General features: G+C 35.6%; 5 protein-coding genes across 7 annotated transcripts; 2 read left to right on the top strand and 3 right to left on the bottom strand.

Moving 5' to 3' along the window:
- Nucleotides 1-2,809: 2,809 nt before the first annotated feature.
- On the bottom strand, nucleotides 2,810-20,280 carry LOC100891868. Its single transcript, XM_030999789.1, has 3 exons — nucleotides 19,562-20,280; nucleotides 15,853-16,041; nucleotides 2,810-4,936 (listed from the first exon to the last, which is right to left on the bottom strand). Exons 1-3 carry the CDS (start codon nucleotides 20,232-20,234, stop codon nucleotides 4,848-4,850), a joined length of 951 nt encoding a protein of 316 aa, XP_030855649.1. The 5' UTR covers nucleotides 20,235-20,280; the 3' UTR covers nucleotides 2,810-4,847.
- Nucleotides 20,281-26,001: 5,721 nt separating this feature from the next.
- On the top strand, nucleotides 26,002-32,003 carry LOC578840 (tRNA (guanine(37)-N1)-methyltransferase). 3 transcript variants are annotated; one of them, XM_030999579.1, is made up of 4 exons: nucleotides 26,002-26,177; nucleotides 27,647-28,291; nucleotides 29,158-29,940; nucleotides 30,681-32,003. In XM_030999579.1, exons 2-4 carry the CDS (start codon nucleotides 27,688-27,690, stop codon nucleotides 30,779-30,781), a joined length of 1,488 nt encoding a protein of 495 aa, XP_030855439.1. In that variant the 5' UTR covers nucleotides 26,002-26,177; nucleotides 27,647-27,687; the 3' UTR covers nucleotides 30,782-32,003. The 3 variants fall into 3 exon arrangements, with proteins under 3 accessions (XP_030855439.1, XP_011675417.1, XP_784079.3); XM_011677115.2 differs by having other exon boundaries at nucleotides 26,003-26,159; nucleotides 30,678-32,003; XM_778986.5 differs by having other exon boundaries at nucleotides 26,003-26,177; nucleotides 30,678-32,003.
- Nucleotides 32,004-33,026: 1,023 nt separating this feature from the next.
- On the bottom strand, nucleotides 33,027-42,488 carry LOC578782 (CDK-activating kinase assembly factor MAT1). Its single transcript, XM_778932.5, has 8 exons — nucleotides 42,312-42,488; nucleotides 40,250-40,402; nucleotides 39,589-39,662; nucleotides 38,517-38,620; nucleotides 37,212-37,352; nucleotides 36,153-36,287; nucleotides 35,222-35,352; nucleotides 33,027-34,444 (listed from the first exon to the last, which is right to left on the bottom strand). The coding sequence occupies exons 1-8, from the start codon at nucleotides 42,398-42,400 to the stop codon at nucleotides 34,285-34,287; spliced, it is 987 nt and encodes a 328-aa protein (XP_784025.2). The 5' UTR covers nucleotides 42,401-42,488; the 3' UTR covers nucleotides 33,027-34,284.
- A 3,296-nt stretch (nucleotides 42,489-45,784) lies between these two features.
- Nucleotides 45,785-75,047, top strand: LOC578715 (egl nine homolog 1). The gene is made up of 6 exons (XM_778870.5): nucleotides 45,785-47,209; nucleotides 54,604-54,723; nucleotides 57,770-57,906; nucleotides 61,783-61,872; nucleotides 68,269-72,793; nucleotides 74,245-75,047. Exons 1-4 carry the CDS (start codon nucleotides 46,106-46,108, stop codon nucleotides 61,853-61,855), a joined length of 1,434 nt encoding a protein of 477 aa, XP_783963.3. The 5' UTR covers nucleotides 45,785-46,105; the 3' UTR covers nucleotides 61,856-61,872; nucleotides 68,269-72,793; nucleotides 74,245-75,047.
- Nucleotides 75,048-80,497: 5,450 nt separating this feature from the next.
- On the bottom strand, nucleotides 80,498-109,754 carry LOC578593 (neuronal PAS domain-containing protein 3). The gene is made up of 10 exons (XM_030999632.1): nucleotides 109,482-109,754; nucleotides 108,218-108,300; nucleotides 105,949-106,038; nucleotides 100,293-100,488; nucleotides 89,998-90,113; nucleotides 88,442-88,635; nucleotides 87,854-87,960; nucleotides 85,703-85,847; nucleotides 84,348-84,472; nucleotides 80,498-83,609 (listed from the first exon to the last, which is right to left on the bottom strand). The coding sequence occupies exons 1-10, from the start codon at nucleotides 109,579-109,581 to the stop codon at nucleotides 82,261-82,263; spliced, it is 2,505 nt and encodes an 834-aa protein (XP_030855492.1). The 5' UTR covers nucleotides 109,582-109,754; the 3' UTR covers nucleotides 80,498-82,260.
- Nucleotides 109,755-119,431: the final 9,677 nt, after the last annotated feature.

Below are 119,431 nucleotides of genomic sequence, written 5' to 3'. Positions count from 1 at the left end.
GTTTGGAAATTATATATCACAACTACATATTCTGAGATTTTCATAGTCGCAGCTATCATTGTACGGCGGTAGGCGCTATTTGAAATTTAACAAAATTTACCGGGAGCACCGGTAAATTTTTATATTCAATTTTTCTCGAAAGGAGAAGTGTTTTAGGGGCTAATTTTTCTTGTGCTTATAATACATCTACAGGGGCATCCAAATATATCAAAATTGTAAAGAATCACTTTCCACCCAATTTTCAAATTTCCCAAAACTTTGTATTACCTTTAATCAACAAAAATATTTCAATATATTCATATATCTTTTTTTATATTTTGAACTTATATCTGACATGAAAGTTCGATTTCAATGATTGGGGGCATTAGTAAAATTGTAGAGAAACATTAAAAATTGTGTATCGCTCCCCTTTCCAGATCGTGGGGGAGATGCCTCCCCCCCCCCCTCAGATTTCCTCCCATGCCTAAACAAAAGGATAATTATTTACTAAGTGATTTGCGGTATGTTGTTTCTGATACTCTAAGCTATGTATATATATTTCAAAAAAGACTTCAGACAGACATATCACAAATTCACAATTAAGTGAATCAGAAAAGGAAAAATCGCTCATCAAAGAGTAATGAATTATTAGATCAAGATGAGGCATGTTTACACCCTATATACATGTAGTTCAAAGGCCGAGGGAAACATAACACTTATATAACTTTGTATTATTATTATTACTGATGTTTCATCAGAGGCGGCGGAGCCGGGGGGCAGGGGGCATAGTGCCCCACTTTTTAAAGTACCCATAAAGAGCCCATTTATACATAGGAAATGTTTTTCTTTTACTTCAGATAAGTGCCTCTATTCAGATCTCTTTTTTATTTTGACATGTGTCCCCTTGTCTTTCTAATACGTGTCCTTTCCTTCTGATAAATGCCCCTTTTCTTCTTCAATAAGAGCCACTTCCCTTTCTCATAAATGTCCCTTATCAGACGTCTGATAAATGTCACTATTAAAATCTCGTAGGTGCCCCTTTCCAATCTTACAAGAGCCCATATTCATCTCAGGTGAGTGCCCCTTTTCAGGTAAAAGAAATGCCCCTTACCACCTCTGATAAGTGCCCCTTCAAATCAGTCTTATAATTGTCTCGTTTTAAATCAGAGAGGTGTCCTTTTATTTTGACAGTTTTTAGTGCCTCTTTTGATCTCCGGTGAGTTCCCTTATTAAAATTTGAGATGTGCCCCCTTTAACTTTGTAATGAGTGCCCCTTTTCATGTCTGATAAGTGCCTCTTTTATTTTGACACGTGCCACTACCTTTCTAATTAGTGACATTTTCCTTCAGATAATTGCCCCTTTCCCGTTCTATAATACGTTTCCTTTTAACTTTGGATGTGTGCCCCCTTTTCCTTTCACCATAAAATGTTCTAATTTAAAGTCACTACAAAATCACCCAAAGCTCGCTCACTACGCTCGTTCGCATTTTATGTTATTTTTTAATTTTGAGGGATCTACACAGCACCGCCCCTGCATGCTAAAGTTTCGGGTTTTGGCCGTTTATATGCGTGATTAATGATATTGTATTTATAAAATGCATCATCAGATGAAAATGTATATTAACATAGAAAATTATATTTTATTACCCATCACTCAATCACGCCACAATAACAATATAGATATTTCATCTGTACCAAAATAATCATAGCACATGTCTGTCACTGTCTTTCTTAATAAGAGCAGCAGCAGCCAGAACACACCATCACCATCAAGATTGTCACCTATACCATGTCTCTCCTCGACCACACCATATCCATACACTCTACAAACGAAAGTGATCAATCAAACTAAGATTCAAAATGAGATTCAAACTTGATTTATATTTCATTTTATCACATACATTAACGAATACATAAATAACTTCATCACGATTCAAGATACTATTCACCATATAACGATCTCTAAATATCTCTCTTCTTATAACAGCCCAAGTTTCGAAAAAGAAATAGCATACTCTATATACAAGAGTTGTGTATTTATAACCCACAGAAGGAAATATGATAATGTTTAAAGAGGCAGATTTACACGAATACATTTATAGTTTACTATGTACATTGTATTTTGTTTGACACAAAGCAAAAAGAGAAAGACATGTTCTCTTAAAAGTGTTTCAGAACATAAGATTGAAATGCATAACAAGATTTTAAAATGTAATAAAATATCATGAATTATAGCTATCTGAATTGTAGGAACACATGATGAAATAAATTCATTTGTAAGCCTCGATCTCAAATCTAATAATGAGTTCTGTTCAAATGGAATTTCGAGAGATACTTGATCAAAGTCATCCTGATTTGTTTATTTTTATGGAAAATATGAGTTATTTAGAAAAAAAAAAACTTTAAATGAAAACTTTCTGAAAATACCATATCAAAAACGCATAACACAATATTTATCTGCACCTATAACACAAATTCAGGACGACTAGCTTGATTCTGCTTTTTCCCTCATTGTTCGGATATTATACCTCATCCTCAACTACATCCATGGGATAGATATCACTATTTTATAGTCTTAAACATTCTTCCCGAGTTTAGTTTTCCATAAAAATTAACGATACTTCCCGTCATCTATAGAACTCACAAATGTCCACTTATATGACATGCATTTATTATACAAAAAATAATTGATACAGGGATTAAATAACTATTATTGACGATGACGATGATTGTGGCTGTAGTGAAGTCAAAGATAAAGTCTGACAAAGGTTTTTACGGGAATTTGTAGCTTTAATGATTGGAGTAAATGTTGCTTCATTGTACTCCATACCATTCCATTCCATTCCGTGAAAACTGTGGAATAATGACACAGATAAAGGATCAAAAATACAAGTACATCAAAGCATCATCACATTCATAGCAATGATAGCCCTAAAGGAATCCCTACTAAGTGCTTCAGCACTCTCATAATTAACCTTCAAAGTATTCAGCAATATATCATCACTGTTATTCATGTTTTCAATAACAAGGTCAAATGTACATAGATCATAACAGCATAGGCTTTTTTTCCTTACATAATGATGATGTATACATGATAACATCAACATCTCTCGGTATGAAGTCAAGAACAGACACACTAATTTCCACTTTATGTTATGATAATTCCTAAAAATACACTAAATATACAACAAAACTAACCTCTATGCGGCTTTGCCTGCCTTTATGACAATAATATGGCTCAAATCCCCATGATGCGCTGGCAAAAAGGGGATCCTTGATCTTCACAACACAACCAAATGCATGTTGACTTCTGAATGTGTAACAAGTGCACAGTAATAGATGGTGCTATGCTAGACACATTGCTTGAGGAAGTGCTATTACATAATATGCACGTAGTCATGTCATGCATCAATAGTATAATAAACAAATACCTTGAGTGATAAAGCAATTTCAAGGGCATTGTCACAACAATGATATTAGGGACTTTTAGATTTGCGTGGACGTGCGACGCCCTTTTCAGGCACAAGCAGTCACGTAGTGCCTTAAAAGGATGTCACACGTTGCAGTCCACGTTCTCGTCGTGCAAATCGAAAAGTCCCTAATAATGATGATGATTGTAAGGTTCACGCTTTTTTCCTTTAGCAGAGCATGACTTATTTTCTGTCTTCTAGAGACAGCTATCGACGTCATGCACAGTGCTATAGGAGTGGGTGAAATATACTTAATAGTCAGACCTACACTATACGGACAATCAATTACTAATTAAATCGTTACAAAAATGTACTCATTAAAAAATGATTAGGCCTATAGTAAACTGTCTGTCGACACGTACACTATGAAATTGTTGTCATATCTCACCGACTGAGAGGATTACATAAACCTATCATCATCAGACATGCAATATGATCATAATGATATTTGATGAAGATATTTTAAAAATGACATTCAGCGAATAAAAACTTGTACAATAATATTGCCATAACCACACACGTAAAATGAAAGACACGATAAATCATGGTAATGTAAGTTTTATCCTGTTGGAAACGAACCCACTTTGGGACCAAAATCAAGAATAGAGTCAATTATATTTATAAAGGTTTGAATAGGCCCGTATGAACTGTATAAAGCTTTTTGGAGAGAAAGAATATTTGCGCATGGAAATCTCTCTTCAAACGTGATAGGAGAGGGGAGGGGGAGAGGGGGTGGCAAGCAAAACAAAATGGTAATTAGCTTTGTTTTTGTATGCATGTTGTTTTTTACACAAAGGTCCTATTCTGACGGGCTGGTTAAAAAATCAATTTACTTATACAATTGCGTATTATACATGTATATTGTATATTATGTGGCGTGGTAATTAAAAAGTTACTGCAACCCCACCGCAGTGAAAATACCGATTCGCGCAATTGTCAACTCTTGATAATATTTGTCAAGCTACGAGACAAAATAAAGCGCCCTTTTATTTCTACAACTCAAAATGAGTTCACAGGACACATCGTTACACAAATAATAAGATACCGCAAAATATCCAACTACATTTTTCATCATGCCAGTGACTTTGTTAAACAAGCTCATGAGAAGAATACAAAGAACACAGTACAATACACAATGTTCAGATAATTACAATCTTTACACATAACTGTATTATACTTAATAGAGTAAGTCAAGGTGGTAATGGAACAGGCACATAAATAAAAGTAAAATACATCTCCTTAAAAGAAAAAATTAAACACAAACTACCACTTTTCTTCAATTTGTGCATTGCGCTCATAATTATCCATGTATTATGGAATTTATCATAAAGGTTGTTCGTTGAATTCCATGTAACATCTCCATCAGATCATCTTCTAATGGTTTGGTCGGTAGACTCCTTAGATAACACGTCCAGCCTTGAATGCCTTAGCAGCAGTCGTAACTCGTTTCAATCTCATCTCTTGATCAATCGATTTCTTATGCTCAACTGCAGGTTTGAAAAAGACAAATAGATAACGATCATAGAAAGCGTGTTTATTAGCGTATTATAGGGGAAACTAAAACAAAATAAATTTTTTTAACTTTTTTGTTCCTAGCCCTTATAGGCAATGGTTTACGCTACTTAGGGAAGTTACTTTTCATCGAGAAGCTTTAATAAACGAATCATGGACGTCTTCATAATAAGCTATTATTTTGACGACTTACTACGACCAATTTTGGAAGAAAGGTCAAAATTATCAAAATGGTCGTGAATGTAACATCACAATTGCGAGGTATGTATAGTAAGATTATTAATCGACTTTGAGTCAAGTTTGGTGTTAGGATTATGATTAGGTATTATATTTTGGAAGTGATTTAGTATTAAAAATTTGGTTAATGTAGGAAAATGAACGCGGGACGATATATTTTTTTTGTGGCAGGAGCACGTTGTATATATTGCAATCTGATGAAAATATTATCTGCCTGCGCAAAGTGAAAGGAGACAAAATATTTGTTACTCGCAGCGTACGAAGAGAATCTGAATTGTGACGTCATGGGTACTGCTCCGGGTGCGCAACTACATGTAAATAAAAATAATAAATTGTTTCTAAGCGCTTTACACATACAAAGACGGTTTAATACCCTTAACCTTGGCTTTCAACACTACACAGTTTTATCAAATATTTAAGACGATTTATGATTTTACAGTTAAGTAACACATGGAAGTTTGGGAACATTATTTAAGAATTGATTCTGTCAATCCCCATCATTAGGTAATATTTCTGATTTTGTATTTTGTAATGACCTAGACTAATTGCAGAAAAAAATTTAAAGAAAAAAGAACAATTGTGTTTACTTATACAAAATAATTCTTTTAAAATGTAACAAATATCAAAATTTATCTTGAGGTACAAACAATCTGTTGAAATATTAGGCAGTTTTCATGAACTTAAAAATACGGATCGGATGACTTATAGTTTTAAAAATATGCTTTTAATGTTTACAATTGAATTCTATGATTTCATCGGACATAATTATGATACAACATAAGTTGTCACCATTGTTGAGCACTACATTACTGTAAACATCATTTCTCGGTATAACAACTTTTTAACAGGATAAAGTACGTAAGGTCTAACAAATAATGAATAAACATGTCATGATTTCGCTAATTAAGTAGCTTTTCATTATTAACAAGTTTTAATTCAATTGTTTAGTCATGTTTGAGCATCAGCAAAAATGATCAGTGGCAAGACAAATCTGAGTCCATCAGAGATGGATGATAGAGGGTCATGTCCTGTGATCTTAAAGCCACTGACACCGGTTACCATGGTAACTAGAGACATCATCATCAGACACCGAGTACCGAGATTCAAGGAAGATGTGAGTCCACTTTTCAGTCTTTATCATGATGTCATCTCTTCTTTCATTCGAATCATTATCATCATCGTCATCAGCATCATCATCATCATCATCATCCCCACCTGCATTGTTAATATCATCATCATCGAAACTTGTATTTTCAAATACCTATCCGTTCTGCTTAATAAATGTGTTAATCTATTTCATGAGTTTTGTCTGGGGGTGTCGTATTATCAAGCAATCTGCTCACAATGACAGTCCTTCTTCCGCAAATAATTTCATAATGTTTGAGGAAATTTATTATTTATGACAGTTTATCATTTCGTTTTTGAAAATAACAATTATTATATTTGCTTATTTATGATTCATTGTTAGAAAAATATTTATACTTTATACCATTATTGTTATCGAAAAACTGTGTACTTACATGAATGCAGAATTAAAAAAATGAAAATAAAGAATGAAAAATGAAAAATAAACATTTACAGTATAGTCGTTATCATACTAATATACCGGATGAGACATAGCTTGCGAGCTATATGGCCAATAATAGTTTTCGTACTTGTATGTCTGTTTTTGTCTCCGTCTTTCTACCACCCCCTCCCCCCCCCCCCGCCTCTCTCTCTCTCTCTCTCTCTCTCTATCACATCTCATCCTAATCTCTATATTTCCAAATTTTGTCTCATGTACCTCCTTATAAGTTCGATGTTAAATTATGTCAACAATATACTCCTCAAGAGTCCTCATTCATTTTACATGTACTCGTCACAATAACCTATTGCTTAATATTCATTACAGGACGTGAATGTTTTAATGGAACTCCTGTGCAACACTTTTGGTCTCTCAAGCAACACAACGCCTGCTGGCATTGTTTGTAACCTACAGATGAAGATGGCCGAGAGCAAACCGGAATTCAAAGATATCAAGGTACCCTAATGATTCAAATTAAGGTGTTCTATAAAAGTTTATAGAACGCGGATATACGACCAGAATTAGTATTTTATCACAAAGTGGAAATTCTTGACTGTAAAACGAGAATTGTAGAGGTCTGGTTATGACTGTTTTTTCTATATATTTTGTTATATTAATCTACAACAGTCGTTCCCTATTTGAATATCTGTGTGTCCGTCATTTTCATCGTTATTTTCATTGTCTCATAGTCTGCTTCCTACAACCTTTAGAATTCAAGCAAAGCTTCGTGACATTTGAAAAGTTATTATCATGATTGCCATGATTTGTGTTTTATTGTTACTGCGGTTTTACATTATTCAAGAACCGCGTCCTTAATCGTATATGAGATCAACAAATTATTGCTGCAAAAAGAATTTCCGTTTCGGTTTAATAAAAATTTGGAGTGGACTATTAGGCTATTGTTATTATTATTATTATTACCTGTTTTTCTGACACTAATCATTATAGAATCTAGCCATGGATTTCGGTATTGAAAGTACTGGAGATATGAATGATGGTGATTCAATAACAAGTCAACTGAGACAAAAGTTTGTTGCTATGGAAACCAATAGCCTCTCGACAAAGAAGCACCTCAAGAACTTCCGGAGCAAGGTCAAACGAAGAGACCTCAGAATAAAGGTTAGAGGCTAATTCACTATTAGACCTATTTATAATAACTAATGTATTCATGTTTTGTTTTAAACATATTAATATTTGTTAGTATGAAAGTAACTAAAATTGAATGATTTACCCTTTACCCGTCAAATTATTATCTGTCTCTTAATGTTACATGAAATAAATATGTTTCATATCGATGGATTCATCATTCTGTCCGAGTGAAAGATTCTCAAGCAAGAAAAGCGTGATTGTTTGTTTATTATTTTTCTCTTATTCATAGTATATTCGGCTTGGTAAAAGCTTATTTATAGGACAACGATCGTTATGGTTGTCCAATGAAGCAAAAGCAGACTTTTTATTGTATCATACTTTCGAAGGATAATGCGCGAAAATTGTCAATAATCTTTTCAATTTTATATCATAGAATAATTATTCTCTCTCTCTCTCTCTCTCCCGCTCCCCCTCTCATGCGCTCTCTCTCTCTTTCTCTCTCTCTCTCTCTCTCTCTCTGTATATATATATATATAGTCACTACACCTGAAAGTCGAGGAGGCAGAAATATCTATTTCAAAAAAAGAGGAGGAGCTAATGCTAGCCAGAAAACAGGAGACTATATTGATTTCAGATCTTAAAGTACAGTAGTTTATTTGTCAAATTCTTGTTCCTGCACACGTTCCCAATTTTGTTATCGTGTTTCTTATGTATAGATTGTAAGCCTTCAAAAGAGTAAATCTATTTCTGGGAGAAAAAAAAAAAACGTTTTCCGGTACTTTGCTATAGACTATGAATATTATTGCAATGTTTAAATTGGAAGTTTGACAAAAATATTGAAAACAATTCCTGACCTGGAACCTTTCTTGTAATATCCGCAGCAAGTTTGTGCAATCAAACTCGGTATATTATAGTTCGGAAGACGAAGACAGAATTTTTGTTTTCTCATTCTAGAGAGCCAAAGTATTGAACTTCATGAAAATGAACTCTTACATTCTTACTTAACCACAGGGAATGAAAGAACAGCAGTCGGAGAACAGCGAGCGCAGCGATAAGATGGAGATACGATATCAAGAGGCAACAAAACTGGCGGATGACTCGAAAGCACAACTTGAAGTGAGTTAAAGAGTTATCAAAGTATTTTTATACCAATGAATCCACAGTTTGTATTAATTAGTATTACCATTTCTACATGAATACTTTGATTATTATGGTGGATCCAGGATTGTCAGAAAGGGTATAAAATGCTTAAACCACCCTCACTGTCCAAGTCCATGATCCCTGAAGAGTTTGGCGTAAAAATAACATTCAGTAACTTTTCATTTCAAGGGGGGGGGGGATTATTTTCCTGCCTGCTTGGATCCACTGATTTAGGCTAATCAATCCCAGTAAATATTACGATGATATAATATTTCGAATGAAAATTTGAAGGGGAAAATATACGATTGATTAATTGTTCCTTTTGTAATGTCATGAAGAAGATTGGAAGTTATATCATTTAGCGCCATTTTTTTCACAGGCTACCAAGGACCAGAATGTAAATTACACTATTCGCATTGCCGAACTCCAAGAAGAAATCACATGCTCTAAGTTGGAGAAGAAACAATTTGAGTCTCAATTAAAGGTATGTTGAAGCTCTCTTATCATCAATCTCGGTTAAGATAATCTGTAATGATAACGTAGCCGTTACTGTGAGTCCCAGTTATACTGAAATGAATTGCTTTGCCAATTCGCATTCTCTCCTTTAAAAGTATGCCATGTCATGGGGACCGTGGAAAATAAAAAAAACTTATAAAACAACAAATAATAGTGTTGTGAGGGGAGCGTAGTACAAACTCACAGCACCCTGTCTCATCATATTTAAGATATGACGATTAATAATTTTGTTCTCATGTACTTTGCAGGAAATGGAATTAAAACTATCGCACATAAAAAATGATTCTGTTGAGGCTATGAAAGACGAGAAGAATCGATCAGATGGGATCAAGAAGAAGATGACGTCGCAAATAGAGGTATGAAAAGGTCTTGATTAAAGTTGAACCTAAAATCATTCCTCAAAGACAATGTTTTTCTTTCTCGCAGCTGCTCACTGTTCACTACTTACTACTCAGCTATTAATAAGTTAAATTAACGCGCTTTACAGTTTTATTTTAGACCCCCCCCCCCCTCCCTGTCACTTATCTTCAAGTCTGGACCTTTTCATGTGCACCCTCTCCATTCCCGCGAAATTATTCCAACCATATAGTTTGCACTGTTCACGCAGGGCAATGGTCAAGGCAAACCCGAAGGATTTCTGAATGAACCTTACACTGTACAAAGTACCCATGTTCTCCTGGATGTAGAGTGTCATAATGTAGATCGGTGTATTTCAAACGGATGGTAAAGAAGCCTATTGGATTCTAACCTTGTATACCATTTCGAGCCATGCATTATGGGCCGGTGACAATAAACTGCACCTCTACAAATTGTCTAATGCCTAAAATAAGAAAATACTGATATTCGAGAATTCATCTCTCGCTTCAAAGAACGTGTGTGCGTATAATTCTTTTTTCCTCTTGGAATAATGGGACACGTGCTTATCTTGTAGCATTGGAGTCGAAAGTCGGATGGAATGGAGCAACTGGTCAATCAACTGGAGAAAACTCTTTCTAAACTGGAGGCTGAAAAGGACCAATACCAACACCAATTTAAGGTTAAAGAACTATGTAAATGTATAAATTTGTTCTTCTTATTCCAGCTTCATATTTCATCACTGCTTTCATTCTTGTGTGCTCCTTTTGTTCTATATACAGTACATGCGATTTTCTCTACATAATTGTGTTCTACTTGCTCACCAACTTTTATTTATTTAAGACTATTATTTCGAATCATGACTATTCTTTTAAAAAAGGGACAAGCAGTTGGGAGTTCTGGAAATAAAACACGAGTCGGGGTAAACATTAAGTTTTAGCAATAATTTCTTTTAATTTGTTTAGCGTGTGTGAGAGGATGATCCTAAAATCACATTGAATCATATTATGATAGTATAAAGGCTCAAACATAATAACATATCCCATTAAAGTTGTATCGCACATCGGCACATCTATCTCTTCCCCGTGACTCACCGACAACCTGCATGGAAATGATTGCAATCGTTTCTTCATTCGTTCTTGTTAACCATTAGCTCTCTCATTAGAACAATTTTTATTTCAGAATCGGTATATGTTCTGAGGACTTTGGTATAATACACTAAGCGTGTTTCGTTCTATTTGATTCCGAAGATTACGTCTGATAAACTGACTGAAACAATAAAGATTCTACAAGAGTATGAAAGGAAGTATTTTGCAATGGAACAGGAAAACACTGGTCTCTGCTTTAAACTAAAGGTAGGCCATAACAAACCAAAAAAATATTTATAGTAATATTCAAAATGAATTGTTGAGCACACTTCGTTATGTATAAGATTATAAAACTTAATAAACTGTTATTGTGCAGTCACGGTCGGTTGTTCAAAGCTTTTCCGAGATGCATGGCAACAATTTTATTCTCATCAAACTTAAACGTTATTTGATTAAAATTAATTACATAAACACCTCTATAATTATCATTTATTGTATTACATTCATTCAGGGTCGTAATGTCACAGTATTCTTGATTATAACCAGAACTGCCTAATAATTTAAACTACGGCCAAACTCAATTACAGGATGTATATTCATACATTATGCATAATTTTCAGAAATTTGAGACCGACCAACGGCTATTGAACGATGAATTAGAAGATATAAAGAGAAATGCGGGAATAGCTCTAAAGAAAAACGAAGAATTGATAATCCAGACAGATTCAGCACAGCAGGAGTGCCTGGTAGGTAGAATTATTTTATTTCAACGTGATATCTATATTAAAATTTTGCTATGCTATTATGTTATTTTGTAGAAGTATAAGATTTATCAAAGTTGCATCAAGGCATAAAGTCGATCATGTCAATAAACAAACCACAAAGTATTGTATTGCTTATTCAAGATGCTAAACAGCGTATATTATGCTACTGTCAGACTGAAAAATATAAAGAAAAGCACTTAATTGAATCTCGCATTACAGAGAATGGAAGGAGAACTCAACGAAAGGAACGAAGAATTGAACTCATTTCAGGAACACTGCAAAGACACTCATCACGAAAATGAAAGACTATCGAATGAACTAAAGGTAAATCTTACATAAGTATTTGTTAAGTTTTTTTCTGTTTGTTTATTTGTTTCTTCCCTCTTTTTTATTTTCTCCCTATTGTGATTCAACAGAAACGGAACATAGAAAATACAAACATGTACTGCAATTCAAGGTAGTCAACACAGTTTTTCAATTAAAGCAAGCCGAAAAAAGAGATTTTAAGCAAGCAATACTACTATCGATTATTAAAATGTAATCACATCTGATCAATGTGTTCTGTTAAGTTGCTTCAAATCGAAATTTAATGGTAAAAAGGTACGAAATCCATTTCTCAAAATATGATTATTAAAAATAATCGAGTGTATGTATCAGTCGGATCAGAAAATGCCTATTAGACCATAATATTATTGAGTACTTTTACTAATATACATTTTGTGGACACTTTATATTCGAAAACTATTCTAAATGTTCCTTTTCTTGTAGAATTTCCGTCAGATTTTAACGGCAGCTGGGCTTTCCACTGGACTAATCACTTCAGTCGATCACGAGATGGACATCGGAATGATAGTGAGATCATACGAGGAAATGAAAGAGCGATGTTGCAAACTAGAACAGGTCAAGGATGTGATGAACTCGAAATTGTCAGTGGTAAGTTTTACAGACCCAAGTTTTTTCCCCATTACGCTCGCGCACCTCATCCGCATCTTTTGATATAGTTAAGTTATAGTTAGAAAATTGTTTAGAGATAGATTAACCATATACAACATTGCAAAAAGACAGCTGAACGGATATATGAGAACATCAGATGAATGATGTTGTTTTCAAAAGCAACGCTAGTTATAATGTTTACGTAACGTATCACGTTTTCTTTCACAGACTTCCGATAGAGCGACAGCATCCTTGTCCACGGAGTTAAGGTAAGTCCATAAACGTTTACATCATTATAGTGACGAATGATGTATGCAGCTTCACTACCTACAAAAATCAATAATAGATTCTTGTTGCACGATCTACCTATAGAATAATAGTAAAACAGTGATATCACTGGTATACATTTTTTGTTCGAAGTTATCATCCTCATAATTATCAAGCCAAAGTTTCTGTGCAGATACGTGTTTATCGTTTAAAGTACTTTAATAACAATGAATACCTAAATCAGTAAACCCCCTTATCTCATTTATTTTGATAATAAATTGATAGAATTCTAAATGAATTATTTTATCGGTCTTTAACAACAGGAAGCAGGATATGAACACCTTTTCGCCCATACAGAATAGAATTTCCAACGTTAATGATCGTGTACGATGTGATATATTACTCAATGATGTTGAAAGATGATTTGAAATATCATAAACTATACAGATTAATGTAGTAATTTTCAAGACCTTACCCCGCCCCGCCCCGCCCCGCCCCGCCCCGCCCCCCCCCCCCGATGTTTAAAAAACAATCTTCTAACCTATGTTCATTATTGTGTCATTATTTTCTTTAAGTTGGGCGTATTTCATTATTGTTTTTAGTTCTTACGCCATTTTTTCTCTTTCTCTTCCCCATGCAGAGCACCAAAGAAAGAAGGGTCCGACTGTACAACTGAAGCACTCAGATTTAAGATAAAAACACAAGATCTTATGATCACCAAGCTACGGTATAACATATCAATGTGAGCATACACAAGTCATCTTCGTCTTAAATTAAGGCATGTATGTCTCTTTAACTCTACCGAAATACGTTTTTTTTGTCAGGGGACAAGATGATATTACAAAATGTGAAAAGAGAATTTTAAGGATAGTTTTCATCAGTATGCATGGTGAAGGTTGTCTGGAAATGTTGCAATGGATGCATTTTAGAATAATTTTATAAATTGTACTGTATATGGGTTTTTTTATTTCAGTGGTCAATACTTTCAGGAAACTTTCGTCAAGCAGTGCCCCAAATGGCGACGAACGAGTTTACCCTGGTTACTGAAATACCAATGAATAAATCCAAAGCAAAATCAATCAAAAGATATAATAATTTCATGTGGGGATTCTATTTCTTCTTATTGATTAATTTCCTCATATCACTTTCTCAGGTTTCAACAGAGTGCATTGTCAAACAACGGATCCTTAGAAGCGAGCGATATGCCAGAGGTTGACAGAGCCATCATGACATTGATACCTTCAGAAGATATCCCGACCATAGCGGAATCGCAACTTGAACCTTGGGACACCGTGGACACCAATCCGATCGGTAAGGGTACATTCGGAGTGGTCTTTATGAAGCGTCTTGGAGCCGAGGCAGTGGCTGTGAAGGTCCAAGGCATACACGAAGACCAGAAAGCCAACGAAGAAGACGTGAAGAGAGTAATATCCTTGAATCATTCCAGGACTGTGAAGGAGGTGGCAGTCCACCGACTCTTGGGGGAACACCCAGCATTTCCAAAGTGCCATGGTTACACCAAGCATGCCAGCTGTCCCGGACTCGTTGTCGAGTTCCTTGGTGACAAAGGCACGAGAACCGTTTACCCACTAAGCAAGGCTATCAAGACCAAGAACCCTGCATTGTCAGATCAAGAGTGGTTGAACATCGTTGTGGACATCACCGAAGGAATCCATGCCATGCATGAGAGAGATCTCCTTCACAATGACATAAAACCAAACAATGTCCTACTCCGCAGAGACGACCGATGGAAGGCTTACATCATTGATATGGGTAACGTCACCACTGTCACAATGCCACATAAAAACCGTAATCTGACCGATCATGAGATGGAAGGCTACAGACTGGGTGTAGTCTACCAACATCTAGCACCTGAATACATCTTAGATGGGGAGTATAGCAGCATCCAGTCAGATATATTCTCTCTTGGTAGAATCATTCACTATGTCTCTCGAGTTATTCACAATTCAGATCTATTTAACCTTGCTACATTAATGATTGACAGTCATCCACATCTTAGACCATCGTGGAAAGAAATCAATCGTGTCAAACAGGCTGCCAAGAATCGACGTACAAGTCAATAGCCGAATATAAGGGATAATCTTATGAACAACATTACACACAAAGATTCTGATTCTTTAAAATGACTCTATTTTCGGTATAAACCGATTGCCGTAAAGATTCCACCCAGGAAAGCGTTTGAAACTAGACTTATATTGTCTGATTATATAAAGGATCCTCTCTACGTTTAAGGTATTAAATAGGGAATTACAGATATGACCTTATTTGCATAAATAAAATACCAATAACATTTGTGTATGCGACTGTTTTATTCCAACTTATGTATTTCATTGTGTGTACTATAATTATATATATATATATATATATATATATATATATATATATATATATATATCATGGTTTATTATGATTTGCTTTTGTGGTTTATTATGATTTGCTTTTGTGGTTTAAAGTTGAATTTGAAACTGAAACCGAAATTATATTCCAACACGTACACTTATCTCTAGATTAAAGCAGGTACGATATTATGCAAAGATATTTTTGTATTACTACATACAAATATAAACAAAATTTCGTTATATTTTAGCTATATACGCATACATGAAATATCGGCCATTCCTCGCGGTAGGTTGTAAAATGAGTATTTTGTTTATACAATACAATCCCAACTACGTTCTAAAATTAAGCTGAAGGGCAATGTTAATACTTTATTGTGTGACCCAAAGAAATCATGTTCAGATTACGTAATACGTACGTCCGTGTAATAATGTTGGCACGTTTCTAAGATGATGGACAAGACTACTTTTGAAAGTACTTGCTATCGTGTTGTACATAAATCATTATGTGCATGGGAATTCATGTGCACCTGTATGCACTTTAATCAAGATGGAAACAATAAGCAAAGAGATAAGGCTTACGTGCGAAGACGACCATGTAGACACCCCACGTGATACTCCATATCCAGCCAACCAGAAGGAAGGTTACAGTGAAGAGTTGTGACACGCCTACGAAGATGTTTGTACAGCACAATCCCATCTCGTCGTCTTGTTTGTTAGTCGTTTGCCTAGTCCCACAGCATAACATACTAATACCTGCCAGAACTGTACCTGTATGTACACAATCAAGATCAAGAAAGCAAATTATAATTATAATTATGTCATTCCGTTAGGTAAATAAAAACAGTCTTGTTTAGGTATGCAGCTTGTAGACTGGAAACTCATGCGCTGTAATTAGCATTCTTTGTGGGTTTTTTTCAATCTAAAGTGCTCAATAAAAATTACGTTGAACGGCTGAAGGCTGAATTGTACAGTCTTGTAAAGCATTTTGTTACGTCATTATGATGATACAGCATAATAAATGGACATCACAACACAATGTTACATTATTAACCCTTACTGTACTGGGCTATTTCGAGCACTCTCTGACTGGGGGGGGGGGGGGGGGGGGCCTCCCCCCTATGATCTTGGCCGTCGAATGTCCGATGAGCGCGAAAATTTGCACGTTTGTAGATATTTACGTAAGGAACAAGATGGTATAATTAGTTTTTTCCTAATATGCAAATTTTTGTCGTTATAGCCTAATTAATTATGCAAAATGCTAATTGTATGCATTTTACAGAAAACTCCACATATTTGTCCGTAGACTTGTGAAGAATCTTGCAAATGTATTGAATAAATGTTTCCTTCATCTCAAATTCATGAGGTTTCATTATTTTTATGATATTTGAAAATGCATAGGTTAATTTGCATAAATTACGAATACGCATTCTTGAATATCAAATCTGGTAATATATATAGGGAACTAGAATCATTACAAAAATTGTCAGACTCCACTTTTTTAATGTTGAAACTCATTATTCATATTAAACTTCTTTTTTAACACAAAATAGTTAGTTGATGTAATTAATAATGATAATTTATGCAAATTTGATGCGATTTTCAACTATTTATTTTCTTATGTATTTTATTGTTTTTATTTCTTATTATATCTATTGTTTTATTTCTTATTATATCTATTGTTTTATTTCTAATGTATTCTTTTGTTCTGAAATACATCAAGTTACTTTGAGAAACATATAAAAGCAATTTGATATCAATTCATATCTTCACATTTCTGCTTGTACATGAATATATGCAATTATAGCACTTTTTTTATGACATGCGCATACTAATTGTTATGTAACACCTTACAGGTATATCCGATTTCGACGAAAATGGTATCAAAATGTGCGTAAGACTTGAGGGAAAAAAGTCATGAAACGACAATTCAAAATTCTGAGCGGTTGCGGCGCGATCTCCGAAAATGTCGAGGGGGGGGGGGCCTCCCAGCCCCCCCCCTAGTACAGTAAGGGTTAAGTTATTACATTTATTACCCAAAAAAATGTAATCAGAAGTAGACTTCAGATTCGACTAATTAGTTTTAAAATCAAAGTATACTGATTTTTTATGTTTGAGTTTTATCGCCCATATACCTAGAGATCATAAACATTATAGTGAAGCGTTGGTTTTAGCTGATCATTGGTACCACCATTGGTACAATCACATGGCAAGGGCTGATGTGTGATGCGTGCATGTTCGTAAGCCATTGCATACAAACACATCTCAGCACCAATCTAATCAATGTTGACCAAATAGAATATATCAGTATCCCCGCAAGCTGTTTGATATCGCCATGCCAACCAGACTATTCACGTGGTCGAAACGACTTCTAGTCCAAACCCATATTACAGTTGAATTATACATGATGCTGGCCTGTTTATAAATTACTTATATGAAATATTATGTTAAAGATAGTGTACATAATATTATTGATCAGAATAAATGTTGTTTTTTATCGATGATCATCATACAGAAGTAAATCAAAAATATTAGTATTACGACAAAATCATGGAGAACTCCAGAATACAAGCATTACAAATTAATCATTAATATTCTCATGTAAATTTAACAGTAAGAATGTTCATTAGACGAAAATATTTTCAGAGGGGAATAGAGGGGTGAACTTCAAAATCTTAGCGACGAATTCTACCCTTTGTTCTTTTCGACGATACTAACATTTGTTCTTGGTCTTGAATCCATCATTTTGCTATCTGGAAGTCAAATAATTACTTTTTGTTTGTATGGTCAAGTTTCAACAATTCATCGGATATATGCACGCACAATGTGCACCATCTCCATTCCATGGGGAGTATTCCTACCATAATGGTCACCGTGAGGGCATATGGCAATTACTAACACAAATGCTTTCGTCATCCTACCAGGTCCCCATTTCACCCCTGGGTATGGAGTGGCAAATGTAAATTAATGTTGCCAAATGACATTACTGCTGATCGGGGATCGAACCCACGACCTTTGCATTTCAAGTCAAGTGCTTAAAACACTCGATTACGACACCTCTCTCATCCACCTGTCCGTCTGACCTGTCCTTTTGGCTATGCCAATGGACGGTAAGCAGTGACCCCCCCCCCCCTCCTCCCAATCATATTGCTTGGCAGTAGCGCATAATATTATCATTCAGATATGAATCCTTGATCTCTGATATTTCATTAATACCTCGCATGGGCAGCACAAATTGTTACGACTCCGTGCGTAATAAATTTTTAATAAAGTTATGTCTGGCTCATAAATCTTTCATATCGTTATTAATCGATGAATTCTAGTCATGCAATTATATTAAGTGCTCACTGCATGCTCCCGATGGCATGAGTATAGTCTATGAGTGTATAGGCACATGCCCACCATCCAAACATGTACAAAATGCATGCATAATGAAGCTAAAAATGGTACGTCATACAAACTATGATGTAGACAAATGCTCATGTATACCCTTTACAACTCTTTCCATGTATGTTATTACCAAAGAAGAAAAAAAAGCCAGTCAGTCACTCAATAGTGTCTGACAGTGAAGTCTAGCAAGTAAACGGGTTTCCTTGCATAATTTGAATATGAGGACACTGCTAACGTTTAAATTTCACAGATAGGACATACATGATATATTCATAATTCCTGCAATGTAACAGCATTTGAGGTTGGCTGCAAAAGGGACATAGTACCTTTAAAACACATTTCTGACAGGATTTTCAAAACTAATATGTTTGAAGTCGAATATTGATGAAAGAATACACAATTTAGGTTTTCTGCGTACAACAGAAAACCAAAATTATATATTTTTTGTATCAATATTCTGTCTTCAAACACTTTTTTTTTGGGGGGGATCATTGCAGAAGTGTGTCTTAAATACTGACATCCTCTTTCACATTATGACACAATTTAAGTAAAATTTTGCCATTGGTTTTTGTGGCGAATTTGGAGCTCCTAACACTTTAGACCCTGGGCTTTAAATGACTTCTTTTTTTTCTTTTTTTCACAAGGGAATTTATTGGCTAGGATCTCTGTAATATTTTGTGTTAAATCTTACCCCAACTCATACCCTCCATACTGAGCGAATCTGGAAGGACACACCAGATTTCTGAAATCACATTTTGGGGACCTTCCCCCTCTGACAATCCTGTTTCCACCCCTGTAGCCTATCAAATATCATAAACTTGTGAATGTATGCCGATTAATTATGGGGACAGGGAATCAAAAAATATTTAAAAAATGAGAAATTAATTGTGAGTTGGCTCACCCAAACCCGGCACAAGAATGTTGAATAAGAGAAAGATCCATGCTAGTTTGACTGGTAGATACGGGATAGCAGCAAGGAGAGGATTGTCCACAGAGTTGACTCTTGACACCTGTGTTTGACCATCAGTACCCATCCCTCCTTTAGGTAACTCCGTGAATGATGCCCCCGTTCCCATGGCAAAGAGTGCGGATGCCACCCGACCTGAGGCCAGCGAATTCCTGGAGCTAGGTCTCGACCCATGTCTGGAGTCTGGTCTAGAACCCTGAATGGATCCTTGCCTGGTCCAGACCGAATTCTGACTGAGGTTGTCTGCATCGGGAGGTTTGGTATCTTTCATCATCAGCCCACCGTCATCAGCATGGACATTGGACTGAGAGCCGACCGCGGTGATGACTACCTCCGGATTCTTCTCTCTTGGATCCTGATGATTCGATGCTCCTGCTCGTTTGGTAGGAGATGACGCTGCATCCAGGAGGAGGTTGCTGTCTGGAGCCTGATTTGTTGATAATCGAGACTTCCATTTCACTGTCGCGTTGCATATCGCAGAGGACTTGGTAATCTCTGAAGTAACAGGTATCTGGTTTGGTAGCTCGACTGCAGGATCAATTCGGTGACTGAATGAGATATTCCGAAGAAGCTCAACTTTGTCACTGCTCAGACTGTTTCGCTTCATAGTTGGATTCTTTCACTCAATCCTACACAAAAAGTTCGGAAATCTCTTTGGGGGATTCATGTGTTTCAATGTAATTACATAATGCAAATGGATGGTAGTTGTTCCTCAAGATCATCAGTGTCCATTCGTGTTCACTGTCCATAACTTTATGCAGTCAATTTAGAATATATCTTTACGTCAGCTAGTTTATCTCTCACATTGAAAAAGGATGAGTGACATTTCCACCTGGAATTAACAACATTACAGAAACAATTGAATTTCAGTAAATTCAAAAATGAAATTGTGAAAGCTCAAAGTTTAGCCAGTAATGCCGGTCGTTATAAATTATGGAAGATATGAACCGGAATCATTTCGATATTTTCATCATAACTGAAGCTGTTACAAAATCTTACAGGGATTACTGATAGATTCCAAAATGATAGACCAACATATCTAGAGATTAAATTTTTGTTCGTGAAGTAGGTAAAATATATTTCTTCATAATATTTTATTTCTTCTGATTACACGGATATTCCCCTAAGGCATCATTGCTATGAGCAAGTATTCAAAATCAGACATTATAAAGAGATTAAAAGGCTAAACACACTTTAAATAATATATTTCTTTATGTACTTTACTGTAGAGTAATATTCAAATAAGTGCTATATAATTGAGTCATAATCATACATACCTTAATGCTCTTGTCAGTCGATGTTCAAACTATTACAGATCCAGTATGATTATGTTATCATTGTAAACAGTGCTCCCGTAAAGACGTTCCAATCATTGGTAGAGAAATCACACCAAAGGGGCCAAGTTTAGTGAATTACACTTATTCTCGTCTGTTGACCGTATGTGCTTTACGTGTGTTATCCCCATGCAATCATACAGAGTATATCATTTAATTAAAGAAGAGATAGCTAGGTAAACATCTAGTAGTTGAGGTTTCACGGCCCAAGGTTCCTCGCTTATTGATCGATTGGAAGTCGTCTTCACAAGGCGATCATCTTGCTCTTGATCTATACGTACGCGGTACACTCAACTAAATAATAGATAGCGGCCAAGCTTCGTATTCGCTTGCTGATTAGCACCTGACTATTGCAGCATTCTGTGGGGTAATCATAATGCCCGAATATCGGGTGCACGAAAACAAAATGATATTGTTATGAATACAGTGTGCCATAAAAAAATATTGTCAGCAATACTTTGCGAACGCGTAAAAAAGTACGATCTGATAGAATAACATCACGAATGATAAAAATTACATTTCGCATAGATCATGTGGATAATGATTCGTAACTCAAAGGTCACACGTAGCATTGACATGATAATTGTGAACTTTGCACGTTGTATTAAAGTTGAAGACTATTATAATTTGTTTAAAATATAATGCATGGCGCTCGTTAAATTCAAATCATTTTCGTATAATTTGGTTTTAATTGATCTTAATTGAATGTGCACTTTTTGAAAAATAAAGGCACTGATTCAGAATAAACAAGAATTATAATCATAATTATGCATAAACTATATATCACAATTCATGCTTATCATAGTCATAAGAATAACTCATGATAGTGTAATACATTTTAAATTGAATACGTTATTGTGGTATCACAGGCCTAACGGACACTCTTGGGGATTGAATTTACTCATTATTTTATTCTCAGATTTCCTGGCCTTGAGTATTAAAAAGGTCCAGATCTAATGGAATAAATCATGCATTATCATAATTATGAATTCTTTTTACGTTTCAAATTAATGCCGTAAACTTACAACAAACCGACCCACACTCTTCAAATGGATATTGTGCAAAGTTCAATTTTATCTAGTTGTTATTTGGAATTATAATCTATCAAAAGTGTTAATGGGTATTTTCGAACCTCGTACAATCTTTTGTATGATAATGGGAGATCGATGTAAACTTCAAGAGTGAAAGTATGACGGTATTAACTATTAAGAAGAGGCTCATTTGACCACATTGCTCTATCAGTCGCGTTGTCCTTGTGAAAGGGATCTCACGTTTATCGCGACAAAGGAACCAAATTGATGGTCCTTAATTGTCATCTTTTTTGCCCCTGAAAACATAATGGCAACAAAAAAAGCGCCAACAAGTATAAAATCAAACGCAATTTGTCTTTTATTTAAGCCTGATGACAGAGGGGACTTTCCGTTTAACATGAAAGAGCTGTCGATGATCCTGTCACATTGTACTCCACCTCCCCTCCCCCCCCCCCCCCCGAAAAAAATCGTGTTTTTGTCACACCCTATACAACCTGAATACAAATAAAAGAATCTTTGCCCACACGCGTCGTCATCGCAACAACCAATTCCGTTTATCATGACCCCACATTGGACTTCTGTGTGAACGATTTAATGTCGCATACAACAGTTCAGTGAGCTTTGATAATAGAATCAAACTCCTGCATTCACCCGCAATATGTGATCGATCGATGATTCTATCCTAATTGGTAATTGAAATATCGCCTGTCGGTGACGTACACAAAGTGCTTGGAATTGAAAAGTTGTTTATTAAAAACCACATGGCAGCTCAACAGCGAAATTGCATGGGATTTACGTATATTATACAGCATGTAAAGAAATACAAGGTAACATAATGTGATATATATGCGCCTTAACATTTTCTTTGACTTTGGGTAAATTATTGTTAGTTTAAAACCTTAAAGCCCGTCTGCACTAATTTGGCCAGGGGGATAAGACCTTCCTGCAAGGTCACTGACAGACAGGGGCGGCGATCCCGGGGGGACGGGGGGGGGGGGGACACGTCCCCCCCCCCTCGACTTTTGTAGGGGGGCTCGTCCCCCCCCCCGGAAAATTTGAAAAAGTGCAAACAAATAATGTACAGCAAATACTGACTAAAGACTGCAACACACTATTAGGCTTTGAAGAGTCCAAGAGTGCAGCGTTTAGACTTAAAAATTAAGCGTTTAGACATACATGTAAAAATCTTCTGGCTCGGGAGCTATGCTCTCTCGCATAATATCCTTTAAAATGTTCAAGTAAGTATTGTAGAAATTAAAGTGTGAAAAATGTATATTGTTTCTTTTCATACTAAAGTTTTTCTAAGGAATATAATTTTGTAATAGAACAAAACCTGTGAGGGAGTAGTCACTTTCATCACCTTCACCCCTCTCGTTCACTATGCTCACTCACTCGGGCTTGGGGCAGTACCCCCCCCCCCCGATAAAATTCAAACGTGGTTTATTTCTAATTCGATACCAGTGACTAATTTACAAATGTTGCTGAAATGGCATGATTTTCTCTGAGCTTCCGGGGGCTTTGCCCTGTTAGCCCCACCAAGGGCCCTAAGGCCCCCTGGTTGCTCAGCTAACCATAATTAAATGCCTAAATCACCTGAGCTTCCGTGGGCTCCGCCCCCTGTACCCCACCAGGGCCCTAAGCGGGCCACTGGAAGTTCATCTAACCATGTTCAAAGGCCTAAAACCCAGATCGTAATTTAATGCCTAAAAGCACTGAGCTTCTGGGGGCTTCGCCCCCTTGGACCCCACTCCGATTTGTGACCTGCATTCAAGTGTCACAAATAAGGTATCAAAATATGCTCATCTGTCCCTTATTAAATGCCTAAAAAACCTTATCCCCGCCGGGGCTTTGCCCCAGGACCCCACGCCGATTTACGCTCCACTTGCTTTGCCCTTTCTGATCATAAATACTTTAGCCCCCCCCCCCCCCCCCCCTCCCACTTCGAAAAACGTTCCGCGGGGCCTGCTATAACAGTCATGTAAGAGCGGTGATGATTCGGATTTTTTTTCTCCCCCCCCCCCCCTCCAAAAAAAAAAAAAAAAAAAAAACGTTTTAGCTCATGACGTCACTTTCCCCTCGTTCCTCGCGTTTTGTCCCCCCCCCCCCCCCCAGTCATGAAAAGAAATAACCGCCCCTGCTGATGAGGTGATTGTTTCATCAAATCAGCTCTTAATTAACAGAAGATAAAGGGAATCATGGGCCCGGCCGCGTTATTTTTTTCTGCGGCATAGATTGGGGTTAGGTGCGTGTTGAGCCTATGGGAAAGTTTAGGGTTAGGGTCAGGGTTAAATCAAGACCTCTTTTAAAAAAAAAGCTCTTATCTGTGCCGCAGAAGAAAATAACGCGGCCCACCCCCCCCCCCCCCCACACTCCGGGAACGGAGGGACTGCCAGTGGCGGATCCAGGGGGCCCAGCTCCCCCCCCCCCCCCTGGGGAAAAAAGGGTAAAAACACGTGATTTTCACCTTATTGGGGGGTGCAAATTTTTAAATTTTCGCTGACCAAATAAAATAAAAAAATGTGCTCACTACCCCCACCCAAAAAACTAAAAACAAAAAACAATAATTATTTCTAATTTACATCCATAATTTTATCACAGCCAACTTTTTTAAAAAGTAACATAAACATAGAGATGCATTTTTATCAAGTGCCTTTTCATTAGATACACAGCGCATATTTCATCGTCGCGTTGAACAGGTTGAAAAGGTGTAAGTTTTCTGGTCTGTCTGTCCGGCTGTCTGTCTCTCCCTCGAGTCCTACACGGGGTCCTACACTGTCTCTCTCTACCTTCTACACCCTTATGCTCTCTCTCTCTCTCTCTCTCTCTCTCTCTCTCTCTCTCTCTCTCTCTTTCTCTCTCTCCCTCTCTCTCTCCCTCTCTCTCTCTCTCTCCCACCCTCCCCTTTTCTCTCTTTATCTTTTAATCTACCTTCTATCGAAGTCACTAAGAGGGGAATATTGTATGTTCATGAAAAGAAGTAACATAAAGTGTAATTACATAATTCCTCAGTGAATGACATTATGTAATTTACCATGTTTATAGTTGCAAATTCACTACACGTGCTCATTGCCTAGTCTGAAGTATATTGGCTCACAATTTACTTAAATTTGTTACACAAAATTATCTTTTCAATTTTCATATAAACAAAATTATCTTATAAACAGACTTTTAAATACAGCGTGCATAAGCTACTAATGAGCTAATGATTTTTGTCCCAGGGGAGTTTCTTATACCATGGATTTTTTCATATTTTTTCATAACAAATTGACCAATATTATTAGTGAATTACTTTATTAAAAATAATATATATATATTCGGGCCCGGCCCCCCCCCCCCCCCCCCCCACTCAAAGGTCGGAATGACCGCATGCGTGTTGCCAAAATGTCCGGTAAAGGGGTATTTTTCGTGCGACAAAGTCCGGCCCGAGAATTGTAAAAAAAGGGGTGTATTTGACTTTCCACCCTGAGATTTCTTTAAAAAGGGGGTGTTTTTCTTTTTTTTCTCACATCTCTTTGGACTCCTGAGAAATTATTCCGAATTTAGGGGGGTACATTGAGCATTTTTCCTGATTTAGGGGGGTCTCCAAGGCAGGAAAAGCCCGCGAAAAGCCCGCGAAAGGGGGGTTTGGAAATGTTGGCAGTCCTCAGATAGGGGGTGCTTTTAAAAAGAGGGTACGAGCATATGCGTACCCTAAATAACACTGAGTGGGGGGGGGGGGCCGGGTATTCGGGCACCTCACTATCAAATTGAAGTATTCTGGCGCCTCGTTGTCCTAATTTGCAGGTAATCAGGCACTTATCTTATTTCTAAATATTGCGAGTGAGGAAAAAAAAGACACTTCAAGAAATGAACGATATTACAAAAAACTTTTGTTGATAAGTAATAACTCAATTTTTCTCGCGGCACCCCGAGTTGAAAAACGCTGGCCTGGCCTCAGCTCCCACGGAATCTTGTATGGTGGGTCATGGGCAAGGCTCACTGATCTCTACGGAAAAATCCGTAGAGAGCAGTGGCAAGGCTCCGGTGCGCGCCGAGCGAGCTAGCCAGCTAGCTGAGCGCCGCACCTCTGGCGTACCATACCGTTGATAGCATGCTGTCGTCGATGTCGACCTCCAACAAAGCTCGAGTTCAGACGGGATAATATTCGCTCCTCAAAGGACCACAAAGGTGAAAGTGACATTATAAGTGAGTTCTCATGTGGAGTAACGTTTTCTTTTCCCCATACTGTTTATACTTCAATGCTTATATGTTACTGAAGGCTCGTTAATAATAGCGGATTACTATGTAGTCCCACCTATAGCTCCCTGTGTAGCAAAATTATGTCCATGCATGGACGCCAATCGACCCGGTTAAAACTCAAAATGACACCCGCATTACATAGATTAAAGAGGAACATTCCTCTTTTTGTGAGAAGATAATTATCATTATAATGCAGGTGTTCCTCTTCCTGTACAAATTTGTCTGTACAGTATTGAATAGGAGAGTTAGGATTGTTCCTCTTTTTAAAAAAAATAGCATTTGTACAGATTTCTGATTTTCAAATGTTGGCATGTATGACATAGTGGTCAATGCTAAAACATATGGATTAAACCACTCCAGCAAAGCAATACCTTGTCACGAATTACGTGCTGCACTAGATAAATCAATGCAAAGATGATTTAATTTAATAATAATTTGCTCATTATTTATTTGACAAAAAAAAATCTGTGAGCTTGGTTGGACTCCTAGATCTACTCCTAGTAGATCTACTCCTAGCTCCTTGGAGTTCATTTTACTTCTTTTTTAAAAGGGGAAGTTCATCTTGGCCTTGATATTTAGTTTTGTTAATTACAAGAAGCAAAACAATGAGTGGAACAAGTCAGTGAAAGTGTAAGCGAAATTTGATCAAAAATAAGAAAGTTATGAATCTTTGAAGTTGCATTCAATCAAACACAGAATGACAACTCTGTGACATATCTTGCGAGGTTCCCTCTCAGTCTCACTTAATACTTATGACAGATGGTTGTGTGTCTAGATGCTAAATAAAAATAAAGCCGTTACTTAAACATGAACTATGTGAGAGCATACTGAAGACTGCATCATTCTGAAGAATGAGGGTAGACACTATGAATATGACTGAAAGCGGACAAAATGAACATCCCTTCACTGCTATTATGTAAAAATGTGTAGAACAGGTGTCACATGCATATTCACCTTTTTACATAATAGCAGTGAAGGGATGTTCCTTTGTCTACCTGAGGAACTGTATATTTTGTCCGCTTTCTTTGTCAGTCATATTCATAGTGAGAGCAGCCTCTTTGAAATAGCTTGTTCCTTTTGTGTTGACTGCTAAACCTGGTAGATGGTTCCAGACTTGTATTGTTCTTGGATAGAAGAAAAACTTGAAGAAATCAATGTTTGCATCACAAATTACATACTTCTGGTTGTCTGGGTATACTACAAACAAACAAAAGTTAGAAATTTATATTTTCTGTAAAGGAAATGTTCAATCATATTGCATCCTAAATATGATTATTGCAAATATGAAGTATACCGCTCCTGTATGATACAAATCTTTCCTGTCATTAATGACTAAGAAAATGTCTCTTCAATTTTTATTAAAGTTATTTGAGTTATATGAATAATCATTGCGATACTTTATCTACAATGTATAGGTGCTTGCTGATATCTTCTCTGGATGTAGAGTTGTAGACAGATGATTGGGCAAGGTTATTCCATGATCTTTGCACGTTCAAGGGTGATACTACAGGAGCTGAACAAGGTATTGCCCTCAACATTGTGGTCACAACAGTTAAGAAGTGGAAGGTTAGCAGCAATGGCTTCAATACATTCCTTCACTCATGATGTTTTCCAACCCCCAGCAGACATTATGCCTTCAAATTCCATCGATAAAGAAGCATTCAAGAAAACCGCAACCATACCTGCCTTGAAAGTCAACAAACGATGCATTCATAAAGTCCTCAAGGCGTTCAAGATGGCCACGTTCAGTCGACCTCGTTTCGCTGTCATCCGTGAAGTTCTGACCAACCCTGATGAAAAGTTCTTTCTCCTGGATCCACAAAACATGTGTGATTTAGAAGCAATGACAGAGAGACAGCAATCTGTACTGAAGGAGAATGATGTGGAGGAGAGGTTACATGAGTATACCTTGGAGCTGACTTACAAGGACTGGCAACCCCATGAAGTGCTTCAGCGATTGTTACCTGACAGTGTAGAAGTTCCCACGGGCTTTAGCAGAGTTGGCCATATTATGCACCTGAACCTCAGACAGGCTCAATTAGAGCATAAAAAGCTGATAGGTAAGAAGAAACCTTTGTATCCAGTCTTCTGATATAGCCAGGGTGATCCACAAACAAAAATTCAAGTTGTAAAATTGGAACAAGGAATGAGTATGAACTGATGTATGTCAAGCCTCTTGTGGCCAGGCTCCAGGGCTTGCTTTTAAAGGTAAAGACCAGTTATGGTCATGCGATTGCATTGTGAAAGAAACGTTGTGGAATCGATCAGAAAAGGTTGATCATCTAGCATCTAGCATCTTGCAAGGTTCTGGAATCATCAAAATGATAAGAAATTTGGCCAATTCTTCGTAAAGTTACAAGCACTATACACAGAAAGATGTATATGGGACTACCCTATATCTCTCACAGACCATGAGAGAAACAAATTTACCAAATATATGAATTAGTAGGCGGTTTCCCGGCAAATTTTGTATCGTCATGTATTAGTCAAAACATATTCTTTCACATGATTGGTAATGAGAGCTTCCATTTCATTTTTTGAAATTGGGGTGTTTCCAATACTGGTCTTTACCTTTAAGGGCTACAAGGTTTTCTGATGCACTCTGGTGTAATCTGAGCCACATTTAAAGCATTTTCAAACACATTTCCTGACTAATATTTCATTAATAGGTTTGATTGAGAATGAATATTAAGCTGCTGCTGACTTTTAAACCTGTAAAATTAAACCTGTACGATCAAAATTAAAACCTGTCGCTGTAACATGTTAACCCTTTGTGAACCACTCTAGTACACAAAGCTTACATGCATTGTTTTTGTATAGAGAATGAGTTATTTTATATATTCTAGAATACCTTTTTTATCTCTCTTTTGCATGATTTGCCTCCAATCATCATTTTCTGTTTTATTTTCGTTTTTTTATCTTGAAGGGGAAGTTTTGTTGGAGAAGACTCCAGGCATCAAGACGGTGGTCAACAAACTCAATGAGATTGACAATACTTATCGATTCTTCAACATGGAGTGCATCGCTGGGGAGCCTGATACTGTGGTTACAGTTAAAGAAAACCATGTAGCGTATTCCTTTGACTTTGCTAAGGTGTACTGGAACCCCCGCTTATCAACAGAACATCAGCGGATCATTGAGAAATTGCACCCAACGGACGTTGTATACGACATGTTTGCAGGTGTTGGGCCATTTGCCATTCCTGCGGCAAAAAAGGGATGTGAAGTACACGCCAATGACTTGAATCCTGAATCCTTCCGATGGTTGGAGGTAAATGCCAAGCAGAACAAACTCTCTAGCAGATTAAAGGCATCAAACTTGGATGGTAGACAGTTTGCAGTTGACATTGTAAAACCAGACTTGATCACCAAAGCTAAAGAAGGCTTCAAATACAAAGCGCACATTATCATGAACCTGCCTGCCATTGCCGTTGAGTTTCTAGACATCTTCCCTTCTCTACTGAGTCTAGTGCCTTCGGAACTCAAAGATAAAATCCCAGAGGTTGTAGTCCATTGCCATGGCTTCTCCAAATCAGACAAACCCGCTGAAGACATCCAGAGCAGGGTAGAGGACATCTTGAAGTGTAGGTTGAACTGTCCAGAGATCCATGATGTCAGGGATGTTGCTCCCAATAAAGAAATGATGTGCATCAGCTTCTCTATGCCTTCAACTATCTTATGTGCTCCGACTAATGGAGATATTGGTGGAGGTAAGCTATGATCTTGTCTAGAGTTCTTGGGAGTTATTCTGAAAATTATGTTTTCTTTTATGTTAGTGAGGGAATGTTAATTGTCCATCATAGAAATCATCATTCAGACAATTCAATGGCTGATGTCAGAGCATAGGTGACTGCATTCATTCAAAGAAACCACTGGGTAGGAAACAGTTGTAATTGTTTACTCGGTACAATTCATACTTTTGATGACAATAAAGATAACTCTTTTTTAAACATGAAACATGACATCTGTTTCAGAATCTTAGATTTGTATTTAGAATAATTCTTGTAATTTGCATGTACATGTAGATGTTCGTGTATGCCAGAAATGGATTCTAGTTGAAAGTAATTGATAGAAAACAAACTATCAGAAGCCTTGCTTTTACTATTGTTTGTGAGGCCTGTAGTTGTCTATGATTAAGTATTTAAAGGGAAGCCTTGCAAATGTTCTGCGAGTCACTATACAATTGATCAAGTTGCATGATAGGACCCCATTTACATTTTTATATATTTTTACTTTAAGTTTTTTGGTATCTATGCATTTGCCCTACATCTAGACTCCATCCCAAGTTGTATCAGACCTGGGTAAATAATGAACAAAAACCTGTTGCAAGATAAATCTTTCATATTGTGCATCTCTGCAAACGAAAGGAGATACATCTTGTTGTTTCCTGGAGCAAATAATGTCATCAAGTTTATCACTCGTATCTTGTTGATTCTTTTAATTGCAGCAGGAGATCATCAGACTGAACATCAGACTGAACAGTCAGGGAGTGCAGAAGGATCAGAATCAGATCAAGATGGACCTGCTATAAAGAAACCAAGAACACATTAATTTTCATATTCAAGAACTATTATGTATTATTTCCAGGACAATTCCAACATTGATTTCATTATGAAACATGCTTCCATGGTAATCATTTGTTTCCTAATATTACCTTGAGATTTAAGTAAGTAATCAGCTTAATCATTGGATGTTTTGTCATCAGAGTTGAAGCCAATAGTGAGTATTTGCATTAAAGCCCCACTGCACTACTTATAAATACTTGCGCCTTCTATACAGCCAACAATGCCTAAGCAGTACCCATTGATTCCCCATGATGCACTTATGTTAATTGAGAGCTGAATTGATGAGATAACCAGCTGCCAGTGACCTTGCAGGGAGGTCTAATCCCTCCTGTCCAAACTAGTGCAGAGAGGCTTGAAAGCTTCATTTCAAGAGAACAATTTGATATTTGATATTTTTTCATGTACATAACATCACAGGTCATGTGCTTGTTCCAGCACACTTGACAATTGTACTTTATGACCCTTTAGATGAAGTCTTCCTCCAAATGTAAGCAAATTAACTAGACTGCACAGATATGTACATTTGGGGATATGTGTAATAGTCTAGCAGGTAGACAACTAAATGGCCAGGATGTACCCCTAACATTTCATTAATTACTCAACAGTCAGATATTTTTCTATAGATTCCACCAGAGATTATGAATCTATTGTGACATTTTGTTAAGTTATGTTACAATCTATTTATGTAATTATTTCTAATATTTGTTACCAGAAAATAAGATAATCCTGAAGAAGTGGATAGACTAATATGAAATATATAATCTGAATAAAATGTTAGGACGTTTTTAGTGCTGATTGGGATGGGGGAGGGGTTGAGAGGCCTTCACAAATTTGCAGCATATTCATAAGATATAACATGAAATTTATATTTCATGCCATGCCACATTATTGCGTACATGTAGTAAGTCTAGTCTTCATCTCTTTACAATGTCTAGTAAGCACTTGTACAACACATTTGAGAAGCTATCATTTAATTTGTAAATAGGGTGCCTTGTTCCAACTTCATATCAGACTCATATATATGAAACTATTCAGCTGCAAAACTTGGAAAAATATGAATACCGGTAATGAAGATTAAAACAAGAAAACTAAATAAACACTATCATCAAATTCATCTAAATCAAGAGTTTGTTTTTTAGTATAGGTATATGCATACTATTTGAATCTTTTTAATCATTTTTAAGAAATTTGTGGTGAACAATTTTTTTCCTGCAAGTATTGGGGGGATGGGGGGGGGGGGGGGGGGGGGGCCGGGGGGGGGGGGGGGTGTGTCCCAGAGTTACAGAATATCTCCATAGGTTTTCTATTCATTTATTGGTCTTGATGGTGATTTTCTGTTCACCGAGACCGATTATCTTTTTGAAGGTGGGTTTTTTTTTTTACCCTTGCATCATTTTTAACAATTGTCACAAGTGATTTAAACCGTTGCCAAATAATGCACTGTTGATACTCTGGTTTCCATTATCATGATGCATCTCTCTTAACTCATGTTAAATATGAAGGGATTGATTATTCACTTTATTGTCTTTACTCACAGCAATTGCTTGATAAATAAAAAAAAATTAAATGGCATTTTGTACAAGATTAATTGTCTGAGGAATTACATGGTGAGGAATTACATGGTGATGAATTAGGAGTAAGCTTTTGGTTTGTATGTGGTTGTATGTGTGTGTGTATGTGACAGGAGTGGTTCTAGAAGAGGGGGGGGGGGTCTTGCATTCATTTTCTACTTGTGCCTTACAGGTACTTAAATTCATTAATATATTTTTATTTTTTAAATAAAGAAATACAAATTGCTGGGATGGGGAGTAGGCTTGGGGCACCTAGAATCACTTCTAACTTGTAGGAGTGTGTATGCATGCATGTTCACTTGGAAATAAAGTGACAGGTTGCCCCCCCCCCCCCCCCCCCCCCACACAACATATCAATAAAAATGTAAAAGTAATACATGTGTATGTGCTATGATCTTTCAGCATCACTTTTCTCAAATCAATAGAATATCAAATACAAGTACATTTTTTACATAAACAAAGAGAGATCAGTTTGAGAACAATTTATTGTAACAGCTGTCATTATATATCAAATGGGACTAAGGTTTATAACTACAGTGTTCAAAAGAGGAAATGTGACTAAAATTTACATGTACAGCATAAAAATATAAATCAAATTTATAACTTCTGTTATAACGGCTAAAAAGACAGTACTAAATAAATTGCACACATTACTAGTTACTTTCATTTGTATGTTTTTATTGCAAAATATTTCTGTTAACATAAATCTTACTCAAACTGATACATAAGTGTACAAGAATCTAAAGCACTTCTTGCATGGGTCTGCAAGAAACATCTGGAGAAAGTGGAATTGATCTAAACCACTCTTCTGTGGTTTTGAATACCCATCTATAAACATAATCCAATTATTTGATAATATTTTATTAGACCCTGCAATATAATCAACAGTCAAGATAGTCCTTTCAGTATAACTTTAGGCTTCCTTTTAAATGAACAAACGGGTTTTCATAAAACAGGTCTTATCCTCCCCCTGAATGTTTTGAAAGATCACTTTTACACTGATATTTTGAATCCTCTGAAGAAAACAGTGTTAGTGAAGAAAGACAATTTCCTTGTTTGCAATCTCAGTTCCTCCAAAGAAGATTTAGAAAGTTGCACTTTTGACTGCTTTGAGTTCTAAGCATACTGCACTTCACATTCTTGTATCTTATAACACACAGCCAAAACGAAAGGACTTTTTTTAACCTCACTTGCTATTCATTTAGAACACAAAATATGCCTTTACATTCACAAACATACACAGGTACAAATTCTGAATAGCTAACATTATGGAGTTTTTGTTGACCCTATGATGTCATTCAGCTTTTCCTTTTATAAAACTGAATCCATTTTTTTTTTTTTGGGGGGGGGGGGGGGAGAAAGTCCACTTTAATATAAAGTTGATTTCAATAACAGAAGAATTATTAGACGTAACTTCCAATATCACAAGATGAAATAGTATGTCCTTTAAAAAATGGGGGAGAAAAGACAATTCAGTTGTTGATAAAGTCATGCTAAAAAACTCTGTTTTCTTCTTGTTCATATTATCATCATCACTTTACCGTCCTCTCAGTGAGTCTCCGAGTAGGGCCTTATATAAATGTTCCTTGAGAAGAAAACCCTGAAGTCCCATTATTGGCATGCATGCCATCATCTCATTTTTTTAGTCTTGTCAGATGGATACACAGGATCATTCCATCACATCTAGTGCAGCAAATCGCTTTCCTGCCTCCAATATCATCCTGTCTCTCAATGCACATAACTAAGATGATGAATCCATTACCTTAATGAAACCTCCATGCCTACCCCAAAATATCACACTCCTCTTTTTTGTGTATAAGATTGTGTTTTGGGAGGGTTTCATTCTCCATTCGTTTACAATGGACCTGTTGGAAGTAATCTCTCTAAAGGGTTCAAGTTCGTACCACACAGACATGTATCAGCTGGTTTCAATTCCTAGTGGATCCACATTTTTTAGTCTAAATGGAAAGAAAAAGAGTCCAGAGAAAGCCTCCTCTACAGCTCTCTGACATGCCATGTGCTCCTTGTAGCCTCCTCCAACACCAGAGGGCGATGCAGGACGGATGTGCCTCACATAACTGAAAGGGAGAAGGAGTACAGCGGATGAAAGTTAATGATACTGCTTTTTCTTCACAATAAAATCCTTTTTTTTTCAAGTTTAAGAAACTGTGATGGCTATCCTCCAGCATTTGTATATCCTTTTCATCTCACATACCGTGTATCCATCTGTTGAAGATGGTATTACTTTTGTTATAACATTTATTTTGCCATAGGCCCTAACCTGAGATATCTCGAGCACCGTCATCGAAAGCATAGTTTAAACCTAACATTTGCCCTGACAACAATTCTGAGCTTTATCCTGTCAAAGATATAGGGTAAGGGGTAGGATTGCAGTGGTGTTGGTTGGGTTTGGGTTTGGGATTTGGTCAAATTATGAAGTTACTATAGAAAATTGACCATGGAACAAATGATGCCAGAGTTTGTGTTGTAGATCTGTCATGGCAATCAACTTCTTCTGATTCTCTCTGTTACTATGCTAGAGGTGTCTTGGTCCAGTGGATAAGTCTCTCGACTGTGAACCACAAGGTAAGGGTTCAAATCCCTGCCACAACACTAACAACATCCTTTGGGGAGAGACGTTAATCAATATTTGCCACACTCCACCCAGGTGAGGTAAATGGGTAACCTGCAGGATTATTCCTTGAAATGCACTGTGTGCTGATAACGGCTGCCTGAGCTAAACTGCTAAAGCTAGGGTAATAACTTCAAAGCTCTTTGGAAGCGCATAGGGACGTTTAATTATATAATAATGTGTTATGCGCTATACAAGAAGTGATTATTATTACTCATCTTACCCATCAGATTGTAACTTTTCTAGAGAGGATGGAGCTTCAGGACCGAATGTGTACACCTCCACCTCCATGTATTCATAAGGTATCTCTTCTACCTTGGGTATGGGTAAGAAGTTATCTTGATATCCAATACCCTGGTGTCAAAGTCAAACAGAAAATGAAAGACATGTTAGTACTGGCATTAACTTCAATACTTTCACACTGTCTTTGTGTTTCTGTGACTGTTTTGGTTGACTATGTTTCATATAAGCTGCTAAAACATTAAAAAGTAGAGGACACAAAAAAGCAACAACCAATAGACCATTTCGTAGTTAGCACATGGGTTAAATGACCCCAAATATCCACAGATCGTTTACTCATGGAGAAGTCCCACTTTGTGTATTTTAGAATAAGCAATGCCAAAGTCATGTATGTGCTTCATGAAAAGCTTTTGTTTGCCCTCTTGTATCATAGAATGTACCATAGGTGCAACACATGAATAATGATTACATAACATGAGCAAGTATTCATCTTGGTGGGCTTTACAACTGTATCAGAAATGACCTTAATCTGCCCATGCGCAGATAGTATTTACGAAATGGCTTATTAAGATGCCTCTCATCATATGCAGAATGCTTCCCTTGATTTAAATACAAACATATTAACAATGTACTCTAGCAAAACTTGTGTTGCATGTACAATACACAAGCCTCAAGGTTCTGAAGAATTCGTAAATGTTCAAACAAATATTTCAAGATGTGAAGTTTCCTTGCAGGGCAGTACAAGGTCATCACTTCAAAACAAAGAAAGAGAGTATACAATATGAGTATATTTGTAAAGCACTTCGAGACATTTGTATTAAGCGCTATATAAAAATTAAATATTATTATTATTATTATACAAAAAGGTAGTTGATCAAGAGAAAGGCAGCAACAGAAAGGGTGAAAGTTCTTACCAGCCTTGCTCCTGATGACGTTTCAATAGCTTTCTTTTTGGCCTTAGGACGAGCTTTGTATATAGGGGCATCTTGATTCTGTTGATTTGAAACATGACTTGCAATCACCTGATCTGCTGGTCGATCAGAATAGATCTAAATAAAGAAAGAAACAAACAAAAGTCAATTCAGTAAGTCTCTGCGTTATTATAGGAAGCAAAATGACCACATACAAAACAATGAGTGACGATTTTCTTTCCAGACTGGTGATAAAAAAGTTGGAGATACTCAAAAAATGTTGGCTTGGCAAAGGGTATGTTATAGTTTCACCCCCAAAAGGGGATTTATCTTTTTTTAAGACATGAAACCATAATAATTTTACAAGAGACTTTCCAACATGTTAAAATAGTTTTATGCACAATTGAGCATTGATAATAGACTTATAACAATACTTTATATATTTCATGGTGCAAGCGAGAACTAAAATGGATGCTTGAAAGTTTTATATATCAGGATCAATTTACATCATATTATCAAACAATAGCAGATTTTATACTATAACAAAATTCAATACAATAATTTGATTTGTATAGTGCCCTTACAAACTGAACTGTTGTTTCACAGGACTTTAAAGGTTTTCAGAGCTTCCTGAAAAAATACCATAATGTGGTGGGCACATACCGATAATACATTTTACAGATAATTTCAATTGCATTTCCTCTTCTTCAAAATTTTGTTCTTCTTCTTTGCAACCTGATTATTCTCTTAAAAGCTAAACAAAAAGTTTCGCAACTTGGGATCATAAGTATGGTTCCTGTCAAAACCGGCCTGCAAACATTTGTACTTACTGTTGCTTAATTAAAACAAAAAATTTAATAAAATTTGTTAACTTTGACCCCCCCCCCTAATTTTATCTTCTTCAGACTAGCACACATTTCCCAAACTGCTCCTGCAACCTCTTCTCAGTTAATTTTGCAGGATATGTGATTTCTTCATTTTCATTCCAGATAGTTATCAAAAGAACATATTGTGAATGACTTCCTTCTTTCTGGATAAGATTCCGATGTATCTATGACCTACCAGTTCATCTAGGAGGGCTTCTTTGTTCTTTTTCTTCTGGTTAAGCGTCTGCTTCTCCAAGAACTGATATTCCTGTTTCCGTTCTTCCGTGATCTGTTGTTCCTCCTCCAACAGTGCATCTAGGTACATCATATCATGACTCTGTGCAATAAGGGAGAAACCATTCAGTACTTCTGCACAGCGAAATATTTGCATTGCATTCACTCGAAGTCAAGTTCACCGGTTGTAAACGATTGCCCGACTAGAAACGTTCTTCTGTAGCTATGACACATGAGGGTTGGCATTGATCAGGGATCCATTTCACAAAGCCTTTTCTTAATGACAAATGACCAAAATCAGTGACAAATCCACTAATAACCAATCAGAAGCAAGGAAATCACTAGCTTATAACAAAGACTGTCATTTGTCATTGATGACAAGTTTTATGAAACGGGCCCCCAGTAGTGTACATGGATAATTCTAGCCTTTATTAGGCTCCCACATCTTCAAGCATCAATACAACATCTTCAGGAGTCTTGTTCACAACTAACAATTCATTGGATGCATTAAATTCAAATACAAAATATAGCCGGTTTTGGTAGAAAGGTAGAACCGATCTGCCTACAGGATCCATTTATTACAACTGTGGTCATATATAAAATTTTCAATAAGTCTTGACAGAAGACAAGGTGGCTGCCGGGCTCACGATCAATTGGGCAAAAAGAATTTCCGTTTCGGTTTAATAAAATTTGGAGTGGACTTATTAGGCTATTATTATTATTATTATGTTTATGCTCAACTTTTTCTGGCCAGAATCAGGCATCTGTTACGCATTTAGTTCAAAACACGGTTGCGTCCTTTCTCATTTTTGTAGAATCACCGAAAAACGATGATCACGATCGCCGATCGTAAACTCACAAAGAGGTGCGTTTACGATCGGCGATGCTGCAAAATCTGCGATTCTGGGAAGCATAAACGCACAATTATTTGTAAACGCGTTTAAATGGGGTCAACGCACTGACCTCTAGTGGGTCTACGTAGCATGCGCAGTGCAGGTTTGCGAATCCAGCTGCAAGGCCACCCAGCCAGATTTGCCTGGAGGAGCCAGAGAAGTGAGCATAAACAGTACACCGTGGAACTGCGATTACGATGAGCGTTTCAGATCGCTCATTCTACCTTCAAAATCAAGCATAAACGCACCCTTAGTTACTTTCCATGAAAAAAAAAACTTTTTTTTTTGTAGCCAGCCCCCACAAGATGAAAGTGAATTGCATGAAGATGGAACACACTATCCCTCCATCCTATAATAATGAAATACAATCTAACCTTGATTTGTCTATTCCTGGTAATCAGTTCTTTGTTCTCTCTTCTGTAGTTTTCAATCTTCTTCCTGGTGTCTTCAACATCTACTCCATTGGTGAGGTTATAAACTTTAAAAGAAAGACATATTATAGACACATTAAAAATACATCAGAAATATTGGGGGGATCAGTATTCATTATACTTTCTGTAATAATATATGTAATACCTTTGTTTATCTTTCTGTTGGAAATGAAATAAAATATGAATTGAAGAAAAAAAAGAAATTACTATTCAACATTTGTCAAGTTGAAAGGTAAAAGTTAACAACTGGGACCATGATTAATCTTAGTTTTGGGATGTAGATATCAAGCACAGTACCAAAAGAGACTTAACAATAATAAAGACCAGTATTGGAAACGCCCCAATTTAAAAAAAAGAAATGGAAGCTCTTATTACCAATCATGTGAAAGAATATGTTTTGACTAATACATGATGATAACAATTTTGCCGGGAAACCGCCTACTAATTGATATATTTGGTAAATTAGTTTATCTGTTGGTATGTGAGAGATCAACGCACGTGTCGCGCACGTGTGCGCATAGTCCCATATACATCTTTCTGTGTACAGTGCTTGTAACTTTACGAAGACTGGTCCAAATTTCTTATCATTTTGATGATTCCAGAAGCTTTCAGTATACACCAATACTTATATGCTAGATGATTAACCCTTTCTGATCGATTTCACAATGCAATCGCATGACCATAACTGGTCTTTATCTTTAACTACAATAACTTTGCATATGTCAACCACGTTTATACTCACTAGAATGCATTGGAATGTACCTTTTAAAGGCTGATATAATTGTGAAAGAATAAACAGCAAGACTTGACATTAACATAGACCAGGGACACATTGGCCCTACATTACAAATCTTAGTCTTGACCCTCAAATAAAAACTTCAACATGGGACTTGTATATACATACAGACCCTAAAGATCTCAATCCAAACCCCTAAGCAGAAGTTTGTGTAGAGCCCTGTTTAAAATCAACTTATATCAACCTAAGAACGGTAACTGATGCTGGAAGTAAGCTCACCAATATGCTCTATGTCTTCTAGGTAGTCATTATATTCTCTCAATGTAGGGAAATCACTCTCCTGTTTGTTGAAGCTGAAATAAAGAAAATTGTACAGTCATAACCAAAGAAGATACCCGACATCTAATAAATAACATGGATCATAGGCCACATTATGCTTGGTACATATGGTTATTTATTTGTGTTCTAAGGCTGTGCAGTACAACACCAATTAGGCTTACATGATTAGGTATTCTTGGATAATTACATAAACTGACGGTTTTACCTACTGTTCAGGTATCTATAGATAAATTTTCGAACTACAGGGTTGCAGGAAGAATGCTTTTTGACAAACATAGGAAATATAATATAAAAGTCGTGAAACTTTTCTTGTTCTCTACTTTCACTTTACTTTATCCAGAGCCTATTGATTCTTAACTTTTTTTCTTATCCATTATCAAATTCTTGATAGATTTTTAACTCTAGGTGATGTGCAAGTATTAGGCACAGTTTTGTTCATGTAACAATTTAACTTTTATGAAATTTTTTAACCACTTTCTGTGATAATAAAGATACAGTAGATGGAATGGAAATAGATGGGTAAATACATGTAAATTTATAGATATATTTATAAGAAGATAGACGTATAGACCTACGTACGTAGATACATTGTTGTACTTACTCTTTCATCACTCTCCTTCTGATATCCACTTCTTTTTCAATGACTGAATCTTCAAAGATTTGTACTCTAAACTGGTTTCTCCTGAGGGGTGTTTTACACTCAGGACATGTTCCAGCTCCTCGTACAAACAACAGCTCAACACAGTTATCACATCTGAAATATCAAAATGATAAAGATTTTCTTTTCTTTTCTTTCTTACAGTATCAGGGACCAAAGTAGAAATATCTGTATTCTGTGGCACAAACTTTGCTGCTTTCCCAATCACAAACCAGCACTCCATACCAGTCGAAGAGTAGACAAACTAATATTAAGGTTTACTTCTTCACCTGTCACAAGCTGTGCAGATACTGAGAATAATGTGAGATAGGACCATATTCTTGATATTTTTTTTTCTAACCGCATTTGAACCGAACTCCCAGATCTTACGTCACTTCACATCATAATCATAATCAATATCAATTCAGGCATGGCTGGGTGGGGTATAGCCATGATTCATACACGTCTTATTAAAGAGAAGGTTGAGTTCTGGGAAGAGGTGAAAAATAATTTGTGAGCGTTATCATTCTTATTATGCAAGTGTTGAAGAACATCAGATAAGACATGTTCCCTGAAAAGCATGGCTCTTCAAATGCCTTCATATTCTAAATATGTCATTTAACATCGTAAAACTTGGGGGTGGGATTTTTACGCCACGTGTTCGTGTAGTCCCATAAACATCTTTCTGTGTACAGTGTTTGTAACTTTACCAAGACTTGGCCAAATTTCTTATCATTTTGATGATTCCAGAACCTTGCAATACACACAAATTCTTATATGCTAGATTCTTTTCTTGTCGATTCCACACCGTTTCTTTCACAATGCAATCGCATGACTAGACCAAAAGCTTCAGTCTCTATATCGTCGGTTGTTCCACTGAGACTACGTCTGGCTCCACTAGACCTCCGGATATAGAGACTGAACGATCGCCTATGCCATCGTACGTTGAAGATACACTCTATGGGTATATGATAAGACGATACTGCCCTGACGCTAAGTTAAATCCTTTTTTTGTAAGAATCGCATGCACTAACATATACAATTGGCATTTAGAATTAAACCACACATGATAAACATTAAGAAAATATGTACCTTGGACCTCTGCATATGAAATCGCGCTATCCTCGACGTGACGCGCGGAGGAGCTAGCCGAGGCGAGGTCAACCATCCTCATTATCGTATTTGAATATTCATTAGCCACCATTTTGATTTCTGTCGGTCAGAATGCTTGACGTGGGTCATCGAGAAGCAGCCAAAAGCTCGGTAAGTCCTTTTATTTCTTTTATATTTCTATTTCGTGGGGAAGGGGGGTAAAAAGGGAACTTTTAGGGACTGACAATTGCCTAGAAAATGACTGCAATTGAAGATAAATGATGTATTTCTCCTCAAGTTTGTCATGTTTGTGGGAGGGGCCAAACGGCTAAACTCCAGCCGTGATATCTTCAACACATAGCCTATATGAGGGTCATACCGTCTGTGTATGCCTACTATGGGGAATATCGACAAATGTCAGTTTTATTAAAGAATGACCCATACCAGACGGTTATTTCTGTCTATCGCATGACCAGAACTCAACTTCATCTTTAAGCATTTTGGAGCTCTAGATCTACTCAGATTTGTTTTGGACGGGGGTGTGCTGCTCAAGCCTCGAAATCCCTACCCATTTCTTTAGGGTAATTTGTCGAAGTATCACCCATTTTTCACAAAAACATTTTTTGAACTTTTGAAAAACCGGACCCATGTTTCGGGATATTTTTGTTGAAAATGGGACCCATGTTCATTTTTTTTGCGAAAAAGGAACCCATTAGAGCGGCACACCCCGCATGTCTTAAAATGGAAGTATCCCCCCGACCCTCCCCCCCCCCGAATTATGAATTCTATTTCTAGACTAGGTTACATTTGTCAGTAGTCAACAAAACAAGTTTGACCTTTCATATGGCACACACAATTTGGAACGCATCGGACTACATAATCAGCACTTTACTCCAGTTTCACTGGTACAATCAACATGCTATCATGTACTTACATCGTGTGACCACACACATTCACCATAAGCTTCAGCGATGGATTCCTGTATTTTGTTGTTTTACAACGTGGACACATTTGATCATCCATAATGAAAGTGATCTAGCAAAAAATATAACAAAATGAAAGAGAACACACGACGTTCTCGGCGACAAAGGTTGATGCTATAATGTTTCATTCGTAGATGGCGCTATATCTGAAATGATCGTAAATATCTGGAGCTATAAAACAAGGACGAATATCTCTAAAGTCTTGAACCCGAACACATCCCGTCCTCACTTTTTCGTGAACCTCAAAATTGTCCCTTTTTATGTAGGGAAAATGCCCATTGCAAATAAAAATTCAGACCAGCACATACAACCGAGAAGTTGAAAAATTATTTTAATTGGACCAGATATTTAGGAAATCTTTAAGATCATAATTGACAATGTATCAATTATAATGTAGGGGTATAGACCTATACAATGTCCAAAGATTTTTTTTAGCTTTGAGGTTACATTTTTCATGTGCCCCCTTTTTTTCTCCAGAAAGTGCCGTTTTGCTGGTGCACCCCACTTTAAAGAACAATCCGCCGTCCATGTCTTCCATGTTGTGAGATCAGTAAACGAACCCCCCCCCCCCCGGTGGCAGCGCCCCTATGCTATGGCAACAGAGGCGGCGGAGCGACTTCCAAATGGGGGGGGGGGGGGCACCAACAAAAAAGGGCACTTTCTGGAAAAAAGGGCACCTTCAAAGGGAAATCTCAAAGAATTTTTTTAAGACATTGGTATATACCCCTATATTGTGATTACATTATCAGGGATGATTTCAATATCTGTTATATCTCTTTAAAGTGACTCAGTAACATTGTTGAAGGTGGATAAAAAGAATGTGTTATTTGTGTGTGAAATGTTACATTTTATTTTCCTTCTACTATACTAAACCTATAACAGGCAAAAAGTCCTGACAAAAATCTCAAACCACAAATATATTCATGGTTTTCTCTGAAGGCGTCACTGTGCAACACTCTCCAACACTGATTAACCAGTAAATTCTCCCAAACATTTTTAAATTTTACCAATCGTTTTTCCATGAAAATAAGTCACAAGACTGGCTTTTGAAAATCCTTCAAAACCTAAATGTCTGGAATGGTATATAGAGCCAATTCTTTGCTTTGTGACGATTTACATTCACCTAAAATGTAACTAAATAATTGTAATAATATAATTGGGAGAATTAAGGAATTAATCAGATCATTTTTTCCAATTGTTATTATTCATAATGGTCCTTTTTCACTCAAATTTTCAGATTTTCTTTAATTGTACATCTAGCATTGAAGTCACTACCTAAGCACCATTTTCTCTCAACTTAACAATGTTACCAAGTCCCTTTGAACATCATATAATATATTGCTTAAGCATCATACTTTGCAGTTGGGTGTGATGGTCTGAAAATTATTAAGATTTGTGAGGTCGCAGTGCGAAAAATTACATCTTATAAAGAGGAAAAAAAAACAATCCTAATGGTGTTATAAGCACATTCTCATAACGGAAGACTGAAAAGACCTTTTATAAGCTACAATAATAAATCATCTATAACTACGAGCGAGCGTAGCGAGCGAGCTTCGGGGGAAATTGCTCTTAGTCGCTTGAAATTAGGGGCACGTTTAATGATGAGAGGAAAAGGGGACACTTATTGAAAGGGTTAAAACACTTATTAGAAAAGAAAAGGAGCACGTGTCAAAGTCCGGGGTCAAAGTACAAAGGCTAATTATCAGAGGTGAAAATGGGGCACTTCTTACACCAAAAAAAAGAGGCATGCACCAGGTATGAAAAGGGATTTTATGAGAATGGGAAATGGGCATTTGTTGAAAGAAAAGGCTCACCGATCAGATTCTGATAGGGGCATTTATCGGAGGTAAAAGGGGGCTTTTATGATAAGGGGGAAGTGGGATGCGACATTGTTGGTCAAACAGTTTTTGAGCGTCATGTAACGCCTAGCTGGAATGCTCCCCAGGGAGTGGAGATTGTGCACACAGCGTGTGCGGGCCCCGGGTGCGGGCAAGCACTGAATCCAACGACCGGGGTAATAGTATATTTGTAAAGCGCTTAGGGACATTTGTATTAAGCGCTATATAAAAGCTAAATATTATTATTATTATTATTATTAAAAACAAAAAGAGGCACATGTTAAAATAAACTGGGCAAAAAGATGAAAAGGGGTAATTATGAGAAGGGGAAGGGGCACTTATAAGAAGGAAAAAGAGCATTTATTAGGAAGGAAAAGGAGCACTTGTCAAATTAAAACGAGTATCTCTTAGAATTGAATAGGGTTATTAACAAGAGATGTAAAGGGGCACTTATGAGAATGAAAATGAACTATTTTCATAGATAAAAAGGGGCATTAATGAAAAGGGAAAGGGGCTCTTTTTTAAATGGGGGCACTTATCATAAGGACAAGGGGCACTTATTAGAAAGGAAAGGGGGCACAGGTGAAAATATAAGGTGCGTTTATCCAAGTTACAAAGGGGGTAGTTATTAAAAGAGGAAGTGGCACTTTTTACAAAGAAAAGGGGAACTTGTCAAAGCAAAAGGGGAACCTCTCAGATTTGAATAGGGCAATTAGAGGTGAGAATGGAAAATGGACACTTATTGCAAAGGAAAATGGGAACTTGTCGAAGGAAAAGGGGAACTTGTCGAAGGAAAAGGGGCACTTATCAGAGGCGGAAAGGGGAAGGTACACTTAAAAAAAAAAAATAGGGGCACTTGTCAAAGTAAAAAGTGCACTTTTCTTATGTAAAAGGGGGCATTTTGGGGTACTTGAAAAAGTGGGGGCACTGTGCCCCCCCCCCCCCCGAGCGCCGCCTCTGTATATGGCAATGAAAGTATGCTGTGCACCGCTGATGATGCTTGGCTCGTGAGTTACGTTCGAGCAGTCTGTATGCCTAATCCTGATTGGACAATACAGTACCACCTGCACGGCAAAACTGTCCCTGAAATATGATTGGTTAAAAGTTTCTTACGTAAGTGGCCAATGAGTTCAGTCCGATTATCAATAAAACTTTCCGTACATCCGAAGCTAACGACACGTTTGTAACGTGTGCATTAGCAGTATACAATTATGCTGGCTTTCCAAAGAAAATGGAGGGCTGAAAATGATAAATATGAAATATTATTTAACATGAAAATCAACCCCGTTAACGCCCCGTAGAAAGACCCAAAATTCAAATAGTGAAATTCAAGGACATGTAATCTGATTCATGGCATAGATCTAAGCCTAATTAATATTTGTGAGTAGACTACCGGGTAGGCCTATACCGAAAAAGTAGCAGCCATGCTGGCTTGAGAAATAATACTCAATGATATTTAGATAAAATACCATGTGATCGCAAATAATTCCAAACATCTCGGTCAAAGGCTATTTCATTTATGTAATAAATATAATTTTCATCACATGCACACGATCATATCATTCATTCGTAGTAAAAGTTTGCGGTGTGCGATGTGGAAACCGTCTGAGCGCATGCTGGCGCTGGGCTCGTCGCCCCATGATCTCGGGGAGTGAGTGCAGTGACGTGCGTGTACGTGTAGATCGACTTGTGTATACAGATCATGTGTACGTGCAGTTCGCTCCAGCTGAATCATAACAACAATCTCTTACTATAGTACCGAACCGGTACTACAACAACGTTAGTTATTTTCTCGTTTCATTTCTCTTCCGCGACGTAGTGATGCAGTAGCTCAAAATCATCTTACGGTGAACTGTGTGACAATCGAATACAAACTTGACGAGCAAAACTGATTCAAAGACACAGATATGGACATTCATGGCGTACGTGACAAAAGTGGGTTTGGGAAAGAGGCAGTTGAGGCGAAGCCGGAGACTCCATCGAGTCTTGTATCCTCTGAAGCCGTGTGTGCCTATGAACTATGTTCAGTGATGAGTAAATTGTCGTGTTCTCGATGCAAAGATGTACGTTATTGTTCCAAAGAACACCTGGAGAATGACTTACATAGCCATAAAAAGGTATGTCGAACTGCTGTAGGAGAGCCATCATCAAAAGCCAGTAACCAAAGTACCATGAGGGCAAGTTTACCAAGTCTTCGAATTCGCAAACGTTCAACAGGTGACAGTAACCCAAGCCTACGTTATTACGAGAGCTCCTCCTCGTCATCCATTTCATCAATGTCGTCCTCGTCTCTCTCGTCTGGGTCCATGTCAAGGGATCTGCAGAGCTTAGGGTTTATGTCCAATGACTCTCTGAACAGTTTATCCGATGTCAACGATAGTCAGTTCGAACAAGAGAATGAGCAGTCGACGGGACCTTTTCGACGCACCACATCGAGTGGACGTGGGCTCAAACCCTTGTCAGAACTTGGAGAAACACCAGACACAGATGAGAACAACACCGAAGAAGGCTACATGAGAAATGTCCCTTCTGTTTCATTTATTCTTGGTGCGCCTCAGAACACAGGTAGTAGTGACTCTAATGTAATCACATCGCCAACCCCTTTTTCTGTGGGTGTTGCCCCTCAGTGGAAAATCCCTCCAAATACAGACAATGGTGACCAAAGCAATGTCCCTGTCAATGTAAACTTGTCCCCACTGGTCAAGTATATAGTTAAAAACATGATGGACAAAGGCATTTGTGTGGTGGATAAGTTTCTTAATGACTCCGTCGGAGACGAGATCTTGAGAGAAGTGAAGTCTCTTCATCATGGAGGTGACTTGACAGACGGACAGCTTGTGTACAGTCAAGAACATACCTCCAGTCAAGAGATCCGAGGGGATAAGATTGCATGGAGAGATGGAACGGAGAAAGGATGCTCAAGCATTGGACATCTCATCTCAAAGATGGATGCAATAATCATGCAATGTCAAGGGCAGCTTGGTAACCTGGTTATCAATGGACGGACAAAGGTAAGGATAGGCGAAGATGAACCATTGATATGGGAACTAGCTCATTGTTTTTATGGTGAGAGGGAAATGTTATAGATCTGTGAAACTGCCTTTTCTGTGCATGCATGAAACTCTGTGATTCAGAAAGAGTAATAATCAACTTTTAAGAAGTAGATATTAGGCCCATCTACAGAGCGCAACACCACTTTGAAAAAAAGAAAAACAAATTGTTGGGACTGCCATTTACATTTCCGGTACTAGAAAAAATGTTTGGAGAGTTGGATTTACACTCGAAAATCAGTGAAATTTATTTTAAAAACCACACTCCAGAGGTAGATTTTTCCATTTCATTTTTCGTAGTGTTTGCAGGTAGTTGCATAGCAGTTAGTAACTTTTGAGGAAACACCAAATGTGAGAAAAATTGACAATTATTGCTTGCAGTGTAAATACTATTGCAAACACAAGCTGAAAATATTTGTTTTTTCTTATTAAAATCTTACTAAAATGATAATAAGGATAATAATAATGATAATGATAATAATGAAAATAATAATGATATTAATTAAAATAATAATGATATTAATTAAAATAATAATGATAATTAAAATAATAATGATAAACAATTTTTTTTTACTATTTCTTATAATAATGATAATGATGATAATGATAATAGTGTGTGTGTCAATTTTGCATAGAGGGCAGCAAAATATTTTGTAGTCATATGCCCCATTTTAAAAATAACCCTTTAAAATAGATCTCTTTTAAAATATATTATAGTTGGACTTGGAGAGATTTTCTCCCGCTTTGTAATCAATATGAATTTAATTTAATTGAGAATAAAAGAAATGCAATGTTTTACAAATGTAAAATACAATATATAAAAAACATTCATAGCAATTGACATCAAAATTAATGAACAGAACGTTTATTAATAAATTGATTTAAATTATATTTAACTTTGAAATTCTTATTTGAGCTCCCTTAAATCATTTTATATCGAAAGAAGATAAAGAAAAGTAAAGAAGAACATGATGATGTTGTAGAGTAAAGGAAGAAAAGAATAGAGGAGAGGAAGAAGAGGAAGAGAGGAAAAAGTAGAAGAGGAGGAGGAGGAGGAGAAGAAGAAGAAGAAGAAGAAGAAGAAGAGGAAGAGGAAGAGGAAGAGGAAGAGGAAGAGGGGGAGGAGGAGGAGGAGGAGGAGGAGGAGGAGGAGGAGGAGGAGGAGGAGGAAAATGGGAATAGGCAGAGGAGATAGAGGGTAGTGTGAATAGAGACAGTATCTATCAATATCCACCCATTACACATTTACAAAGTTACAAACTACAAATGAAAGAGGCAGAATTAGGTAGAAAACAAATACTAATGTGACAAATTGCACAAATCAAAAATACGTATTTAGCTAAACTAAGTGAAGGCTATAATGGTTTATCCAGACTAAAAAAGGGGAATTATTTAAGTTATAATGGTTTGAAATTGGAGGAAGATGAGAAGAATGTTTAAAAAGTTGGAGCAGGAGAAGAAGGAAGAGGGAAAAGAGGATTGTTACAAAATAAATGAGAAGGAAAGAGAAGGGCAAGATGAAGAAGGATTTCTAACTTGGATATAGAAGATGTAGTGTTTCCAAAGATACCAAAATTAGACCCAAATATAGATATAAAAGAGGCATGGATATCAAATATAATCTATATAAAAACTTGATATCGTTACATAGTGTTTATCAGTAATTGAAACCAATGCAAGTGAAACCATGGACACAAAGTCAAAGGAGGCTAACAGTTGTGTGGTTTTACAATGAATATATTACCAAGGCTTGAGTTTTTATGAGAGAAAAATACACGTTGTACCAAAGTCAAATCATATATATTCAATTGTTTAACTTATTTTCGCAATTGACAAAAAGGAAGTATGAAGATAAATTGTATCTAGTTGTAATCGTATAAGCAGCAAATATTAGAATAGCAGTAACATTTTCTTTGCAATTTTTGTTTGTCTGTATTTTTCAATTATTTTTTCGCACCTTAGCTGGTTTGATAATGATACATATATTCCTTTGATTTAAGGGAACTTGGGCCGTCCCAAAGTGCATTAATATAATTAATCAAGAACCCTTCCTAATAACAGTTTCAGAGGAGTAGAGAATCGGAGGACGTTTCCAAACACAGTTGGGAAAACTTACCAGTATTCTTTCCAGATAAATGGAAAATTATGAGATCTTTTAGAGGTGGCAGAAGAATTAGGTACTTTATTTGATGCAATTATTACTTTCAAAATAAGACTTTCAGTATTGAGGCTCTGCTTATTTTTGCTTATACTCGGATAATATTCCCTTCAATGTAGTGTCACAGTTGAAATGATTATCAGTTGTTGCTCTTACAGCATGTTCATGGTGATGACAATTTTTAATGTAGTTTTGTTCTGGCAATTTTTCTATTATTTGTGATGACAAACCCACTGTGCAAAAGAGGAGAGAACACCCAAGCTCATGGGCATGCCTTCAGTTTTAGGCTATAGGTATAGATGCATTGAATATCACAACATCTGGACCATGCTGTTAATGAATGTTATGGGGGTGACTACACTTTCTCCTTCATGTAGAAAATCTGAACGCTTGACCTTTATACAGACCATACTAATTGGTTTACTACATGTATCTGTATCTCTATAGTCTGGTAGGATGCACAGGTTCCTGGAACCACATTAAATTATTAGTCATAATGCAGTAGGATTAATTTATGTTATGTTGACCATCTGAAAGCCTACTAAATCTTTGTTGAGAAGCATCTGAGAATTAGTATGTTGAGAAGTACCTCTGATAACTGCAACTCAAAATACATCATAATGATTGCCTGAAATAAATTAATCCGAGTTAGTATTTGACATCTGATCATGGCGAAAATTCATAATTTTACTGTATACATAATCCAAACAAAATTTATAATGATTTGCAAGAATATATTCATCTTACACATTGTAGTATTATAATGAGCACCCACAAAAAGATGGCCCAAGAAGTTATAGATACATACATGTAAGACAACACAACATTTCTGTCAGGCTGATATATTTTATATGAGAAGATCAAAATATTGTTAGCTCTTTCGGTGTCAGTATGAAATTTGAGTCCCCAAACCCATCTCCTGCCCAAACTCTTCATTTCTAAAGCTATTATTATTGATGTTCAAATTATGTTTGTTTCATTACTTGAAGTTATTCCCCTCAATCATGATATATGGCTATTTCTATTTTAAAGCTTAATTCTGATTTTGGCTTATGATTAAAAAATATCAAGAAAGTTGATGAAAACAAATGCAAGGTAACAATTTTCATGTCAAAAAATTAAAATTAAAGTAGAAATTTGCAAGAATTTTTTTATTTTTCCTTCTATTCCAAAATTCACTCATGTAGGGGAAAAATGCCTTTTGAAATAGTAAACTATAATATTTTACTTTACGGTTTGTTCTCTCTTTAAATATGTTCAACCTATTTTAGTATTTTATTGAACACTTTTTCTTGGAAGTCTCTCATACAATTAATTACTACCGATACTTTCATATCCTCTTCATTTTGATTTTACTATTTATCCTGAACTCTTCTCTCTCTCCACAATATCCTGTTCTTCCTCTTGTTTCTTTCCAACCTTCCTTAGAAGTAGTCTCCTTCATGTTGTGCACTAACATGTGAAACATTATATAAGAAACCTCTTAGTGGATATGCACTCAAGTATTTTGTGCTGATATTTGTAATGATGGTTTAAAAGTAATGATGCTCTGTATTCATTTTCTTCATATTTTCTTTTGGTAATTTTAAACTGTGTTTTCACATAATCAATGATTATCATGGATTCCAATATGGCCTACAGCTTGTTTTTTTCAGAAGGTTATAATAAACAAACCTTTAAGTTAATAATGAGCTTTGGAATTTATGCAATATATGTTCATATTTCATTTTCATATAATGGAAGTCCACGGTAATGTTAGAGTCTGTTTTTATATAAAATGATAGAAAATTATATGTGAAATTTAGATGAAAATCTGAGAAATGATTTTGTATAGTTATAGTTGATTACAAATTGGTAACTCTGTGATATACCTTGCCAGCATCTCTCCAATTCGTTTTTAATAACCTGAGACAATTGAAGAAAAATGAAGGTAAGGAAAGGATGAAAGATCGATAAAGAGGTCTTACAAAGAAAGAGAAAAGAAGATGAATATTGGAGAGGAATAGACAAATTGACAAAAGCAACGTGTGTTCACTTTATGAGATGAATGTCTATAGTAGAGCTTTGGGAGGAGGGTGAAAGTCCAGGCACAGCAGGCATGCATGCTTCAGCCTGCACGTACTCCATTGGGTCATTACAAAAATGTAAACAAAACCTGTTTATACAGTCACAGTGCCCTATCATAGTATTTCATCATCTGTCATTACTTCTTCAGACTACATGTTAGATGTTTGGCTCACATTACACTTGATGATCAATTACAACTATTTCCATTTCCTTTTTTAAATCCACCAAGTTTGGTATCATAGTTGTATTCTTTGACAATTTGATGATAAGGAGCAATAAGAATACAGCCCAGTACAAGTTCAATCAAAGGGGTGTTTCACAAAGAACCTGAGTGGAACTTAACTCTAAGTTGGACTTACACATTATAGAGAGCCATTTGTAGCCTTAAAATAAAATATATTCAAAAGCAAAAATTTAAGTATTTTAGACTTCTAAACTCCACATCAAGAACATGAAATCTCCTCGATGATAGAAAATATGAATGATTTGAATCAACATTTTATGCCTTTTAAAATAACTTTTATAAAATAGTTTCAAAGATTCTAATGGATTTCCATAATTTTGAAGTTCAACAAAGATCCTATTAGATAACTAATAGGATATTTGTGAAACGCCCCCTGGAATGCTTGTATTTTCAAGATATCACATCTTTGATGAATAGGTGTTTAGGATTTATTTGTCACAGATGATTATAGATGATATTGTATCTTAAGTCATGGTTCTAAACTAACTTTTGTCGTGAGGATCACAAAGAAATTATTGAGGTCTGTCTATACCTGGCCCCTGTTTATATTTTTATGTTTTAAGTGTGAAGCCTGGAAAATTACAATTCATGAATAAGCTTAGATTACATTGATGAATATAATGAATTTCAAAGTTAAACCCCAACAAAGTAAGATAATACTTTGTCATTTCCTTTTCCTGCAAGGCATGAATTGTAAACTCTGTTATGTTCCTTGATTTACAGAGATGCCACAATGATGTGGGAGAGGGAAGTGCCTTCTGCCTTAGCGAATCCAAAATGGAATGAAATAAAACATCAGAGCAATGGAAAACCTCCAAAGCGGTTTTCTTCACAAATGCCACATTATCGTGGTTTCAGCCCCAAAGAAAGAAAAATCAATGACAAAACAATGTACCAAATCTTTGTGGTTGCTTTGAATTAAATACAGCCAACCGTGACTAAGGGATAAAGGAAGAAAAAGATTTGTCCAACTATTGAAACCCCATTTATATTTTCCTCCTTGAAATTCAAAAGACATTTGAAGAAAATAAATGAATTTGGTCAACTAAGTTAGATGTAAGAGACACCTGTTTAGGAAAGTCCAAGCTATCCCATATTACCAGTGGACAAAATATCTGAATCTAATCATTGTATATGTTGGTAGCTGTACTGGAGCTTAGTTAAGACCTAGTATGATTAAGTGAAGTGACATTTTGATGTCAATTTATGTTCAGAACACAATATTTGGTAAAATTTTGGACACCTAAATGATTAAATACCATGGACTTGCTCCTTTCTAGCCTCTCGCTTTATATCAGCTAAAATCAAAGAAATCTTATGATTTTAATTTTTTTCGGAGGGGGGGGGGGGGTTGTCGTTAACAAAACTCTTCATGGGCTTTAAATGTTTCTACCACCGGCTTCTCGCTGTATTGTAAACAAAGTTATATTTAGATCATAGATGGGTGTTGATGTTTATAGTAGAACATGAGAATGCTGAGAGTGAATGTGGTAGGTATGTCATTAGTTGGTTCACCTCATGTGACCCGTCTTCCTTCCAGTCTTATAGTTATACCACTTTTTTGCACGTACCACCCCTACATGATCCAAAAATAGCAACCGGGATATCAGGTTGGACTATCGTTTACTCTCATTCACATCCTACCTTGCCAAAAATGTTCATGAGAAAAAAATCTAAGGAAGACTTGTGTTCTTAGGGGAAAGAGAGCTAAGCCTGATGACAGCCCTGGTGTATTTACTGTTATATTTTGGGCTTTCGAGTCTTGAGGGGTCCTGTTTTTAGCATGGAAGCATATCCCATCCCATACGTGACTGTTTGACTTGGTTTGAGTTGAGCCTCTGAGTAAAGCCTTTGAGGTACGACCAGCTGGGAGTATAGTGTTTGGGGTCAATGTACACCCAAGCCACTGTTGTATACACTCTTTTCTGCACGTAGTCTAATGCTAATGAGATGCAAATGATCTTGGTCTGTTTGGGGTGTCACGGTGTCCGATGTAGGAATATCAAATCTCAAAATAAGACCCTGATATCAACAAATCATTGTGGTTTGTTTTGGGACAGTACAACGCAGACCTAAAAGAGATGAGATCATAGTGTTACTACATCTACTTGTATGCAGTATATTGGGAAGAAAAGAAGACACAATTCAATTCAGTTTCTTGATAACATAATATATTGGAGACTGCAAAGTACTCTCTTATAGAAAGAAAACAAGGAAATCATTTTATTGCTTCACTCCACTTACATTAGGCTTGTTCAGTGCTGTCATTATAACACACTGCTAAATATTACTATGACATGTTTCACTTTTACTGATTAAGTACTTGTATAAGGAAAACTGCATTTCACTGTGTTTTGTTTTGGATAATAGTGAAGTAATCCTAGCCTTTTCCATTTAATCCAATTCAATTCAGTTTCATAAAATCACATGAATATAGACATAAAGAATTGTGATTTTATGAAGTTGGCACCCGATATACCCATGCAATGACTTATAGACTGATAACAGAAATGGTAATAAAACAGAACAGAATCAAGTTTTGTTTGTGATGTACTAGATCAATACAAATGGACAGTAAAGCCTACATTAAAGACAACCTTGATAGAAAGACCATCTGCTTCTGAAGACTGCATTTCTTGTCTCCTAGCTTGTCTCATTACATATCTGCCTATTATTTCTTTTGATGAAGAAAGTTTTTTTTAGAAAGTTGATGAACATACACCCTGTAGATGCATGCCAGTTGTAAGATTTAAAGTTTTGAATTGTGACAAGGGGCTTTTTCTTTCCGAAATTCCTGTAAATTCTCTATTTTCTACCTTGGCAACGCTAGAATTTCATCTCTTTCTTAAATTTCTCCTCATGATTTTCTCTTGTTTATATCTGCAGGCTATGGTGGCATGTTACCCTGGCAACAATACCAAATATGTGAAGCACATTGACAATCCTAACGCAGACGGACGTTGTATTACTTGTATATACTACCTCAATAAAGACTGGGATACAAAGGTATGAGTAGAAACCAAATCTTTATTATTATTATGCTTCGTAAAGAGCGCATCATAGTATGATGATCATCCTGAGCTAGAAGGGCTTAACTCAAATCAATTTTTATAATCAATGCCCTCCCTATTGGCTTTCATGAGATGAAATGTAGTTGTTGTTTTTTACTCTCCTTTTATATACCTCTGCTTCTAAAAATGGTGCCATGAAGAGGCATATTGTATTAGGGTAGTTTTCCTGTCTGGCCTGTTACTATTTTATATTATGGGGGATATTACTTGGTTTATATTTCATTACACTAAACTTATTACAATATTTATAGGCCTTTTCAATGTTTTATCAAGAGTGGTTCATAGGAGCAATATAATTATAGAAATTGAATATTAGAAGAAAGAATGCAGTAGTTACATGTATATTTCAGAGATGTTAAAGTTTCAACAAATTATAATTTTTTTGTCAGTTATTTGAATTGCTGTTGATAGATATGTAGTACAGTCAAACCTGCTTTAGTGACCACCTGTCTACAAAGACCAAATTTTTTGTTTCCCTTGAAAACGGTTTCTCATTGAAACATGTAGAAAAGGAACCTGTACATAAAGACCACCTGCCTGTAAAGACCACTTTTCTTGTCTCCCTTGGGTGGCCTTTATAGACAGGTTTCACTGTACTTTGATTAAGTGGAGAATTACCTCACCAGTTTTAAATATTTGGTAAGATAACCATGATGATAAAGGTGGTAAAGACCTTACAAGATTGCAGAATAAGAATGATAATCTTTCAATTTACTATCACATTCAAAAGTTTGAATACTGTTGCACAAGAACAGGGTCGGATGTTATTTTGGCAGTTCAATATGTGATATGTATAATGTGAAAATCACATACTCTCACAAACATATCAGTAACTTTTTATCACAGTCAACAAGGAATACCTCACTGATAAATATTGTGAATAAATGCCATTAGCCAGATAAGATTGTATGATTTGCATTCATATCCATTGTAAATAGTATGCTGGTAGATATGAAGTTATGTACCTTCTACTATATTATCTACTTCTTTATGTATGTGTATGTTTACTTAAAACTGTCTTTTTTGTGGTGTTATGGATGGTGTACGTGCAGTTTCAGTAAGTCATGTGACTCATACAGTATACTCTCTTCCTCAGGATCTCTTGCCAACACTGAATTGTGAAGTTGGTCTTTCATAAAAGTAGGTCATCACCTTCAGGCTATTTCAGTGCATGCCGCAAAAGATTTTATTAACATACCATGCATCTTCCTCTTCCTGTGGTTGATGTCTGCAATCTTCTATTCTTAGAAGCTTTTAAACGTTTGCAATTTAATTTGTTATCATCATTATTGTAATTGACTGATTATAAAATGATTTTTTTTCTACATCATGATCTGCTATGAATTGCCATAATAATGGCATAATAGTTTTATTAGTTTGATTCTATTTGGCAAGTGTTCAAAGAAAAGGAGTTGGTTTGAAGACAGAGCAGTAATTTCTTTAAGAACAAACTTTCTTTTTCTGCAAGTATTTGTTTACTTCTATCTTGAAGCCCATATAAAACCATTGTCATGATTTCATTTGATGTTAATCATTTTTTTATGACAAATCAAGCACATAATAAAATGTATGTAAGCAACTAATGTAGACCTCTAGATGTCAACACATTGTGGATTACGTACGGTTGTAAAGCTTTAGGAAGATCATTACTACATGTCGTATGAAACAAATTACAGGGTTTTTTATTCATGAGGTAGGCGATACTACGTGACAGAAGACATGTACGTTGGTGATGAACAAATATTCTGTCATTTATTAACCATGAAGAAGTTGCACTTCAACTTTAAGATTGAAGTCCTTCATGTCATTAATGTAACATATTGAATTCCTCTCTCTTTCTGTGGAATGGTGATTAGGTTTATTTGAATCAATGATTACTCAAGTGCTTAATGTATTTGGTACACTTTTAACGGTTAGGATTTTTTAAAGGGGGCTTTTAAAACATTTCATGTATTTCATATTTTCCTTGTCTTTCTATATGTATTCATCTTTGCTGAAAAGAAGTATTTTTATGCTGATATGAGTTTACCATGATTAAATAAATACAATTCCTTTAGTTTTTTAATATTTTACTGTTGTTGTTTTTTAATATTTTACTGTTCTAGTTTTTTTCTTCTTTTCTGTTTGTTCTTGTTTCACAATTTGTTTCAATTCTTACCCTTCCTCTGTACAATGTTTTCTATTTTTTATACTTTTCCTGGACTTCTTTCTTTGGGACATCCCACTTAAAGTTTTTTTTACACTTGCATTGCTACAAAGCTGTATATCAAAATCAAGATTTCATAAGATATGTTTTAATGAAAGTTCATTATCAATACTGATGTTGATGAATTTTTATATAGATGATTTTGATATAATTTCAAGAAAGAAAACAAGATTTTTCAAAAAGTAAAAGTTTACAAAATTAATATTAGTATTTAATTAGTACAGCTCCTCTCTGCTTTCACCCAATATTATCAAACCTGTTACAAGGGTTGGCTAGCCCTTTTTAGAACATTTTTGGTAAAAATCTTTAAAAAGAATGAATCATTACTAACCAATATCTATGGTTTTATTTTTATATTTTATTATGCATTCTATGTCTAATTTCCTAGAATCAAGGTTAAAAATGGGGGTATTGCTAGATAATTTTGATAGGGATGAGGTAGTCAAACCGAATTTGCCAACAAGTGAGCTGAACAGTTTCCAACAAGCAAAAAAAAAGGGATCATCAGATTTTCAATTTACCAGCAGATATGAAAACCAGTCATCAGACTTACAGATTTTACATCAGCCTATATAGAGGGAAAAAAGAAAAAAAAAAGGGAAAAAAAAAAATTGCCAACGAAATATTTTTATTACCGGTAGTGGAAATGTCATACCCCCTCTAGTGATTCCCCTGGTCATGCACTCCTGAAAATTATGGTCTATTATGTCTTCATCATTCAATATGAATACTTTATTAACTGTGATGTATTTTTGATATCTTAATCCCTGTATAGAAGCATGGAGGACGTCTTCAGATCTATCCTGCCAATCAGAACATCGTAGCGAACATAGATCCAATCTTCAACAGACTGATCTTCTTCTGGTCCGATAAACGCAATCCTCATGAAGTGCTTCCAGCTAGAGCCACAAGGTGATTTTACATCTCATTAGGCGCGTCTTCATCATCTAGAGATTGCAAAATAGCCCACTATTTCTGATTTGGGAAATAATCCCGAAGTTACAAATCGGGTCTTCATCAGCTCGAGATTCGACCTCGAAACTTGAAACTCGACCTGGAGAAATTAGCTCGAGATATTTTGCTCAGCGTTAGCGCATAGTGCGAATCTTCAGTCTGGTGAAGACGCACAGGACTAATAGCTGGATAATTTGCCAAATAGTGGGATATTTTGCAAACTATCCCAAGATATCTTGGGATGACAATCCCGACCAAATATCCCGCTAATTGCTACTTCGGTCTGACGCAAATTAGCTGGATCGTTCGCGATCGGGATAGTTCCAATAGCTGGATATTTGGCAATCTCGAGATAGTGAAGACAGGCCTATTCTACAAGACTGTTTCTCTAACCCCGTTTCTCTAACCCCGTTTTCTAACCCTACTGTTGTCACATTCTCACATCAGTGATGGTACAATCTAACATGATCTCTTTTAATCAGAGCAAGGTCTATTTATGGCTTTGAAAACTTGGAACACAATAAATAGGCCTTTTTTCTAATTTTGTCCAGGCCTTGACCTGAACATGGGTGGATCTCCAAGTTTAAACTCCAGACCTCCATAAATTAAAAAAGGGGAAGCCCAAGCATATGGACTTTGTAGAAAATTAATTTCTCTTACAAGCCAACATTGTAGTTTTTTAATTTTTTATTCATATTTTACAGTTATTTTACCCAGTAAGTATTTCTTTAAAACTAAACACTTTTGTATTTACCGGTAAGAATATTTTGCAAGTGGTTCAGATTCCTATTTCCTCCACTGAATTTGTGCACTTTGCAAAAATATTTACCACGAAAAGATCAGTCATTCGTGGAAGTTACATGTCTCAAATTGTAGCGTTTTACTCTGTCTATACATTGTGTATATGAACTGCGCTTACAACTAGGCAACAACATGAAATAGTATCAGGTCTTTAGATAATTCAATTAGTTGTATGTAATGAGCAACAGCTGGTACAACATTCAATATGTTTGTAAGAGTATTGTTTTGCTCTTCAGTACATAAATATATTTATATGTTACTATTATACTGTGTCCAACAGTGTTATTATCAGTGGGGTAGACATTGGTATTAATGCTGGTCAGTGTGAATACACTAACACTAACACTGCATTATCATATCCATAAGTGTGAACACGTTGGTCTGATTTGAATCATTGACCAGTGTGAATACACTGTTTTACAAACCTGGTGTGAACACCATCGTGGATGGCATAAACATTGTATGATTTATGCTGCATTGACATTCGAGCTTAAGAATGTGCAATGACACCACAGCTGTGAACACATTTCAAGCGTTCAAATAACATTCGTGAACGTTGTGAACGTACAGTTTGTAGTATGACGCAAGTTATCCTGACATTTGAGCTTGAAACTTGCCATGACACCACATCTGTGAATACATTTCACCTGGTGTAAACACCTTCATGAACAGTTTGAACACAGTGAGTATATGCATTCTGACTGTATTTACATTTGAGCTTGAGATGTGCTATGACACCATAGGTGTGAACACATTTTAACTGGTGTAAACACATTCATGAATGGTGTGAACATGTGTGAGTATGATGTATGTGGTATGTCAGGGTCTGCAAAGATGTAATCACAATGGAGACTAGACAAACATTGATGTGAATGTCATCCGATCTTCGTGATGTTATGTTGATCTTATAAATCTACAAGACTAACTCTCTCTCAAGTCTCAGGTACATGTATAATATTGTGCCCCTTCATCACATGCATACATTAATGAAATTGTCTTGATTAGTATACCTCTTTTATAATGCCTGTCTTTATTGTAACTATTGTGATCCTTTTACAAATACATGATTTGATCTCAAATCATCTGAAATCCTAACACCTGTCTTCCCGAATGAAACATTGACATCACAATTATCCAAATTGATTAAGTTTATGAAATAGATAACCGAAAATGGACTTTCACATGAAATTCACTTCAACTCATTCAGTTTGATCAATATTAGAGTTTTTTGGCTTTATTGTAGTTAAGAATCATGGTGGACATGCTATACAGTGCGTCCCAGAAAAAAAACGAAACCGAGAATTATCAATGTTTTATCATAACTTTACCACAATTATAATTAATAAATGACACATATTTGTGAAGCTAAGATCCTCCTCTTTCATTTAATGCAACTCATATGATGCATAATTTATGCATGAGTGATTAAACACAATTTGAAGAAAGGGTACCAAAAAGTCATCTGGCCAACGGCATCTGAATTTCAAAGAGAAAATCACATTTCAAGAGAGTTAATTTTCTGCCCTTTTATATGACACCTCAATCAGGAAATATGAGCCAGGAATAACAAAGTTATGTTTGCTTTTAAAAGTAATGCTTGCATTTCCATAATTTTATTATATGAATCCGTTCCACAGGGTGTCTGCCCTAACAACAAAGAAGATGAAAAACTTCATGGCATGGCTGATCGTCAACAAAACAGAGTTTGTTGTTTGTTGCTACGGCAGTTAGCCAGTGAAAAATAATGTTTAATAAAATTATGGAGATGCAAGCATTAAGAAAAGATTTTTTATGTTAGTGAATAAAGTTGTGATTTGACAAAGTTAAATATAGATAATATCAGAACTAATCCTTGTAGTATAGTATGTCATTAGTTCCATGTTATAGTTCTACCCCCTTGCCATAAACTTATATTTTAAAAATTGTGCATTTTGCATTCTGTATGTGTTCATTTGTGCCACTTCATCAGGGAAATCATCTCTATTAGTATGCCATAGCCATCGATCAATGTTTGAAATGCTATCTCAAATGACTGGATGTGATGTTTAATTTATCCATGAATATGACATCCAATAATGAATGAAACATTGAATGGTGGATCATTATATGATCATTCTCTTTTCAACTAACTGCCATAGTATACCTGTACAACCTATTCTCTCTTACATGTGGAAATGCATGCTCTTGGCATTTATCCAGCCAGCAAGTTTGTATTTCTATCTCTTGCCAATATTTGTACCAGATGCATGCATCCAACATCTATCAAGAGAAAAGGTTTGCTGCTTGAAATTGAAGTAACAAGATGTATTTCTCGCAGTCAGTGACATGGTTTAATAGAAACCGTCTACAGATTCAGAGCACGATTTACGATTTACCATCGTGTGTGTGGTTTGACATTACCTTTGTTTTAGACATGGCATTTGAACAAATAAACAAAGGCAGGAAGTGGCACTGACACATATCTGTTACATGATCCATTGAAAGGTGACATTCGTGTCACATTTCTGTTTATATAGAAACGTCGTTTGACTTCATCCGTTGTATTTTTTCTTTGATACTTATGTTCATATTGCTTTAGGCCAATTATGAATTCAACATTGCTATTCTTGATTTTTTGTTCATATCTGGAAATATGTTGGTGACTTTCTATTTTCATAAACTTTTTTTTAGCAAGTTATTACTATGAAACCGATATAATACTTTGACCGTTGAACATTCAGTTTTCATATTCATTACATATTTCATGATATAATACAAAAACAAAATATGTACATGGAATGAGACTGTGTTAGGCTTCTAAAAATACTTTATGAACTTTTGCATTTCACAAGTTTCACCAATTCTTTCTTTTCTTTGCTCATTGCATCTTTTCCATACTCTTTATTCAAATATACAATCACAATGTAGTTTTGAGGTCAGATCATGTTTCTTCCAACATACTCTTCTTGTCTCTCCAGATCTTAGTATTCTATCGCATTATGGCTCTATAATATTATTTTCTTCATATTTTCCCCCTCTCTTTCTCATCTTCAGATATGCTATCACAGTGTGGTTCTTTGATGCAGTAGAGAGAGCCAAAGCAAAATCAGGAGGAATGGATCCCTGACAGACCGCTGTAATACGGTAATGAAGGGAACTAATCTAGAAGGATCCGCAGGGAGGGGGCAGGGAGGGGGCAGGGAGGGGGGATTCACATGTTAGAAGGAGGAATACGTAGGAAAGTTTGCAAGAGAGTGATAAACTACATATAGAAATGTTATCATCTTGACAAATTTTTGTTATGCAAGAACAAGAAATGTACAAACAGTTATTTCCTTTTCTTTCTTGGCTGGCAAATCACACCAAACAATTTGAATGTTAGTGAACTAAGGATGGCTACATTTTTCTTTCTCCAACAGATTCAAGACATGGGAGATTAACCTTTTTAATGTTCATTGAGGGCAATATGTTCTAAAGCTTGGCAGGGGTGAAGTTCTCATGGCATTTAGAAAGAGCAATATTTATTTTATTTCAATGGTTTGAAATGGAAAACTTTGAAAAAGGATTATATTTGTTATTTGTTTACAAAATTCCTTTGGGAAATTTCAATTCATATCAAACGAATGTAACTGGAATGAATTTCAGGTAAGTTAAAGATTAGGAGTTTCATTCATTTATTAACTTTTGTCAGAGCTCTCCCCCCCCCCCCCACCTTTTTTAAACAAATATTTTCAATTTCAATTTCAATTAATTTATGTTTCCAACAAAACATAACAAATAAATTATAAACATTTACAACAAATGTAGAAATACATATTGGAAACAGAGGGGTCCATTAAAAAGCAATTGTACAAGTGTGAATGCAACATCCTTTTACAAAGGCTACCACAATACAATTAAACTCTTTAATCATGTATACATACATTTTCATGTCTTTATTACAACATACCATATATTTTGAGAGGACAATGCAATCAGCTCCAGACCAATGTGCATGTTGTGTAACGGTATTTCAACTTAGGCATATAAACATGTGGATAGTTTATTGACCTCTTGTAATTACCGGTAATCATCCTACCCTTTGTATCTTGTTGACTGACTGACATGGCATACTTACTACATTCATCATCCCGAAGCACTCCAAGAATTCTCCCTTGTTTTTTGTTTTGTTGTATACATACAATAAAAGCGATGGTCTATGGGTGACATCTAGCTGTGCATGCATTCATTGTATTGCATCGGTATTGAAAGATGGAAGTAATGTGATATCCAGCTGAGAGCTCACCCTTTTAAACCATTGACTACTGAATTATTTTCCCATAGGCTCTAATAGAGGAACGACTCACTTTATGTAGGCAATGGTTTAATAATCATCTTTAAAAAAATCTTTAAAAGAATTTTTTGGTTAAAAACACAAATTTTACCACTTTAAATCTGGTTTCATTTTTTTTTTAAAAACTTGTTTTTAAAGCCTGATGTATGATAACATACCTACAATGATAACATTTTTTTTTAAAGAAGAAGAAAAGGAGAAGAAAAAAAGAAGTAAGATGGGAAAGCAAGAGTGAAAGCTTACTCCTAGTAAAGAAGAAATAAATTCACTGGTGAAAGAACACAAATTTTAAAGCAGTTGTCAGTGTTCCATCGATTTTACTCACATTTTCTCTAAAGGGTATACTTTTTTTAAACCACTAAATTTAATGCATTACAACCAGATCTCAACAACTGGGATGCCTTTTAAGAGATGGGTAGATCATGTGGTATTAGATGCATGGATGAGGTTGCTATGACAACCTAACTTCCCCTGTGGGAGCATTGTAATGTAGGCTGAACCAACATGAATGGTTTGTGTGATCAGTAAGGTATGTTACATGTAACTTGGCTGATTGATTCTGTTGCTACATGGTGGTACAGGTCTAGATGTCATCCTCATTCTAGCCATGTCTCAGGCATCAATCAAGATGAATGTCATTGGTTGAACCGGCCTACAAACTCCTCTAGGATTTCTGAAGGTCCGACTCATTGTCTGGCTAGTTGGCTATTCTTAGTCCAGCTGTGAAGGATTGATATAGCTTCCGTTTTGGGAAGACGAATAGCATGCAGTACTCACTTTTAAAGTATGTTATAAGATTGTCGCTGGAAATGTGAAGAGTATATATTCCATTGACAAATCGGGTTACATTGAAATATCTTTCAATTTTCTATCAGGAATCAGAAGAAAAAAAACATTCAGCTGAATATTTTTATTCATTTCATATGCAGAATTACAAAAGAAAAGCTAAAACATGGTTCACTGCAAGCCTTTTTTCGTCATGCATTGCTTGAAAAAGTTTGATCCTATTGTTTGATGTCTTCTTGCTAAAGAGGTCTTCAGAAACTCAATGACACAACTTTTGTGTGATGTCCAATTATTTTCTCTCTAAAAGAATATATGACAGATTAAAAAAATAATAAAATATCATAATTTCATATTTAGTCAAACTACATTATGTCCTTTAATTTCTTAGAATATCAAATTGAAGTTTGAATATTTCACCCCAAAACATTCATGTCGTCACTAGAAACGGGTAACCGACCTGTGCGGCCCCAGGCCCCATCCCTACTAAAAAATTCCGAGCTAACTGGTACATTGCTGATGTAATGCTGTTGTGACTGGAAAGCTAATGAGGAAACCTTTATCCGTGAAGTATTGATTGGTTTAAAGCCACACTAGGCCTGTCCTCATCAGCTCGAGATTGCCAAATATCCTGATCGCAAATTATCCAATTAATTTGCGTCTTCATCTGCCCGAAGTTGCAATTAGCAGGATATTTGGTCGAGATATCATCCCAAGATATGTTGGGCTGGGCTAGTTTGCAAAAATTTCCCACATTTTTGCATCTTCACCAGCCCGAAGACTATATGCACGAACGCTGAGCAAAATATCTCAAGCTAATTTCTCGAGCTCGAGTTTCAAGTTTCGAGGTCGAGTCTGATCAAAACGCGATTTGTAACTCCAGGATTATTTACCAATTCAGAAATAGCGGGCTATTTGGCAATCTGGAGCTGATGTAGACGCACCTACTGTGAATTATGGAATCACGTGTGCGTCATGACGACCCAGATGGAGGTTGACCCTGGTTAGCTAGGAACACATCTCATCATCGCTGTGATGAAATGCCCTAGACCCAGAAAGAGGTTGACCCTGCGTATATAGGAACACATCCTAACATCTCTGTGATGAGATGTCCTAGACGAGACCCAATGCTGCTGACATGAGATAGCACTATCTAAAGCACATCAGATTGCACTCTTTTAATAGCAAGATATTCCCTGCATAAGGCCATTGGAATCCAAATCACTTGATCTTTGATGGAAGTGGTCTTCTGTTGCATTTGTTTGTTGGGGATAATGTTTGAATGTGGATCAAATACAAATCAAGTTTAAAGATAAACTTGAGTTCTGGTAATGCGATTGCATAATTGTGAAAGAAAAGGTGTGGAATGGATCAGAAAAGTAGATCATATAGCATGTAAGTAATGGTGTGTAATGCAAGGTTCTGGAGTCTTCAAAATCATCATAAATTTGGCAGAGTCTTGGTAAAGTAATAATCACTTACACAGAAAGATGTATATGGGACAACACACATGGTGTCAGGGCTAGTACTACCCTGATTTCCTTATCTTTCTATGCTCATTACTCAGCCAGTATACATTTTCTTCCAAAATTGTTTGGCACATGACATTTATTTGTAATCTTGAACATTCAGTGTAAGTTTCGTTAGATTCTTTGAGAATTCCTTTTCTTTTTTTACCAGAACTCAAGTTTATATTTAACATTGTTAAAAGTGTTGGCCTTCCTCTGAGGATTTATTTTCATCACAAGAGTTATTCCATGTTTAATATTCATGTATTCCTGTTATTGTTTTAAATAAATGATACCCATCCCTGACCCCTTTCCAGAATCCAGGCAAGAACATACTTCACAAGAAAAGAAGCAACCCATAAAGATTTACAGATAGTGTGTGATGTTACCATTTCCACTCTAGAAAAAAAACATCCATATATTTGCTTCCTCACTTGTTAAACCCCACTGAATTCCTTTCTGTTCTGCTCTTCAGGCACATAAACAATTCTTACTTTTTGTTAATTTATAATGTAAAGCACTACATGTATGAAGTTATAAATTCAGGAACACTAGTCAAACATAGCGAGAGGTTTGCATCAGTTTGAATGCATTATTAAGTTACTATGAATAACTTCACGCCTCCAACTAAAACAGTGCTTTTGACCTCAAGACACCCTACTTTATGATACGGATGCTCTTGAAACAGTTGATTCGTGGCATGGGATCTGCCTGTGGTATCTCCATATAATTCTAATGCCAAGGTCATTGTCAAGTGTTGCCAGCCATTAAATATAATATCAGGTTACGTTACCCTGGCATCCTAACATACATGGATTAGATATTATGCGCTCTGGTGTTCATTTGATTCACATTAGGGCCCAGGGGTCTTAATGTTTATACTCTGTCTGGAGGTATCAGAATGCAGACTGGTATCGGGATAGGGTAGCAGGGAGGTCCCCCTCCCCCATCATGTTACAATAGTACATGTGCTATGTTATTATTCGGAGAGGGAGGGAGATGGAGGGATGAAAAGGGAATTTCGATTTGGGATGATGCAAGCTCTTTGAAATGACGTAGCATCTCTGCTTGTTAGCCTTTGTATCACTAGTATTGCATTTCTTAGGCTATTCATTAAAGTTCACAAGGAATTCTTTTGGGGACCATTTAAGGAGTTTGAAGGATATAATTTTCCCGGGGGGGGGGGGGGGGAAGGGGGGGGGGAATTGTCAAGTCCGGGGGTAATTGTCCTGATATGTATATGAACAACTGTCTACATGGAATACCGTATATATTTTTATTTTATATTTCACAAAGTTGGGGAATCAAATGGGAAGCTACTATACTTTATCTCGATGGTCTTGTTAATATCTAACTTATTATGGCATAAGTCGAGTGATAATGCAAATCAATGTCTCCCTATAAAGATAATGTTAGTTCATGTTTATTTACTTAAAATTATCTAGGAGATATCACTAGAATGCACATGCACCTTGACTTTCCGTTAAGTTTTAGCTTATTTGCCAAGAGTGCATTATTTCTCCCCAAAGAACAACCCCTGTGTAGAGTGAGAAGAGCAGAGACTCTTATACAAGACACCCACAAAAATGTCTTGAATCTGGAGAGGTCACAATGTGACCTTTGAGTTAAAACAAAAGCTAAATCTTACCACTCCTGGCAGGAAACCAAATACATGACATTTAATTCACAGTCTGCTAGATTTATGATTTAAAATTACTCCACCCTCCCTCATCCTCTTAATACACAAATATACAGTGTTAGTCAGTTTGGAGAGTAAGAAATAGAAGATTTACCTGCATGAGGCATGGAATAGTGTAAGTAGACCCTGATATGGACCCCAACTGTACACTTGCTGCCAAATCAAATAAAAAAAGAGGTTACATACAATCAAAGTGTAATGCACTCCTTGTGGGAAGTATTTGCCAGTAATTGTGCAATAGGTATTTAATCATTGAAATTTTTTAATCAATTTTCAATTATTTCATATTTAATTGTGAATTAAAATTTATATTAATAGCATTGAATTTTAAAGAACAAGCAATACTTGAATATGAATGAAATAACACCGATCACCTAGTATTTAGCCAGTGCAATATGTGTATTTAAATTTTTTTAAATTATCAACAAATCTCAACATTCTTCGCGAATTTTCAATGTAATTCACTTTATTTCTTAATCCATCATGAAATTCAATTCCAATATTTCCGATATGTTTTACCAATGACACAAAATCAACCCTTCGGCATGCCAAATTCGTAATTTATGGTTTTAATGATTAATTTCAATAGTTTGTTTTTAGAATGTTTCAGTTAAGATTGTCTTGCTTATTAATTGAAATTAATGATAGTTGCCATAATAATTGTCATTTGATCACTTTTATTTGAATTTCAATGTTGATTGCCTAGACTGTTTTAATATATTATTGTATAGTTGTTTTTATCATGTATATACATTGTAAACTGTTGTAACCATTGCAATTCAGTCTTTGGACTGCGAGAATCGATAATTATCAATAAAATCCTTCAATCAATCAATCAAAATGTTATGATAAATTAGTACACAGCATGACTCAATGATCTCTTAAATAAAAAAATTATGAATAATAAGAAGAAATGCAAGCTTTCTTTGTCCTAAAAACTGAATGTAAAATTTATAAATTGGGCATGAGTTTTAGATTGATTGTAAATGGCAAGAATTCAAATAATAATTTTGTACAATTAACATTTCCCTTATCTTTGTCTCTTTTTTCTCTCCTTCCCGTATTTTCTCTCTTACTCTCACTTTTCCTATATCTTTCAATGTTTGCTTTCTCTTCTTCCTTCTTGGTCTTCCTGTTTCTTTCTCTCTTTCTTCTTCATTTCTTCTCTCTCTCTCACTCTTCCTTCTCTTGTCTTGTTCTATCTATTGTACATACAGGTAGAGAAAATCCCGATACCAAAGACTATGTGCAGCAGAGTAGGACTCTAGGAGTTGTAGAATGAATATGTGGTGCAAAGAATTAGTTGCTGTAACCATCCAAGATTCAACAGTCAACATTATATTTCTTCTTAAATGATTGCTGGTAACTGCTTGTCAGGATGCTGCTGTTTATGTGTATTATATTTGATATAAATATATATATATATATATATATATATATGTTAATAATGTTATGCATATATCTGTAACCAAAAGATGTATCAATCTCAGTGAAGTTTATTTTTTCCTTTTAAAGTCTTACTTTGTTTTCTTTCAGTTACATTCATGTAAATCTTCCATTGCAAGCAGTTGAATCAAAAGTGTAAAAAGTTTTATTTTGTTGCAATGTGGAATGCTTTGAAAAAAACAACCGTAAATTACAGTATCATACCATATTTTGGGTAAAAACTAGATTTCTCTGACATTGGGGGTTTCTTTTGGAAATATAATTTAGTACCTTATTATAGTTGCTCCTCAAGCATTAACTTGAGACACATCTTTTAAAGAAGAAGGATAGAATAATGCATTTATTTTATCTTGTCTCCCTGAGAATTATGTTCCATCTTAATTGCAGAGTAAGGCAATTTTGATATTTTTGTTTGATTTGATCTTTACTAATGAAAGTGACTTTATACAAAACAGTACCTGATTAGATAATACTGCAAAATCATGTTTTAACAGTGGTGACCATTTAGTTAACATCTTTCGGATGTTTTGCTGAGCATTTTATAGTATGAGGTGTACATAATCTAATCACATGAAAAGACTTTTAAAATGCTGGAAAGTATCTTTAATGTAATCAATCACAAAAATAACGTTACTAAAAAAAGAAAAAAAAATCCTAATTCAGAAGTGGGTAGTATTCAGTTTCAGGCCACAAAATATATTTATCACGACTCAGAAATTTTCTGGCTTAAAAAGAGGACTACCATCAAAGAATTCAAGATATATTCATGTTGTATAAGTCTTTGGTTCCACTGTGAGGAAATGCTAAAGTCATAATATATATACGGTACACAAGAAGATTTAGTGTCGATCGTAATAGACAATAAATCCAAAATACATGAAGTTAAAATACAGGTATTAATCAGAGAAATTCTGAAAGATTAGCTCAGTATTGCTTGTAATAGATTTGTTGCAAAACGCTGTAAATGTTAATTAATGTAACCTTTAAATATATTCTTTTTCTTTATAAGTGTCATTTCCCTTCAATTACTTTGTACACTTGTGTGGGTTTGGTAGACTAGAAATAATGCTTGCTTGGGTGGGTAGAGAAAAAAATAATGACTTTTCGAGTCTGAAAATATATTTTAAGAATTAAAAACATCAACAGGCATCTGGTTTCCATACTCATCTCTAAACTTTAAGATATCAGTACTTTGTTCTCAAGAAAGCAGATGAAAAGTAATACTTTTTAAAATCTACATTATCATTCTGTATTTGGATGAAATATATTGGGAGATTCATCTTTATATTTACTCAAAGCAACAAAAAAAACTTAAAGAAACAAATAGCATTACTTATAGCCGAAAATAGGTTATTTTGTGACGAAGTTCTGTATATATGGGTAATTCCATGAAAAATGTTCACTAGTCAAAAATCATATTTAATTGGCAATAACTAAAAAATATGTGTGCTATTGTGGCAAATTTAGTATTAAACAAAGGAGCTCACCAAGCTCTTTACTTTGAGTGGTATATCAGTAAAAGTGATGAACATTTAGGCAGGACTTTCTTCACATATCATATTTTTTGGCAAAATGTGGAAATGTTTTTGGTCAAAGCATCCAATTTTTGGATCTCATTATTTCACACCACAAGCACTTATATTTTATATTATTTTTTCATATTAAATTGTGATGCAGGTAAACAAAAATTCTTGATAAGAGCTTTACATGACCCATTGCACATGTCACGTCAAAGCTGTAGGGGGCTATAAAAAGCGGACAAGATCACCGAAAGGTGGACCTGTGCACTGTACAAGTAGCCACTATTATTATTATTATATCTGTTTAACAATATGTATCCAGGATTATAGTATGGTTATAAGCTGCTTTAATACCTTAACAAGATTCATTGAACCCCCCAAATCATAGACTTTTCTAACTGTTCAGTGAGTAAAACTAGCCTCGTCCATTTCGGGTCACGTCTGTTACAGGCAGAAAAAAAGAGTTGACTTTGTCTCTAACCATTCAGTGGAATACTGTGAAATTTACTATGTAGGTCACTGGTAGTTATCTTTGTCTGAATCACCAACTGCAATATGATTTTGGACTCTATTTGCTTGAAACTTTATTGAATACCGGTAACCAAAAAGAAAAATTCAGAATTTCATTTGAATGATATTTAGACAATTAGGGTAGTGACTTATGTACACTCATAGACAGAGATTCTCTGCATTTACTTGGGGAGTGCCTTTTACAATTATCTAGATGAATTTTAATTATTCTGTTTGCCATTCATGTAGCATGTTATTGAAGACAACCATAAATCTCTGGTGAGTGAATATGAGAGCATAGCATATTATGCAGGGACTTATTCATATTATACAAATTATAGCTATTTATCCACTGGCATTTGAAGACAGATTAAGTATTTGTATTGTAAATTGTACATGTGAAGATGACTCATTTTATCTTGCTTTGAAATTACTCGTTTTACGTTAACTGTGTAAATATATGCCCATATATTGGACAATGCATTGATTACTTTCATTTGTACATTTATGCCTCCAGAATTTATCATCATACTGTTTAGCAAATGGTGTAGCATGTGTTCACGTAATGTGATAATCTTGGTTCTTCATTCAGTACATGTAAAGTAAACTGTATGAAGTAACACAGTTACAGGAAACAGCAATGCTTACATATCTTATAGAACTTATTTGGACAAAGCCTCATGGTCATTTTTTCCTAGAGAGAAAATACAGATATGGAAAATGAAATGAATACATAAACATGCTCTTGAAATGACTTTGTCTTGCAATCTAATTAAGAATATAGGACAGGAATATGAATTACCCATTTAGTATCTGTTGAAATAGGACTTGTAATGTGATGCTATACAGTCTATACCTTTCTATCCATCTAAGCTTATGAATGAATATCATGAATGAATATCATATATGACATTACAAGTGACATCATTTGAATTCTGTGATTTATTTTATAGCTTAGTTTGGCATTAGATATCATTCAAGAATGTAAACTTTGCAATACATCAACTGCATTTCACTGTGAGTCTCAGTTCAGAAAACAACATCCTTACAGTGTTCATCATCGAAATTCTTTGGTAGGAATCGTAGGATGTGCTGCTCATGGCATGGAAGGGGTGATATCATAATATGTGCTGGATAAAAGCTAAACTTGAATTTTACCATATATGGTACAAAGCTTATGGTACAAAGCTAAACCAACCCATCCTAGCACTACATGTATTGTCCTTTCGGTTGATCAAACAATGATGAAATATTCAGAGAAGAATATAAATATTGAATTGTTGACATTTGCTGCTAGTTTGTGTATCATAAAAAGAATGTAAGTGCTACATTGAATATATTTTGAATAATTTCAAAGATCATTGTCATGTGCCAGATATTATTTACTTGTATTGCAATTGTGCAATATGAAATAAGTTTGTATATCATCTTGCTCAGTGAGGTCAGCTTAGATTGATTTATTATTGTTATTTTATATGTGTATGTATTTGTGTTCAGATGAAAACCTAGTAGGAAATTCTGAACAAATATTTAGTGATTGTGTCAGAAGAAAAGGAAATTAGATCTTAGCTATTCTCACTTCTACATTTCAATCTACAATGTTGGAGATACTCTTTTTCTTTGAAAAGATTCTAGACACATTTTCATGTAATATAATCTAGATCAAAGATTTTCTTAAAGGGTAATCTAAACCTTGTAATAAGTTCATTTGTTTGAAATGGTGAAAGTTTGAAATGAATTGGACCAATAATAAGAAAGCTATGAATATTTGAAATATTATGAGATCTCCACATCTAAGGGAATCTCAAATTAATAGTTTGTTCAGTGGCTTGTGACATAGTTGCTGAATACTGAAATGTGCAAAGATTATCATGACGTTGAAAGTCTTAATATGATTTCTATAGGATGTAGAATAGAGTGGTGACTTTGCTCCTGCTTTGGTTCTTCAAAATTAGTTGCGATCACGTCACAATATATACCATAAACAAATTGGTGTCAGTGAAAGATTTGTTGCTTTTTTGTTACTCAAGACTTCATGTGGTATGTTAATGCATTTTGTTTATTCATTCATCATGCTTTATAAATACATTAGTTTGTAGCAAACGGAGAGGTTAGAACTTGACACTCATTTTGTATGGTAAGTCTGTTTGAACTTTCTAGAAAACAAGAAATTAGTTTCTACTAATAAGCTTTTTGTATAAAGCTAAGAACAAAATCAACTCTACTTTGTGCAGTAGGAAAGTTTGTGCCACAAGTCTACTTTAAAGTTGATACTCTAAGCAAATAAATGTCCCTTAATTTGTTACCTACGGCAAGTATATGTTATTTTTAAGTTTTTCAATTACTTAGTATATCACAAAAAAAATTTGTCTACTCGAAATCCTCAATTGAAATGTCTAAAATATCCGCCTCTCTTTGCATAGAAAATCAGTCACGGCGCTGGTCTACTATTTATGACCTCACGTCCGGGAGAGAGTATATTCACGTACCCGGATGTTCCATAGCAAACATGTGCAGAGTGATACGATTTTCTGCATATTTTTGTTTCAAAGGCTGAAAAGTCTAATAAATCATAATTCTATGTACAATTCTTTACCTTCCCCTAGTACTTCATAGTATTAATATCAATTCCCCCTTTTTAAAATTATGACATATACATACCAACGATGTGCTATTAGTCGATATTTTCACCATGTAATTTTTGTTTTGGTGTTGAAATCGGCCCAGGCACGGAGTGAACAGTAGCTGTCTACCCATGCACAGTTCATTACCATACACTACAGCGATCTCCCGATGGTTTCTTCTTCCTTTTTCCCATGTCTTTCGCCTTCCTTGGCCCTGAACATCCGATCATCTACCAATTCTGACACCGGTAGTCAGGAGCAAGTCTTTGTTAGTTGTTTTTCTTAGCTGGCAACGTCGCTTTCATTCTCTTGCAATTGCCGATAAACATATAACTAGCGCACGTACGTTCCATCACAAGCAAGCAGCGCCTAGAGCAGCGGCTTGGTCTTACCTCCCGATTCTGCTCGCTTCACGAACGTTCATGCAAGAGCCGCATCACTCGCCAAAATATTATAGAAGCGCGCTTGCATGATCTCGTTCAAGTTTGATATTTTACAACATAAAATGTTTAACTGGTACTGTATCCTTTTTTGAGGCAGTCACACACATCTATGATAAATACTATCATAGTTCTAGACCTATTAGTTTTACAAAACTGCTCATGTACATCTGATGACAATATAATGCATCCGCCTATTCATAAGTGCACGATTTAACTTTAATTCCTAAGCAGTAAACTCGTCTTAAATCTCTACCAAATAGGTGAATATGAGGATATAAAAAGAAATCAGCGACTGGAAAATGTTGCTTCGTTATTCTTCATTCAAATGAAAACAGAAAATCCATCAAATATACTCCTTAACAACAACAAATCTAAGCTCTGACAGGATAGCATTTACGTAGGGATATCACTGCCATTCACTCTCACTGAGCCCATGACTCCCGTTCGTGACGTCACGGATAGAGGCCCGACTCTACGTGCACTTCCGGGTTTCAGACTTAGATATTTTGGTAGAGTTTACTCGAATAAATTCATTATTCTAAACTTGTTTTGTCGGGTGGACACCATTTGGTGTTATTATGGGGGTTAAAAGCTTTCTATTTATGTAATTATCTCAGTATTTGGGATTGTCTTAGAGTATCAACTTTAAGTATAAATGAATTGTTTATTAGAGTCAAACTCTGAAATGATTCATAAACTGAAATGCAACAAATTTTTAACTATTAAATGTTCATGTACTTATGTCCTTTACTACACTAGTTGTGTCTAAATGTAAATGTATATCTGTATTTTGTTTAATGAATTTTATTGCATTTTTAAGCTATTTGTGCTCTTATTAAAAATCCTTCACATAAGTGCCCGATTGAGCCTAGGCCTTAGTTAAAACACTGTTTGATGAGCCTCACTATTCCTCCAATGTCTTCTAAAAGTCCTTTTAAAATTTGTGACTTACTATGTGCTCCTGACTTTGCATCTGTCTATCCATGTAGTGTCTCTTGAGGGACACAAGAACCGGATGAAGGTCTCGCTTGCTTGCTTGGTTCATTATTGAGAGGTTTTTATGGTTATTTATGAACACATCCGCTATGCATGTGTTTTTTACTCAAAAGGCTATTTAGTTTGACATTAATGCATGTTTCTGGCAATTAATTTGTGTTGTATACATGATTAAGAATTCAGGGATGAAGTCATTTATCAAGAACCCTATCATCTGTTTGGTGTCAGAAGGGCAATAACTATTTGTAAAATGATATGAGCCCTTCTGATTCTTAACCGATGATATGATTGTACATGGATTAATTGGTAAGATATATCTAGAGCCACAAGATTTGTATTACAAGTTCAATTGTGTACATTATGTCATGTACATGTTAGATTGTATAGGGAGAAGTCAGTTATGTGAATTAATATCATGTACAATATATGTGTTATGCTTAGCTGATAACATATTGAAAACCAAATATTAATCTAATTATTTTTCTGGTCTCATAAAAATGATTTTTTTTTTTTTTTTTTTAATTTTTTTTTTAAGTTATAAGATAAAATAAGTGACAAACAAATGAAAATAGTATTGTAATGTAAAATGTTAGAATAAATGTGATATATAATTGATTGATTAAATCAAGATATTTTGTTAATGTAAGCTGGAGGTTAATTTTGTAATGTGTATCAAGAAATTGAAAGTGAATAATTTCTACATGTATGAAACTTTGTAAGATATACAAATTAATATATAAAAGTGAAATGTGTGTTTAATTGAGTAATCACGCTTCCAAAGTGTATAATATTCATTCAATGTGTTTCATTTGGATGTTGATTGAAAGCCAGATTAAAGTTGGGCTTTTCTTCTAATCTCAAGATTTAAGATGTTCTCCTGTTATTCCCTTGCATCTCTGCGACGGCTCATTGCAATCAAATAAAGATTTGTGTGTGATTGGAGAGGGTAACATCTATTAGAAAATGGAAGATGGAGAGAACGTAATGATGGATGCATGAAAATGGTGATACCACCGTCTGGAGCCAGATAGGCATTACCTTATATTCATATATATATATATATATATTGTAACAGATTTAATGCCCTTCTTGGTCTGAACAGACAAATTATGAAAGAAACTCGGAGATTGACAAGAATAGATGAAAGTGAAGGATGAAAACGAGAGGGGAAGAGAGGGATGTATACAAAAGGAGAGATAGAGAGATGTGTATAAAGGGATAGAGAGGTAAAGAGAAGGGAGGGAGGGACAGAGAGAGAGAGAGAGAGAGAGAAGGGGAAGTGAATGATGTGGGCCTACATAAAGAGAAAGAGAGGGGAGGGGTAGGGGTAGGCTTATTCATAGCGCCACCTCTAGTTGAAAAATGTATACTTGGTATCTTTATGTTTCAGGTTTACTGCACATTTTACAGAATAACTATTATCAAGCTCATTTGAGGAAAACTCAATCGATAAACGTTAATGTTCGTGCTTATCAAATAAAGTTGCGATGTTACTATTTCAAAATGATATGGTGCCATTTGCAGATTTCATGTATAGAAAATTCACTGAGAGCATTTTTCAACTTTTACTGCTTCCTTTACATGGATACCTTACTCAAAAAAAATCATCATTCGGTTTCAACTCAAATTAATTATGTAATCAACATATGAAGAAGAGAGAAAGAGAGAGAAAGAGAGAGAAAGAGAGAGAGAGATAGAGGGAATGGGAGAAAGAGAGAGATAGAGGGAATGGGAGAAAGAGAGAGAAAGAGAGAGATAGAGGGAATGGGAGAAAGAGAGAGATAGAGGGAATGGGAGAAAGAGAGAGATAGAGGGAATGGGAGAAAGAGAGAGAAAGAGAGAGATAGAGGGAATGGGAGAAAGAGAGAGATAGAGGGAATGGGAGAAAGAGAGAGAAAGAGAGAGATAGAGGGAATGGGAGAAAGAGAGAGATAGAGGGAATGGGAGAAAGAGAGAGATAGAGGGAATGGGAGAAAGAGAGAGATAGAGGGAATGAGAGAAAGAGAGAGAAAGAGAGAGATAGAGGGAATGGGAGAAAGAGAGAGAAAGAGAGAGATAGAGGGAATGGGAGAAAGAGAGAGATAGAGGGAATGGGAGAAAGAGAGAGAAAGAGAGAGATAGAGGGAATGGGAGAAAGAGAGAGAAAGAGAGAGATAGAGGGAATGGGAGAAAGAGAGAGAAAGAGAGAGATAGAGGGAATGGGAGAAAGAGAGAGATAGAGGGAATGGGAGAAAGAGAGAGAAAGAGAGAGATAGAGGGAAGGGGAGAAAGAGAGAGAAAGAGAGAGATAGAGGGAATGGGAGAAAGAGAGATAGAGGGAATGGGAGAAAGAGAGAGAAAGAGAGAGATAGAGGGAATGGGAGAAAAAGAGAGATAGAGGGAATGGGAGAAAGAGAGATAGAGGGAATGGGAGAAAGAGAGAGATAGAGGGAATGGGAGAAAGAGAGTGAGAAAAGATAGAATGGAAGAGATGGGGAAGAGTGGAAGAGAAAAGTTAAAGGTAAAGACCAGTTATGGTCATGCGATTGCATTGTGAAAGAAACGTTGTGGAATTGATCAGAAAAGGTTGATCATCTAGCATCTAGCATCTGCAAGGTTCTGGAATCATCAAAATGATAAGAAATTTGGCCCATTCTTCGTAAAGTTACAAGCACTATACACAGAAAGATGTATATGGGACTACCCTATATCTCTCACAGACCATGAGAGAAACAAATTTACCAAATATATGAATTAGTAGGCGGTTTCCCGGCAAATTTTTTATCATCATGTATTAGTCAAAACATATTCTTTCACATGATTGGTAATGAGAGCTTCCATTTCATTTTTTGAAATTGGGGCGTTTCCAATACCGGTCTTTACCTTTAACAAAGTGCTCATGAAATCTGAAAACTTGTTTGGTACCTAATATACTGTATACTCACAAAGACCACCGTAATGAAGAAGAAGAGTCAAGATATGGTTCAATTTGAATGACAAGAGTCATATATTTCACCTCTATTCTAAAAGAAACCCAGGAATTACAGAGAATTTCATCTACATTATACATGTACAAGAATACTGGAATACAGCACAATTTTATATAAACAACATTATCAATTGAGATGAAAGGAGGGTTTTCTTAAGGAAAGGAAAATACAAGATCGACAAGAAACATTTTCTAAAAACTACAGTGTCTTACTACAGGGAGGGATTACTATCATGTTGTTGGGAAGAAACTCCAGCAAAAGTCTTGAATAATATTCAATTTTTTTACATAACACTTTTAAATGTTCAGTATCTCTCCACACACACAGGCTCTTGGAGCATGGCTTTAATACACTGAACAAAAAACATAAATCTCACAGCTCACAAACTCATTCATCATGTTCTTGCAATAAATGTATTTGTGAATCAGAGTATCTTCCATTCTCAACTTTGTCATTTTCCTAACAAATATGTACATTTCATATAAAGTCTTGCTTGAGCAAAAAATAAAAATAATGAGACCTTTTGAAGATGCTAAACAACGATCAGCATGACTAAGGCTTAAAGCTAGTTGAAAACAAAGACATTACATGACATGTTGGTTATATAAGTAATATTTACATAGAAAACTCAATTAGATTGAGAATGAATTCGAACAAGGTGTAAAATCATAAAGCAATATAACAAACTTTGATAACGGTGTCATGGGCAGCTGCAAAACAAATGAGATAAAAACAAAACAAATGATAGCAATACACACATGCATGTATTTACAGGCATAAAATTGTATTTCATAAGCCTCAAAATAAACTATTATTGCATAAGAATGGATTGATTATCAATAAAAAGCTACCTTCCCTTTCTGTAAGATCATACATCATGCTTGTCTCATGTGCATCTTGTAATTTTAATATTCAAAGGAATAACATCTTGCAGAATATTGTGAAGATTATCCTCCGTCTTACAGAGTTCACCCATTGCCTACAGGTATCGGGTCGTCCCAGTATTAAGCCTATGGGTATAAAAGAATTCAGTAGACATTGGGTTAACATGTTTGGTTAATTTTCTGACCTAGAAGTAAACAGATCATCATCTAATTTAATGAGACAGTAACACATACATGAAGCTTTCTTTAGACCTATAACAAAGCATATGAAAAATTGAGAAAACAATAAACAAAGTACCATGATTTTGCTAGCTGTACTGCTGATTTAGCAGACATTGTTGCAACATCAGTACATGTAGGGTATACAGATGATATCAAGATGGTTTTTAGGGCAAATTTCCCAACATTATTTTCATCCAAGCTCTCATGTGCTCATGAAAGCTTATTAAATGGGACCAAATCATTTGAGACATGGTGTTGCATCAGTGACTAACACGTGTGTACTCATAAAGCATTACTTGTGGTGGTGATGCAATATTCTTCACAATGTTCCTATCAATTGATTTTCCATATCAGTTCTGTTTTTGAGTTAATAAAATGTCTGTGATAATGAAGGATAAAAAGACAGACATTAAATTTATGCCAACTGGAACAGAATCATGTGATTTGGAACCACGGATTAAAGGCTGGTGAGCTTGTGTGTCACCTCTGATTAGATTAGTGGTTTAGTGGTGGTTATTTTACCTGACTGCTAAGAAAGCATAAATGCTTGTTAGTAAGCATCCAGAGGACCGACGGCTTTAGGTCCTCTCTGAGGGACCTGGCAATGAGGATTGATGCTTTACCAAAGGGCACTAGTGCATCGACTTGGTTTTGAACCCGGGTCGCCGGATTAAGAGACCACTGCTTTACCAACTGAGCTATCGCGCCTTTTGTAAACATAGTCAAACAATGGTTAACTTTGCAATTATTCCAACATTTAGAAGCATAAGGTATTGGTAACTCAAAATGATAGAAAACCATTTAAAGGCTTCTTGCTTCTAATAGGGACAAATTATTGCATAGTTATCATATTAAAAACACAAGGAATTTCCTTGTTAATATATTTCATACTGACATGTGACTTTATGGTTTTTAGCATATACCCCACACCTGCAAATCACGATCTTAGTTCTTATACTAACACATGCATATTTCAAATACAAGTTAATTGGTATCATAAAGGCCTCAACCCTTTATATCTAATCCACTTGAAAACTTCAAAAAAGGATTTTTCCTTGTCGAGAATTATATGTAATTGACATTTATCAATAAGTTGAATAATCATATGCAGCACATAACATGCAGATAGCAGTGTAAAATGTAGAGAGAAAATAGAATAATGATGTGCTTTACTCAATTCTTTACATATTCTTACATATTTCAGATAAATTTGGAATATTTCAGACATAGTCCTGGTATTTGTTTGACAGGTAGACCACCAGTCAAATAAAAAAAAAAGCTTAATACAATAAATGTTTACAAACAAAATCTTTTACCCCTTCCTGCGAAGCAGATTTTGATAAAAATGAGATAAAAAGTTAATGTTACAGTATAATATATATAAACATCTCTTTAACACTTATATTACCATAGGTGGTTTCAACTGCCTGAATTCTAAAAGTGGACCTTGTAATTTTGGACTGAGAAAATTCAGTCATTTGGACTCGAGCATTTTTAGTTGACACAATAACGTTTTGATCAAGATGTAGAGGGAAAAATGAACTGGGATTAAAACCCTTCTCAATGTGTATTGTGATAAAACTTGGTCACACCTTTTCATTGCAGATTTCAAGGGGTGCTGTTTCTATTCATTTACACATTCAAGCATCTAAACAATGACTCATATACTCCACTCAATCGACTGGTGGCAATCATTATGCTTAAATTGTCAAAAGACAGTGAAGATAGATAAATGCAAAATAACATGTTACAGATATGCAGCCCTTCAGAAATCACTGAATTACATAATTACTCAGAGAATGTCATTTCCAGAGAATGTCGGTAGATGAACATCTACCGACTCGGTATCTGAATCCTAATACAAAATATTTTAATAGATCACTGATTACAGCAGTTCTTTCGCTTAAATTTTAATTCAGTGAAAACTCATAATTACATTTTTTGAGAGAAGACAGTATTCTGCACCAACAAAAATTAGCGGGACAGCAAGCCATTCAAATCATACATTATATGCATAAAGTCTTATACATGTATGCTGGATATAAAAGGGGAGATTATAAGCATTATTGTAAGGACTTTTCAACCAGCCAATTAATCTTTATTGCACAAGCAGTATGAAACAGCAACACTTTATACCATCAAGATCTGCTAGCAATACAGGGCATCTTCTCTTCTTCCCCCTTTACAAACCTAACATGGAAAGACAAAACATCATCAAATATTCTTTGGTCAAGTAAAAATTAAGATATGCACCTCACAATAAGAATTTTCAGCATTTAAATGATAACTATGACAGATACATGCATTTGGGGGGTTAAAAGCATCTATACACAGAATGGAAAGTAAACAGAACAATAATAAACTGATTATTAAGTACTTTATTACACTCTTGAACCATACTGCTATTCATTCATTATTCACATTCTTTTCACTGTGCATTCAATAAACAAATCTTGCATTCATTTGGCACACTGTTTTATCTCAAAAAGTTATACTTTTACAATGTGGAAGGGGCAAATATATCAAATTTGGCAAAGATCTTTAACTTCACACAAATGGAGGAAAAACTCATTTCCTAACCAATGGCAGTTTGTAGACATAAGTAATTTTTTTCATTCATATAATATAGTTTCATTTATCTCAGTGAATTATGGTTCATACCACACCGTGGCTATATAAGACCAAGTCATATTTGCAGCTAGCATCTATACACACATTACACCATGCATCATATGGGATACCATTTATTTCAGTCAATATAAGCTTCTGACAATTTATTAATTTAATATTAAGTTAATTATGATTTCAGATTGCAATTACATTTTAACCAATTTCATTTTTTTCTTCACCAAGTCATATTACTTGGTTTGTTCAATCAACAATAAAGGTTCTTCTTTTTCTAGACTTCCTTTTAAAATGATTCTTCAGAAAGCTTTCATGAGAACTTTGCTTCAATCAAAGAACTGTGGACAGTATTTCTTAGATTCTTAGTATTTTCATAAATTGCAGACGTTACGCTGGGTAACAACTAGTAATTATTCATATAAGACCTGGTAAGAATAGATAAACAGCGTTTTCTCATGTTGCCACAACAAATTAAAAACAATTCATCTTTCCATGAGTGCATATCATTCAAGTTTGTTTGATTGTTTCAATTTGTCTATCAAATTCACGATTGACATCAGGAACCTTCCAGTATGCAAATTATATCATAAACTGGACTCGGTGTTCTTTGCTCATGAGGTGTGGTTATAATCAACCAACAGACGTAGCTAATATGCTATCCTCAACATCAAGAAGTACCTATCTAAACATGTTGAATATATGGAAAGGTGATATAATGTTCACATTGAACAAAAACTTCCTGATTTATAGATAAACTTCATTTAATAAAAGATTAAATCTTGATATTTACATAAGAATTTGGCAAATGACTGATTTTTGTATCCATTGTTCAGTTGATTATGTCTTATGTCAGATTCTTTCTGTGACATAAAATTAAGGATTTTCATGAAATTCTCTGGGTAATACTGCTGAAGTCTGAATAACTCGTGGACACACACTCATACACAGGATATATCTCTTTCTACATTAGCTAAACCGATGTTGACTTAGATTTGTCGAGTCCTGTCTTGTCACAGTTCAAGCTGAGCTGTCCGTCTGTGATGTTGTATTGTAGTCTAGAAGCAGTTGGGAAGTATGGTCCATTGGCCGGCGACATGATAGGGATACCTGTCACACCGTTATACGATAGATCGATGGGTAGATCAGGGGTGGTATGGTAGTTCTTATACATAGAAGCATCGTAGGTAGCTGCTGCAGCTTGGTAAGCCCTTGATGTCAGGTTGACAGTAGCGTTGTAATGCTGCAGGTTATTGTACTGTCCATAGTTAGCGTATGCAGCCATGTTGGTGTAAGAAGATGGCACACCTAGCATGCGAGCATTGTAGAAGCTAGGTTCCTGTTTGACCATGTTGCGCATGGAGTCTAAGCTTTCTACCGATGGGTTCTGGGTCAAGGGTGATGGGATAGGATAGACAGTCTCGTGTTTGCTGCCCGATGTTGATATATACCGACTGATTGAATTCTCGGTGGTGAAGATGGGGGTAATACTGTCAGTGTGCGTTGGTCTTGCTTTGGGCGATGTAAGTGAGCTTACAGGAGGGAGGGAAAACTGATTCTTGGCGGAGTCTGATAGAGGAGGGGTAAGAAGAGAGTCCGGTGTCTTGGGACTGGGCGTGGTAAAGACTCCCTTGGGCACTGAATTCATTGGAGCCAGACTGAGACGGGTGTGGTTAGTGTCTGGTGAGGGGATCATTCCATTATGATCTGGGGGTAGTTCTCGATTAGGAGGGTTCTCCCAGCTTCCTAATGGCACTCTGACAATATCTTCTTCTTCGTGTCTGCTCGCATTCCTGACACTCAGAGCTAACAAGGAAGATGAAGCTTGCATGTGATTGATGGGAGATATCGCCGTTGGTGAATGATGCATTCCTTTGTCTTCTATAATCACTTCTTTGATGACTTCCTCTGGATGTTGCAATCGCTCTTTACTCCTCTTGGCATAATCCTCTGACTCCCTGAAGTCCCCTCTCTCTCCTAGAACAGTCAGAGTCTTTTCATTCGGACTATCGGCCCTTATGATAACCTGCTTAGGTATAACATCTGGGCAGGGTTTAGGCTTCTGCGCCAGAAGTCTTGCGTTGGCTTTCCTCTTGCTCTCTCTACCACTCATCTCGGATTTGTGTTCTAGGTTTCCATGGTTACCAGTAGGTTCATTCCTTGTGATCTGAGCACCACGATGCTTTTTACTCTTTCTCCTCTCCGGACTCTGAGGGCGCTTCCTTGTTTTACCCTCGAGCAGACCTTGATGTCCCTTGCTGTTATTGTTGCTATCCCCACCTGTTCCTACCTGCTGGTCGGACACCCCATCGGCTTCATCTCCTACAACAAAACAAAAAATACATACACACAAGTTTGAGAAATAGAAAATAATTTAATGGCTCAAATAACTAAATTTACTGTCTTTACTGGAAAAATCAGAGTATAGGCATGTACATCAAAAGAGAAAAAGAAAAGGAGCAGGGAGAAATACATTGATTTGACAATGATAAACGAAATGAAGGATTTTTTTTTTAAAGAGAGACAGAGAGAGAGAGAGAGAGAGACAGAGAGAGAGACAGAGAAGGAGGAGGAGGAGGAGGAGGAGGAGGAGGAGGAGGAGGAGGAGGAGGAGGAGGAGGAGGAGAAGGAGAAGAAGAAGAAGAAGAAGAAGAAGAAGAAGAAGAAGAAGAAGAAGAAGAAGGAGAAAAAGATTTAGAAGAAGAAGAAGAAGAAATAGGTGGGAGAAGGAGATGAAGAGCAATAATTAGAGGAAATAAATACCTTAGATAGTGTTCAGGGGGATAAGAAAAAGTGGGGGACATATCAGATAGCTGGGTAGGTAGGCATACATGTAGATACAGAGAGAGAGAGAGAGAGAGAGAGAGAGAGAGAGAGAGAGAGAGAGAGAGAGAGGAAAAAAAGAGATAGAGAGAGAGAGGGCATGAGAAGGAGGAGGTATGGAGAGGGGGGGGGGAGATAAAGAAGAATTTGAGAAGGCAAATATAGTGAAAAGTATTAAAGAGCAGCACAGAAATAAAGATAAGGGGCAATAAGATAAGTGAGGTAGAGTTTTCAAACCTGAGTGAAGGCATGGTGATGTTTTATTTCTTGAGGGTGATGTTCCTAAGAGTTCTATATGTTCATCTACAGCTAAGGATGGGATCTGACTGATATCCATAGCAACCTCACCATGTTCAACATGACTGAAAATATATACATGGAAAAAAGCATTATTTCACATTTTATAGCAGTTTCAGCAATTCTCAAGGACTATACATGTATTTCTTTTTAAAAAATAGCTGATGTACTTTAAAGTTAATCATGCTCCTTTAAGTCTGTATAAGAATTCTAAATGACAAATATATATATCCTTTTTATTTTTCTGCTTTGAATATCAAACTTGGTTCAAATTTCAATTTACTGAATCTTAATATCTTGAAGTTCACTGAACACAAAAACTCCTTTATATCTGCAATAAAGGAAAATCTACAGTAGGAAAATCAGAAACATTATCTATATGATAATTTCCGGTCTAAGTTGATGATGAAACACTCCACAAGATATGTTATGGTTTATATGAATATTGAAAATTCATTAACTATAATGCTCTGTTTCTGAAAAAGATTATAATCTATCTCTTGGGAATATCTCTTTCTCTTTTCCTAATTACCTATCTATCAGTGTCTTTCCTAGTGTTTCTCTTCCCGACTATGTTCAATTTTACTTTCCCTATATTCTTTATAATAATCTGCTCCTAGAGGTATTCATGTTAGTATGATTGTATGCTTTCTATTGCTGATGCTAATATATGCATGCATGTAAACCCATAGTGGATTTGGGTGATTTAACAATGAGCTTTGGACTAACATGTCATTAATGTCTCTGAGGAACACATTCCTGACATTCAGCTTCCTCTCTCCTTTCCTCTCCTCTCATCCAGGGGTGACTATCATACCCTGCCCCCCCCCCCACCCTGCCTCTACCCACTAGCCATGGCAATCCGGACTACGATTGAGCCTTTATAGATAAAAGGTCACATGCTACTTTTGAGCAGAATGCAATGGATTTGATCATGAAATTGTCAGTTTTGTTGAATTATTTTCATGTATACTTGATTGTTGTAAAGCGCATAGAGAAGTTATTATTGTGCGCTTTATAGAAATGACTTTATTATTATTATTATTATTATTTCCCATTTATTTTTAATGACATTTTAAATAAATCTGAGCTTGATCATAGGTTCTCCCAACATACATGCATTCTCTCCTGACATGGTAGATCCATATCCCACAGTGCACCCCCCCTCCCCACCCCCAATCCATGAAATAGTCCTTATAACCCTATAATGTCCCTTGTATTTCTTCTTTAGGACCAATTGCTTGGTTGAAATGTCGAGAAAGTGGTCTAGGAGAGAAAGTATTGATGTTAGTTACCTGATGACTTGATTGATGAAGATGAACGAGCTATCATTTGAGTTCTTAGCGTAGCAGAGAGTTGCAGTAGTTTGAACCCAAATATAACCTCCTTCCTTCAACATCCAACGGTAGTATTTAGTGATTGTCTGACCCTTGTTCAGTACTGGGTTATAAATGAAAAAGATAATGATATATTGATCATTTATTTATGATAAACTTATCTAAGAATTCAATAATGTTTTAATTTACAATAATTGCTCATAACAAAATGATTGCCAATTAAAACATTTCATAATCTCTGGTTGAAACAAAAATATTTTGTCCTTTAATGTCATTTCTTATTCATATAGTCATTACAAATGAATTAATCTTAACCTCGTGAGCTCTTTTCATAAAATGTGGACACAGATTGAAATATGGTTGGCATCTGTGATTTCAAGAAAAATCAGGTACATGTAGGTTTCCTAATTTATCACAAAGCCAATTTGATCGCATTTCCACCACATAAACAGTATCAATCTGCATGTAAGCGCATGACAATGATTGTAGAGATATATTATGCCTCAGTCACACCTTCTCGTATATGGCTTGCGTATTGCTGCATATTTATGGCAAGCCGTTTTAACATTTATTCCTATTTCTCCATATCAAGAAATGATTTTCTGTTGTAAAGTAATGGTAATTCTTGATATCAATAAATAGGAATAAATATTAAAACGGCTTTCCATGAATACGCAGCAATACGCAAGCCAAATACGCAAAGGTGTGACTGAGGCATTATGGTTGAAGTTTATTCAAACTATGATAAAATAAGTCAACTGTAACCATATTGCCATGGTTACCCAATGAGCTCATCAGGATTGTCTTAGATTCAACTCACTGATAATAACTATTGGGCATTTCCAGCCTTCCCCCCAAACAGATACTTGAATTTTTGTTTTCAATTTCAAGAAAAAAATTATTTCTGAGATACAAAAAGGGGGATTCTTTTCCCCTCAAAGGATGTGAATTATCTAAAGAATGTGTGTGTGTGCGTGTGTGTCAGGTCTTCCAGTTTGGAAGCGGAAGATTCTTCATCTCATCACTGTCACCATGCATTAATCAAGACCATGATAGTGGGTCTGGTATGGCGTTAAAAGAATTCCCATTGCCATGTTAAGATCGGTTTATCTACTAGGCTAAAGACCCCCAATGTCATTCTTTCAACTTTCATTAAACTTACTCACTCTGTTTTCTTCCTTTATACTCTACATCTTAATTTGAACTCAAAGTTACGCGGTTCCTGTAAATCAATTTCTGCAGGAAATTGCCATCCCCTAGCTGAAATCCCATAAGACATCCTCCCTAAATGTGCTGAGAATCTAATGTGTAAATATATCACCAAAGTGAGGATGATTTGTCTTTCTAATCCTATCATATATTAACAAAGAGGGAAAAGAAAAAATGGAATGACGCACTGCAAACACAGAATCGTTATCCTTTATACAAAATCAATGAAGAAGCCTACTTTGATTTTGTTCATCTGCATCAAGACTAAAAGGAAGCCATTTACCCAAAATGATTTCAGTTAAGTATTGTATGCTTTTCCATAGACACCACCCCCAGTCATCGAAGGCATTGTAGGTAATGTTATCTCTCTTGTTATTACCATGCCCTTTAAATTATACTTTCAACAAATTTAAGCATATAGCATATTCGAGGTTGCATAGTGATCAGATTGTTATCATTTATTTGCCTCATATTACAGATATTATAGCAAACTATTGGGACTGGCATCACTGATATTATAGAACACATTAAGACTGGTACTTTTAGTTCATTCAGAGTAGACAGAGTTCATTTTAATTTCATTTACACCATTCTATTACGGATATGATTAGTATTGACATCCCTCTGACTTGTGTTATCGTGTGTGTTTGCTATGTATAGATCTAAATGTGAGAATTATTTCCTTCAATTAAAAACACAGAATCTAACTTGTGCTAAAACAGGAAAGATGTGATGGTTGACCCCAGCAAACATAAATAAAGCCATCAATCGTTTGAAAAACTCACTAATATTTCCTTAATATTCACAGAGTTATTTTTATGATGAAATAGGTATGTTATAATAAGACCATTTAACTACATTCTTTCATGAATAACAAAAGAAATGATCATATATACGTACAGTCTTGATGGCTGGTGCGCACGTTGGCAATGTCCTGAGCATGAATATAACTGTAGAAACTTTTACCAATCACACTGTCTGCCGAGTGATCAAGAAAATCACCGATCCTGATATCAAAACAGAAAGAAGAAAACAATTAGACAATCATATCTTTGGTTTACAAATGCACTATTAAACTTTGTCTTCTAATAAGCATAATTATGCTCTTGAGATTGAAATTAAGGGCTATTCAAATAAAATTGTTTTAAGTGAATAAGGTCTATAAATGTTCTCGTACTTTACAATTCATCATGACGCCCCTTGTTAAAGAGGAGTTTCAAAAATGCAAAATCATTACATGGATTGATGGCACCTTGGTATGAAACGTGATGGATAAAACATAAATAATGAAACATCATTTTCATTACTGGGAATAATAATCAGATAAGGCCACTGCAAATTTGGGGAAGGATCAAAGAGAAAGGAACCCACTTTGCCTCATCCACGAGAAGATTAAAAAACACATACATGATTGAATGGATTGGGTATAAACTTTATAAATTAACATTCAGATGAAATGAAAGAGAAAAGAAAGAAAGAATAACTCACTTTGCCTCGCAGAATGTGATGGTAAAATCAAGGTCCACCTTGCACATGAACATGGTAGGATCTAGCCGTACTTCACTGATGGTTGGGGGTGGTAGGGAGTAACCAACGGCAACAAACCCAAGAACGTTAGGAGGATGATGGTTGTATTGAGAGAGACTGAGCTCAGGACGGAGTGCACCTGTTACATGAATCACCTACAGGAAGACAGAAAAATAATAATAATGCTGAATCTATTCTATTTGTATCATCAATCTGTTTGCAAGTAGGGAATATGTAATTCGTTATGATCTATCCGACTGTGTATTATTTGTACTTGTCTATATCTAAGTTTTGTTGAAATGCTTTTTAATACTTGTAAAACTTGCAAATGTAATTTAGCTTTCGGGCTTCCATTTTGCAGTTGTTTAATAAAACCGTTCTACTATTCTACTCTACACCATTTCATTGCTTGGTTGATGATTCCACAAAATTCATTTCTTTATGATAAAAATCTCTTTGAGAAATTAAATGAATTAAAAATATCAAATATGATGATGAACAAAAGATATTGTGTTTAATGTACTAAAATTACTTCCTACCAATTACTGAGACATTTGCAGACATTACATAAAGTAACTTAAATTGAATGAGGGAACAGAATGTCCTGCATTGCTTATGCCTAGGTCACATATAAACCGGGCCCCGTACGATTTTCCCTACCCGGCGGCATGCCGTGGATTTAGAGACCTTACGGGAATCTTCCGATTTTCTTTTCTACGGCATGTGTGGTCACATATTCTGCGGCGCCCGGGAGGTGCCCGGTGAAAATTGGTCGAGTGAAATGCAAGGCGCCCGTAAGGATGCCGGCCGGTAAGCTTACGTGCTCCGTCCGATGAGCAGGTGCACCCGTGGCTCCCGGAAGGTGCCCTGCCGGGACCCGGCTGGGGTCCTCAAGGTGCCCTGCCGGGAACCGGCCGGGGTCCTTAAGGCGCCCGGTGCACTGAACTATGTGTCCTCTGAAATCCGCACCTCAAGGTTCCCGTTAAGATTTTTCATGAGAATTGACCCCCAAAAATCGTGAGGGGCCCGTCCGGACACCGTCCGGAGCCCGCCGGGACCCGTAAGGTGCCCTGCGGCCCTTCACGGGCTCTCTACGACCTAAAGGTCGGATAAAAACGCCGGGAGAATTGGGAGCAGCCGACTCAGCACCACGGCGCCCGTACGGCTTCAAAAACTGTCCCGGCGCCCGTAGGATCTTTACGGTAGCCGGCCGGACACCGGCCGAAAATTCCCAAAATGTCTGTTTTTACTCGCCGTACGGGCCCCGGAGTGTATATGTGAAAGCCCCATTAGGGATAGTAAATTAAAAGCTAAAAATGATGTTAATGATGTTGATCAGATTTATAAACAAAATATATTAGAATATATGTCATAAATCGTACAAGATAAGATAGTAGAATAATTCACAATTTTAATTCACAAACTTAATTCACAATGTTTAACGATATAACGTCTAGTGTATCACATTTTAGTTAGATAATTTATTTTCTTTTAAATTATATGTTGTTAGGGGTTACCTTATAACCTGAAGATTTGAAGTGGACACCTCGTTTTGTAAGGGTTGATTTCATTCTAATCAAGAAGGATCTCTCTATTCTGTCCGAGGATGCTGTCATGTTCAGTGTCACATCATCTGTTAAAATATATAAAAATATTTGATCATCACAATTTTTCTTAAAAATGCATTGCTATATATGGATTGCATTAAGATTGGAAACATGATACACTCACACTCTTGACCAGAAAACAAGTTGAAAATGAAAAAAATATTACCATGAAAGTAGGTAAATTGGTTAAATTACACAACATTGATCATATTAAAACCATTCATGTATCACAAAGATAAATGTCAAGGGATTTCCCATTAGTTATAAGTTTTCTGGCTTAAAGAGAATCATATCAATATTTTTGTACACTTTTTTTTTTCTTTTCAATTACACATTCTTATACAAAATCGTTTAGAAAAGAAACAAATTGGTGGAAATTTTACAGCTCTTGTCAGAAGATTACAAGTAACAAAACAACTCAAATGACTCGATTACTTTATAATCACTTTAGTTGCAGTAGTTGAAGTTAGTTACAGTTGAAATGTGACCTCTCTACTTCAGTACATTTACTGATGAAATTATCCACAAGATATTGAGGCTTTCTTATCAACGTACAATATGAATTGGAGTGTGTGATAATTCTTCATCAAACATTATATTGATCTATGGAGAAAATATGAAATATTGATTGTGTTTTGTTATTGGCACTGCCTTCCATTTCTTCCCCATTAATTCCTTCATCTACAATCACCAATCCAAACAGAGTTTCAATCCGACATCAAAACATTTAAATTGAGCGATGAAATAAGGTGATGAGCACTTTTATCTCATTGGACTTGCTTCATGGATTCACTTCATGGACTGACACTACTCTTAACCCTTCTCTTCCCAAATAATCCAATCTACAACTCTTTATCCCTTGGTCTCGTTTACATCTGATACTATAACCTACAAAAACACTGCAACAAAACATAAATGTGTTCATGTATGGCATATAGGGTTGAAAAGAGAAAATATATGCAACAAATCCCCTTATTCATCTGTGAGTGATAAAATACAGACATTTTTTTAATGTCATATTATAATGTTGGGATGATTTGTTTGTGCTAGTTAACCATGTGAGTGAGGCTTGAAGAAGCACTTGGTCTGGAGGAGTTGTGAGAGAGAGAGGGTTAAGATCTGAACAAAGTACCTAGACCAAATAGATTTGTGATTCCCCTCTAGATCATGTCCAAACTCCCTCGATCCCATCTATCATTACCTCTTCTTCTACCTGAGTAATCCAATTAACACCCTAAACATTTCTCCTCTCAAACATCTTATTATCTATGTATGAGACCATGATCTCTTATTACAGCCAAGTCCCTTTGTTTACATAAGAATAACATGCTCTCCACTCTTTGATCATTTACATGGAAGAGAGAGAGAGAAAAAAAAATGTTCTCTTTTTTTCAAGAGCTGCCATATATGCAGTGCCTACATCACCACACTGTACAGAAAACAGCCCACAGAATTATAATTGTATTTCCCAGTCATCATTGATATAATACCAATGAATTTACCATTTCCTTCAAAGATCTTTTTTTTCTTCATTAATGGTTATAATAATAATAATAATCTTCTTTTTTAGTCCACAAATTTTATCAAGTTAAACCAAAAATGGAAATACTTTTTGCCCAATTGATACTTTTCTCATTATTTTAAGACAGATATTTGGGTGACTATCTTAACCAGTTGTGCACATTTTTGTTCTTCAAAAATTAAAATTAATTTCACAATCCCCATTTCTTTCAATGAAGACTTTCACATCTGATAAAGATAACACATTATACATTTTCAATTTCTCTATTTATCACTTTGTAAATAAGATGCATTATTATTGCAAGAACTTTTTGGAAAAAAAGATATAAAAATGTATGAAAGCCCATCCTCTAGGTATAAAATCTTGACGAAGGTCACATCTACCTGATGGGTCTACATACCTTCCAACTTAAGTCTCACGTTTTTACAGGTAGATTTTGTTTAAATAAAAAAGTACAAAAGTGATAAAGGTAAATTTACATCTGCAGCCCTACAAAAAAAAAAACCTGAGTATTTCTTTTAAATTTGAACAAGTTAACTCCACTGCGATACATTCCTCATAAATTGCAATTCCTTAGGATTGTTTATCCCATCATAATTCATCTACAAGTATCTTATGCGGTTGTGATAAATGAACCACGGAAGGATTATTACATATTCTAACTTCTTGTTATCTCACTCATCCTCTCAATTTACCCATCTCACTATCCTGAGCCCATTTATTCATACCTCTGTGCCTCATAAGTCACACCCCAATAACCTATGCTCTATCTAGACGTTGGGCAGAAGAGAGAAGGAGAGGAGGGAAAAGGAGAGACAGAGAGGAGGGATAAGGCGAGAAAGAGAGGGATATACAGACAATGAAAAGGACAAAAAGAGAAATAGAACAGGGAGAAAGAGAAAAGAGAAATAGAGGAGGGAGAAGGACAAATGGACAGACAAAACACAGAGAAAGAGAATAGAGAAAAAGCAAAAGAGAAGAAAGAGAATTACATGGGAGGAAGGAAAGAGACTGAGAGAGGGGAGGAGAGGAAGGGACATAAATATGTAGATAGGGTATGGAGAGAAATATGAACGAATCAAGAGCGAGAGAGAGAGAGAGAGAGAGAGAGAGAGAAAGGGAGAGATAATGGAGAGAGTAAGGAAGAATAAAAAATAGCAAGTATATTATTGATGAGTAAGATTAAATAAGATTAGATGGTAGTTGTCATAACTAAGATATAAAAGACAGAAAATTTACCAATTGAATAAGAAGAGAAGGAAGAGAGAGAGAGAGAGAGAGAGAGAGAGAGAGAGAGGAGAAGGAGAGAGAGAGAGAGAGACAGAGAGAGAGAGAGAGAGAGGAGTGGGAAAAGAGAGAGAGAGAGAGAGAAAGAGAGAGAGAACAAGAGAGATGAATATAGAGGAGGAATAATTGAGACTCTGCCTTTGGGTGGATGTAATAGATCTAGTGTTGAGCATTGGTCCCTAGATACCCATTTGTGTTAGTCCCACCCTCCCTCATGTCATTATACCTCCTATCCCATCACCCTAATTTGTATGCACAACCCTACACCTACAGAAATTAATTTATCACTTCCTCTTTCCAATTTTCCATTGCTCACTCTTCCCTTCTTTCATCATCATTAGTTCTTGTCTCTTTCTTCGTCGTTCTGCTTTATTATAAAAGTATTTTCTTTTCCTTTTCACCTTTTCACATCTTTGAATTTTACTTTAGCATACATCCATGATATTTCATTATGGCATGTTACATAAAGTTGCCATGCATTATGTTGTACTAGTTTTTATGATATTAATTAATTTTTTTACTGTACATTCTTACCGCTGAAGCTATGTACAAAAACATCACAGTGATTCGTCCCTCATATCGTGTATAGATTTAAGAACTAATCAGTATACCAATTTCTTAGAGGAATATCTTAGTTAAAATAGTTATCATTATATTATGCTGGTAGCACACAGTGCATCATAGCCCTTTTGGCGCTGAGCAAAAAGGAAATATACTGTTTCATGATCAAAGAAAACTATCAAAAAGTTGTATTGAAAAAATGAAGATGAAAACAATAGATTGTGTCTTAGACCAGAAAGTTTCAAATCAGTTTAAAGGACTTTAAGATCTGAAATGAAACGGTCACATCTCTAAATTTTGAAAATACATGCAATAGAATAGGCATCAATTGAAAAAAATTAATGAAATCTCAATCTTCCTGGAATCTGGAACACATGTATATCACCAAAATAAAAAATATTCAGAGTGAAATCTCTTTCACACATGAGGCAGTTAACTGCCTAAAGAACAACAATGACAAACCAAAAACCAATTAAGTCCAAATAAAGGGCACGTGGGATGGGGGAAAGGAGTTCAGAGCAACAAATGCCCCCAAGCCAACTTATATAATTATATCTGTGTTATAAGTTACAGAAACCTGAAGCACACTACACAGAAGTTCAGGTAGTTTAACACACAACGAGACTTTAAGAGTGTCATTAGTATATTAGTGATTGAGAAGATAAATCAGATTTTAACATCAGCAAAGTGCCATTCTACAATGACACTTACATAAGCATGAATGAAGTCAATTATTTGACTCTATCCCTGAAAGTTCCTGATAATTCAAGAATCTAGGGAGGTATACAAAGAAAAGATAAATAGAAAACCTGTGAAAAAAAGTATAAGAAGAAAAAGGGAAGAGACTAAAAAAAAGATTATCAAGACAATGAAGCTATTCAAATAAGTAGAGAGCAGATATTTAAAAAAGAATAGAGAAAGTCTGAGAAGAACTTTGTAATCCGTTACATGGTTGTCTCTGCATTAGAGCAACAGTTGATTTATAGGGTAATGTTCAAAATTGGAGAGATGGAGCACTTTTTGTGAATCATTAGCATAACAAAAGATTTTAAGATGAGTGGTATACCAACACAAAACTGGATTATATAAAAAAAAAAAAAAAAAGTGGCAACAAGATTGAATGCTGACAAATGTGTTATTTAATTCAACCATGGTTAGAATTATCAAATGAGCCTTAGTCATTCCTACTGGTGAAATTAATTCAACCAACTTCAATAACCTTGATGAACAGTCAGTATTGTGTAAGAGTTTTTAATAAAATGCTTGTAATTAAATGAGAAATAGAGTATCTCAAATTGAAAAGACATTGTTTTGGTAAGAACGTGCAAGAAATTACAATTGATGAAAAACAAATGATAAAAACTAAAAGACTACGAAAAGAGAATTATCAAATATGTTTTCATGGAACAAGCAGTTCTGCAAAAGTGTGATCAAAATAGACAAGTAGTAATTACTGTAGTCCTCTTTGATTACTGACAATGTACATATAGGTTAATAATTCATTAATAATATAACTTAATGAATATCTTTGAGAGTTTACAATTCAGTTACAACAAACAGCCCCAATTTTTACTCTAGCGTCTTTTTATATTTTTACTTAGACTTACAAGACTTATGTTGTGGCAAAATTTAATTTTGTTTTTGTTTTCATTTTCCAAGAAAATGTATGTTTTTATTTTCAGGAAACAAACCATTTTTTCTTTTTACTGATAGAGTAAGGGGGAAAACCTTTACAAGGGGAAAAATCAATTTTACTTCATATTTCCATTTCATGATTTCTTGTGTAAAGACAACAATCTAGAATTCTTAACCTTATTGATTTAGCTATTTTCAGTAGGCAATAACGAAATCTGCAACAAGTCTTCCATTTCTGACCTTTTTTTCATATGAATATTATTTGACTCAATCAATCCCTTGCCCATATATATATATATACGTGTGCTTGCCTTCATTTGATCAAACCAAACTTATTGCCAAATTGATTTTCTGGGGAAGCTAACAATCAATAACATGCTAATCAAATTCACCACTACTTAACCTCTTGGGATATACTAAGACAGGACTCCGCTTCTCCTTCTCTCTTCCCCTTCCTTCATTTGCACAGGGCATTGTCGGCCATGTTCGATTTTTCAAGCGCATAAAAAGTTATTCAATAATTTTGAGCACGTATAGGTCGTTATCTCTCCCCTGAGTGTCGCAGAACGGGAGTCGGGAGGTGCCACGGACTCTCGGTTTGGGAGTTATCAAACCCCTCATACTGTATCATCCTTTATTCCATGGGAGCGTTAAAGAAATCTGAATTGTCACTTTTGACTTATGACTGTAAGCGATCTGAACAGAATGAAAAGAAGAAGGGTATATTCAGCCTCTATAGATCTACTGGTAGAGAATATCCCTTTTTTCAAAATAATGAAGTATCAAAACATTTTAAGATGTTTGTGTACTAGATGGATAGGATGGACTAAAATAGTTCCTGCCTTCAGATTTCAGGATATTTTTTCCCCTTTTTTTTCCCTCCAGATTTCTGAGCTTGGGACATCCTTGCTCTTATAAAGAAAATATGAATGTTTAACAAATAATGAATAAGCTTACAATTAATTTTACTTGAAGTAACCTTCACCAAGATTTGAAAAGAAAAAGTGGGATGAGAAGAGAAAATACATAGAGAGAGAGAGATAAAGTACAGGAAAAAAGGATCTATACAGAAAATGTGTTGAAATAAAGAAAAGAAAGAGAGAGAGTTAGGTGTGCATGAAACCGAAAGAAAGAGAAAATGGAGAGTCAAAAGAGAGGTAGACAGGGCTAGATAGAGATAGATAGGGAGAGGTCAAGAGATAGAGGGAAAGAGGAGAGAAAGTGAACAAAAGAAGAAAAAGGGAGGGGAGAAGGGGAAGAGAGGGAAGTAGAGAGACAGAGAGATACATAGAGAGATACAGAGAGAGATACAGAGAGAACATTTATATATATATAACACATTTAATGAGAGAGAGAGAGAGAGAGAGAGAGAGAGAGAGAGAGAGAGAGACCAAGACATGAGATGGAGTAGAGCTGAGGATATAGTCCACCAGCCAGTGAAATCACAAGACCACTAGAGATCTAGCCATAGGTGCTTCTGGATGCATTCACAACTTGAGATCTGTCTCTCAGGGAATAGATAGGGAGAAAAAATCACTTGGAAGATGGAGGAACAGCAGGATAGAACACATCAAAATTAATCATGAATCTAAAAAGGAACTTGGCATGAAAATGAAATGGAATAAGTAATATGAAATTGGAAAGGTAAAAGCTTAACAGTATAAATGGAGAGAACAAATCATGAAAGGAGAAAGTGGGAGTCAATGATACAGACACTAACAACAAAGTTTTAAACTAAGATATATGGAGGTGTGTCATCAAGAATGGGTGTTCTCTTTTATGGTAACTACACATTCTAAATTCATGAAGGTTTTAGAGGGCAGTATCTCAAGTATCTTACAAACACCAAGCCCATTTCACAGCTAATTACTCTACTCTAGACCGTCCACTTGTGCTCAACCGGCCGACAGGGGTTAAATAAGGAGGGTACTGGAACCAGAGCAGGCAGAAGAGATAGAAAGGGAGACATCTCGACAAAGAGAGGAATGAGAGGAGAGGAGAAAGAAGATAAGCATTAGCCAATGCCAGGGAGGCTTGACAAGGCAAGATTGCTCTCCAGTGCGCATCTCAAGTCGGCAAGTGAAGCTGGCATAGCGTACGTCCGAGTAGCGTGTCAACATGCACCCGCCTCCCACAACCGGTCTTTTTTGTTTGCGATGGGAGAGAAGACCGCTCCAGAGCAGTTTGCACATGTCCGCTTTTAGGGGGTTTGGTGTTGGTTCTACAGGGAGGCTGGGTGGCGGGGAATTGGCAAGCATTTACTCAGCAAATTGACCTGAAAGTGTTGGTGTTGGAGAGACAGAGTACGCTAGGTGTCCTAGAATGAAGGCTGGATGTGTATTTTAGCTTTATTGGTCATTTTGCAAATGATACTCTGTTATTTCACAAACAGTCTTTACAAACACATAGTAGCTTCTTTACTTCCTCTTTAGCTTTCTATTGATTCAACATCCTCATTTGTCATCACATGTCTAGAAACCAGGCAAAATAGGGTAAATATTCCAATTACTGACATCTGCGTGCTTACTTCATTCTAATAAAAAGGTCTTTTATTCAATGTGAATTTATGAAAATAAAAATAACTAATGAACAATTTTGCAGCAAGGACCAACAAATTCTCAGTTATATAAATGTTCACAATTTTGTTGAAGTTTAATGAAAATACTGCACAATTTTATATGAAATGTTAATTATTATATTTCTTCTACTGTACTCACCCTCTAACATGCAAAAAATCCTGAAAAAATTCTCAAACCACAAAGATATTAATGGTTTTCTTTGAAGGCATAACTGTGCAACACCCTCTAAAATTCTCCTAACCAATTTTTGAATTTTCTCAACCGTTTTTCCATGATAATAAGACATAAAACAGGCTTAAAAATCTTTCAACTATTAAACGTTTGAAATGGTATATAAAGCCAATTAATTGCTTTGTGACGATTTACATTCATCTAAAATTTAAATAAATTATAATAATATGGTTGGGAGAATTCAGGAATCGATCAGATCAGTGTTTTCAAATTATTATCATTAATAATGGTCTGTTTTTACTCAAACTTTCAGATTATCTTTAATCATATATCTAGCATTAAAGTCACTGCCTTAGCACCATTTTTTCTCATCCGAACAATGTTATTAAGTCCCTTTAATGATACAAAATCGACAATGCCGTCCCTCCCGTCCCCCAAAAAATGAAATAATTGTTATGGATATGAAAAAAGAAAATTGCCTTATATTCATTAATAGGTTAGATGTATAGACTGTGCAAAAATAAGAACTGTTTCAGTTTTTCACATCTTCCTTTTTGGAGTACCTAACTGATATATAATATTTTCATGAACCTGAACCAAAGAGAGAGAATGCAACAGACAGCTCTACACTAGTTAAGACAGAGAGAAGAAAAAAGAGAAATAAGGATAGCATGGACAAAAATATACTGAAGGTTTTGAACTCGCACTCATCAGATAAAAGATAAGAGAACAAAAATTAAAGACAGGCAAAAAGGTTTGCAGTATCACATTGATATACTTGTAAAACAAAACTGACTGAAATGTGGGCAGTCATAAATATAGTGATAAAATATCATATTTGACAATAGTAGGGTCACCTAGTTTCATTCAGTCTTCTAAGATGTAATAAAATGCATCCAAAGACTGAGAACATGTCAAGACATTTCCTTCCCCATAATTGCTCTAATTTTACCTGAACAAGTCTTCATATTTGCCCTAATATTCATAGATTCATTTCAAGAGGCCATTTTGCGGTATTGCTCTTTCCTTCACTCTGATACTCAAAATTTGGTAACAAAATTTGTCTCCAGTTATCAGGAGTGTATGATGAATAATATCCAAGAATTTAAACTCAAGATAAAGAGGCAAACAAGCTCAATGCAGGTTTTGTTTTTAAATTACAGAAATTGAACGATATGGAAAAATAAGCAGTAACATCTACATGTGTCTATAGCAATGTCTCTTTTCACCTTACTGTTGACACTCCAGACCAAAGCCTAGAGTTTGACAGCAAAGCCTTTATTGATTTCCCCAGCTCCGGTACACATCCCAAATTGTCGGCTGGAAAATGCATGTTTGAAACACATCGAAGTGCAGTACACATATTTGATCTTGGGTTGGCGAGTCATTTGTTTGGCGGGTTCAACAGATTAAAGAGAGAAAAGGAGAACTGGAGAGATGGTCGGTCGGTCGGTGAAAAAGACAGAGAGATAAAAAATATAGAGAAATGTGGGGGAGCCTCATGAATTTTTCATCAGCGTATCATATTCTGTCGTGAAGATGTGCGCTCTCCTCTTGTCCGTGCAATCTTACGCATCTTGAGTTTCCGGCGGACCTTCTCCGCCGAGCTCGACCTTGACGAGCTAATTTGGCCTAGACATTTGAGAGAGCTTCAAAAGTTGGACAATTCGCTGGTCACACTCTCGTCTGTGTGAGGTTTTACAAGGAATTATCAGATTTTACAAGCACACTACAAAGACAGGTTAGATCAATATTCAAATATTGACTATTAAAATTGGGAAAACACTTGCAGGAGGAAATTGTACCCAAGGCATTTACATGGCACAGTTATTGCACTTTGGTAGTGGGGAACAGGTGAATTTAGGGACTCAATCTAAACGCTTCAAATTTCCTTCCACACAGTACAGTTAAATGGAAAACCTTTAGAAAATGTTTAACCTTCAAACTGGTACCATGCTTAACCTCTTTCTGTATATGTCTTGAATTCAGATCAAAGTGCTGGTTGTATGTCTATTCACAAGCTGACCAATGAAACTTTTACTTTTAAATTGTCAATGATAAACTGATCAATCTAAGCATTGAAGAACAAAAATATAGTGAAGAAAGAAGAAAATGTACAAAAATATAAACATTTATGAGGGCTTATCTGTAGACTAAGTAAAAGAAAAATAAACATGGGGATAAAATAATCTGGCCACAATTTTTTTTTAAATAATCATATATAAGATTCATTTAGTTATTTCTAATGGCATAAACATTATTACCAGACAGTTTCAATTGATACTGCACTCTTTAATCTCAAGGGGATGTTCTAAATATGATTCATTGGTACTACAGTGTAACCTGCATATAAAGACTACCCAAGGGAGACAAACATTGATCAAGAGAAACCAAAACATGGTCCTTCTTTCCTAGTGGTAACTGAAGCAGGATTGAATGTATATACCCACCTTGGATAGCTGATGGACCTATAGCAGCAGGACTACCAGCACCGGAACCACTAGTAGAGTTACCATCAGCATTGGTACTGGATGGTGAGGATGAAGATGTCTTATTGGGTGGTAGCTTCATTCCAAGCTGCTCAGCTAACTCTGCATGATCTCCAGGATGCACATAGTCAAAGACAGAACAACCCATCAACTCCACCTGTCATTAAATAAAATATTAAATGATGAAATCTTTAGGCGGGGATAGAGGTGTGGGATGAGGACAAAAGATATATACTAATGATAATAAGTTACAATCAAACAGCACACGATGAACAATTTTCAATGTGCTTTATTTTTAATGAGAAGGAGATGGAGAAAGAGAGAGGCAGAGACAGGGAAAGATAGAGAAGGAGAAGAAAATAGATAGATCAAGAGAGAGAAAAGAAAAGGAGCAAGAAATACAGAGATAGAGAGAGGTAGGTATGGAGAGAAAGAAAGAGAGAGAGAGAAAGAAAGAGAGAAAGAGAAAGAAAGAGAGAAAGAGATAAAAAAAAAAAAAAAAGAGAGAGAGAGAGTAGTCAGTATGTAGAGTAGCACAAAGAGAAGGTGAGACAGAACGGACAAAAGGAGACAGAAAAAAGAAAGCAAAAGGCAAAAAGAATGAGAGAAAATATAGATGTTGTAAGAAAAGAAAAACAGGAAAGAAAATGGAAATCAAGATAGTTGAAGATGGAAGTAGAACAATGATTGACAGTCAAGAAGACACAAATTTCACTAAGAGGTTGAAGTGCACTAGACAAAAACAGACAAATATACTACTGGAACATACAGACTCTGGAGAAAGAAAAGAGATCAGGATGATTTGCCTTTTAGATTCGTCTGAACTTTTAAGTCAGCTGTCAAACAGTTGTAGAATGAAACGCAGAATACATCAGAGATAATTCTATTCATTAGTTTCACCTAGGAGGTGAGCATTTAGGGTCTAGTTACCCCCAGCGGTTAGACGCAAGATCACTTTTCTCAGTCTCCGAGAGTCCTTCAGAAATGGGCTTGACTCTATTAAATCACATTCAGTTCAGAGGCTACATCCACGGCAAAGATTCATAGGTGTTGATTGTTCTCTTATTACCATTCATAATATCTAATAATGCTTTCCTAACTTCACTCTTATTTTACTTCGGTGTTTTCAGGATGGAATTCAAACTGTGAAGTATACATTTTGATCTACGATAAACCTCTTATTGTTGAAAGAAATTTCAGATTATGAGGGAGTATGTTTGTGTGGTTTCATTATAATTTGGTCGTTGTGTTGACTCCTTCCTACTCATCAATACATGTATTCACTAGTGCATTTATTGGTCATATTGTGCAATATCTTTCCTTATTTCCATTTTCATATCCTAACTATCATACAGTGTAAACCCTACGTTACGTCTCTGTCAAGCAAGAAAGCTTTTGTTTGTGCAAAAAGTTTATTTTATCTCCTACAAAGCTACTAAATGACATGGAACCAAAAACTGCTAATAAAGGAATGATGAATGATAACAGTCTATATCCCATAAATATTACATGAAGATATTAACCTTGAAGTACAAAAAGTGCAGCAGTTTTAAAAATTCTCAAGGCTGCATTATCAATATTTATTCCTACCATAGTGCTAAATAATGGAAATTAAGAATTGTAAGGACTTGATTGACTCACTTCACACATTCTCAAGAGAAAAAGTAAACTAACGGAGGAAACCGACCGATTGGCTTTGATGTGCATGGCAATGGTTCCACTGAGGGTTACGGTGTAAAGTCAAAACCTAAAAACATAATACCAATGAACAGTTTGGAGCTACACTGGACAACCACATCTATCACTCAAACTCAAACTACTTCTAATTTTCCTCAAGACAAAAGGAAGATGGTTTTGAAGAAAATGAGTGCAACTGAATTATTGAGATGGCTGGTCTGGACAAAGAAGAAGCTTCAAGAAAGTGAAGATGATGATGTATGATGATGGCGTTCCATTAGGCCCATTAAGACTGTAACGACCTAGTCTTGAGGCTTCTTCGCAGAGTCTTTGTGCAAAAAAAGTGCAAGAGAACCTCCAAGTTGGATGAATATACATGAGGTCACGATACTTTCTGGACTCCCTGAAGGAACCAGGAAAGCTCTGAATATTTCAGCTCTCTCTTGGTTACAGGAGGATTAACAGGATAGACTTGCTTCAGAATTCAACTTCTCCTCAAAGAGGTGTAAAGATGGACCCTCCTCTGGCCCCACCTCTGGCCCGTGGAAGCTAGAAGTGTGATGAGAGTAGGTAGTAAGTGTACTGTTTTGTAACAGAACAAGGTTTGGGGTGTCTAAAGAGGGCAGGATTTCTCTACTTCAGTGGGGCGTGAAGAATCCTGGATACTTTGGGGATCAAGGTTTTAGTTTTCATGATGAGGTACAACCCATAGATGTATGTCAAGTGGAGTGTAGCCAATGATGACGGCAGGTGAATACAAAAGTATGTCTTCCTCTCTTTTCAGACTAAACACCACAATGAAAAGTAAAGCCTGACCTGTTTTTCAGTGTTTGCAAAATGAATGCAGTCAAGCTATTCAAATTCGAAAGACATATTCTTTAAAAATCCTTTCATTCAAATGACTATTCAGTATTTACATAGATTTATCCATTACAAATAAATTCAATGAATAACCTCATTCCCTTTCTCAGCATCTATTTTTCAAAAACCTTAATGTGTTTCTAAGTTCAATTACAAAAGAAAAGTTAATATGCTCAATCACAAATGTACAAAGTAATGATATGGTACTTTGATATGAGATTATAAAAATGTAGTGGGATTTTAATTGTAATAAATTCAATCATGTTACTTTAATACTAGCTTTTCAATTCGCAGCATCAAAGATCTAAATGACCTACTTGACACATAAAAAGTTGGAATTGAGATGAAATTTCTTCTTGAGTCTCAATCTTCATTCCTTCTAATACTTCCATAGAGACCAGCCGCCAACAAGTTTTCCCTTGACGTCAAAAGTCTTGGGAAACAGGTGAGAAAATTCATTGAATATGCTTCCCCTCTTGATCACATCCTTCCATCCTCCTAACCTTTCCTGCTCTACAAGCTATCCCGTCATCAAACACCCTCCCGTCCTATTCCCCAAGCTACCATTCACATCATCTAAATCACATAATATTCTCATCTTGCTAGTAAACCAGGCCCGCCCATCACCGAGCCCATGACACTAATTAAGCATCAATTCATTATATTCCTGCCTAACGCTCTCATAGAACCAGGGTACATTTGCCTTTGGAGGGTGGCACCGTAGCGCCTATTAGCAACCGTAGGGTGGTGGTAATGGGGTTTTGATTCATGGAATTTGAAGTAGCATCAGCTCCACATCATTAACTTCAAATTACCTAGCCCATCAAAGACATTCTCTTATCCCAATAAGAGATCAATTTTACCCTTCAAAGAAAGCCAAGAAAAAGCTGTCTTTTCAAACCTGACCAGAGGATGATGATTACCATAAATAAATGCTTAACACTGATTCAGGTTTACAATGATAATGGTCTAAAAGCTGGTCTAATGATGAAATAATGATTGGCCCTTCTGTTTGAGTGTTCTCAACTCCAGAGAGAGTCTGGAGAATAAAAGTGCAAGCAGATGTCATCAAGCATACATTCTTAGAACATGAGCAAAATCAATTTGCCTGATTTGCTTGACTTATATCTTCTTTCTTTTTTCTTTATATAACATTTGAATCTACCATCTACATTAGAAGGTCTTCTATTCAGTCATTTTTGGCATGATATACATTTTTTCCCCCTTTTAACTCCTCACAAATTTCAATGTTCTTTGATTTGTCTATATATTCCTTTATTTAGAACATTGTATTTTCCTCCTTGCTTTCCAATTAATTCAAATATTAACAACAAGAAATTAACTACATAGCCATAATCAAATTGTTATACTTATGTTTTATAACTATACATTGAATAAGAACTATATCTACATATTTCAAATCTTAAAATATGTGTCAATTAAATGCCTGAACTGCAATAATGGATTTTTAAAATCCCTATCAATTTTAATATTAACGCATTAATACAAACTCTCCACAAACTGGTTTTCCCAAACCAACTGTATACTATCAAATGCACATGTTTTACTATTTAAACTCCTCAAGAGTTATGCTTTATAGATGAAACTGCATTCTATAAGGTAAAACTCATCTGTTAAATCAAAAAAATGATATGACCATAAATATTTGTGTACCACAAGATTTATGTAACAATAAACAATGTGTCTGTCTCTGTTATTGTCATTATTTCACTAACATTCACACTAAAAATGTCATTAGCACAAATTCAAATTCTCATTTTAATATCTTTCTACTGTACTTGGGTCAAATTTTAATCTCATTTATTTGTATCCTTTTATGCCAATAAAAAAATGAATATGTTACACAGGAAAGAGTGTGAGAGTATAAGTGATAGACTACACTGGTCACTCCTATTTACTATGATGTCATTCAGTTTAATCCCTATCAACGGTCTCCCTCAGGAGGTAAAGAAACACCAATACCAGGTAGGGGAAAGTGGGAGAGGGGTACAATGACCCCCCTCGGGGTGAATTAGCAAAGTTTTCACACCTATTCCAAGCCAATTATTCAATTTGACTGTTATACTGAGTGAATAGGGAAAAGGGTGGGGAAGAAAGGATGATTAATTGACTTGAGGTCAAGCATTGATATGAGGGCAGTAATATCAGTTGGGTTTTGAGCAAGCAAGCTGCATTAAATGAAATTAACATGAAATGGATACCGATAGAGATTTTAGATAAGCAGATGATAAATCTGTATTTAAGTATAATGACTTGTAATGTACTTCATCACTGGCTTAATTTAACAGAGATACAGCTACGGTATATAATCAATGCATATTGTTGATATGCATACACATTCTGAAACAACACTGATGCACTTTAATTGGCTTGATAATTGACCATACATGGATTCAACTACAAAAAAATAATGAAACACAGAAAACATGTGATCATCATATCACTTATTTCTGCTAAAATGTTTGACAAAAATTACAATAAAATCTGGGATTTCTCTCCTTAAAAAAACACAATTCATAACTGAAATTGTTATGCTAATTTGTAGGAGTGTTTAAGAGATACCTCTGAGTGGCATTCTCGCATTCTATAATTTCATAATTTGTTATCATTATGACCAGAAATATGAATATGAATACAATCAAGATCTATTCTAAACTGAAAAGGAGATAAAATGGTCTTTAACCAGGATATCATACTTCCTGTTCATTGCACCACTGATGTTCTCAAGAGTTCAACAGGGTTCCTAAGTTTATAACTTATAAACAGTAAAGTTTGGCCTTATTAGATAGATATTGATCATTCAATCCAAGCAGGATGAATTCCTTGAAGCAAGTACACATTAATTCATTTTCAGATTAACAAATTTCTAATATTGGTAAAAAAGTGTTTCTTTCTCTGTTATTAAGATTTGGAAGATTTGGAAGAACAACTCATTTGATAAATTTATGTAGACACTAACCAGAAAAGTATTAAAAGCAATGGATTTTTTGTTTTAATCTCAAATTCCTCATGTTTTATATTTTTACTTCTTTCTGATGAAAATGTTTTACATCCTCACCTGTGAGAGTCCCAGATATATTGATACTGTCTCTGAGATGTATAGAAACCGTCCATCTCTGTATAACGCAAAGAGAAAGCCATCTAAGCTCTGCAATGAAAAATGGAAAAATATTCATTAAACACATTTCATCAATCTGAAACTTCAGATATATACCCCTCCCCCCAACAACAAAAATATGCACTGTGGTACTAAATAAAGTACATGTATTTACATACATTTATTCACAATGCATATATTGCAAAAGGATGCAAGATGTCAAAAAAAGTAAAAACTCAACATCTATCCCTGAAAGACAATGATGGAAACTTGATTTCACTTGTAAAAGTTACAGAAAGGTTCACCCAATTTGCCACCGCTTTTTTCCCCCATTATTTTGAAATATGATCTTGCCAACATGAAATATCAAGTGTATTTTTGTTAAGTCATTAATGAAAGGAAGAATTCTAAATAAAACTTCTAAAAGACTCTTGAACAAATATATTTTTTATTTGTTGTTAAATATTATGCCAAGTATGTACTTGTGCTGAAAATTAAATATAATATCTTCTCATATATATCATACACCTAGAATCATAATGAAATGAGATGCTATAAACATGCTGCTTATGGCTTGTCCCTTGATTAAGAAGTCTTCTGATCTTTATAACTTTATATCATAAGGGTAAGCATATTCCCCAAAAATATCTAGTTTTTTTCACTTATAATTATCTTTAAAATTTACATAACACTCTCACCAGAAATAGGAAGAATATCATGAATAGCTAACATACGGGTGATAGATCCAAAGCTAAAGCTCTCAATAACATATATCATGCAACTGAATGTTCATTCACTCAGACATGATCTATAGAGCTGATTTATGTTGCATTCCTGATCCTGAAGGCAACTACATTGATATTGGTTTTATTCAGATCAAGATACATTCCTCTTACATAGGTAGAGAGATCAATAGAAAGCTGGCAGCATCGCCATGAGAATGAAAATCCTATTATTGGGGAGAAGAGAAAGTAGCCTCTTCAGTCAGCCTGACATTATTATAAATGGTTTGCTTTCACAAAAGACATCACAATGATCATCTTCATTCATATTTGTAGCCAGTAATAAATATCAGCTTCATCTCATTCATCATAACCACTATCATTATTACGACTATTGTGGATATGATAATCATTACTGTTTCTTACATTATGATTACAAAGTAATAATCATAATCATTGATACCCTGTTGTTTAGATTGCATTAACTGTGACCTAAAGAGATATTAGATGAATAATGGGTAACAGACATCATAATGATCATCTTCATTCATATTGGTAGTCAGTAATATCAGCTTCATCTCATTCATCACAACCATTATTATTGTTACGACTGTTGTAAACATGATCATCATTACTGTTTCATACATCACAATTGCAAAGTAATAGTCATAATCATTGATACCCTGTTGTTTTTATTGGATTAATTGTGACCTAAAGAGATGTTAGATGAATAAAAAGGTAATAATAATCATAATACTTAAAAATAAAACAATATGACATTCACTTGAAATCAACTATCAAACCTTGTTATTGTTCAAAGATTTGGATATTTTCCAGATCATTCAAGAAATAATATGACACTATGAAATTGTTCATACTTCCGTTCGGACAACAACAAAAATTCTCAGATATATCTGGCAAGCGGCACTGCCAACACAAATTCTAAACTCATATATCATATTTCCAACTACTTCAAGATAAATCCATTCAAGGGCAAACAAATGCTATCTTGCAAATCAATTATCCTTAAATGTATTCTTCATTGTTTAGATTAAATTGAGGCAAGGCATAAAATATGGGAAAATTCCTTGAAAACATATGATGAGCTGTTAAATTCACCTTTAGATGTTATTCAGAGGTGTTACTGGAGTTTTTTTTATAGATATGGTTAACGCTTGATATTTATGCCCTCTTAACGTCCTCCTAGTAAAGACACCAAGATTTCATTGTGACAATTAATCACTTGTGATATAAAATATGTAACTATATACGTTATCATATTCAATGTATTACTATATAAATTATAATATACAGTCAAACCTGCTTTGTGACCACCTGTTTACAAAGACCACATTTTTAGTTTCCCTTGAAAATGGTTTATCATTGAAACATGTACTAAAGGAACCTGTCTACAAAGACCACTTTTTGTGTTTCCCTTGGGTGGTCTTTACAGACAGGTTTGACTGTACAACATTATATATAACTAATATGTGATATATAATACTTACTTGTAATATATGACTTCCAAGGTGATGTTCATATACTTCTCTTGCAATGGCATGGGTTCCTGACTGGACATGTGTATAACGTCCTACAAGAAAACAAAGGTATCAACAAAACCTGATATATGCATTGCACAGAATTTAAATACAAGGAATTCTTTTTAAAATATGAATAAAAAGGGCATCTTTACAATTTTATCCCCTTTTTAACACCGATTCCCCTTCTCAATTCTATTCTACAAATTATTTCATCTCTCATAACTCATAGCTCTTTCAAAGAACTCCAGGAGCATTGAACTGGTGGAAAATAAGTGATGCACCTTTATCATATAAACCACCCTCTAAAACACCCATCCTCCACACTTTCATTCTTATGATCATTTCAGCTTGGAGTATTCGTAAGTTTTTAAAAGTATTGGATATGGAATCGGTAGAAAATGTGGTGCGCCTTTACCATCATACCCCTCTTCTTGTAACGGCCCTCTTAATTCACCCTTTCATTCTAATAAGCATATTCACTTTGCATTTCTCATAGGTCTTCCAAAGAACAGGATGGATTGTACTGGTAGAAAAAGGGTGATGCATATATTTACCAAGATGCCTACCCATCTCTAAAACACTCTTCCTCCACATTTTCCTTCTAATAATCATTCCAATGCCGAACCGGTATTCATATATTTTAAAAGGACTGGATGCAAGGAACCGGTGATACTACAAGCAACACTTTCTATACTTCCTTTCTACCAACAGTATCACCTTCTAGCACCCATCGGTCTTCAAAAGACCTAGATGCATGAACTGGTATATAAATGAAAGCACCTGTATGTTTGCCCTCTTCTTACACCTATCCCCTTCACCCTTCTACTCTAATATTCACTTCACAGGTGTAACAAATAACTGGATGCATGAAACTGGTTTCAAAAGTGCTAACCTATGCTAACACCCAACCCTTAGTTGGTATATAAATTAAAGCACCTGTATGTTTGCCCTCTTCTTACACCTATCCCCCTCACCCTTCTATTCTAATATCCACTTCATAGGTGTAGCAAATAACTGGATGCATGAAACTGGTGTCAAAAGTGCTACCCTACGCTAACACCCAACCCTTAGTTGGTATATAAATTAAAGCACCTGTATGTTTGCCCTCTTCTTACACTTATCCCCTTCTATTCTAATATTTACTTCATAGGTGTAACATATAACTGGATGCACGAAACAGGTGTCAAAAGTGCTTAACACCCATCCTTATATTTCTGCTTCTGGTGCTTACCTTGCAGTACTGAGAGGTGTCTGGATGAGTTGGTAGGTGCTGAGATGTTCTCTGGGTAGTTATGCCAAGGCGGGTCTCCTTGAATACAGAAGTGCCTCATGTGAAGATAGCCGATGGTCAGTCTGATGATCGATGCCTTGTCCAGCTGGCTGGTGATGGCCGCAGGAAGGGGGAGAAGCTTCGCTAGCTCGTAGAACTCGTAGTTCTCCTTGCCACGCCTTGATCGAGCTGCATCCCGAGATCGCTCTTTCCTGATAGCAGCAATCCTGCATCAGAGAGGAAAATGGAAACGCAGGATGGAACGTGAAAGCTTTGAACTGTCATCGGTTGTAAATTCTACTAAAAATAAAGTAATACTGATTTTATACAGAGCATCTATTTACACAAAGTCTTATCTCATTGAAGTACACTCTGAATAAAACATTTTGCACAAAAACAAAACAGAAAACTATTTGTTCTCTGTTTTAAAAAGGGTGGTTTTTATTAGTCATGTGAATTCACAAAATAGATTTACTTGAATCTAGCAACTTTTTTATAACTTGTGAGATCATTTGTGTTAACCCTGAAAATGTATGTGGTGCCTGGCATTTTTCTAAAAGTCTAATGACATCCTAAACGCTTTCACGATAAATACAATTAAAAAGCCTATATGGACATTTCAAACTAATAAGGCCTTCCAACATCTAAAATCAAGTCTAAATAACTCTAGAGCACTACGTTAAGGATTTTAAATTAATAAAGAAATGATTTCTTGACATGGTTACAATTGTAAAGGAACTAGGGAATCTAGTAACTTAAATAATCATTTTCAAACTTTGAAAACAAACCATTCATGACTGTTGACCGTCTAATGTTTGTGTTTATAGTTTTATACAATCTGCATTCTCTGATTATTTTGAATTTGGTAAACAATACAAAATTGTAATGTCTTAAAAACATCTTAAAACATTACAGGTCAAGTGCCACTACGCACTGTGGGAAATAATTGACTCTAATACACATTTCTCAAAAATCATACATCATTCAGTGGCAAGGTTATATGAACAAAATTCTTAAATATGGAATGAATACCTAGGTGCTGTAAAGAGGTAACAGTCATATACCATGCTGATTATCAATGAATTAAATATGCTGCATTAAAGAGATACAAAATCTGACCCTACAATTGAAGAAGTCCCATGTGGAAGCCAGATACCAAGTCATAAGGTCCTTCATTTAGAATGCATTTAGGAGAACTGCTCCCAATGGATCTCCCGGCCCATCCTCCATCTTCCCTCCTTACCCGGGATGAGGGTAACTCTGGAAGATGGGATGCGGAGCTTGGGATTCGCTGAGCGAGGAAACAGTGAAGAGGACATGGGAGACATCTTGCAACCGCTCTCATAACACTCCCCCATGTCCTCGTCTGTTTTAACCCACAAAAGAGTTCTCCCTTGGTTATAAGGTCCGTCTCTTTCAGCTATAGGTCTTCAGTCAAAGCATCTTTTTATCTTGTAATCCCTCAACATCCATCCATCTCTCTCTCTCTCCCTCTCTCTCTCTCTCTCTCTGTCTTTCTATCTATCTATCTCTCTCTCTCCCTCCCTCTCCTTCTCTCTTTCCATCTCTCTCTATCTCTCTCTCTCTCCATCTCTCGCTCTCCATATCTCTCTCTATCTCTCTCTCTCTCTCTCTCTCTCTCTCCCCTCTCTCTCTCCATCTTTTGCTCCCCATCTCTTTCTCTCTATCTCCCTCTTTCTCCCCCTTCTTTCTCTTCCTCCCTAAATGTCACTATTCAGACATTTGTACCCTAGTTATCATTATACTTACAACTTTTCTTAATGTTTCTACTTCTTTTCTTTATATCCAAATTGCTACCTAATTTACTGTACCTCCTCTCTACCTGTCTTTGTTCCTGTTTGCCTGTCTCTTTCTCTCTAAGTATATAAGTTTTTTTTTAGTATAGATGTCAATTTATCTCGCACATACTCTCTTGTTCTTTCTGTCTGTCTGTCTGTCTCTCTCTCCCTCCCTCCCTCCCTCCCTCCCTCCCTCCCTCTCTCTCCCTCCCTCCGTCCCTCTCTCTCCCTCCCTCTCTCCCCTCTCTATCTCTCCCTCCCTCTCTCCCTCCAACTATATATTTCAATCTCTTCATTTATTCTCTCTCTACCTCTCTTACCTCCGAACCCACCTCCACCACTCCTCTCACCCCTCTCTCTTGACTCTTCAACTGCTTGAGATTGCATTAATGCATACTTCAATGACTGGTCTTCAGAGTCTACCGGTAGGAGGAGGATGGTAACAGTACATCATCATCATCACTGCTTCAACTCAAATACAATCAAGACAAAACCTCAAATTATGTCTTTTAGCTGGGCCAGCTCTTGTCTTGGTTTGGAGGGTATATAGTAAAAATATTCTATCCTCCTTTCCTCCTGATTTTGTAGGTACTTTATTTTGTCAAAGCTGCTTGAACTTTAAATATATACATCATAATTAAATGACGTCATGTTATGAAATGGAATTTCGATCTGAATGGGCAGTAATGGAACAGTAGTCTGTTGTAACATGTAAGATTATATAATGTACTATATAATGAGAATTGTACAGATGTGACAAGTATATAGCATTTGTGAATATCATATAGAGCCATACCGGTATGTAGTGAATAGACCCCACTCATCATCAATAATATAACATGGCTTTATGGATGATACTGCAAACAAAATTCTAAAACTATACAACAAAAACAAAAACTGTACTCTCTTTAAAAAAAAGAGTGAATTCTCACACTATTTTCACTTTCTTGGGAGTGACGTCCGTGTTCAAGAGGGCGCTGTCATGCTGCTGGCCCATACTTTTTTGTCTGCTCCTCTTAAACATACACTTTTGTTGATATTTATAATAACATTTTGGATTTTCAGTCGAACCAACGTGTATGTCCTGGTGTATTGTCGTCAGTGATCATTGTGAGTAGTTTTATGTTTTGTTTTGCTGAGTGTTCTGACTATCTGTATAAACATCTAAATATTATCCCACCTACATATCACTGTTGCAATAAACCTGTAAATTGTTAATTATCAACTTTCTATCTCATGTAAAACGAATGACAATTTTATATCATCAATGAAACTGTAAATCATATTTAAATATACACAATATTTGTTAAGTGTTCTATATATTTTAATGTGTTATCAATGCAATGTTATGCCATGTACTTTTTACTCTGTAAATTGAACAATTTCAGCTTTTAGCTGCATGTCCAATGATTTTTATCTCAATAAACCAATACAATACAATACAAAAAATCACTTGTTTAGGAGTGAAAATCGATTGATTTTAGAGTGCTCTCTAAGAAGAAAAGAGTGAATGTTCACTCTATTTTCACTACATTTTCACTCTCCAGAGGAGTGACGTCCGTGATCACTCAATTTTTTTTAGACAGTACATCAAGATCAGCAAGGCGAATGGCCCTAGAGGTGTAAAATTCATATCTGTCGACTAAACATCTCTTATTTCACTCCCACTTCACTCTTATTGTCCTTACATCTATAGTTGGATCAATATGATACCAAAACAATTCATACAAATAAGGTTTTTTTTTTTTATTGAAACTCATATGGATGATTTGCACAAGTTCGTCGACACATGAATTTCTAATGAGGAGCATATTGCCTGAAGGCATTCACCTCAGAAAACATCCATACATATTATCTGAACATTACCTGACTAAAATCTGCATGAGATTAAGGGAATTCAGGTTGAAAACATACCCAAATTTATACTTTCTGAAAAGAAGAGATCTTCAAACCTCGCTATGACTTATCTCCAGCTATGCTATCCGCTTAATATCAATTCCAGCATTATAAAAAAACAAGGTACATGAAAATGGAAGGCAGACAAAATGCAACATGAAAAAGATTTCAAATTATATATTATCCCATGAATAATAAGCATCTGTTATTATATATGGCTTTGCCTTCACATTCTGCTTTAACATGTTGCTAATATTATGATCTACTACCACCCACCCCCCCCCCCCCCCCCCCCCCGGAATATTTGAAAGTGTCTGCAAAAATTGCACAAATCTTCCATCACTCATACAGACAAGACATTTATCACTAAGTTTAGTTTGGGCTATATTCTTTTTGTGTTTTGACATTCTTTGAAATTGATGCCCTGTTTGAAATTTCTTACAATATAGCATTGAACCCAAACTCATATTTGTTCTTCTTTATCCCATGGACAAATATGAAGAAGATAGACCAATAATAAGTAAATGGCCCTTCTATTTCTGTTCTATTTAGACAATGGACTGAGAAATTGAAATATGTTTGATGTTCCAAGGCCGTAATCCATGTTTTGACAAATTTATGCAGATATTAACCTTAGCCTTTTCCTCAGTCTAGGTGGGATTATTAATCGAATTTCCTACTCAATGAATAAACTCATTTTGGGCAGGGCTATCTTGCTTTAAGCCCAAATTTGTTTGAATATTTATGGACTTTATGTTCCTGCCTTCCAAACCCATCTAATTGTATGTTTGAAAAATGCCGATGCATCAGAGAGCAGGCTTAAAGAGACCAAAAGGGAAGCACTGAGAATATAAGAAGTTGAGCTATACATACATGCATACCTATGGTGAAGGAAAAACAGAGAGAAGAAAAGTGCTGGGGATGGATTCCAACCCACTTCAATTCATTGCTGGGATAAAACACTTAATTTGGGAGATTTGACAAGAAATGTCACTTGTTCTTTCTCTGACTGCCTCCCATATCCTGCCTGCAGGTATCAACTGTACTTTCGTTCCCAGTAATTTTCCCTTCCCGGGTTTCTACTCTCCATACCCTTGTGTCTTGAAGACGATGTACCCAAGCCTGCCATTCAAAAGAATTAAGTACAATTGCTGACTCACTAAGATCAGAACAGACATATATAGACAAAAGTATAGATACACGACTTTGATAGGGTGCGTCTTTGAGTAATAAACCTTGATAAATTGCCTAAGGACACTTTCCCTGGGTCTCTCATTCTGTTTTGTCTTTTGGAGTACTTCTGTTTATAGATGCTTCTAATTCTTATATTTACCCCCTTCCCTGGCTCTTTATTTCTCTCCCTTATAATATAGCTTTTTTTTCTTTCTTTCTTTACATTTACTTCTGAATTCCTATTTCCTCCATATTGTTTGTGCACTTTTCTGATGATCTTAAATTGGAAACATAGTACATTTCTCTATATATTTCATGGAGGGGTGAGCCAAGTTTTCAAATGACAAAATTGGTATTTTCAATTTGTCAGTTTCTCTGTTCTTACAATAATATCCCCTCATTTTATGCAATAATTATGATACTTTATTGATTTTGCAAGCATGCCTCTATCTCTACTGTCATCACTCCTTTCTTTGTATATTATTTAGTTTCTTCCACCAATTGTCAAATCCATCTACTTACTTGTATATTCCTCTAATTAATATTTTATTGTAATTACATCTTTCTCAATCTCCCCTTTTTCTCTGCCTACCCATCTCTTTTGTAATTTGGGTGTGTGTCTCTCTCCCTCCCAGCCTCTCTCTCTCTCTCTCTCTTCCTCCCTCCGTCAATACAAAAAAACAACCATATAGATATGTATTGTTTACTATCATGTTGCACCTTTTTTCATTTTCATTTTTCTCTCTTTTTCTCTCTCCCTCTCTCTCTCTCTATCTCCCTCTCTCTCTCTCTCTCTCTCTCTCTCTCTCTCTCTCTCTCTCTCATATTCCTCCTGATCACAGGGTAACATTCCTCCATCTAGTATCCCTTGATATGACATGATGAAGCTGATGAACATTTGATTGCTGACTCATAAATATGATTTTGCAACAGATTTCCTCCCTAGAATTACTCTCTGCAACATATAGTTCCTACAGGAGGGGTGGTTTAGAACGACAGTAAACGTAACATTTCATCCTCTATAGGAGAAAAAGGGAAAGAGAAATAAAAAGACAGGTTGAGACAGAGAGAAGAGAAAGGAGAGAGGGAGAGAGAGAGCAATCTAGCATTTACAGAGAATAAATTACTTGTTTTTACTTATGTAGTTTATGTTATATTGTTCTTCTTACAATTCTTGTTATTGTTAATTGTTGTACTTTTAATACATCAATGACCTTTTCATATTCTAAATGCAAAAATGTTAAGTTTGCTAAGAAGGGATATTGTGATCTAAAATAAAAAGCGCACATATGTTGAAGCATTCTGTAATCCTACATACACCTAATATTTACTGAATGTATATATGTATTTCTATGGTACTTTTATCTAAATATGGTTATTGCCATTCAAACATGTATGAATTCCTGCATAATTATGATAATCTTTAGAAAGTGAAAGATAACATTTTGTCATATACAAACCAATGCATTTCCATGCCACGGCTATTTACCAAAGGGACATGTTCCATTACAAATATTAATCTAAATGCTAATGGGAGTTCAATGGGAAAGAAATATGAAATTAATATGCAAATTGGATAGATGTATTTGATGACTCATACGTGCCCCAAAACATACACTGTTATTTTTAATCTGTAAATCTTCTCTCGATATGTGCAGGATAGGACAGGGTGTAGTCTGATAGGTACTTACATATTTCTTACCTTTTATGACAAGTTCAGTCAAAAACTTTAATGCAAACAATTACAAAAAATTGTATACATATTTATTTAAATTGAAAACTGGTAGTTATAGGATCTATGATTTAGCTTTAAAAAATGCAATTATTAAACAAAAATAAATATGAATTTAGCATCACAGCAGAAGATTCTACATTACAGGCATGTCTCTTGAGAATCATCAAGTGATGCAGGACCCCCCCCCCCCCCAAAAAAAAAAAAAAAAAAAAAAAAATGTTTTCCCAATATGAAATTATTGTAAAATTCCAGACAAAAATTCATCTATAAAAGTTAACATTAAAATTAGCAAAATAATACTGACTAATAAACTGTGATTTTAATTCTTAGAGACGAGTAATACCGGTATTGTATTATTTGGCTCTTCATCCAAAATCTACTGTCCTTTTTAATATCTATACAGATTCAGATAATTACACCTTCTAAAATATATTTAGCTAGACAGGAATTTCCTTATGAGCATGTAAGTACTCAATATGACAAGAGGTATATTATGATTATCAATGGCTACCATTGAATACTGAAAGGAATACTAGGAAGTACTTAGAAGTTGGCAGTTCCAGGTATAAAACAATTAGAATCATCTTAATCTTATGGTGTAATATTGCCAGGATAAATTTAAGAAAGGAATGTGTTCATTCAGAATATATCTATATCATTAGAGCAAGCAATACTTCATTGTTACAAAGGCAACTTAAAGGTAAAGACCAGTTATGGTCATGAGATTGCATTGTGAAAGAAACGTTGTGGAATCGATCAGAAAAGGTTGATCATCTAGCATCTAGCATATGCAAGGTTCTGGAATCATCAAAATGATAAGAAATTTGGCCCATTCTTTCTAAAGTTACAAGCACTATACACAGAAAGATGTATATGGGACTACCCAATATCTCTCACAGACCATGAGAGAAACAAATTTACCAAATATATGAATTAGTAGGCGGTTTCCCTGCAAATTTTTTTATCATCATGTATTAGTCAAAACATATTCTTTCACATGATTGGTAATGAGAGCTTCCATTTCATTTTTTGAAATTGGGGCATTACCAATACTGGTCTTTACCTTTAACAAAATTATAGACTCAACACATTCTTTAATGGATCACAAAGTCTGTCTCTTTTTACATGGTAAAAGTGAATGTGGTCCTATAGAATTAGCTAACCATGATCCAATGTAGCTAGGATTTGTCAAGAAATAAAAAGAACTACAAAATGATTTGACTGTATGGTGTTTATTTGATAGATTGCATGATGGAAATATTTTTTGTTAAATTATATTACTTTTAGTGATCAATACAAACAATTGATTATGTAATTATAGCTGATTTACTAGATTTTCAGTTCATACTTCTTGAATAAGAAAGTGAATCACAACCAGATTGACAAGTGTTATCTCTTTTGTTTATTTAATCATTCAGAGGTTTCTACAAATTGCCTTCCCATCTAAACCGCAATCAATCAGATCCTCTTGAAACTCTTCCAGTTGACCACAAGATATGAAGGTCTCACTGAATAAATTCATCAAACCACCGCTTTCCAGCCGGCTGCGCTAGCTACGCCACAATCAACGTCTTTTTCTTCTTGTCTGTCTCTCTTTCCCTTCATCCTGCAATCATGTTGGTACTTAGAGATCTTTATAGAGTGAAAGAGTGATGGTTGATCTGACCAATGCTCCTGGCAGAGTGTTCCATCATGTTCTATTTTCCCTCTTCCTTCATTCTCGATGATTTCTGTAAAGTGGATAAACTTCTCCACGCTGATGTAACTTTCAATTGAGACGGATCACTTTCCAATGCGCGACTGATTGTGCACTCTTGCACCATTGATGCTGAGTGGCTTATACACAATGAGTATTGTAATGTGTCTGTGACTAGACTATTGAAATGAGCCATTTCTTGTTTGTTCATGTAAAGCTGCCGTTGCTTTGATCAATCAAGTAAATTAATGAAGTGGTAAAATGGATTCTTGGCTCAACTCGACTTGACAGGGTTCGGGGGAAAGAAGAAAAAGAGAGACTTGTTGCCAAGTTTTATCAAGAGCCAAACCTGACATTATCCCATCCTTTTGACTCGCACTGATTATTGGTGAGGAAATGAATGATGATACCAATATTTCGCTTGGAAAGCTTAAATGCATACAATTAGCTTTAAAAGCCCTATTGAAGTAAATTGTTCTTAAGATTATCTAGGTTGCAAAGCAGGAGTATCAGTCTGTTTTCAGAACCCTTGGTTTTAAATGAACCATATTCTTTTTTATTTTCCAGATAGATGAAGTGATACTTTATCCTGTGTATGTTCATTTTCTGTTTTTATCTAAGCTAAAAGCAATCATGTAATTACATTGCAAATGTAATTCATGAAATACATTACACAGCATCAATCATTTTCTTTAATGAAATACATACACAACATGAGGAACCACTATCAATTCTTTGAAAATCTAACATTAATAATATCATCATGAATGGTCAATGATTCTCTACATATTGTAAAGACGAAGGAGAAAAACAAGCTGTTTCATAAATATTCTTGAAACATATTCCATAGATACGCTATGATATTGAGATAAAAGAAATAAATATGAACATCAAGTCTTTTCTTGTTAATTGGTGAACTAGGAACAAGTTTGGATATAAAGAATTCAACGAAAGAATTCAACGAAAGAATAAAACCAAAAGAATGGATTCGTAAAATTGTCTCTCAACTACAGTTAGTGTGTTGATAACATTCACCAAATCAAATAGTTCCATCCATATCAAAGAACAGGACTATAACATTGATAACATGGACCCTAGTATTAGGTCAAATAGTTAGCACATACATCCTGTTCAATGGCAACATATGATAGAGGATATCCCTTCCCACGTCCTACATTTCCCCAATCTGCCAATATATGTTATTTTTAGTATCAAAACTAAGAACTAATTTCCAAGACAACAAGAAAACAATCAAATACAATATCATCTAAATTCACCATGCACTTTTTGATTTTAACACTTTAAGAAGTTGAAAAGAAGTGAAGGAACGGGTCACACTGAAACCTAAATCAGGATAGAGTAGTATCAGTCTAAGAAAAGATTGAATTGTTTTAAAAAGAGATGTGAGGAAGCAAAGAAGTTTAGAAACTTACACACTGGTATCAAGAGCTGGTGAGAATAGTGCTCGTGGGATATCACAATATAGACAATCCATGGTCCCTGCTTGCTTCAACTAGGTATCCAGCTACAAGAGATTATAGAATGCTAGCCCTTTCTTGAACACAGCCCTCGTTATGATCTCTCATTTTGATGGGCTGGCCCTGGGTAGGTA

Source organism: Strongylocentrotus purpuratus, unplaced genomic scaffold, assembly GCF_000002235.5.
Source record: "Strongylocentrotus purpuratus isolate Spur 01 unplaced genomic scaffold, Spur_5.0 spur5_scaffold_5, whole genome shotgun sequence".
Classification (NCBI taxonomy): domain Eukaryota; kingdom Metazoa; phylum Echinodermata; class Echinoidea; order Camarodonta; family Strongylocentrotidae; genus Strongylocentrotus; species Strongylocentrotus purpuratus.
Note: the sequence above shows the minus strand (reverse complement) of the source record. Positions and strands in the feature narration are given on the sequence as shown.

What these genes read in the sequence shown, in the direction of transcription:
- LOC578840 (XM_011677115.2), top strand. Translation starts at nt 27,688, where the DNA reads ATGATTGGGCAAGGTTATTCCATGATCTTTGCACGTTCAAGGGTGATA. An exon ending in AGAGCATAAAAAGCTGATAG is followed by an intron (nt 28,292 to 29,157) that starts GTAAGAAGAAAC and finishes TTTATCTTGAAG; the next exon opens with GGGAAGTTTTGTTGGAGAAG. An exon ending in TAATGGAGATATTGGTGGAG is followed by an intron (nt 29,941 to 30,677) that starts GTAAGCTATGAT and finishes TTTTAATTGCAG; the next exon opens with CAGGAGATCATCAGACTGAA.
- LOC578782 (XM_778932.5), bottom strand. Translation starts at nt 42,400, where the DNA reads ATGGATGATCAAATGTGTCCACGTTGTAAAACAACAAAATACAGGAAT. An exon ending in AGAAGACATAGAGCATATTG is followed by an intron (nt 38,621 to 39,588) that starts GTGAGCTTACTT and finishes TTTCTTTTAAAG; the next exon opens with TTTATAACCTCACCAATGGA. An exon ending in GAAAAGTTACAATCTGATGG is followed by an intron (nt 34,445 to 35,221) that starts GTAAGATGAGTA and finishes TCTCCCTTTCAG; the next exon opens with TTATGTGAGGCACATCCGTC.
- LOC578593 (XM_030999632.1), bottom strand. Translation starts at nt 109,581, where the DNA reads ATGAGGCACTTCTGTATTCAAGGAGACCCGCCTTGGCATAACTACCCA. An exon ending in ATCACATTCTGCGAGGCAAA is followed by an intron (nt 87,961 to 88,441) that starts GTGAGTTATTCT and finishes TTTTGATATCAG; the next exon opens with GATCGGTGATTTTCTTGATC. An exon ending in GCGCACCAGCCATCAAGACT is followed by an intron (nt 85,848 to 87,853) that starts GTACGTATATAT and finishes TTTATAACCCAG; the next exon opens with TACTGAACAAGGGTCAGACA.
- LOC578715 (XM_778870.5), top strand. Translation starts at nt 46,106, where the DNA reads ATGGACATTCATGGCGTACGTGACAAAAGTGGGTTTGGGAAAGAGGCA. An exon ending in TTATCAATGGACGGACAAAG is followed by an intron (nt 47,210 to 54,603) that starts GTAAGGATAGGC and finishes TTATATCTGCAG; the next exon opens with GCTATGGTGGCATGTTACCC. An exon ending in ATAAAGACTGGGATACAAAG is followed by an intron (nt 54,724 to 57,769) that starts GTATGAGTAGAA and finishes ATCCCTGTATAG; the next exon opens with AAGCATGGAGGACGTCTTCA.
- LOC100891868 (XM_030999789.1), bottom strand. Translation starts at nt 20,234, where the DNA reads ATGAAGCGAAACAGTCTGAGCAGTGACAAAGTTGAGCTTCTTCGGAAT. An exon ending in CATTCTTGTGCCGGGTTTGG is followed by an intron (nt 16,042 to 19,561) that starts GTGAGCCAACTC and finishes GTGTACATACAG; the next exon opens with GTACAGTTCTGGCAGGTATT. An exon ending in CTACATGGTCGTCTTCGCAC is followed by an intron (nt 4,937 to 15,852) that starts GTAAGCCTTATC and finishes TCAAACCTGCAG; the next exon opens with TTGAGCATAAGAAATCGATT.